At 45.1% G+C, this 144,179-nt stretch overlaps 1 protein-coding gene across 3 annotated transcripts; it reads right to left on the reverse strand.

Annotated features, from left to right (window-relative positions):
- Positions 1-21,548: 21,548 nt before the first annotated feature.
- ZNF638 (zinc finger protein 638) lies at positions 21,549-92,900 on the reverse strand. 3 transcript variants are annotated; one of them, XM_077478070.1, is made up of 26 exons: positions 92,724-92,900; positions 73,504-75,349; positions 71,220-71,281; positions 69,324-69,359; positions 68,628-68,863; positions 68,055-68,509; positions 63,947-64,087; positions 63,605-63,721; positions 62,241-62,290; positions 61,142-61,176; positions 58,159-58,251; positions 56,372-56,424; positions 56,152-56,280; positions 53,314-53,445; positions 51,750-51,791; positions 50,208-50,345; positions 48,112-48,237; positions 47,940-47,974; positions 45,853-47,095; positions 39,678-39,764; positions 34,931-34,993; positions 32,719-33,574; positions 31,226-31,450; positions 28,080-28,181; positions 25,650-25,768; positions 21,549-22,319 (listed from the first exon to the last, which is right to left on the reverse strand). In XM_077478070.1, the coding sequence occupies exons 2-26, from the start codon at positions 75,133-75,135 to the stop codon at positions 22,263-22,265; spliced, it is 6,264 nt and encodes a 2,087-aa protein (XP_077334196.1). In that variant the 5' UTR covers positions 75,136-75,349; positions 92,724-92,900; the 3' UTR covers positions 21,549-22,262. The 3 variants fall into 3 exon arrangements, with proteins under 3 accessions (XP_077334196.1, XP_077334195.1, XP_077334197.1); XM_077478069.1 differs by having other exon boundaries at positions 68,607-68,863; XM_077478071.1 differs by lacking the exon at positions 39,678-39,764 and having other exon boundaries at positions 68,607-68,863.
- Positions 92,901-144,179: the final 51,279 nt, after the last annotated feature.

Here is a 144,179-nt window from a genome sequence, read left to right on the forward strand (position 1 = left end):
CTTGAATCTGGACTCAGGGCAGAATGTAGTGCGCAGGCGGCGTGTAGGGCTGACGATCAGCTGTTCATCTTCGGAGACTTTCGGCGTGGGGGGGGGCATTATCCGCTAGGGGATCGCTCGTCTCGCTGCTGCCACCGCCACCATCCTCTGTCAGGGAATCGGGAAGTGAAGCATGACGGCTTCACTGCCCGGTTCCCTACTGCGCATGCGCGAGTCGCGCTGCGTGTCTCTTCAGATCCCCCGCTGTGTCCTGGGAACTGTGTGTTTCCCAGAACACAACGGGGGGGGGGGGGGGGGCGGTCTGCCCAGAAGTGGGTGCAGATACCTGGATTATCCAGGTAACTGCACCCCCCTCCCCCCTGAAAGGTGCCGATTGTGGCACCGGAGGGGGGGAGGGATCAGATTAGTGGAACTTCCCCTTTAGGGGTGAAGAACCGCTTTAAAATTCCCTCCTAAACTCGGGGTGCGTGTTATACGCTGATAAATACAGTATATATGGTTTTCAGATATCTGCTTGAAGTGGGGTCAGGCTATCTGTAGTGAGACATGCTTTAACAGCAGATCAGACTATAATCTCATATATATTGGTAAGTAACCTGCTCCTCTTTCATGACAGCCGGTATTGGATGTTTTATTCACCCTTCTTGAGGGTGCTTATATATTTGCTGGATTCTAAATGAGGACACTTATTGAGTTTTTTTTTTTTTTTTTAGATACTAGGAATATCCTGCACTCTAATCCACCTGTCCAGGTTAATACTCTGCTTATATTCTGGGAGCTGTTTGACATCCTTATTATGGTAATTGTGATAGACTATATGGTTTTATACGCCATTTGTGGGAAGCAGTATATGATTGATTATGACATCTTACATAGATCATTTTTAACATCATAGGAGATATCTTCTATCAATAGATATGTGGTTGATGCCACATTCTAATTCTTTCTCTATTTCTCCTCATTTGATTCGGTTTGGGGTGAGACTCCTGTTTTCAGGAAGTGCTCCTGGTCTTTTCCTGTGTTTTGTGTTGCCAGGATGATTTTTGAATGGGTCTACTCTTTTGCTTTAAGTATCTGTGTTTGGCGCCAAAAAACCGGGCATCTAATCACCTAATGATTACATCTGTGTAAAGCAATTTTCTTTTTTTTTTTCCAAATAACGTTTTATTAACTATCAGTGGTAGCATAGGTATACAGACAGTACAAAAGTACAATGAAAAACAAACATCTGTAGAGCTGTGCAAGAGTAAATATAGATATGCGATAAGCAGCAACAACAGATCACAGGCATGTGCAATAGAATCCAGTAGTTTGGGCGACAGAGTGCTAGGGGGCGGAGGACACCAAAAGTCGGCCGCCCACCCCACAATCCCCACGGCCCAGTGTGAGCTGCCATGCGGCCCATGCAAAACACAAAATGCATAGCAGATGAGATCCGCTATAAAAACAGGAGAGGTGAGAAGGGAAAAGAGGGAGAAGAGAAAGAAAAGAAAGTGCCAGAGATCCAGGTCGCCATACCTTAACCATTTCGCCCCTAGTCTTCCCGCAGCCGCCATCTCTCCCATACTCGGTCAAATTCCTCCAGCCTGTCCCTCACTCTGGCCGTCATTTTCTCCATTAGTTCCACGTCCTTAATCCTGGAGTAGAGGGCCTCCATAGATGGGGCCAGTCGACTCTTCCAGTTAAGGGCTATTAGACAACGGGCTGCGGTAAGAATATGCCGCAGGAGCTGCCGGGACGGCTTAGCCATCCGCGGTTGGGACAGGCCAAATAGAAAGAACTTGGGCACAAACGGGACAGGCACCTCAAATACCCGGACAAGGAGCTGTTGGATTGATGTCAAAGGGCAAGTCCAGTATATATGGAATAAGGTACCCCTGTCCTGTAGACAGCGCCAGCATCGATCAGAGGTGGAGGGATAAATTTTGTGGAGCACAGCTGGGGTCTGGTACCAGTGGTAGAGAATTTTATAAAAGTTTTCTTTATAAAGGGTACACAGGGAGGATTTGGCCGCCTGTCTCCATATCCCCCGCCAAGCTTCCAGTGGAAATTCCTCACCCAACTCTCTTTCCCATCGCAGCATATACTTGTGCTTGCCCTTTGCGTAAAAGTGGTGCGAGTTAAGGATGAGGTAGAGGTCTGATATCATTCCCCTGCGGTTCCGTCCCTCTAGTATAATCAGTTCGAAGGGAGTGGGCGGGGAGAATTGAGGTGCTATGGTTTGCGAAAAAATGTCTGATCTGTAGGTAACTGTAGAACGTCCGCTGGGGGAGGTCGTGTTTAGTCTGCAGCTCCGAGAAAGACAGCAGTTTTCTCGATCTGGGGTCCACTAGGTGTCCCAGGTGAAATAAACCCCGGGACGCCCAGGGCCAAGACATCTGGTGGGTAAGGCTGTCCGGGAGTTTAGGGTTACAAAGAAACGAGGTTAGCAAGGATGCCTCCGAGTGGAGCCTGTGTTCCCGGGAGAGTTTCCGCCAGAGCTGATTAAGCTGAGCCATCGGCCCCAGTAAGCGTTTCGTATCAATCTGTTTCCGTGCCCCAGAGCAGGCTATTCGGGTGCATCGGGGCCAACCATAGCTTCTCTATCTCTGACCACTTGTTGTACGACCGCTGTGTGAACCATGAGACTATAGCCCGTAATTGCGTCGCTTGGTGGTACCTAACCAGGTCGGGGAACGCCAGGCCTCCGTCCGAGCGCAAGGCAGTCATAACGGAGGCAGGAACTCAATGTTTTTTATAGTTCCACAGGAACTTCAGCAAGTCCTTCTGGAGCATACGGAGGTGCGCGTAGGGGATCGAGATCGGGAGCGTCTGAAACAAGTAAAGGAGATTGGGGAGGATTACCATTTTAATAGACGCGAGCCGCCCTAAGAGCGATATTTGGTGAGCCTTCCATTTATGGATAAGTGCCCTGATCTCCCTATAGAGGGGAGGGAAGTTGGCCTGGTAGAGGGTATGGAAGGACGGGGTAATGAGAACCCCCAAATATTTAAGAGAGGAGTTCTCCCATCTGTAGGGAAACACCGAACGTAGGTGAGTTTCCTCTGCCACAGGTATATTAATCGGGAGGGCCACTGACTTGGAGGCATTGATCTTGTAACCCGAGATCTCCCCGTATCGCTGCAGTTCCGCACTCAAGTTGGGCAAGGACGTCCTAGGCTGAGTCAGGGTAAGGATGACATCGTCCGCGAATAGAGATATTTTAAATTCCCTATCCCGAACCAAAATTCCCTTGACATCCTGATTGCTTCTAATGGCCTCCGCCAGGGGTTCCACACAGAGAGCAAACAGCAGGGGAGATAAGGGGCAGCCCTGGCGGGTGCCATTGGCGATAGAGAAGGTCGGAGATGTAGCATACAGGGTTTTAACTTGCGAGGTGGGGGTGGTGTAGAGGTGTTGTATTGCTTGCATGAAAGGACCCTGAAAACCCATGTGGCGTAGGGTCGCCGTCATGAATGGCCAGCTCAGGCGGTCAAAAGCCTTTTCTGCGTCTAGACTCAGGACCAGGGAGGGGAGAGCAGTCTTGTTAGCTACATCAATAAGGTCAATGACTTTCCTGGTGTTATCGCCCGCCTGTCTGTAAGGTACAAAGCCCACCTGGTCCTTATGGATCAGAGCCGGAAGAATCGCGTTGAGGCGGTTCGCTAGGATTTTTGTAAAAATTTTTAAATCTGAGTTCAATAGAGCAATAGGCCTATAGCTGGCACAGAGAGTCGGGTCTTTATCTGGTTTCGGGATGACAGAAATAAAGGAGGCCAGCATCTCAGTCGGGGCCGGGGAACGTTTGAGGAAGGAGTTGAACAGCTTGGTCATGTAGGGACTCAGAATAGGTAGGCCGGATCGCGGCCTGCGCACACCCGCGGCCTGGCCGCGCTCGGAATCATGCGGCTCACACGGGGGGCGTCCCAAATCCTCCATCTCCCGGAGGGGGTCCACGGCGGACGGGTGCGGGTGCTCCGCTCGGCGGTCGCACATCAGCTGCGGCGGCGGATGGAGGTCCCGCGGCAACGCATTCGGGCTGTCCGGCGCCATCTTGCGGCCTTCGCCCGGCGGGAGCACGGGCGGCTGGAAGTAGGATTTGAGCGAGGATGACGAGCCCGATGGCGGCTGAGATGATCCCCGGGCAGACGAGGACCTGGTGGCTCGCGATCTCCCCATCGTGCGGTGCTTTAAACCCCTGAGTCAGGCCGTTGTAGCGCTGGGCTGGAGGAGAGCTCTCACTCACAGCGTCCTTCCAGCTTGGCTTCCGGTCACGCACCCGCAATTTTCTTTTTGATGGTATCATATTAAGTACAAAGATACATCTGCACCATGTATGGCGGGCCATTAACTTACCCTTTTTTGTCATGTATTGAGGATATGCTGCATGTGTTATGCTGTATACCTTTGCATGTTTAGGTTTAATTAATTATGTTGTATTTCTTTTGGATAGGCCTACTGTTTTTCCAGATTAAACAGTCCTGAGGAAGCAGATTGAAAATGCGTTGACCTTGACAGAAGTGTACAAGCTAATACAGTTTGCCCATTTGCTTACATTCTGATGAGCTTTATGTTGTATTTTTGTTGTAATTATGTTGTATCTCTTTTGGATAGGCCTACTGTTTGTCAAGATTAAACGGTCCTGAGGAAGCAGATTGCAAAACTCATTGACCTCGACAGAATAGTACAAGCTAATACAGTTTGCCCAAAATATGTAGCAGAATACATATTGGCCTAAATGAATGAAGACATTTGATTTTGTTTTATAGCAGAAAGTAAAAAAACTTTTATTTTTTTTATATTTGTTGCTCTTTTTCGGCTTCTAGCGCAAAAAAAATTGAAACCTGCAGAGGCGATCAAATATCACCAAAAGAAAGCTCTATTTGTGGGAAAATAAAGACATCGATTTTATTTGGGTACAACGTTGCACGGCCGTGCAATTGTCAGTTAACCGCTTCAGCCCCGGAAGATTTGGCTGCTCAATGACCAGAGCCATTTTTGCGATTCGGCACTGCATCAATTTAACAGACAATTGCACGGTCGTGTGGCGCTGCACCCAAACACGTCCTTTTTTCCCCCCCAAAAATAGAGCTTTCTTTTGGTGGTATTTGATCACCTCTGCAGTTTTTATATAAAAATATATATATATCTTTTACTTTTTTCTATAATAAATATCCCACATTTTTTTAGCAAAAAAAAAAAGTTATAGCATCTACAAAATAGGGGATAGATTTATGGCATTTTTAGTATTTTTTTTTTACTAGTAATGGCGATGATTTGCGATTTTTATCCGGACTACGACATTATGGCGGACACTTTTGACACATTTTTTGGGACCATTGACAATTATATGGCGATTAGAGCTATAAAAATGCACTGATTACTGTATAAATGTCACTGCCAGCGAAGGGGTTAACACTAGGGGGCGATCAAGGGGTTAACTGTGCTCCTTAGGTGTGTTTCTAACTGTAGGGGGGATGGGACTGTCTAGGAGAGAGATCAGTGTTCATACTTGGTATGAACACAGATCGGTCTCCTCTCCCCTGAAAGAACCAGGATCTGTGTATTTACACACACAGATCCCGGTTCCCTCTCTGTCCCAAACGATCACGGGAGCCTGGCGGTCATCGCACCGGCCGGGCACTCGCTGCAGGCACGTGCCCGTAGTGGCTAAGAGGCGAAACGACGTACGATAACGTTGTTTCGCCCAGCCGTGCCATTCTGCCGCAGTAAAACTGCGGTGGCTGATCGGCAAGCGGTTAAAGTAACGCAAAGCGGTATCGCAAAAAATTACCCAACCTCATCATTAAGGGGGTAAAACCTTCCAGGGCTGAAGTGGTTAAAGTTGCAGCAACTTCAAAGTAGTTCATGCACTACTTCGGTCCGACTTTCATGCAACTTGAGGGCCGTAGACTTCAATATTTACCCTCAGTAGTTGCATGAAAGTGGTACCTGAATGTCGTACAACACAACTTGTGTGCAACAGTTGTCCATTAGCACTGAATAAAGCCAGTGTCGCATCAAAGTTGCACCCATCCAAAGTTGGTGCAACTTTGGAGTCGCACAAGTGTGACTAGAACCTAAAAAAGGAAAGCTTTGCACATTCCTCTCCGTTTCTTGTACACTTACGACTCTTGTTCGGCCTAATGCTCAATCGCAATTCCTAAATAAATTTTTTTATTTTATTTTTTTAAATTGCATGCACTAGATGCCTTCAGCTGCCATTGTGCTCTTGCTGGGCACCCCGTGCCTTTAACCTCTTCAATACCAAGCACTTTCACCCCCTTCGTGCCCAGGCCAATTTTAACCACTTGTCGCCTGCCAATTATCAAATGACAAACTGCAAAGTGGTTTCAAAATCCTGACCAGACGTCATAGACCATCCCCAGGATTTTGAGCCGATGCGCGCATCGCGGCGTTCGTTGTTGCGGGGTGTCAGACTGACACCCCGCAACTACGATCTCGGTAAAAGAGTATCCGACAGAAGACTCTTTACCACGTGATCAGCCGTGTCCAATCATGGCTGATCACAGTGTAAATAGGAAGAGCCAGTGATCGGCTTTTCCTCACTCGCGTCTGTCAGACGCAAGTAGAGGAGAGCCGATCGGCTGCTCCTGACAGGAGGGGGGGTCTGTCATTCTCGAGGATGCTCACACTGGACCACCAGGGACGCCCAGCACCAGGTATGCCACCCTAAACCACCAGGGATGCCAGTCAGTGCCCACAATGGGCATCACTGATTGGCATGCATTATCGTTTGGCACTGATTGGCATCCATCAGCACAAAACCATACAATACAATGTTGCCCATCAGTGCCGCCTATCAGTGCCCATCCATGCCGCCTATCCGTGCCCATTCAGGCCGCCTATCCATGCCAATCCGTGCCAGATATCAGTGCCAATTTGTGCCACCTATCAGTGTCCATCCGTGTCGCCCATAAGTGCCACCTATCAGTGCCCATCAATGCCACTTCATTGATGCCAGCTCATCAGTGAAGGAGAAAACGTACTTATTTACCAAGTTTTGAAACTGAAACAAAACAAACATTTTTTTTCAATTTTTTTTTTTATTTGTTTAGCAAAAAATAAAAACCGTAGAGGTGATCAAATACCACCAAAAGAAAGCTCTATTTGTGGGAAAAAAATGATAAAAATTTACAGTGTAGCATGACCGCGCAATTGTCATTCAAAGTGCGACAGCGCTGAAAGCTCAAAATTGGTCTGGGCAGGAAGATGTTTAAGTGCCCGGTATTGAAGTGGTTAAGGTTTCAGCGCCATCACACTGTGAATGACAATTGCGCGGTCATACTACACCAGTGATTCTCAAACTGTGCTGCGGAGAGATTTGCAGGGGTGTCATGGGAGTTTTGAAAAATATTTTGGGGAGGTGTTAAAGACTCTAACAGCAGTCAGACTCCCCGGGACAAGGGTGGGAGGATTTGATGGCGGTCTGCAAGTGTTGAAGCCCAGTGCCAGCCAGAAGTGGATCACCAGGAGGAAATGGTGCAGCGTGTTTCGGAGCATGCACGGTAGTCCATAGAGAGGCCGCAACGCTCCTTCCTCAAGCCCTTCGGGAGCAAAAGCCCTGTACCAACTTCACCAGAACCATGGAAGCACCCATTTATGATGTGCCTGTATATTTTCTCCCTCAAGTGAATGGATATCTCTTGATTCTTTTAATGAATGTTGCGAGATACTACACTTAGAGGCGCCTGTCCCATTTTCTCTTTTGTCTACACTACAGTGTTAAGAGTCTGCTTCAACACTTAGACCGGCAGCCCAAGCGGATGCTGTTTCTTTTTTCCCCCCTTATGAACTTTTAAAGTGGTTGTAAACCCTTACAAACCACTTTGACCTACAGGTAAGCCTAGATTAAGGCTTACCTGTAGGTCCAAGAAATATCTCCTAAACCTACACGGTTTAGGAGATATTTGCCCGAAGACGGGCACCGCTATCTACGGCGCATGCGCCGTAGACAGCGGCACGCAGGCGCACCTTTGAGCGGGGCATCGTCGATGACGGCAATGCCGCGAGTCTCGGCTCCCGTGCGCATGCGCGGGAGTGACGTCATCGCTGCTCCAGCGCCGGAGCAGGGAGACCCACGCAGACCCACCAAGAAGATGGACGCTCGGAACTACAGGGGACAGCGGTGACTTCGCTGGCTCCTGTGTCAGGTATGTGACACATAATGGACTACTATGCGATGCACAGTAGTCCATTATGCTTTACCTTTGCAGGGAATCAAAGAGGAAGTAAACCCATTAGGGTTTACTTCTTTAAGAACTGGTTACAAAAATCGACTTTAGCCGCAATTAACTGCCACACATCCATCACTCATACGTCTATTTCCCAAAGACAACCTCTGGATACGACGCTGAGCACGTGCACTCAACTTCTTTTGATGAAAAATGATTCCTTTATTAATGTAAATCCATACAGCAAGGATAAAAACAGTTAACGCGTTTCACACCATCAAGGCAGGTACTTATTCATAGCTGGATTTTATGCATTTATGTGATGTGTTCATTATTAAACATTAGGCTCACGATTTTTGTAATTGCTTTATTTTTTTCTCTCTTAGAGTGGAGTTCCACCTTGAAATTTTTTTTTCAGAATCTCTAAACCTATAAAAAAAAAAAAAAAAAAAAAACACACACACACGTTTGGGAGGAAAACATTTTTTTTTTTTATACTTACCAGAATTGCCCTGCTTCCACGTAGTCCTCCTAATCTGCACCGCCCGGTCCGCGGAGCTCCTCATCACTTCCCCCCGCGCCTATGCTCCTGGGAAATGATGCGTAATTTCCCAGGAGTCTGTGGGCAGTACTGTGATATTGTGACGTTTTTATGGCAACTTTAGAAACAATCGGCGCTATGGCCGGTGAATCACGCATGCGCAACATGGAGATGTGCATGCTGGTTACCCAGCATGCACATCTCCAAAACTAATCCAGGAAGAGATCTTGATTAGACTTCACATAGCCACAATCCTGACGGCAACGGCCACAGAGGCAGAAAATATTGGAGTAAGAAATTAATATTTTTGCAAAATTGATGATCATTGTATAATCGTTTGTAATAATGCTAGGATCAATTAAAAATAAAAAAAATTCACCAGAACTCCGCTTTAAGGAGTCATGTTTGATGTCCACAGCAGATTCACTTTAACATTAATTGTTGTGGGTGTATACGACTTTAACTGAGCCAACCTTCAGGGGTGTGTGTGTGTGTGTCTGTTAGTATTTTAAAACCTAGCTATGAGTAAGCACCTGCCTTGATGGCGTGAAATGTGTTAGAAGTTTTTATCCTTGCTGTATGGATTTACATTAAAGCGGAGGTCCACCCTAAAGTGGACCTCCGCTCATCGGAACCCTCCCCCCCTTCCAGCGCCACAATTGGCACCTTTCAGGGGGGAGGGGGGTGCAGATACCTGTACAGTATATTACGCCCCTTTCCGCAAGTGCCCCGCTGCCTGCTGGGAAACACAGATCCCAGAGGCAGCGGGGACCGTCCTTATAGCGCAGCGCGATTCGCGCATGCGCAGTAGGGAACCGGGAAATGAAGCCGAAAGGCTCCATTTCCTGATTCCCATACCCAAGATGGCGGCGGCAGCACCCGACATACGATCTACAGATCGGCTTCGGGTGCCGACATCGCGGGCGCGCTGGACAGGTAAGTGTCACTATTTTAAAAGTCAGCAGCTGCAGTATTTGTAGCTGCTGGCTTTAAAAAAAAAAAAAAAAAAAACACGGAGTCCCGGCGGACTCCCGCTTTAAGGAATAATTTTTCCATTGAGTGGGGCTGTCCAGGCTTTTGTTTTGCTTTTCTTGCATGTGGTTGCATATTGACCCACACCCACACCCGAAGAGGGAGGAGATCGTTGGAAAGACACCCGGGAACGGGTTTTTCTTCTTTTTTTCTACTCAACTTCTTTGGCTGACCATGGCGAGGCCTGTTAAACTACTGTATGGTATTGGCCACCGTGCTGCAGCTCCGTTTGTGGGTCTTGGCAATCTTCTTATAGCCTAGACCAGTGATGGCGAACCTTGGCACTCCAGATGTTTTGGAACTACATTTCCCATGATGCTCATGCACTCTGCAGTGTAATTGAGCATCATGGGAAATGTAGTTCCAAAACATCTGGGGTGCCAAGGTTTGCCATCATTGGCCTAGACCAGCTTTATATAGAGCAACACTTTTTTTCTCAGATCCTCAGGGAGTTCTTTGCCATGAGGTGCCATGTTCAACTTCCAGTGACCAGTATGAGAGAGTGAGAGCGATAAATACCAAATTTAACACACCTGAGACCTTGTAACACTAACAAGTCACATGACACCGGGGAGGGAAATGGCTAATTGGGCCCAATTTGGACATTTTCATTTAGGAGTGTACTCGCTTTTGTTGCCAGTGGTTTAGACATTAATGGCTGTGTGTTGAGGGGACAGCAAATTTACACTGTTAAGCAATCTGAGTACACTCACTTTACATTGTAGCAAAGTGTTACAAAATGTGAGTGTGTGTATGTACCGTATTTGCCGGTGTATAAGGCGACTGGGCGTATAAGACGACCCCCTATTTTTCAAGTGAAAACATAGGTTTTGGGCAATACTCGCGGTATAAGACTACCCCCCTTCTGAGGCAACACCATTTAAAAAAAACATTAGAACCATTAAAAAACACAAAGCAAGAATGCCAACTACTCATCCACCATGCTGTGTTATGTCATAAAGTAAATCAAACAATAATAACACAGAGATCTATTGAATGCCACAACTCTGGAAAGTGGAATTTTTCACTAACCAAACCTATACCACTTTTGGGTCACATTCTATGGGAATTGTCCACCAAAATGCATTTAATAACCCCCCTGTCATATGTCCCAGATTTACCTGTCCCTCTTGGGTGCCTGGGACCTCAAAGGCAAATAGCAGGATGTATAGTAGTAGGAGATCAGTGAATGGATTTACCCAGGGAAGTATGGTGAGCGGTGTATTTTAATGAATACAATGCCTGCTTGGATTGGCAGAGGCTGTAGCATTATCAGCCCTTGCCTCTCTCTCTCTCTCAAAGCCAATCCGAGCAGGCTACTCTATGTAGCCTGCTCGGATTGGCAGAGGTTGTTACTCCAATCCAAGCAGGCTCTGTATTCATTAATAGAATACATTGCTCACCGGGATTGGCTCAACGGCGTATACTGTTTGTAGCTGAAGCCACATACAGTATTACCAGACATTTGGGGGCTGACGTCCATCGGGCAGCATTGTATACCTGTATACCCGGCGTATAAGACTACCCTCGATTTTTGGGCATTTTTTTTAAGTGTAAAAGGTAGTCTTATACGCCAGCAAATACAGTATATATATATATATATATATATATATATATATATATATATATGTGGACATTCCAACATGACAATCTAAAACACAAGGCCAAGTCGACCTGTCATTGGCTACAGCAGAATAAAGTGAAGGTTCTGGAGTGTCCATCTCAGTCTCCTGACCTCAATATCATTGAGCCACTCTGGGGAGATCTCAAACATGCTGTTCATGCAAAACAGCCCAAGAATTTACAGGAACTGGAGGTTATTTGCCAAGAGGAATGGGCAGCTTTACCATCTGAGAAGATAAAGAGCCTCATCCACAAATACCACAAAAGACTTCAAGCTGTCATTGATGTTAAAGTGGGCAATACATGGTATAAAGAACTGGGGTATGTAAACTTTTACCTTTGTTGTGATCATTTAAAAATAATAAACACAGATGATCAATAATAAATGGCTTCAGACAAACACTAACCATGAGTGAAAGAAATGTTGTGTTATTCATATTCTCTGGAAAATGGCCAAGAAATCATAAATTCTGCCAGGGTGTGTAAACTTATGAGGAGAACTGTATGCTCCAACTTAGGAGACACTGAAATTTAAGGACTGCAGTACACAAAGAACCTTTGATGTAGGCACAGCAGTGTACGCATATATTTGCAAACAAAATACTGTTTTTAATGTGAATTGTTAGCCTGGGGCACTTAGGTGTTTTTGCAGGCTAGCTGTTAGTAAGCGTGCTGGGAAAGGTTTACTTGCCACTGCAGAATAATTTGTTACACAGCGGTGGGGACACTAAAGGTGGCTGTACAGCAGGGCTCGACAAACCCTGGACGCCAGGTCGCATTTGCAACTAGACGTCCTGGCGCAACACAGCTGGGGTATCCTGTCTCCGTGTGGACCCCGAACTCCGCCGTGCGATTGCATCAGGCCGCGGAGTCTTTCCTTAGTCTGGTGCCATCTTGTGGTGGATGTTGAAATTACAACCCATCCAATAATGCTAATCCTAATGGAGCTTCAAAGCCCTGCCCGCCCATTTCCTTCCCAAAGTGAAGAGAAGGAAGTGATTGCGGGCGTCATCTGGCGCCTTTTGCCCAACGATGAGTGTGGTGGCTGGTAAATAGCGTCATATATATATATATATATATATATATATATATATATACAGTGGCGTAACTAGAACCTTCAGGGCCCCGGTGCAAGAAACCACGGAGGGCCCCTCTGACCTCCAGCCAGGGCCCTTCCCACTGATCCCGGGGGAACAGGACCTGGATAGAAGGGGGAACAAATCCCCTCCATTTTCCTCCTGCAGACACTTAATGCCTATCAGAGGGAGAGGAGGAGATGCAGACTTTTAGTGGCTGCAGGAGAAAAATTGAGGGGATTTGTTCCTCTAAATGCCCCCACCCCATCCAGGTGTTCAGGGGCAACATGTGCGCTAATGCAATTGTGATCCCTGTAGTTACGCCCCTGGGATGAGTGGCAGCGGTGGTGGTGGGGGAGGGATAGGATCAGTGGCATCGGTGGTGAAGGATGGGATGAGTGGCAGTGGTGAGGGAGAGATGGGATGAGTGGCCGCGGTGGGGAGTGTGGGATCAGTGGCAGTAGCGGTGGTGTGGGGGGGATCAGTGACAGTAGTGGTCATGGTGGGGCAGCATTGATCAGTGGCAGCAGTGGTTGTGGAGGTGTGGGGGGTATCAGTGGTGGTGTGGGGAGGGGGGAATCAGTGGTAGTAGTGGTTGTGTTGGGGGTGTCAGTGGTGGTGGTGTCGGGAGAGGGAATCAGTGGCAGTAGTGGTGGTTTGGAGGGTACCTGTGGCAGTAGTGGCGGTGTGGGGGGGTACCTGTGGCAGTAGTGGCGGTGTGGGGGGATCAGTGACAGTAGTGGTGGTGTGGGGGGATCAGTGACAGTAGTGGTGGTGTGGGGGGGGGATCAGTGACAGTAGTGGTGGTGTGGGGGGTACCTGTGACAGTAGTGGTGGTGTGGGGGGTACCTGTGACAGTAGTGGTGGTGTGGGGGGTACCTGTGACAGTAGTGGTGGTGATCAGTGGCAGTAGTGGTGGTGTGGGGGGTACCTGTGACAGTAGTGGTGGTGTGGGGGTGATCAGTGGCAGTAGTGGTGGTGTAGGGGGTACCTGTGACAGTAGCGGTGGTGTGGGGGGGATCAGTGACAGTAGTGGTGGTGTGGGGGTGATCAGTGGCAGTAGTGGTGGTGTGGGGGGTACCTGTGACAGTAGTGATGGTGTGGGGGGGGGGGTCAGTGACAGTAGTGGTGGTGTGGGGGGATCAGTGGCAGTAGTGGTGGTGTGGGGGGTACCTGTGACAGTAGTGGTGGTGTGGGGGGGATCAGTGACAGTAGCGGTGGTGTGGGGGGATCAGTGACAGTAGTGGTCATGGTGGGGCAGCAGTGATCAGTGGCAGCAGTGGTTGTGGAGGTGTGGGGGGTATCAGTGGTGGTGTGGGGGAGGGGGGAATCAGTGGTAGTAGTGGTTGTGTTGGGGGTATCAGTGGTGGTGGTGTGGGGAGAGGGAATCAGTGGCAGTAGTGGTGGTTTGGAGGGTACCTGTGGCAGTAGTGGTGGTGTGGGGGGGTACCTGTGACAGTAGCGGTGGTGTGGGGGGTACCTGTGACAGTAGTGGTGGTGTGGGGGGTACCTGTGACAGTAGTGGTGGTGTGGGGCAGATCAGTGGCAGTAGTGGTGGTGTGGGGGGTACCTGTGACAGTAGCGGTGGTGTGGGGGGGATCAGTGACAGTAGCGGTGGTGTGGGGGGGATCAGTGACAGTAGCGGTGGTGTGGGGGGGATCAGTGACAGTAGTGGTGGTGTGGGGGGGGATCAGTGACAGTAGTGGTGGTGTGGGGGGGGATCAGTGACAGTAGTGGTGGTTTGGGGGTGATCAGTGGCAGTAGTGGTGGTGTGGGGGGTACGTGTGACAGTAGCGGTGGTGTGGAGGGGATCAGTGACAGTAGCGATGGTGTGGGGGGGATCAGTGACAGTAGCGGTGGTGTGGGGGTGATTAGTGACAGTACTGGTGGTGTGGGGGTGATCAGTGACAGTAGTGGTGGTGTGGGGGGTACCTGTGACAGTAGCGGTGGTGTGGGGGGTACCTGTGACAGTAGCGGTGGTGTGGGGGGTACCTGTGACAGTAGCAGTGGTGTGGGGGGTACCTGTGACAGTAGCGGTGGTGTGGGGGGGATCAGTGACAGTAGCGGTGGTGTGGGGGTGATCAGTGACAGTAGTGGTGGTGTGGGGGAATCAGTGACAGTAGTGATGGTGTGGGGGGTGCCTGTGACAGTAGCAGTGGTGTGGGGGGTACCTGTGACAGTAGCGGTGGTGTGGGGGGGATCAGTGACAGTAGCGGTGGTGTGGGGGTGATCAGTGACAGTAGCGGTGGTGTGGGGGGGATCAGTGACAGTAGTGGTGGTTTGGGGGTGATCAGTGGCAGTAGTGGTGGTGTGGGGGGTACGTGTGACAGTAGCGGTGGTGTGGAGGGGATCAGTGACAGTAGCGATGGTGTGGGGGGGATCAGTGACAGTAGCGGTGGTGTGGGGGGGATTAGTGACAGTAGTGGTGGTGTGGGGGGTACCTGTGACAGTAGCGGTGGTGTGGGGGGTACCTGTGACAGTAGCGGTGGTGTGGGGGGTACCTGTGACAGTAGCGGTGGTGTGGGGGGTACCTGTGACAGTAGCAGTGGTGTGGGGGGTACCTGTGACAGTAGCGGTGGTGTGGGGGGGATCAGTGACAGTAGCGGTGGTGTGGGGGGTACCTGTGACAGTAGCGGTGGTGTGGGGGGTATCTGTGACAGTAGCGGTGGTGTGGGGGGTACCTGTGACAGTAGCGGTGGTGTGGGGGGTACCTGTGACAGTAGCAGTGGTGTGGGGGGTACCTGTGACAGTAGCGGTGGTGTGGGGGGGATCAGTGACAGTAGCGGTGGTGTGGGGGTGATCAGTGACAGTAGTGGTGGTGTGGGGGAATCAGTGACAGTAGTGGTGGTGTGGGGGGTGCCTGTGACAGTAGCGGTGGTGTGGGGGGTACCTGTGACAGTAGCAGTGGTGTGGGGGGTACCTGTGACAGTAGCGGTGGTGTGGGGGGGATCAGTGACAGTAGCGGTGGTGTGGGGGTGATCAGTGACAGTAGTGGTGGTGTGGGGGAATCAGTGACAGTAGCGGTGGTGTGGGGGGTGCCTGTGACAGTAGCGGTGGTGTGGGGGGTACCTGTGACAGTAGCGGTGGTGTGGGGGGGATCAGTGACAGTAGCGGTGGTGTGGGGGGGATTAGTGACAGTAGTGGTGGTGTGGGGGTGATCAGTGACAGTAGCGGTGGTGTGGGGGGTGCCTGTGACAGTAGCAGTGGTGTGGGGGGTACCTGTGACAGTAGTGGTGGTGTGGGGGGTACCTGTGACAGTAGCGGTGGTGTGGGGGGTACCTGTGACAGTAGCGGTGGTGTGGGGGGTACCTGTGACAGTAGCGGTGGTGTGGGGGGTACCTGTGACAGTAGCGGTGGTGTGGGGGGTACCTGTGACAGTAGCAGTGGTGTGGGGGGTACCTGTGACAGTAGCGGTGGTGTGGGGGGGATCAGTGACAGTAGCGGTGGTGTGGGGGGGATTAGTGACAGTAGTGGTGGTGTGGGGGTGATCAGTGACAGTAGTGGTGGTGTGGGGGGTACCTGTGACAGTAGCGGTGGTGTGGGGGGTATCTGTGACAGTAGCGGTGGTGTGGGGGGTACCTGTGACAGTAGCGGTTGTGTGGGGGGTACCTGTGACAGTAGCAGTGGTGTGGGGGGTACCTGTGACAGTAGCGGTGGTGTGGGGGGGATCAGTGACAGTAGCGGTGGTGTGGGGGTGATCAGTGACAGTAGTGGTGGTGTGGGGGAATCAGTGACAGTAGTGGTGGTGTGGGGGGTGCCTGTGACAGTAGCGGTGGTGTGGGGGGTACCTGTGACAGTAGCAGTGGTGTGGGGGGTACCTGTGACAGTAGCGGTGGTGTGGGGGGATCAGTGACAGTAGCGGTGGTGTGGGGGTGATCAGTGACAGTAGTGGTGGTGTGGGGGAATCAGTGACAGTAGCGGTGGTGTGGGGGGTGCCTGTGACAGTAGCGGTGGTGTGGGGGGGATCAGTGACAGTAGCGGTGGTGTGGGGGGGATTAGTGACAGTAGTGGTGGTGTGGGGGTGATCAGTGACAGTAGCGGTGGTGTGGGGGGTGCCTGTGACAGTAGCAGTGGTGTGGGGGGTACCTGTGACAGTAGTGGTGGTGTGGGGGGTACCTGTGACAGTAGCGGTGGTGTGGGGGGGATCAGTGACAGTAGCGGTGGTGTGGGGGTGATCAGCGACAGTAGCGGTGGTGTGGGGGAATCAGTGACAGTAGTGGTGGTGTGGGGGGTGCCTGTGACAGTAGTGGTGTGGTGGTGTGGGGGGATCAGTGGCAGTGTTGATATTGAGGCATGGGTGCCACTCACTTGCAGATCACTTGTGGTTCCTCTTCCTTGCTGTCTTGCTTGGGTGAGCAGAGAGGATGGGCGGGGCTTGTGAGTGAAGGCGGGGCCAGAGAAGATGGCGGGACTGTGCCCATAAGTGCAGGCAGTGACAGAGAAGATGGGCGGGGCCTTGAATGAAGGCGGAGAAGATGGGCGGAGCGGTCGGGGACTGATTTCATGAGTGCAGGCGGTGACAGAGGATGGGCGTGGCCTTGAGTGAAGGCGGAGCCGGAGAAAATGGGCGGAGCGGGCGGGGACTGATCCCGTGAGTACAGGCGGTGACAGAAGACTGTGAGTGAAGATGGGCGGAGTGGGTGGGGAATGTGCAGGCGGAGAAGATGGGCAGAGTAGGCGGGGACTGTGCCCGTGAGTTTGAGAGCAGAGGATGGGAGGAGAAGATAGGCAAAGCAGCCCATCTATCTCCCGGGCATGTCTATCTCCCGGGCGGCGGCGGGCCCCCCTACATTGGCGGAACTCAAGGGCCCAGTCGCAAATGCGACTGGTGCGACCCTGATAATTCCGCCACTGTATATATATATATATATATAAATAAAACAGTGATGGCGAACCTTGGCACTCCAGATGTTTTGGAACTACATTTCCCATGATGCTCATGCACTCTGCAGTGCAGTGGAGCATCATGGGAAATGTAGTTCCAAAACATCTGGGGTGCCAAGGTTCGCCATCACTGATATATAACTTTTTTTTTCATAATAGCTTTTATTTCAATTTATTTTTTAAAAGTAAAAAAATAATAATTTTAAAGGAGAAAAAAATTATTATTTGTAATCCTACCTGCTTGGCCCCTTTCACAAGGGCTGTCTAATCAGGTTCACCTGTCAGTTTTTCAGGCGGACCTGATCGAACCCTTAGCGGGGATATGGCAGTAAATAAGCGGGAATATGGCAGAAATAAAAGAAGTCCCATTTCTTTTGTTAACCACTTCGTGCCCGCGCTATAGACGAAAGATGTCTACAGCACGGACACCAATTGCCGGGAGGGCATCCCTGGACATCCTCCTGTTTACTTCCCCTCTGCATGCCGCCATGGGCACGCATCGGGAAGTTCTGTGTTGGCCGTGTCCCTTGGATACAGCCAATCACAGCGGCCATTTAGCACTCGAGCGGTGTGTCCAATGAGAGGTGATCTCATATGTGGGGGGCTATCTTCCCCTCACTCGTCTCCATGTCAGGCCAGGGACAGGTCCAGATCGCCGTCACGGACCTGGCTCCTAACTTTTTTAGCTGGCTCCTAGATTCCAAGCAAATCTGTCAACCCCTGCTGTACAGCCACATTTACCTACAGCTAAGCCTATATTAAGGCTTATAGATAACACATAGGGGGCGCTAATTAGCAAAAAAATTAATCAATGTGAATAATGACCCTCTCATTATCAATAATTTGCTACTATATGTCATCTATAATCTGAATTGAGAAGTGTACTATTGTATTCTTTTTTAGGGGAGCAGCATTAATTAACCACTTTCAGACCGGACCATTTTGCTGGTAAATGACCAGAGGTCTTTTTACAATTTGGCACTGCACTGCTTTAACTGGTAATTGCGCGGTCATGCAATGTTGTACCCAAACAAAATTTGCGTCCTTTTCTTCCCACAAATAGAGCTTTCTTTTGATGGTATTTGATTGCCTCTGCGATTTTTATTTTTTGCGATATAAACGTAAAAAGACCGCAAATTTTGAAAAAAAATGATATTTTCTACTTTTTGTTATTAGAAAAATCCAATAAACTCAATTTTAGTCATACATTTAGGCCAAAATGTATTCAGCCACATGTCTTTGGTAAAAAAAAAAAGTCAATAATTGTATATTTATTGGTTTGCGCAAAAGTTGTCACATCTACAAACTAAGGTACGTTTTCTGGAATTTACGCAGCTTTTAGTTTACGACTGCCTATCTCATTTCTGGAGGTGCTAAAATGGCAGGGCAGTACAAAACCCCCCCAAATGACCCCATTTTGGAAAGTAGACCCCCTAAGGAAATTGATAAGAGGCATGTTGAGACCATTGAATATTTTATTTTTTTGCCTCAAGCGATTGAATGACAAAAAAAAAATTATTTTTTTTTTTTTTACACAAAGTTGTCACTAAATGATATATTGCTCACACATGCTATGGTTATATGTGAAATGACACCCCAAAATAAATTCTGCTGCTTCTCCTGAGTATGGGGATACCACATATGTGGGACTTTTTGGGAGCCTAGCCGCGTACGGGGCCCCGAAAACCAAGCACCGCCTTCAGGCTTTCTAAGGGCGTAAATATTTGACTTCACTCCTCACTACCTATGACAGTTTTGAAGGCCATAAAATGCCAAGATGGCACAAAACCCCCACAAATGACCCCATTTTAGAAAGTAGACACCCCAAGCTATTTGCTGAGAGGCATGTTGAGTCCATGGAATATTTTATATTTTGCCACAAGTTGCGGGAAAATTACAAACTTTTTTTTTTTTTTTTTTTCACAAAGTTGTCACTAAATGATATATTGCTCACGCATGCCATGGGCATATGTGAAATGACACCCCAAAATAAATTCTGCTGCTTCTCCTGAGTACGGGGATACCACATATGTGGGACTTTTTGGGAGCCTAGCCGCGTACGGGGCCCCGAAATCCAAGCACCGCCTTCAGGCTTTCTAAGGGCGTTACAGTTTTGAAGGCCATAAAATGCCAAGATGGCACAAACCCCCCCCAAATGACCCCATTTTGGAAAGTAGACACCCCTAAATTTAGGGGTACACTAGTGAGACTAGGTAATAAATGGCGGGTGCCCTGAAACTATAAAAAAAATAACTAACCAATCAGCGTCACCTGTAACAGTTATATGGTGATCACTGGTGAAAGGGTTAACTAGGGGGCAATCAGGGGGCTTTATGCGGTAGTATATGGGGGTCCCTGGCGCTATAAAAAGCTGCGGCGAACCCAAATACCTACCTGCCTAACTAGCGTCACCTGTGACACTAATACAGCGATCAGAAAAACGATCGCTTATTAGGCTGGGTTCACACTGGAGCGATGCGGGAACGCCACGAATCCACGGCGGGTTCCCGCATCGCATGCCTCCCGGCGGCAGTTCACACTGCCCTATGCGAACTGCTGGGAGTGTCAGTGAAATGTTAATGACACCCCCAGATCAGTTCGCATATCGCAGTGCGATCTGCAAACTCGGATCGCATGGTGTGAACACCCATGCGATCCGATTCTGCTGCGGGCCAAAAAAAGGGTCCCGTGCGAATTTGCGGCGGGTGCGATGCGAATTCAGCCATACTATCTGTATGGCTGAACTCGAATCGCACAGAGATCGGATGTGATTTGCACTGCAGTGCGGTGCGAATAACATTCGTTCTCATAAACCGCTGCAATGTGAACCCAGCCTTAGTGACACTGGCGACGGGGGGTGATCACGGGGTTAAACCTTTATTGGGGGGGTTAGGGGGGTACATTAGAACTAAAGGGGGCTAACCCTAACTGCCCTAACAGTTATTACAGTCACAAATGACACCAATGCAAAAAAAAAAAAAAAATGACATTGGTGTCACTGTGACTGGGGGGCAGGGGTAATTGGGTGGGTAATCGGGGGGGTAATCGGGGGGGTGTGAGTGTGCCTGGCATGTTCTACTGTGAAGTGTCGTGTTGGTGCAACTCACCGATCCTCTCTCCTCGGTGTCGGAACGAAAAATACCGACACGGAGGAGAGATTACATCACTTCCTCTCCTGTGTTTACATTACAGGAGAGGAAGTGATGTCACAAAGGATTTCTATTCGTCGGGAGTGATCGCGAGGGGGTGGCCATGAATGAATGGCCGCCCCCTCACCCCGGATCGCTCGCGAACGAATACCGACCGCCGCTGGCACCGGGTGGGGGCCCGATCGGGCCTCCGACCCGCGGGAAGGCAGGGACGTACATGTACGCCCATATGCCTGCCCGTGCCATGCTGTCGACGTACATCGCCGTGCGGCGGTCGGGAAGTGGTTAAATTTTATATAATTTTTTGGCGCTGGGTTTTTTCTATATTAAAGCGGTTGTATACCCTCTGAAGTTTTTTTTTCCCCCTGACCTGCAAAGGAAAAGGCATAATGAGATAGTATGCACTGCGTCTGCCGGACTTTCAGCCGAGAATCCCCTGTGCGCATTCGCCTCTGCAGTCAGCGCAAGGGGAATATTTAGATATTTTTTTTTTTTTTTTTTACCTACAGGTAAGCCTTATCGTAGGCTTTTCTGTAGGTAAAAGTCATAAAAATGACTATACAACCACTTTAAGGCTTACCTGTAGGTGCTGGAAATGAGGAGATATTTACAATAAAGCTGTGCGCCGATGTCTGCGACACATGCGCACTTTAGACAGGGCAGATCGTGCCGTTTCTAAAGGGGTCATGCTGTGACTAATAGGTCATGCGCGGGAGCGACGTCATGCGACTCCGGCCAGTCACAGAGCCGGAGTTCGCATCCCCGGAAGGAAGGAAGAGGGGTGAAGATGGCCGCTCCCTGCTAGTGGGGACAGCAGTGACATTGCAGGGTTCGGTTTCAGGTAAGTGACACATAATTGGCTACTATGCGGTGCACAGTTTGCTTTACCTTTGCAGGGAAATAAAAAAGTAAGTAAGTAAAACCCATCAGGCTTTACTTATTCTTAAAGTATAAATTCCCTCTGTGTAGAGACAAGTAATTTTCCTTTAAAGTGCAACAGCATATGCTGGTGTTAAATTCACATCAGCTCTGACTGGACCCATAAAAACAAAACACCAAAAAACAGGACTGTGATACCATTTATATTTTATTTACAAACACTTTCTAGTTTTCATTTTGGAAAAAAAATATACATTAGATATGCCAAGATTTATTTGGCAAAACCAAGATAATACCATTCAAAAAAACAAAACAAAAAAAAACTTTAACAATGGCACCCTTCTGTGCAATGATACTGAGGCCTCTCTCTGAATAGCATTAAGCTAGTCTTCCCGCCTCAAAAAATAAAAGAAATAAAAAAAGAAACTGGAAAACATTGTAAGAGCATTTGCCAAAAAAATAAGTTTAAAACTGTGAGGAATTCACATAATAAGACAATGCCGCTGAAAACAAGCAATAGGGCAGTCCCTATACACCTATATAGAAGAAATGTGTGTCCCATTGTTGTCTTCCTCACACAAGTATGCCTTGGGGATCTGAGGCAATGAGAGAATCAGAGGGGAGGTGTTGTGGGTGAAAACTCTGATCCAGGACCATGTACAGTTCTCAAAACCAGTGACCAAATCATCATCTGTACTGTAACATTAGTACAATGTAAAAGACTAGCGATAAAGATTTCCTGAAAAATGACTATGACATTAATACCAGTCTACAGAGTGTACAACATAAACATCTGTTTAAATAATTGAACCTGTTAGAAATGGAAAAGAAATTTACACAATGATCCCTATAGTTCTACTTCACATCCCGGAGCTTGTAGAGTTGTTAGTGAGGTTCAGTGATCTCATGTGCTGGGAGATTTCCCTTTTGTCGTCGTCGTCTCCTCCTGTGCCAAGTATTTCTAGGAAAAAAAAAAGGGGTATTATTTCTAAAAACAGAGAAAAGCTGCACTAAAAGGGAAAAGTATAAAACTAGCAGCCAGCATGGACTATAGTATATAAACAACAGGATGGTTAATATAAAATGTATGTGTGCAGTGCTAGAACGTACACCATATTGTCATAAGTATTGGGACACCTGCCATTACATGAACTTTAATGGCATCCCAGTCTTAGTCTGTAGGGTTCAATATTGAGTTGGCCCACCCTTTGCGGCTATAACAGCTTCAACTCTTCTGGGAAGGCCGTCCATAAGGTTTAGGAGTGTGTCTATGGGAATGTTTGACCATTCTTCCAGAAGCGCATGTGAGAGGTCAGGCACTGATGTTGGATGAGAAGGCCTGGCTCGCAGTCTAATTCATGCCAAAGGTGTTCTATTGGGTTGAGGTCAGGACTGTGCACGACAGTCCAGTTCCTCCACCCCAAACTTGCTCATCCATGTGTTTATGGACCTTGCTTTGTGCACTGGTGGAGGGGGGATTATGGTGTGAGGTTGTTTTTCAGGGGTTTTCGATTGGCCCCCGAGTTCCAGTGAAGGGAACTCTTAAGGCATCAGCCTACCAAGACATTTTGGTCAACTTCATGCTCCCAACTTTGTGGGAACAGTTTGGGGATGTCCTCTTCCTATTCCAACATGACTGCACACCAGTGCCCAAAGCAAGGTCCATAAAGACATGAATCAGCGAGTTTGGGGTGGAGGAACTTGTCTGCACAGAGTCCTGACCTCAACCCAACAGAACACCTTTGGGATGAATTAGAGTGGAGACTGCGAGACAGGCCTGCTCGTCCAACATCAGTGCCTGACCTCACAAATGCGCTTCTGGAAGAATGGTCAAACATTCCCATAGACACACTCCTAAACCTTGTGGACAGCCTTCCCAGAAGAGTTGAAGCTGTTATAGCTGCAAAGGGTGGGCCAACTCAATATTGAACCCTACGGACTAAGACGCCATTAAAGTTCAAGTGTGTGTAAAGGCAGGTTGTCCTGAAACGTTTGGTAATATAGTTAATATGAGATACTTTTTTTTTTAAACAAATAGGATGATCTGTGTGTGTAGCGCACTAATGAAACACACAAAAAACATGTCACCCTTGCAGTGTCTTTCATTGTTATTGGCCCTGTAAAGATGGCAAGCAGACGCACATTTTTAAACATGTAAAAACTCTGGAAAGTCGATCGATACACACAAAGCTCTACGTCCAAAAAGCTACACGAGCTACTTTGGTGTGATTCACTGAAATGAACAGACACCTGACCTCAACCCAATAGAACACCTCTGGAATGAATAAGAGCTGAGTCTGTGAGCCAGGCATCCCAATACTTTTGACAATATAGAGTGTGTGTGTAAATGTATTTTATTGAGATTTTATGTGATAGACCAAAATAAAGTAGCACAATTGTGAAGTGGAAGGAAAATGATAAATGGCTTTCAATTTCTTTTTACAAATATATGAAAAGTGTGGGGGGCATTTGTATGGCGCCCCCCTGAGTCAATACTTTGTAGAACCCCCTTTCACTGAAATTACAGCTGCAAGTCTTTTTGGGGATGTTTCTTCCCATTTTGCCCATTCTTCTTCTTTGCAAAATATCTCAAGCTCTGTCAGATTGGATGGAGAGCGTCTGAACAGCAATTTTCAAGTCTTGTCACAGATTCTCAATTGGATTTAGGTCTGGAACTTGACTGGGCCCTTCTAACACATGAATATGCTTTGATCTAAACCATTCCATTGTAGCTCTGGCTGTATTTTAGGGTCGTTGTCCTGCTGGAAGATGAATCTCTGCCCCAATCTCAAGTCTTTTGCAGACTCTAATAGATTTTCTTCTAAGATTGCTCTGTGTTTGGCTCCATCCATCTTCCCATCAACTCTGACCAACTTGCTGAAAAAAAGCATCCCTACAACATGAAGCTGCCACCTCAATGTTTCACGGTGGTGTGTTCAGGGTGATGTGCAGGCTTAGTTTTCTGCCACACAGTTTTGTTTTTAGGTCAAAAAGTAAAAATTTTGTCTCATCTGACCAGAGATCCTTCTTCCACGCGTTTGCTGTGTGCCCCACATGGTTTCTCGCAAACTGGACTTTTTATGGCTTTCTTCTTGCCACAGATTCTCCCCCCTGAGCTGTGGATTTCTGAAGCTCCTCCAGTTACCATGGATCTGTTGGCTGCTTCTCCGATTAATGCTCTCCTTGCCCGGCCTGTCAGTTTAGGTGGACGGTCATGTCTTGGTAGGTTTGAAGTTGTGCCATACTCTTTCCATTTTCGGATGATGTATTGAACAGTGCTCCGTGAGATGTTCAATGTTTGGGATTTTTTTTATAACCTAACCCTGCTTTAAACTTCTCCATAACTGTATCCCTGACCTGTCTGGTGTGTTCCACTGCCTTTGGTTTTTTTAGTAGTTTCCTGAGCCGCAATCAGGCTTTTTTGACTTGTACCATGGGCACACATTGTTCTCAGACGTTGATCTGGACACCATTTTTACTTAAAGTAGAACTATAGACAAAAGTTATGTTTTTTGTTTTGGATAAAGAAAGCGAGGGTTATAACCCATCATACAATATCTTTTTTTTGCCATCCGTGTCCCATTGCAGAGTCTTCACTTCCTGTCCCAAAGCCAAACAGGAATTGAGAGGAAATTCCTGCACATTAAGGGAATTCCTTGGGGACCCCCAGGTCCCCATCGAAAGATTTCCCCTCTATTACTTTTCTGGGGACAACCCAATATTTTGGATTTTCCTTTACTTTCAATGATAATGGTAAACAGGACAAGGGGAGGATGAAGCTCCCCAATGGGGGCACACACAGCAATAAGAACTGACAAACGTTCTAATCTATCTTCACTCCATCCAAAACGAAGAAAAAAAGTTTTGCCTTTGGTTATACTTTAACCTTATAACCCCTTGGGGGTCTTGAAGTATATACATATGTATTCAATGGTTTATAGTCATTCTTTCCATCCTGCTCAGTGGAGCGAACGCCTGTATTGGATATTTAACTCTGATGCCAGATGTTTACTATAGGCCTTATTTTGCTGTGATGTTGATGGTCTGATTTATTGTCAATGCTCGTGTATGACTCTTTTGTATGTTAATGGTTTTCTTGTTTTAAAACCTTTTTTGCAATAAAAATATTGTGAAAGGACATGTAAAAAAAATCTGGTCCAATCCCAAACTGAGGAATAACCTCCGCAATCCAATGATGCAATGATAATATCTAGGAGATGGCAAAATGTGATCGCATACCACCACCTAGTGGCATAAAATGCATACAACACACACTTTAATATTTCAGTACCTGCACTGCCTGGTAATGGCGCAGAGTCTTGCAGTGTTTCAGCTTTGATGCCTCATCCATGTAAAATAGTGAACACAGCTCACAGAAATATCCAGTCTTAGGAATAAGAAACTCTAGGCCTGCAAAGAAAGAAAAAGAAAAAAAGGTAGAGTTTGCAAGACCTTTCACGCACGTTGTACAAATCTGATGTTGCAGCTAATGAGAGACACCTAAAGGATCTCTTGCAGGTTCACCCTCCTCCCCAACCACATTTTCCTGCCATTGGCACCAGGAGTCATAACTGCCAACTTCATATTGATAACAAAACTGAATGGCCAAAATGACGGTCCAAGACTGCTTTATTACTGCTCTATTATAAAACGCATGTGTTTTTGCTGCGTTTTGAAAAAGGGGGAGTGGTAGGGAGGAAGAAGTGTGACCAAAAAAAACACACAATTTTGTGTGTGCATTTTAATAGAGGGGTGCACTTTTGGGGCAGATTTTTTAACCGCACTTAACATGCAGCATTCAGGACTTTTAAAAATGTAACTGACCCGCAACTGACTGGTGTGTGAAGAGTTCCATAGGATTTAACCACTTGCTGACCAGGCCTTTTCTGGAACTTTGTGTTCACTTGTTAATAGCCGTATTTTTTGCTAGATCACTTAGAACCCCCAAACACACTATATATATATATATATATATATATATATATATATATATATATATATATATATATATATATATATATATCCCTCCCTTTAGAAAGTAAGTCGGGCCCTCCTGTAGATTTTGTATTGTACTGCAATTGTGTTGTCCCCCCCCCCCTATACATTGTAAAGCACTGCATAAACTGTTGGCGCTATATATACACACACACACACACACACACAATATATAATTTTTTATGCAGAGACCCTAGAGAATAAAATGGCGGTCATTGCAATATTTTATGTCCCACTGTATTTGCTTACCAGTCTTTCAAATGCATTTTGTTTTGGAAAAAATACACTTTAAACCCCCCCCCCCCCCCCCCCCACCAAAACACCCAAGTTAGCCCAATTTTTTGGTATAATGTGAATGATGTTACACGAGTAAATAGATACCCAACATGTTACACTTTAAAATTGCGCACACTCGTGGGGACAAACTACAGTACTTAAAAATCTTCATAGGCAACCCTTTAAAAACTTTTTTTTTTACAGTTTGGAGTTAGAGGAGGTCTTTTGCTAGAATTATTGCTCTTGCTCCAACGTTCTCTGCGATACCTCATGTGGTCTGAACACATTCATATGCGGGTGCAGCTTACGTATGCACTCGCTTATGCTTTTTTTTATTTTTACACTGTCCATTTTTATCACTTATTCCCTTTACAAGGAAGGCAAACATCCTCATAATAGAAAAAAGCATGACAGGTCCTCTTTATGGAGAAATCTGGGGTCAGATTTCTCATTTACCCTTAAAAAGGAGAAAAAAATATTATGAAGCTGACTTTAAGGGCAAAGGCATAGCCCCGAGAGTGAGGGGCCGTCTTTCTGCCTAGCCATCACCTTCGTTTGGGGCTTACTGACTGCTCCGGTAAGCTCGAAGACGACGGGATGGGGCTCGTCTCCCACTGCCTCTAAAAATGATCCCACGGCGAGTGCACTGCTGGGATCACTTTTATCCAAATCAATGCCAAATCGGCCGCAGAAAAATATAAATAAATACTGGGGCTATAGACATCAAAGTAATGGCTAGAATAATAATAATAAAAAAAAAAAAAAAAAAAAAAAAAAAAGATATATATATATATATATATATATATATATATATATATATATATATATATATATGGCAGTCAGCTAGTGGTTAATGGTCATGTTATTCTGCTTTTGGTAGTGGAAAAAAAAATGAAAATCTCATTGTAAAAGGGCTCTAAATAGCTGGACAGTGACATATTGCCAAAGTGTTTGAGATCCAGTCTATAAGCCCCGACTCACACCTCAGCATTTCATAGCTTGAAGCTCCAGTTCACACAGTAGCTTTTTGTGCTTCAGGGATTGAAGTACAGTAGGCTTGTGAATACTTATAATTACTAGTGGGTTTTTTTTTTAGGCATAAACCATCTCCTGCTAGAATCTAGCTTTCCATTGGAAAAAAAACGCTCAAGCCTAAATACACCTATAAAAAAGGTTGCCAAAATCCATGTTAACTTGCATGTGTGTGAATGCAGTCTAAACTCTGTTGCAGGCAAGTACTAGAGAAGGAGGCTCGCCATGCTAGACTGATCAGGAACACCCGACTTGTGTACACGACTTCAAAATTGGTTTCTCCCTGTACCATTTTTAGGTTAAATTTCTGTTTTAACACAAATTGTAATGAAAAGCTGTAGTGGTATTATGGTCACAAAATTGTCAAGAGGATTAGCTGATCTATGATTGGGCTATCCTGTAACATGCTAACACTCACCCACTGGCACAGTAGCATTAAATGGGCCCAATTTGGTCTTCCCCGGGGAAGGAGATTCCAGTTTTGTTTTCTTTGCTGGAGTTTCAGAAGCTTTAGGTGTACCTGAAACAAAAACACGAGAGGTTGGAGTTGATGTAAGTAATGGAGTGTCAGTACAGCGATTGTTTCAGTTAACAATTTGGCTTTTTCCTACTGAGCGAAGGTAGAGACAACAGTTCCTAAACAGCTCCATTTGGATGCTAGGCTGCTACAATTTTCTAAACCAGCTATAACATCGCTGAAAAAAATAAATAAAAAAGGGGACGACACAATCACGCTACCTTCACCCACACTGACATATCAACCCTGAACCAGCCCTTGGGTCTCCCCTAAGGACAATTTAGTTTCCAGAGACCTAGCCCTGATCTCCCAATCTTCCTCAAAAGCCACTAGCAGTATAAGGTTGGTAAACATAAAAAGGGCAATGTACACATTTAACACCTTCCCTTCTTCCCCCCAGAATAACATACAATTCTTCAATTAATTTTGTTTTCAAGAAATAACTCCTGAGACCCAGTGACTTAAATTGCTGAGTCCTTCTACTGGCCTTTGCGCTGCAATACGATGAGGCGGATCCGCCGTGAGATCACTTTTAATGGGGGGGATGATAAAAAGGAGAGTTGCTTTATTATAAAAGGTGAATAAAAACACTCACGTTTTTAAGGTATCAAAACAGCGTATAAAAAAAATGAATGAATGCCAGAACTATTTTTAATACCTTCAAAATGTGTTTTTATTCACCTTTTATAATAAAGCAACTTTTGCATGACAGTATTACGCCATGTTAGATTTCTATGGTTTTACGTACGATACCACTACTCCATCCTTTATTGGACAATAACGAGCTTCTGCCAAATTGATGCGGTGCGAGCTGAGAGTGTGGACTATCTATACCCATCGGGCAGAGTTCTGTATATAAGCCTACATTACTTGGGGGGCATACGCCTAGCTAAGTCCAAGCTTTCCGGTAAGCTTCCTCCAGTTTCACTGTGGTGGTTCTGCATGCGGGAAGAGTACACCTTGGAAGCTTTTATATAATCGGTACCGAACTTTGTCTTTTTAGGACTGTATTAGCACTTGCACTTTCATATATATATATATATATATATATATATATATATATATATATATATATATATATATATATATATAACAACTTATCATTGATTATATCTTTTAACTTAATATTGTTCTGATCATTATTTTTTGGGTTCACGGAGTATATGTGAATTCGATTTAAATTTATATACATGTTTGCATGTATATTTAGAATTTAGCACTTTGGTATAGCGTTACACACATTTCCCTTTTTAGAATTTTTACGCTTTTTGTCTAGAGTTGTGTTGGTGGCTTAATCAAAAGTTTGATTCACAGAGCAGTATACACCAATTACTTTTTCTGTCATAGGAATAAAAAGTGCCAATTTTTTTTTTTTTTAAAGGACAGCGTAAAAATAAAAAAGTAAAATGGTAAAGGTGCCTGGTCCCGCGCAGAAGCGAACGCATACGCAAGTTGCGCTCCCATATGAAAACTATGTTTAAATCGCACATGAGGTATCGCAGAGATCGTTAGAGCAATAATTTTAGCACTAGACTTCTTCTGTAACTCTACACATGTAACCTGTAGAAATTTTTTAAACATCGCCCATGGAGATTTAAGGGTAAAAGCTTGTCGCCATTCCATGAGGGGGCGCAATTTTGAAGCGTGACATGTTGGGTAACGTTATCTTTCACAATAAAATAAAAATTGTGTTAACTTTACTGTTCTTCCCCCCCCAAAAATTGCACTTGTATGACCGCTGCGCAAATACAGTGTGACAAAGTATTGCAACAGCAGCCATCTTATTCTCTAGGGTGTCTGAAAAAATTATACATAATGTTTGGGGGTACCAAGTCTTTTTTTTTTTTTGCTAGAAAACAAGTATGATTATAAGGGCTCATGTACACTGCTGTTGGTAAATGGATGTTTAGAAGCAGTTGGGCATTTTCTTCAACTTCTCCTGAACTCTGACCTCTCTTATCTTATCAGTACATGTACACAGGGTCGTTTATAGTTGTTTCTAGGCAGTTGCATTTAGAGGCTTTTTTTGAAACCCAAAAAAGAAGCGTTCAGAAGCTGAGTTTAGAGGCATTTCAAACGTAAACACGGTAACTAGTTTAGCCATGTTTAGTTTACAGGCGTTTTTCCACTTTTAACTATTTTGAATTATTTATTTTTTTTAAATGCTTCTAAAAGCAAACGTGACTAAACAGCAGTTTTTAGATGCCGGGTTCTAGCTGTCAAGTTAAATTGTTCAGGAGAGCTTGAACAATGTTCAGTGTACATGAAGCCTAACTTTTAAACAAGTGTAAAAAAGAGACTCGTCCTTAAGTGGTTGAACACATCCCTGGCATCCCTATAGATGTGTACTGCTCCTCCCTGCTGTAGACTATAGCTGTGCAGTTGAGCTGTGACCAGTTTGCGCTCATTGTGTTTGACCGCACTGAGATGATTACTCTCATTCTCCTGTGAAAACCATACAAGAGAAAGGGTGGAATGTTAATCACTACAACAGGAAATCAAAATATTGCCAGGAGTTCTGGCCCTTCCTTACTCTCTCTAAAAACCATGCTTTTTTAACCTGTGTTCCAATTAGAGACCATTTCCATAGCTTCCTGTCTTGACAAGTAGTGCGGGAAATACGTCATACAATTTTCTTATTCAATTTCCCTTCAACTATGTAGTGCAAGAGCCTACCTGATTGCATACAAATTGAGTCTTTAGGTGTGACCTCATATTATACGGGTTTGGTCAAACTAAAAAGGAAAATTGTACAAGAACATTGTATAATGTATGGCTAGCCCATAACATGGCAATGAAAACCTTAAACAGGTGCTAACCCCTTTCCGCATTATCCAAAACCAATCTAGCTGCAGCTTGGGTTTACAAAGTGATGGGGGGTTAGATTGCTGGCACCTTACGTAAAAAAGGTTGAAACGCTTGCCAGGCCCTTCCGTGTTACAATCTTTCTATAGCCATATGATTATTAGAAATGTATTTACAAAAAGACATGGGATATTACAGCATATCTACTCCACTTTTCCAAAGCATACACACACACCACCTACCAGCTGAAGGCTTTTCCGGGGTGGCAATAGTGTTGCCCCCTGCTTTGCCATGGTCAGCGTCTTTAGTAGCAGTCTTCGGTTTAGTCTTAGAAGGGGTCTTATCAGGCTCACTGACCATACTGGAATCAGCAGAAGTCTGCAGTGATGTGTCCTTGGTGTCCTCGGCAGATTCAGATAAAGGACGTTTTCTGGGCCTGCCTCTTCGCCCAGTTGGCGTTTTGGAATCTATAAAAAAAAAAAAAGGGTTTGAATATCCAAACAATATCTTCTGTACCTACGTAAAAGTTGACTGTGCAAAATCTGAGCTAATCAAATTGAAATGAGAAAGCAAACTTAAGAATAGCTATTTTATTTTGGAAATGCTACCTGTGTAATGATCAGTTTCCAAATAGAAACATTAACCACTTAAAGACCAGCGATGTACCCATATGGTGCTGGACTTAAAGTGGTTATTGCAGCTACAGGCATCATTCGGTACTTTTTTTTTTTTTTTTTAAACAGACGACTTTTACAACTCATGTAAAAGCAATCCTAGCATCTAACTGCCAGAGTACCTGCCACACGCCAAATGCTGGACCAAGTGATGTTTAAAATACAAAAAAAGTGTAAAAAAAAAAAAGTTTTTTTTAGGTGCCGCTGTCGCAAATGCACGCGACAGCCTTGCATGCAAACAGTGATTGTTCCACAGGTGAGGTATCACCATGAGCTTCAGATAATGGGCAGTAATTCTAGAACCAGACCTGTCTAAAGTGGCAACTGTAAAGGCTTTTTAAAGCATTGCCTATGGAGTGTAAAATGTACGTTGTTGGTCGCCGTAGCACATACATGTTAGGTATGCATTTACGGGGCGTAACATTTTATATTTTACTAGAAAAAAAAATTGGATTATGTATTGTGTTTTTTTTGTATTTTGCCCCCCCTCCCCATATATGCACTTGAATAACCACTGTGCAACACTGTGCGACATAAAAAAAAAAGGGCAAAACCCACCAACTATTCTACTACTACTTATTCTCTAGGTACTCCGATTTAAAAAGATGTGTTTGGGGGTTCTAATATTCAAGCTGAAAAAAAAAAAAAATACTGATTGTTACATGTGAACAAAAAGTGCCAGAAAAGGCCCTTTTGGGAGGTGGTTAAATATGCTAGGGACTCCAACAGTCAATTGCCTAGGGAAGAAATTTTTTCCTGCTTATGAGCGATAAATATATATATATATATATATATATATATATATATATATATATATATTTTTTGTTTGTGTGTATAAACATACTAAATATTCCGAGATACATTTACTACAAAGTTTTAATCATTTTAATCAGTGTGTGAATGTTCTAAAGCAAGTGTGTAAAAAGTCTATACGACTGGCTCCATGTACATAAACTTACAACCAACCCGTTTTTAGAAAACAAAAACGCACTGCCGATCATTAGAACATATAAAAACTGTAAAGAGTCTACAGTTTCTTTGAATAACACAAAAAAACTAACCTGGTTGTGATAATTTAGAACTTGTTTTACTATTGGATTGTCCTGATCTACTTGAGGATTTGGACTGGGACTTTGCTACAGCCTCCTCTTTAACCTCTGAATCTTCCTCCTCTTCACCAACTTCATCAACTGTTAAGAATTGGTGTTCCATATCATCTATGGAATCATCCTCCTCCTCCTCCTCCTCATCTGCCTTCACCTCATCCAGTGTGACCATAGGCTGCTCTGCGTGGCTCTCTTGGGGATGGACATCTGGGACTTTTGGATTCTCCTGGGTTTCCGGGTTCGCACTCTTGTTCTCTTTCTCGTGGACGGATGGCTCAGAATGTGAAGTCTGTTCTTCATCTTCACCGCTAACCTCATCAAGAGTCAGGAGCTGGTCTTTGTCAAGGATGGTGGAAGAGCCGCTCGGCATGGCAGGACCATTTGGCTCCTCGTCATCACTAACTTCATCTAATGTCATCAACACACTTGACTCCTTTGTGGTAGAAGGGGGACCGTCACTTGTATGGACTTTGTCTAATGCCTGTACTTTGTCTTCAGCGTGGACTTTGTCTACTGTCATTTGGGATGGGGCTACCTCATGCTGGGCACATTCCGTGGCGGTTGCATTATCCTCCTCATCACCGACCTCATCCAAAGTGACAAAAGAAAGCTCCTGAGCCTCTCCGCTTGCCTCCTTGGGTTTCTTCGGGTCTGAAGATGGAGGATGATTTTCCTTTCTCTTTTCTCCTTTCTTGGTGGCACCATTTTCCGACTTTTCCTCATCCTCTTTCTGCTTTTCTGTATTATCTTCTACAATCTCATCCACTGTAACAAACTCATCAAGATTGAACGGGAAAGGTTCTTCTCCTTCCTATAAAGACGTAAAACGAATAACTGATCAATGGAGGTCTTATCGAATAAAGAGATGGGGGCAGTGAGAAATACATGACATTCCAATCATTAATAACATTGCACCCGGTGGCTGCAGCCATCAGAATGGTGTGTAAACCTAACAAGCAGACTGCCGCCTGTCAAATGAAAGCAGTCCGGTGCAACTTCATCTTTCATATTTTACCAAAAAATTGGGTAATTTTTTGCCTTTGCGGTAATATTGTGCAAAAAAAAAAAAAAAAACTGGAACCTACCACTATTCTCTAGGGCAGTGTTTCTCAACTCCAGTCCTCAAGGCGCCCCAACAGGTCATGTTTTCAGGCTCCCCATCATTTTGTACAGGCAATTTGATCAGTTTCACTGCCTTAACAGCCGTTTCATCTGAGGGAAATCCTGAAAACATGACCTGTGCAGCTGCAGCACCCCTTTGTTTCTGCATTTAGCCTTTGCACTTTGTTTCCCAACTTCACCCCAGGTTCTTCCGGGCCACAGCATAAGATAAGGGAGGAGGGGACTCTTGATGTCTAAGGGAATGGGGTGCCCTGGACATCTAGTCTAAACAGATACAACAAGCCATTTGGAGGGTAACCATAATGCTGATGCAGCCCACGAGGAAATGGAGCTTGCCACCTCTATTCTAGGGTGTCTGCTTTCAGAAAATATATGTTTTGGGGGTTTTATGCAATCTCCAGGCCTAAACTGATTTTTTTAAACAGTTGTGCAAAAAACAAAATAAATTAAAAAAACTACAGCTCTGGAAACCAAAAGTGCGCCTTTATGAAAAAAAAAAAATTAAAGCACATATTTTTGCAGGAAAAAAGTAGTGCGTTTATTATTTTTTGCCTGGAAAGCATTGCATTTGTGATCAGTGGATCATGGGTGCAGTGTCCTGATGATTTTTATAGTCTATTCATTCACAGGCAACTGAATTAATGATGTTGCTGTGTGGGTGAAGTCCCACACGTCCACATTGTTTTTGTATTCTAAAAGCGGTTGCAGAGAGATACACACACACACACACACCCCCCCCCCCCCGTCACGCAGAGAGGGAAAAAGATGCCGCAGGAGCTGGAACATGTTACACCTTAAAAACTACCCAAAGGTGAACCTAGCCTTTATACGGATGAACACTGCCATTTTCTTTAGCTCTATATGGTCAGTTCCTCACCCAGGATTGAGACCTCCCAGGCACACTGGAAATAATCTGTTGCATCTGAAAGGCGTGACTTCAACAGGCTGTCAATATTTTGAAGTCTTTTACAAAAACGCCAACTAAAAAAAAAAAATATATAAAAACGGAACATGCCAAGAAAAGCCGCTCAGACTTAAGTCTCACCTCTTTTGATTTCTGTCCGCGATTCTTTCGAGTGGAGTTTCGTACCCACCTTCCCGATGAATTCTGTACGACAAAAGAAGAAAAAAAATAATCGTATGTCAAAAAATGCATGAAACATTCCTGTTATTTCAAAAAACACAATGACCAGTGCCGACATTTGATGGCTTGCATCAGCTTGCCATCCAATTTCCAATACATAGGTGTGAGTTCATTCTTAAAGGAATTGCATATGGAGGCCATTACTTGCCTGAATATTTTATGCTCTATACTTCAGAGCAGTATAGAGAGTAAGCATGTGGCTAGTAAGCACTGAAGCTTTTGGGTGTACATGACAGCTCGTAAATTAACCCTTTCCTCAAAATGGAGGTTTCAGTAGAGGCAGTCCACATATTGTCTCAAAACAGGTCCTCTTTAACAGAAGGTTAATAAGCTCATTGGATAACATCACCACTGCTGTTAAAACACTTAACACTGTTTACTGTTCAGGAATAAATCACAGTTCATATCTTGTATTACCAATAGGACAAGACCAATGATTCTCTGGTGCAGCAAAAATCTCATTTATGGCTGCACAAGGAAAGATGAATGGCAACACTTCCTCCTACTGTTCCTACTGTATGCCAATTCTCAACGAGGGTGATGTTATGCCAGACATTTGCTAGCCGGTCCCTTTTTGAACAAAAATATAAATTCTCCACAGAGAATCAGATTTTTATAGTCTCCAAAATTAAATACGTGAAAAGTATTCCAATGTATAGAATAGGAAATCTGTCAGGTAAACCTACTTCAGGACAAAAAGCAGAACTTCACCCAAATGAGGGACATTCCACTTGTTTTTATTCTACCTGCCCCCCCCCCCCCTAACTGGCACTTTTTGGGGGGGGGGGGGGGGGGTGGTGGTGGTATCTGGTTTTGACAGGTAACCACTCCCGGTCAGATTGTCTCGGCAATCTGCAGAGAAGTTTGCGCCGATCCCCCCAGGCTTCTGGGACACAAGTTCCAGAAGTCTGAAGGCCCGTACACAAAGCGCAGCACAGCTTGCGAATGCGCAGTACGAAACCGGCTGTCTCCCGGCTTCTCTTACCCCAGGTGAGAGCGCTTGCACCCAAAGCAGGCTGAAGACAGGCAAGTACCTTATATTAAAAGTCAGCAGTTGCAGTATTTGTTGCTGCCGACAATCTTTTTGGTTGGGGGGTTGGGAAGAGCTCCTGTACTCTCCTCAGATGACTTTTACTGCTATATTACAGTAATTGTTGCTGACTGCACTGTCCGAGATACACCTGCATGCCCAAAAGGCAGAGAGCCATCTTTGTTACGCCAAACTATAAGATTCATTTAGGGACTACATTTCAAACTGTTGTGTCAATTCCCCCAAAAACACAAACAGCATTTCTACCTCAACTCTTTCTGAATAAATCTGGTTTGAACCATTTAATATGCATTTATAGTACAGGGTTGGACAAATCCTCCCCAACATACTGCAAATTCAGGAAAAAAAAAAAAAAATATGCAGCATAGCATGCTTGTTATACTCCCTGTGGAACTTAGGTTAATCCTCTGCATTGTGTAACAAAAAGCCATTTTATCCTGTATGCACAGATCCTCCCCCTGCAATGTCTAGCTTGGGAAAGCCAACTAACACACAGGCATTAGCCAACCTGCACATGCTCAGTTGTGTCTTTTATGCTGGAGAGAATAGCTTCTAGTTTCTCAGAGATAGTCAGGTCACATGATATTGACATCACACACATGGGGCGTGATGAACTATTTTCATATTACTGGGTTTAGTAACACTTTAAGCTGACATTACCCAACTATGTATTTTTTGCTCGTCATAGAAAACCATGTTCCTCGGTTCATTAAGAGGTCATTCTATGACAAAGAAAGTTTTGAATTTACTGACATTCCTAATGTATTCTCCATAACGTAAAAAATCCAGCGGGCAGTGTGCGCGCCTATTGAAGGGGATCACCGCTATAAGGTCTTCCAAAGAGGAAATTGTTAGAGGGTTTTAAAGCTTAAAAGTATAACTAAAGGCATTTTTTTTTTATGTGGATAGAGTGGAGAGGGATTAGAACACCTGTGAAGTTTTTATTGCTGCCTGTGTCCTCTTTAGGGAGATTCCACCCTCTTTATAGGTTATGATCAAAAGTTAAAACGAACAATCCATATTTTGGGTCGTCCCAAGAACAGTAACAGTAACTAGTGTCTAGCAGCAGAACTAGTGTGCCTATTGGTGGAAACTTCCACCAATAGGGACACTAGTTCTAGTGACCGGAAGTGGGGGGATGGATGGGGGTTTAGCGCACACAATGGATCCCCTTAACTTGCAAGGATTTCCTTTCATTTCCTGTTTTGGCTATGGGACAGGAAGTGGAAGTAAATCTCCCCAATGGGACACAGGATTGAGAGGGGGGGGGGGGGGGGGGGGCAAAACAAAGAAAATGTTATAACCTTCCCCTACTTTACTGAAATGAAAGTTCACAAACAGTTTTCATTATTTTATTTGTGCACTCAGCACTTGACTTTTTTTTTTTCTTTCATTTCAGATAAAGTCTGTCAAGTTCATACTGAGCACACAAATACATTTAAAAAAAAAAAAACCTGTTTAAATCCACCCCGGTATTTGAGGCTAAGTGGAACTCTTGATACCTATTCAGGCTTCAAGACTGACCGAAATTGGTTTAGTCGTTTTGTTTACTTTTCAGTTTTTTCTTCTCTCTTTTTTATTTTTTTTTAAATGGATATATCCTTCAAGAGTGATGCATATAAACAGATTTTGTTTGGCTATCATTTTTCGAGTTAAAGTGGAAGTAAACTCCCCTATCGTTTTCAGCCAAGGAAGATGCCATCTTTGCCTCTGTTTAATCTTCAACTGCCAAGGTGCTGCACATGTGATCCATTATGACACCAGCCATTGGATGGTTTGACAGTTTGGTTGAGAGCACAGCCAATGTGCAGTTAGCATTCCCGGCATGCCGGGAATGTAACTGTTTTTTTAAACTGTTTAAATCGATGGGTTTACTTCCACTTTAAACCTTGTACTGAGGGACCACACTCTAAAATATTGATTTAATGGATGCTGTATGTTATTAGTCGACTGTCATACCCATTATTGTGAAGGATGCTGTTACCCAATTTTGTATGGTAATTCTATTTCTCTTAATAAAATCATTTGAAAAAATAAAAAATAAAAACTATTTGTGAACAGCCTCCCCCCCCCCCCCCCCCCCATTTCAGATAAAGTAGAAGGGTATCATTTTTTTTTTTTTTAAATACTTGGACGTTGGTATTAAATTTATCAGCCTCAATTTGGGTGGAATAATCTTTTGCTGCTTGCTCTTACTCGCCAAGCAGGGACAATAAAGTGACAATTGTTTAGCATTGTTTGCAATGCCAGGATATCCTGTCTGCTTTCCCCTCAAACAAGATGGAGGAGGACAGGGTCATGAACAAGGATTAATAAGCAGAAATAAGCAGATAAGTGAGGCATCAGAGGGGTAGAGGATTCATTGTCCACTACCCAGAAGCAGAATGTGTTTTCATATTTCACCAAAAGCAGAAAATCTCTTAAGGGCTCAGTCACACGTGTGTGGATTATAAAGAATGAAAGCAACGCTAAAGAATGCACCTATAGCATGATGTGTTGACATAGATATATAAATAAATATATATAAATAAATATATATAAATAAATATATATATATATATATATATATATATATATATATATATATATATATATATATATATATATATATATATATATATATATATATATATATCCATCACCCCCCCCCCCCCCCCACAAAGCATTTCAGGCAGTGGCCATGTTGAACAAGGGCAGATGATTCACGTAGCATTTACTTTCTAGAATCCATCTGCCCTGCTCAGGCATGCATGCAGGAGAATGTGCTTAGCTGAGAAAACCCCTCTTCTTTGCCTGGACACTCCTGTGATGTATGACATCAATTGCCTAGTCAAAAAAAAAAAAGAAAAAAGGAAGGAACAAATATAAAATAATTTCCTCTTTACCAATGCAAGCAGCCGGGAAAGTGATGAAGAGGAAATCTGCTTTGAGGCATGGTTAGGTTGCGATAAGACATTTTTGTGATTTTTCTGTAAGTAGAATGCGTATGTTTTGATCTTTGACATTTGACTTGGTGCAGGTCAAGATGATCATGAACTTTCAGGCACTGACAATGCTCATTGCCCCTGCTCCAGCCTGGCACGGTCAAGTATTGCTGGCTGGCTTGAGACTTTTGCCTGGACACAGAAGCAAATGGTTTTACCACAAGGCTGCTTTGTAGAAATTGGAAGTTGCTGGAGCTGTGCCATCTCTATTTCCCAGTGCATTCTGGGACACAGCAACCTCCACTGCCTCTCCCCCAGCACCCAGCTAACATTTTATAAAAGCTACACTACTGTGCCATAAATGTTATAGGTGCGTTACCACTGAATTAAATGGAGACAACTGATAAGCATTGATGCCTTATAAAAGCATCATGCTGCTTCATTTTTAAGACAATGCTACTGCATCTGTCTGCACCACACTGTGTAGAGTGCATTGTAATACTCCTGGCAGGCATTGAACGGTAGTTACAAAGCTTACAAAACACTTCATAAATGCCGCTTAACCACCACCGTGTATTGACACACGTGTGAACGAGCCCCCTTGGTGCAAATTCAGCAGACTTCTAAAATATCTTATCTAGTAATTCAGCACAAAGGATTCAAATATATGTACCTTTATTAAACTCTGAGAGCTGGATGTGTCACCTGTACTCTGATTAGACTCCCCTATGCCATCACCAACAGATTCAAAGCAAACCGGCTGCAAAAATAATCAGTACTGCAATTACCATTAGATATATATCTATTTTCTATATACCCAAAAGTCTGGAAAGCGCACATGAACTCTGGCCTAGGGCTGCATAACTCAAGCTATGTAGCACAAAATAAATGAAAGAGACCCTTTAACCATATCAGGAACATCAGGATTAAGATATGTATTACAGCTTCTTCTTTGAATGGAGGCCAAGCAGATTATGGATAGGACAGATGAAATGGAATAATAAACACAAGGGACACATCACACAAACTTGTAAGTTATGTCCCTTGTGCTGATTATCTAAAAAAGGCTTTAATGTTTTAGGTTACAGAACATCTGGAATGCACATAATATAGGTTCATGTAACAGTTTAGGTTGGATTTAAAGATATATTCTTACAAGTACTAAAGCGTGCGTTATGGTGAATGACCTAGTGCACCTCAAAGTGCTTAAACCGCATTAGAGGCATTACCAGTTTATAAACAAACACAAGATCTGAAAAAAAAAAAAAGACAGCTGTATAGTCATTTTTATCTGTACCCCTTTGTTTAAGTCTGTATAAAGTCACCTAGTTAGATGAGACACAGCAATGGCTGAAATTCTGTCACCACAGGATCCGTTTTAGAATGCATCCTAGTCAACTATATGATAACCTACAGCTAACTCTTGCCTATACAAATTCTGTAGGAATTCCGGCGAAAGATCGACAGTATCTGCAGCGATCTATGCCATGTAATATGTTCCCCAAAAGGTGAGCTTATCCTTTAAGAAAATCGCTGGTGAGAAGCTCTTTGTAGGAGGATCAAACTGCTTATAAATCCTAGGCATGCAAGAACAGAAACTTTGTCCTAGCTTTTCAAGGCCATCAGCAGAATTATATGCTGCCATTTACGCAGAAATTATGGTTTGCGTTAATTTGCAAAACATTTGGATTTTACCTAGATCTCAGCTGTTAAAGCGGTTCTGCACACATTTTTGTATCCTAGTGCTATTGTTTTTCCTAACCTCCACATATTGCACAATGCCCCTTCATTTTTATTTTTATTTCTCCTACCTTTCGTTCTATGCACTTGTTTTCTTCTTCCCCTGCGGCTATGGGCGGGGTTTATGCGGGGATCAGCATCACTTCCGCTGATTCCCGCACTGTCTCCTGGGATCTCGTCCGAGTAATCCCAGGAGTCATTGCGGCTAACACTTGCGAAATCTCGCGAGATTTGGCCGACGTGACGTCATCACGCCGGCCACGTTTGGCTTCACATGAGAACGGGGGCGGTAATTTGCTATGTTGGAACGCACGGCGCGAGTGTTTGGAACGCATCGCGCATGCGCAGTACGCAATTTCTGGCGGCAACGTCACTTCCGCAGCATCCTGTGATAGGCAGCAAAATGTGACACTACACCGCCCGTTGTCCTAACATTCTTGAATTACACCGCTCGTAGCTGTAGCTACTGAGCATGCACGGGAACCGGCAAAGCATGCTGGTTCCTAACAAAGGAAGAAAGGCGGAAGTTATTGCTTGTGGGCTTCAAATGCCCACAAGAAAAATGACATCTGCCGAACAATAAGAATAAAAAGCAAACTTTGGACTAAAAACGGACATGCTTCACTGACAAATGCAGGAAAAGTAAGCGGTTTTATTTAAAGAGATACATTTTAAAGCTTAAACATAAAAAATATTTTTTTTTCCTCAGTGCAGAACCACTTTAAGCATGCAAAATTTGAGAAGCCTACTTGATTAAAAAAAAAAAAAAAAAAAAAGTGCTGATCACATGTCATGGCTGCTGAAAAATCTCAGATTTGTGAGTGATCTGCTTAGAAATACGTATGAAAACCAGCTGGTGTAGTTGTTCTCCAATATGTTTAGTACACACAATCCAAAAATTGTCCAAATTTTTTTTAAAATACTGCTTTCAAAGCACTTGTACGATAATCAGATTGTTGGTACAGAGCTTTCGAGAGCAAATCTTGACAATTCGTCCAATATCCCAATCGGACAAGCACGAAACTCTCGTACGATAACCAGATCGTACAATTTTCATCAGTGCAGTTGCCATCCAAAAAGACAATACAAATACACTACGACACTTGGCATCACTTCCAATTTTTTATTGTGCCGTACGACAATTTTCGTTACTTTAGTAAACTCATTTTGAATACGAGACTAGCATGAAAAGAAAAAAAAGAAAAAACGGACGATCTATCTTCTGATTTTCAGGTCGCGTGTACGGGCCATTAATAACCTGGTTTCTATGTAAAACTTTGTGGTTGATTTACTAAAACTGGACGGCAAAATCTGGTGCAGCTGTGCATGGGAGCCAGCTTCTAACTTCAGCTTGTTCAATTAACCACTTTCAGACCGGACCATTTCGCTGGTAAATGACCAGAGGTCTTTTTACACTTTGGCACTGCGCTGCTTTAACTGGTAATTGCGCGGTCATGCAATGTTGTACCCAAACAAAATTTGCGTCCTTTTCTTCCCACAAATAGAGCTTTCTTTTGATGGTATTTGATTGCCTCTGCGATTTTTATTTTTTGCGATATAAACGTAAAAAGACCGCAAATTTTGAAAAAAAATGATATTTTCTACTTTTTGTTATTAGAAAAATCCAATAAACTCAATTTTAGTCATACATTTAGGCCAAAATGTATTCAGCCACATGTCTTTGGTAAAAAAAAAGTCAATAATTGTATATTTATTGGTTTGCGCAAAAGTTGTCACATCTACAAACTAAGGTACGTTTTCTGGAATTTACGCAGCTTTTAGTTTACGACTGCCTATCTCATTTCTTGAGGTGCTAAAATGGCAGGGCAGTACAAAACCCCCCAAATGACCCCATTTTGGAAAGTAGACCCCCTAAGGAAATTGATAAGAGGCATGTTGAGCCCATTGAATATTTTATTTTTTTGCCTCAAGCGATTGAATAATGACAAAAAAAAAATTTTTTTTTTTTTTTTTACACAAAGTTGTCACTAAATGATATATTGCTCACACATGCTATGGGCGTATGTGAAATGACACCCCAAAATAAATTCTGCTGCTTCTCCTGAGTACGGGGATACCACATATGTGGGACTTTTTGGGAGCCTAGCCGCGTACGGGGCCCCGAAAACCAAGCACCGCCTTCAGGCTTTCTAAGGGCGTAAATTTTTGAGTTCACTTCTCACTACCTATTACAGTTTTGAAGGCCATAAAATGCCAAGATGGCACAAAACCCCCACAAATGACCCCATTTTAGAAAGTAGACACCCCAAGCTATTTGCTGAGAGGCATGTTGAGTTCATGGAATATTTTATATTTTGCCACAAGTTGCGGGAAAATTACAAACTTTTTTTTTTTTTTTTTTTTTTAACAAAGTTGTCACTAAATGATATATTGCTCATGCATGCCATGGGCATATGTGAAATGACACCCCAAAATAAATTCTGCTGCTTCTCCTGAGTACGGGGATACCACATATGTGGGACTTTTTGGGAGCCTAGCCGCGTACGGGGCCCCGAAAACCAAGCACCGCCTTCAGGCTTTCTAAGGGCGTTACAGTTTTGAAGGCCATAAAATGCCAAGATGGCACAAACCCCCCCCAAATGACCCCATTTTGGAAAGTAGACACCCCTAAATTTAGGGGTACACTAGTGAGACTAGGTAATAAATGGCGGGTGCCCTGAAACTATAAAAAAATAACTAACCAACCAGCGTCACCTGTAACAGTTATATGGTGATCACTGGTGAAAGGGTTAACTAGGGGGCAATTAGGGGGCTTTATGCGGTAGTATATGGGGGTCCCTGGCGCTATAAAAAGCTGCAGCGAACCTAAATACCTACCTGCCTAACTAGCGTCACCTGTGACACTAATACAGCGATCAGAAAAACGATCGCTTATTAGGCTGGGTTCACACTGGAGCGATGCGGGAACGCCACGAATGCGCTGCGGGTTCCCGCATCGCATGCCTCCCGGCGGCAGTTCACACTGCCCTATGCGAACTGCTGGGAGTGTCAGTGAAATGTTACTGACACCCCCAGATCAGTTCGCATATCGCAGTGCGATCTGCAAACTCGGATCGCATGGTGTGAACACCCATGCGATCCGATTCTGCTGCGGGCCAAAAAAAGGGTCCCGTGCGAATTTGCGGCGGGTGCGGCGAATGGCTGAACTCAAATCGCACAGAGATCGGATGTGATTTGCACTGCAGTGCAGTGCGAATCACATTCGTTCTCATAAACCGCTGCAATGTGAACCCAGCCTTAGTGACACTGGCGACGGGGGGTGATCACGGGGTTAAACCTTTATTGGGGGGGTTAGGGGGGTACATTAGAACTAAAGGGGGCTAACTCTAACTGCCCTAACAGTTATTACAGTCACAAATGACACCAATGCAAAAAAAAAAAAAAAAAAAAAAAAAATGACATTGGTGTCACTGTGACTGGGGGGCAGGGGTAATTGGGGGGGTGATCGGGGGGTAAAGGGGGGGTGTGAGTGTGCCTGGCATGTTCTACTGTGTGTGTAGAGTGTTGGTGCAACTTACTGATCCGCTCTCCTCCGTGTCGGAACGAAAAATACCGACACGGAGGAGAGAATACATCACTTCCTCTCCTGTGTTTACATTACAGGAGAGGAAGTGATGTCACCGGGGATTTCTATTCGTCGGGAGCGATCGCGAGGGGGTGGCCATGAATGAATGGCCGTCCCCTCGTCCGGGATCGCTCCCGTACGAATACCGACCGCCGCAGGCACCGGGCGGGGGCCCGATCGGGCCCCCGACCCGCGGGAGGCAAGGGACGTACATGTATGTCCTTATGCCTGCCCGTGCCATTGTACCGACGTACATCGGCGTGCGGCGGTCGGCAACTGGTTAAGCTTTGACAAAGAAAAAAAAAAAGAAAAAAGGAAAAAAATGAAGCCGACCACTGACAGCTGCACCGGATTTTGCACTCTCCAGGTTTTATATTTATTCATAGGACTGCAGCAATCTTTTTCCTGTTTTTTTACTTAGAAGTGCTGCACTTTGTGTTGTCCTCTTTCTTGATCGCAATGTAATTCTAACAGTCAGGTCTGTCTGACAATAACGGACTTGTAGTTGTGATTACTTCTGAGCAGCTGCCAAACATGGAAGGGAGGCCGAGGCTCTGCTTGTATACTTAAGTTGGTCATACATAGGTTCAGTTTTTTTTTTTTTCAATCAGCCAGGAAGATTCCCCCATCCACACATTCAAAAGGTGGATGAGAGAATCGTCCCCCCCGGTCCGCCATTGCATTCTGACAGCAGGGAAACTCACCCCCTGTCAGAAGACACAGATCAGCACTGCAGCCGCAGATCGAGTAGTATCCGACAGAAGTCAAAACGGTAGAAAGACTTCTGTTCAACTACAGTGGCCACACATGGATTGACATTTGGCTGGGTTCAGCAGGGATCCATCTATTCAACTGCATCAAGTAACCTAAGGAGAGCATTAGCATAACTCCTCAGTAACTCGCTTTAAAAAGTAATATGATCAGGAGACAAAGTTGGATCAGTTAAAGAGGAACTTTCAGTAATTGTTTAATCTTTCCATCTATTAAATCTTGTGTTTGTTATTTTATCTTTGATAGTAAAAAAAAAAAATTTCTGCCAGTGAATTCCTTATACAGCTCACTTCCTTTTTCTTGTCATTAGCCTAGGCTTATGACATCATGCACAGCTCTCTTGAGAGTTTGCTAGGAAGGGGGGGGGGGGGGAGTCATGAGGGCCAATGATAGCTGCAGATGTGCTGTGTGTCTGTGTAAATCCAGGAAGTGAACAGGCAACAGCTTCAGTTGCCCACAGTAAAAATGGCCGCAGCCAGAATCTGTGGAGGGAGATTTCTGCAGCATATTTGGAAAGTACAGAATCACAGTATATATAAAATAATATGCAAAGTGGTTGGAGGGAAGCTTCACAATGGCTAAGATGTTTTCATTACAAAATTATGTGAGCAGACTGCAGTTCCTCTTTAACAACCGTGTACAACTTTGCATAGTTCAACATAAAATTTAGGAGATGTGTGTGTAAAATTAGCAAATACAAGGAGCCCCAAAGTGGGTAACAGGACAGAAGAATATGATAAAATAAACTTACACTATCCTTGGATCGGTCGTCCTTCCTGTTTGACCTGGAGTCGACGTCCCGTGATCTGGAGGGGACTTTTGAGTCTCTGTCCTGAGTGCCGACACCTCTGTGACCGCTCCTCGTCTGGTGTGCCCCAGTGCCAGTTTTTGGGTTACTGGATATGCTCTCTGATGGACTGGATCGATTACTGCTCGATCTTGGGGTGCTGCTCTCTCTTCCTGAGGATCCCCTGTCTCCAGAATACTTTTTTCTGGAGTCCGGTGTCTTTGAAGATGACTTCTGGCTATCCACTGTGAGTGTTACAGACAGTTCCCCCCTTTGAGGATTAAATTTCGCAGTCCTGGTCGCAGGTACTTTTGTTGCCATGGCTGCTTGTTCTGAGTCTTTGGGATCTTCGTCTTCTCCAAGTGACTCATCTGTGTTTTTTCCATGAGAAGACTGCCTGCTCCTCTCTCTCCTCTGTCTAGACTTATCCTCATTACAATGGGCATTTTCTTCACTACGTTTACTCTTCGCATCCCTCGGACTACGACCAGATTCAGGTTTGGCTTCCTTATCGCCGTTCTCCTCAGCTCTGACTGAAGAAGTCTCCTCTTTACCGAGAGGGCCGGTGGCCACAGTGGAACCCTCAGACTCCTTGTTTGTGGGTTCAGAAAGCGCGTCTGGAACTTGAGATGCTTCGACACTTATCCAATCATCTGGCTTCGGATCTAGTTCAAAGGCATTTTGGTCTACAGTTGAGGCTTCGGCTACAGGTTTTGGGCAGTCCCCCGACATTACATTGGCAGAGGTCTCCATATCATTGCCATCAGAATCCGAGTCTTCTGCTGTCAGCATGTGTTCCATACTTGCATTGTCAATCACTGGTATTGCATTTAGGCTTTCATGACACTGTGTGTCACAGTCTTCCTCATCAGATTCTACAGACACCAGAACATCAGACTCTTCCGTTACATATGGCTGAGCAAACAAACTACATTTAGGTTGTTCTTCTACTGACTGTAGCTGGATAAAGGAGGATGGCGCCTCTGGAGCTTCAGGTGCTTCGGGTGCCTCCGCAGCTTCCTCATAGTCATCATCGTCCTCTAATTCCTCGACTTCTTTGTTAGTAAACACAACTGCAGCTTCCACACTGGCAGCTTCCCCACCGGCCTCGGCAACGTCAGTGTCAGACACAGGCAGCTCCTCCGGCTGGCTCTCTTCATCAAGAGGTGGGGCCACTTCTTCACATATGTTTTGATCAGGCTCGGAGCTGGAAGGCGTTACATGATAAAATGTTAAAAACACCCTTCCTGGTTACCTCAGACTAGGTCACTCAGACCAAAATGTCTAGTTTCCTTGTGTGAGTGTCCAAGTAAACTGAATTTCACCTAGTTGCCTGTCCTCTGCTACAGGGTCCCAAGGTTGCAAAACTTAAGTTTCACATACTGAGTAACATGCTGGCAAATTTAAGTGATGGGAAAGACCTGACTGAGGGAATTCAGGGGACAAGAGCTCCTCCTTGTGTCACCATGCAGACAGGTCCCAATTACAAAAGGTTTATCAATTTAAATTTGCATTCCCCTTTAACGAGAGCTACGTACAAAACAGTATTTTATACTTCAACTGTCTTTCATATCGGATCTCCTCTAATGACTAAATGAAGTAAACAGCAGGATGGTCTAAGGGCCCTTTCACATGGGCGGACCAATCTGGGTCCGCCTCTCAGTTTTTCAGACCGAGACCCCAGTCTCCTCTATGGAGTGTTGGGTGCCAACGGACATGTGTTTTGACACCCACCGGCATTCGATCTTATCCACTAAAGACAGATGGGGATCGGTTTCCCAGACTGGCAGTCTGTTTATATCCGACCGCCCGTAGAGAACGGGTTGTGTACACTCTGCAAAAGCGGGCTCAGCAGACAGATTCCCCGCTGAACAGACAGACTCCAAACAGAGACTGCCCTTTGTGCAAGGCCCCTTATATTTTTGGGTTTAAACGACACTAAGCTAATTTCAGAAGGTCACCCTTGCTAAAAGTTCAGATTTTTAAGCCAGAGAAAGTAGATTTTACATTTTAAACAGACTATTAACACTATCAAATAAAACTTTTATTACCTCTTCTTCTCCTCCAAGTAAGTCTCATATTCATTCTAGACAGGGAAAAAATAAAAATAAGACAAGATATAAAATGTGTGCAAGCCTTCATAACGCACAAATCACAACCACTATGGAATATTGGCTTGTGGTTGTTCAGCTAGTCAGATCTCATGCATCTGGCTGGTCTTACCTCGGGTAGCTTGGTCTTGGAAACCAGAGAGCATTTCAGTACAGTGTCCTCAATACGGCCTGGAAACCGGGACAGGACAGCATGCATACTCTTGGCAGCACTATAACTGTTCATGTGAAGGATTGCCTGCATAGTCAATGACAAATTTATGATGAGCAAACAGGTTCATTAATATAATTTGAACCAAAAGATGTGGTTATCAAGGTAAAGGACACCTGTGCACATAAAATATTCTGGCTGTATTTGTTGAACTTTGCTTTTACAATAGAAAAACTGCCTAGACTTTTTTCTGACTTCACTATATGTAGGTTGGTTCTAGATCACCAACAAAGTACAAAGGCCAGAAATAGTCAAGTAGCTAGTAAAGTGACATTAAAGCCTTTTTTTGTTTAAAAATACCAAACATGTTACACTTAACTGCTCTATGAAACTGTTTTACACAGAGCAGCCCAGATCCCCCCACCACTCCCAACTGACCTGGACCCTCTCCTTCCTGCCCCCACAGCAAGCAGCTTGCTATGTGGGGGAACCAGAGCTGAGCCACTGCTCTGTGGCTAAGCCCCTCCCGCTCTGTTCTCATTGGCTCTCTGACCGATTGACAGCAGTGGAAGCCAATGGTGCCCACTGCTGTGTCTCAGCCAATCAGGAGAGAGAGTTCCTGGATCAAGACGGGGTCCAAGTATTAGGGGGGCTGCTGAACACAGATTTCATCTTAATGCACAGAATGAATCAAGATAAAAAAAAAAATTGCCTTTATAACCACTTTGAAGCTGAAATTTTGTCAGCCTATATTTTGCCTTCTATGACTCATCACATGAAACTTTAAAATTAAGTCTTTAAAGTGTTACTAAACCCACAACAGTAAAATCAGTCTTTATATGCAGTAAAACATGCTCTTTATATGCACTGTGGAAACTAAGGGGTTAATAGTCTGCATTGTGTGAAAAAAACATAATTTGACCATGTCTTCCGATTCTCCCCTTCTTCCACTGTCCCCAATCCATCTCCTTATCGAGTCTTGGGAGCACTCTGCACATGCTCAGATTAGTGTGTATTGCTAAAGTTGTTTTTTTTTTCTTGGGAGGGCACATGTGATCAGCAGAGGGCCAATCAACACTGTCCAGAGGGTTAGGGGTCCTGCAGCCTCATAGGACAATCAGGGGAGAGTTAAAACTCCTCCTACAAGCTTTAACCAGACACTGAAAGAAGTCACAAGAATGCTATATACTGCCGATGAGAAAAGATATTTAGCGGTTTATATTTACTTTAATTGCCTTTCCACGTTGTGTTTACTGTGGGAGACCAGATATAGTGAATGCAGGGTGCTGGGTTTAGCAACACTAAGTTTTCATGTTTGGCATAGTGACATCACCAAAGCTCTGCTTCTTGCAATGCAGGCAAGATCATGGCAGGTGGTAGAAACTGGAAGGGTGCTGCATATCTGTTTGAAAATCTAACAGCACCCTCACCTTAGTATTTCTTTCCAGAACCCTAAGCTATGATGCAAGCAGCTACCTGGCTCTTGGAAGTACTTCTGCAAATACCCAAAATGCCTTGATGGGCGGACATCAGTCTGCACGATTGAAATAACTGAAATCCAATGAAAGGGGTAGGCCAAGGACAGTTGGGCTGGGGAAGAAAGGACTATTCCATGCTGAACATCCTTCAGCCAGGAAATGAGACAGGCTTTGTCTGACGTGCTACAGCTTCTAATGCACACTGTGAGAAGCTCGCACTGCAGTGAAATCAGAGTAAGCCATTTCAGTCCAGGAGAGGAGTTGGTACAATGGCAAGACTGAACGGAAGACGGAAAACAATGGCAGGTTCCATATTTCTCCTGAGTTGGCTCTTGTAATCCTGTAAATTGTTCTCAGCATTACACCACACAAACACATCAGCCTGCAAATACTACAACTATTTCTAGCATGAGTATTTACATTTAAAATACACAGACATATATTTATATTATCGTTATTTATCATATATATATATATATATATATATATATATATATATATATATATAACTGTTTATATTAGGGACACAAATGATGCATTACAGCCACCAAGTGCATATTGAAGTAATAAAACACTCACTTTTCGCCTATTGCTGATCACTATATAATGCTCCACTTTTCCAAACCGAAGCCCGATACGAGTTAGCTCAAACTCCTCTATTTCCCCTTCAGGCAGATTTGAGAGATGCACAAACTTTTCGTAGATTGTTGGCGTGATCTGAAAAAGAAAAAAGTCAATCACATGATTACAAAAAAAGAGACTGGTGAAGGCTTGCATTCAAACTACAGGTACTGTAGACAACCCCTTAAAAAGTGCATTTCTACCACTGCTTCTAAACTGGGACAACCTGGACTTTATACTTGTTTAATGTGTTCCTATTAACATAGCATAACTTTAAAACTCGTTGCTTACGTATTTGTTAAAAGAACCTAAGAAACCTAGGCTGGCCATACATAGTTCAGCTTTCTTCATTCAGCCAGAAGGCTGAATGAAAAAACTGAACTGATTCCCACATCTACCCATTCAATGTGGATGTGGGAATCCTCCTCACTGTCGTATTCTGACAATGGGACTGCTCCACTATCAGAATGTTCATGAAAAGTTGATTGATAAACGGGAACAGCTGTACATGGATCAAAACTCAGCCGGTTCCTGCTGCCTTTTGCTCTATGTACAGCTGTTCTCGTTCATGAGAAGCCAATCTATCGACATCTAATGGACCGACTTGTTGGTAAATGCTCGATCAAAATGTATTTTTTTAAATATATATATATATATATATATATATATATATATATATAAAATACATCTATGAAAATATTAAGGATACTGGAGTTAGGTTATTTATATTTATCCCTTTGTCTGCACCGTGCTGCCAAATCTCATCAGTGAACAAAGTTTCTGTCTTAAAGTGTTATCAAGACTTAAGGATACTTTGTATGTAAAATAAATAAATGAAAAAAAAAAAAAAACTAAATCTGGCCCCTATTTGCACACTGCGTGCTATTTTAAACAACTTCCCAAGTTTTGTATACAGACATGCTGCAAAGAAACAACTGGAAAGGCAAGAGAGAAATCTTAAAAAGGATAAGTTCACTGTTACAAAAAACAATATATCGTTTTTTGTAACAGTGAACTATATATACACATTTCTTTGCAGGGAAAAAATAAATAAAGTGCATTCATATTTTGTTAGGGACCTTTAAAGCATTGCACCCACGATCTGCAGATTGTGGGTTTAACATGCCACTCACTGTCTTGCAGATTGTCTGCCTGTACCTCCGATATTACACAATGACAGGAAGCTCAGTGAACTACTTTGAGCGATCAACAGCACCATGATAGTTCATTGAGAACTACAAGTCAAAAGGATGTCGGGACTTGTTTTCCCATTGATAAAATACTGTGAATGGAGAACTCTTCCAGGCGGAATTTGATGCATTTGTAATATATGTTACAACCTGAATATGGGGGTAACATGCTAGAAAAGATGAACTTAGCCTTTAAATTCTTTTTAGGTATGCTATGGGACTTGGAACACAACATAGTGGGGTGGGTGAAAATCTGGCTGCAAAAGTGGAAATACACTTCAGTAATAATAAATGCACAGCAATGTGTTACCTTGCATGAAGCTTGTTCAATGATCTCAGCAAAGATTCGATTCTGTTAAAAAATAAAATTATAGTATGGAGTGAGAATTTTATACATCAATTGTTCGAGCTCAAAAGGTCATCTATAATTTTTACTGATAATCACAGGTTTCGGTCTCAAGATATTTAAAGTCATATTTTTCCAATTATCAGGCACCTTCATAACACATATTCAGATTAGTCTATGGATGGCTTGGGCACTTTGTATGGGGGCACTCACTGAATAAGGAGCAGTCAGGAGCGCCCCAAGTATAGCTGGTAGGTACAAGATTATAATTTTTTTCTATAATAAGCTTTAATATCACTTAAAGTAGTACCAAGAAGGGAAAAAAAAGAAAAAAAAATTTCCCATGGTCCAAAATTCCTCCTGAAAAAAAAAAGAAAATCTGCACACTTCCTGAGTTAAAGCCAGCCTCAATTGTTTTTCTGCACAGCAAAATCTAAGGCACTGCTGCTTCTGACTGCTGGTCTCAAAAGATCTGATGTCACTTCAACTGTGCTGCTCACTGGCCAAAACCTGAAGGAAGCTGTGACATACTAGCAGGCCTCTGGCACAATCAGCCGTGACGGAGAAATTCCCCACCCTGCACCCACACACGACCAAGGGGTGGTGGGGATGATAGAGGCATCACTGCCCTAAAATATAGACACATGAGTCTGAAACTTAACTCATGCCTAGTTCAGACATGAGAAAGCAAAAGCCCTGTCAAGATTTCTGCCTTCACACAAAGTGCAAAACAAGGCCTTGTGGGGTTGATTTACTAAAACTGGAGTGTGCAAAATCTGGTGCAGCTCTGCATGGTAGCCAGTTTGTAACTTTAGCTTGTTCAATTAAGCTTTGACAATAAGCCTAGGTTCACACTGAGGGCAGGTTTGAAATCATGCAATTTCAAATCGCCATTTCAGTTAGACTTAGTGGGCTTTTGACATACATCTGTGTGGGTTAACGCACAGATGTCTATTAAATTGCTCCCGAAGTCGCAAATAGTGTAGAATATACTTTTGGGAATCGGTGCGGCACCTCAATGGGTGTCACACCTATTGGTTTGTGCCATTGCTGGCAATAAACGTGAATGTGGGCTAAAACCTGGCAGCCATTTTTTTTTTTTTAAATGCAATCCTGGTATGTCGGCAATAGTGAAGGGTTTGGGCATGTTCGGATCGAACCCGCCAGGAAGCCGTCACTGTACACCACCAATCATAGGCAGTAAGGCATTTCCAGCCCGGCAGCTGCACATACACACGCTGCCTGTGATTGGTGGTGTGCAGTTGTGGCTTCCTGGCGGGTTCGATCCGAACACGCCAAAGCCCATTCCTACTCTGCAATGGGGAAAAAGTTCAGTTGCAGGGAGACTACAAGCAATGCTAGCCACTAGTCCCAAGTCATCTGCCTTGCTTTTTTTTTGTTTTTTTGAGGGGGGAGTTGGCCTCCGAAAATCCCCATTCTCCCAAGTTAAAGTTACGTTGATTTGGTTCTTGGTTACAACAAATTATACAAGTAGCATTTAATCCATTCATTGGGAGTGCTTCCTCACCTCATCCTTTAAATCCTTGTATGCCGAAGCCATGGCGATGGTCAGTGTATTTCCAGAAAGGCAAGTTGGGAACACATTGTAAAACTTGAGCATTGAATCTAAAGAGTTTCTACTGGGCAACTCCAAATAAGCCTGAAAAACAAGAGAACACAGGCTGATTAAACATACAGACCATCAGACCTATTTAACCACTTCAGACCCAGGCCAATTCTGACATTTCTCTCCTACATGTAAAATTCCTCATTTTTTTGCTAGAAAATTACATAGAACCCCCAAACATTATATATGTTTTTTTAGCAAAGACCCTAGAGAATACAATGGCGGTCATTGCAACTTTTTATCTCCCACGGTATTTGCGCAGCAATTTTTCGAACGCGTTTTTTTCCAGAAAAAAAACAGTTTCATGCAAAAAAAAAAATAATAATAAAGTTAGCCCAATTTTTTTGCATATTGTGAAAGAGGAGGATACGCCGAGTAAATAGATACCCAACATGTCACGCTTCAAAATTGCACGCGCTCGTGGAATGGCGCCAAACTTTGGTATTTAAAAATCCCCATAGGCGACGCTTTAACATTTTTTACTGGTTACATGTTTTGGGTTACAGAGGAGGTCTAGGGCTAGAATTATTGCTCTCGCTCTAACGTTCGGGGCGATACCTCACATGTGTGGTTTGAACACCGTTTTCATATGTGGGCGGGACTTACGTATGCGTTCGCTTCTGTGTGCGAGCTCACGGGGACAGGGGCGCTTAAAAAAAAATTATTTTATTGTTAATTTTATTTATATTTTTTTTAGTTTTACACTTAAAAAAAAAATTTATGACTTTTATTCCTATTACAAGGAATGTAACCATCCCTTGTAATAGGAATATGGCACGCTCGGACCTATTTACAGTGAAATATGGGGTCAATAAGACCCCATATCTCACCTCTAGGCTGGGAAGAATAAAAAAACAAAGAACAAAAAAAAAAAACGATAATGGCTTCCTAGCCAGATCGGCGCCGTTAATTTGAATACCGAGGCCGGGCGTGACGTCATAGCATCGCGCCCGGCCTCCGAACGATCATAGAGACTTCGGGGACACTCTAGTCTGCCGGAAATCTCTATGATCACATGCTGGAGTTGGCGGATCCTGTGACCGACTCACCGATGGAAACGGTGAGTCGGTAGAAGCACCGAAAGGGCGGTGGGAGGGGACGCCCCCTCCCGCCACCCGTAAGAACCATCAAGCGGCGGAACAGCCGCTATGATCGTTCTTATGGTGTAGGGAATCGCCGGCTGAAAACGGCAATATCTGAATGATGTCTGTGGACTCAGGCATCATTTAGATATAACCAGCGAAACCCCATGACGTCAATAGACGTATTGCGGGTCTCAAGTGGTTAACAAAAATACAGTTGTTACATACAGTGACCTGATAGTTCATTCAGTGAGAAAATAATGAGTATTTATGAAATCTACTTTTATAACAATTTTCTTGGCTTTTAATAAATTGGATAAGGATCAACAGAAGCAAAGGGAATTGAATCTTCAAAGAGATTATAGTGCAGCCTCTAGTTCTGTTGACTATTCTTGTCAACAGAAATGTCAGATGGAGAATTACCCAGTCACTTCCCTGAGAATAGTGCTGATTAACCTCAACAACGGCACAATTATGGTGGCTGAGCGGCTCTTCTGTGCTGGATCATGTACCTAGTATGTGATCAGCAGGTCCTCGGCCAATGATTGACGCTGGGACCCGCTGATCAGCTCAGTGATGGTAAACAGAGCTCTGTATAGTGACAGGCAATCTTCTTGTTTTTTTATTCCCTGCTAAGCAAAAAACACAAGATCCCTAAGCAAAATCAGCACACACTAAGAATTTCTAGGCCCTTTGCTTGCCTCAGATGTTAATCCCTTCCTAGCCAGTGTCATTTGTACAGCATCAGTGTATTTAAGCACTGATCTAATGGGTGTCCGACTTGTTCACCACGTCGCAGTCCCACTATAAGTCGATGATCGCCGCCATTATCCGTAAAAAAAAAAAAAAAAAAAATTGCATAAAAATATCCCATGGTTTGTAGAAGCTCTAACTTTTGCGCAAACCAATCAATATAGGTTTATTGGGATTTTAACGAAAAATATATCTAACAATAGATATTGGCCTAAATTTATGAAGGCATTTCATTTTTTTAAAGAATACGTTTTATAGTAGAAAGTAAAAAATATTTTTCCCCCCAAAACTTTCAGTTTTTTAAACCCCAGTGCCAAATGGTAAAAAAAAAATAAAAAAAAATAAAAAATAGGAAAGGCTTTCCATTTTGATGCAAATCTAATCAAATTTGAGGCTGAATATTTGGATTTCCAAGTGTATGGGCATATTAAAGAAGAAATAAACCTGAAGTTTTTTCCTTTTCTCTTACCTGCAAAGTAAAGACATAATGTGCCAGTATGCACGGCATACTAGCACATTATGTGACACTTCCCTGCAAACGAAGCTCTAATCGTCCTCGCCTGAGGCCGTATCCATCTTCACTTGTCTTCCTTCTGAGTCCGCGGACTCCAGCTGCATGACTGGCTGGAGCTGTGCGACGTCACACATGCACGAGGAAGCCGCCGGTCATGGCAAAGGCTTCTGTAGAAACGGCCATGGGCGGCCGTTCCTTCAGAGCACATGCACCGACATCATTGGCGCAGTATACAGTGAATAACTCCTAAACAGCACACGCTTAGGAGATAGTTACAGTACCTATAGGTAAGCCTTATTCTAGGCTTACCTATAGGTACAAAAGAATACAGGAAGGTTTGTTTCCTCTTTAGGACATTGGTCATCACTTCACACTTTATCGTTCACTCACCTTTCGATAATTGGGGATGACGAGGATGTCGTTCACACCACCAAACGGCTTGGCCAGGTTGGATATTTCCTCTACAGTGTATTGTTTCTCAGGCAAATTCGATACAACAACAACGCATTTCTCAGCTTCCTACAAAGCAGAAGCATTTACATGAACATACATAACAAGCATGGTTTGATTTCTCTGCAGATATCACACACACAGGAAAACAGAAACAGACCTTCAGTAGGGGATCAACGAGGCGGTGACATTTGATGAAGCCAGGGGGAACCTCTGGATGGAGAAAAAAAAACAAACATGTCACTTACTTGCTGGTGAAAATGTAAACTCCACACCCAGAACAGCACAAGATGCTCAGTCCACCAAACACGTCAATAGCAACACTGGAATTTATTGGACATTTCCCTTTTGTCGGATTTAAGTTTTACATACTTAGCGGACCAAAGTTTCAAAGTAGATTTCTAGCCTCAGCCTAACTAGTTTTAATAAAGTTCCCACGCCTAACACCTATGCAGACTAACTTGTGTAAAAAAAACACTGTATAGTAAACAATTTTCACCCCTGCTTTGGTCCAGTCACGAGATCCCTTTGCCCCATATCAGCCCACAGCTGCTGCAGGAGAGAGGAGGGAGCATATGGGTGATGTCGCCACTTCACGGGCATTACCAGCTTTTGTGGATCTCCTCTTCACCGCTGGCTACCCCAGGGGATCGTGTGAATGGGCTGAAAATAGGTGGATATACATTCACCGGACACTATTAGGTACACCTATTCAATTGCTTGGCAACACAAATTGCTAATCAGCAATTCACATGGCAGAAACTCAATGCATTTAGGCATCTAGACGTGGTGAAGATGACTTGCTGGCATTCAAACTGAGCATCAGAATGGGGAAGAAAGGGGATTTAAGTGACTCTGAATGTGGCATGGTTGTTGGTGCCCAAACGGGCTGGTCTGAGTATTTTCAAAAACTGCTGATCTACTGGGATTTTCACTCACAGCCATCTCTTGGGTTTACAGAGAATGGTCTGAAAGAGAAAATATCCAGTGAGCGTCAGTTGTGTGGAGGAAAATGCCTTGGTAATTTGTCAGAGGAGAATAGGCAGACTGGTTCCAGATGATAGAAAGGCAACAGTAACACAAATACCCACTCGTTACAACCAAGGTAGGCAGAATGCCATCTCTGAATGCACGACGCACCCAACCTTGAAGCAAATGGGCTACAGCAGCAGAAAACCATACCGGTTGTCACTCCCATCAGCTAAGAACAGGAAACTGAAGCTACAATTCGCACATGATCACCAAAATTGGACAATAGAAGATTGGAAACATGTGGCCTGGTCTGAGGAATTTCAATTTCAGCTGAGACATTCAGATGGTCGGGTCAAAATTTTGTGAAAACATGGATCCATCCTGCCTTGCATCACCGGTTCAGGCTGGTGGTGGTGTAATTGTGTGGCCCATATTTTCTTGGCACACTTTGGGCCTCTTAGTACCAATTAAGCTTCATGTAAACACCACGGCCTACCTGAGTATTGTTGCTGAAAATGTCCACCCCTTTACGACTACAGTGTCCCCATCTTCTGATGGCTCCTTCCAGCAGGATAATGCACCATGTCACAAAGCTCCAATCATCTCACCACTGGACAATGAGGTCACTGTACTCCACAGTCACCAGATCTCAATCCAACAGACACCTTTGGGATGTGGTGGATTGGAAGGGTCACATTCGATGTGCAGCCAACAAATCTGCAGCAACTGCGTGATGCTATCATGTCACTATGGACCAAAATCTCTGAGGAACATTTTCAACACTTTGTTGAATCTATGCCATGAAGAATTAAGGCAGTTCTGATGGCAAAAGGGAGGTCCAACCCAGTACTAGCAAGGTGTACCTAATAAAGTGACCGGTGAGAGTGTATACATCCTTTTTGCACAGATTAGTCAGCATAGGTCCAAGAAAAATCTAGAAAATCAAGAACTAGGAAAAACCTACACGACACCTACCAATATTATGCTTCAGGGGCTCTGGCCTTTTCTCGGTCTTCTCTTTTTCCTCTTTGCGTGCTTTATCATCTTTTTGCTCCTTTGCTGGTGCAGCTGAAAAACAAATCATCAATAAGAAATGTGAAGGCAACAGCGAAATACAGATATATACACACACACTTCCTCTTCCATCTCTACCAAGCATCAAAAAGCTTTGCAAACAGGTTATTTAGAGCCACAGTTCCGATCCGCTGAATACGAATTGCCTTTTTAGGACAAGACAGCTCAGTAATTGCCTGTAGTGTTACCAGGGAATCTGAGAAATCTCCCCATGCCGCTTAGAATCATTAATGGTTTTGGAACCAAGGAGCCTATATTTATAGTACAGACAGCAGATACTAGTGCTTACACTGCTCCTGCATTTTAGAAGATATTCATCACATTTCAACTGATGAAACGGTATTCTCTGCTTTACACCTTCCAAATCTCCTGCAGCTCGACAGTTACATGTCATCAGAAAACTAACTACCGGGGAGGGAGGGAGAAGAAAATCTTGCCTTTACCACTCTTCACACAAAACAGGACAGAACGAGGTATGTTAGGTCAGTAATGGGGAAGCTTAGTTGCACAGAGACCATAAGTAATACTAGTGACTAGTCCCTTGTCCTCTGCTTGCCTTTTATGAAAAGCAGCTTTCATATTTCAGGTCCTGCGTATATTCACTGACAAGTGTTCTTTTATCCACGTACTGCTATATATTCCCTATACTTATTTTCAGTTGGCTCTGAGGTTATCGCATAAACAGACTTAATCAGGATTAGCATTACATTCCTTAAAATCAAGGACAGACCCATTTTAAAAATTCAATGGCTTCAATGTTCAACTACAAAAATAATATACCACTGGACAACACTATTTTAAACAATAAGCTCCTGGAATTATGTTCATAATGCAAAGAACTTGTTAAAGGGGCTACCTCTGTCTGGTTCATCTACAGACAAAACCCATCCTTTAGAGCCCTATCACACTGGGGTGGCGTGGTCGTTGGCGGTAAAGCGCTGATAGTTTTAAATGCGATATTCGGCCACTAGCGGGGTGCTTTTAACCCCCGCTAGCAGCCAAGGTTAATAGTGCCCGAAAAGTGCCGCTTTGCAAGCACTTTGGCAGCGCTGCCCATTCAATTGGCAGGGGCAGTGTAAGAGCGCTGTACATAGCTCCCCCGCAACGCCCCAAAGATGCTGTTTGCTACTTTTGCTGTCCGGCAAGTGCACCACCCCAGTGTGAAAGCCCTAGAGGTGCTTTTCTGTGAACCATTTTTAGGGCATTAAACGCCAAAAAAGCACCCCAGTGCGAAACGGGTCTTAATATAGATCCTGTAACACCGGTTTCAGTTAAACCGCTTCAGGACCAAAATTATCGGTCCTTTTTCGTTGAATAAAAAACCCGGAGGTGATCAATTACCACCATAAGAAAGTCCCATTTGTGTGGAAAAAAAAATTGTTCCGAGTACAGCGTTGCATGGTCACGCAATTACCAGTTAAAGTATAGCAATACTCAACAAAAATGCGTTAAATTTTTCCCAGAATGGTTAAAAAAAAATGCTTTTAGAAGGGCATATTTGGGGTTTCAGTCACATGGAAATAACAGGTCTTGGCAAATACACCTGGGAGATTAAAGTGGTTAAGCCATGTAATAACCTTGCAAAAATTCCCTCTGTCACGTTAAATAATGCCCCCAGTGCAGCCAGTCACGTGAGCACCCATGGGCGCTCTGAAATCAGGTACACAGCGGCATTTAAAACAATAAAACAAATACACTGGGGACATTTAACATGGTAAAGGAAATTTTTGCAAGGTTATTGCATTATGATAGCAGGAGGGAAGGATTGTGGAGTGGACAGAGCCGACAGGCAGGGAGGGGCGAGAGGACAGAGCAGGGCTGCAGATGACGGTGGCACATAAACAGACCACATCGTCAGTACAGCAGCCATGATAATCCGTGGTCAGTTTACAGGGGGGAGGGCATAGCCAGGCAGGATCAGCCAAGTTTTTCAGGTTATACAGAAGATCAAATTAAACAGCACAAGCACTGTGATGTATAACATGCTTTAAGGAAACAGGATCTATTTTTTGGGTAACAAACACTAAGAGACTCAAACTAGCATGAATACACTAATGAGCTAGCTTGTTTTTAATAAACTGGCGCGTGGCTTTGCAATGGTTAGCTTGGGAAACTGCTCTTAAAGTGGTTGTAAAGGCAGAATTTTTTTATCTCGGCTCTCCCTTCTCATTGGCTTAGAGACAGCAGAGGGAGCCATTGGTTTCCGCGGCTATAAATCACAGCTAGTGAGGAGAGAGCAGGGGGCATGGCCAAGCCACACGCTGTGTGTCTCATGGACACACACAGGTGTCAAGAGCAAGCGCGCGCGCGCGCACACACACACACACACACACACACACACACACACACACACACACACACACACCAGTGCCTCCATAACAAGTGGATTGCCATGGTAAGCACTTGGTGGGGGAGAGGCCAGGAGCGTCAGCGGGGACCCGAGAAAAGTAGGATCAGAGCTAATCTGTGCAAAATCTTTGTAAAAAAAATAACTGTTTTTAAAAAACAAAACAAAAAAACTGATCATTTAGAACCACTTTAAATACTGTTTAAATGTGCACCACTGTCATATTTGTATTGTTTAAGGGCTTCCTGTGAAACTGTCCTTGCCTACAATATGCAAAGTCTGTTCTCCACAAGCATTGCAGTCTTTCCATTCTGAGTCTGATATACTCCTTTCTTTTTTTATTTGTTAAGGAGTGACTGTTGTACAATCCTACACTAAAGTTTGATAAAGCCATTGCTATCCATATCACGCTTTGGATACAATGGCAAAGAGCACTGGTTGCCAAAGCTAGCAATTATATATCAGAATAGGTATTCTCAGAGGCATATTTTAGGTTTTTCAAAAAAAATAAGCAAGAATCAACCTGAAATAACTTACCTTTCTGATGTGGGGATTTCTTAGACTCTGCGTCACTGTGAAATGAAAACAAATGACAGAAATAAACATACTGCCATGAGTGAATGTACACAGAGGGGCGAGGTAAATGGCAGTTACAGGAGCATGAGGGGCCTGTTTTGCAGTGAATGTGGTAACTTAACCATAGGCTCGCTTTAACACAAGCAACCAAAGGTTTCTGCGTGTTAAGAGTTCTTACGGCTGATTACGCAAGGACAATTTCCTATACTTCTCAACTGTTTACCATTACCCATCTGCTGCCATTATAACAATACTTATACAGCGGCAAGGTGACACTGCTGCGCCGTATCACATACCTAGTACGTGATCCGGACATTTCCAGGTCTGGGGCATGCATGATTATACACATCGGGAGCTAATCAGCGGGTACCACAGACTCGATATCCACTGGCACCCACTGATCATTAGGCAGAGAGCCAGAGCAGTGATTTGCCTATGTAAACAAGGCAGATCACCATTCTGTCAGAAGGGAAGGCATGAATCCTGTGTTTCTGCAAAGCAGGAACATGTATCCATTCCTTCCCCTAGTCTCCCCACTATACAAACACACTAGCTGTGCACACATTTAACCCTTTGATACCCCCTTTTGTTGAACCCCTTTCCAGCCAGTAGTACAGTTTTAGTATCATAGGCTCCCAAAAATTTTTAGTGTCCAATTTTCCACAATATCGCAGTCCTGTAGCTGATAGATGCCATTACTAGGTAATAAAAAAATAAAATAATTTATAGACATATATATCTTTTGCACAAACCAATCAATGTACGCTTATTTTACCAAAATATGTAGCATAATGCACATCGGCCTAAATTAATAAAAAAATTAGATTTTTTTCAATTTGTTTATTGGACATGTTTTATAGTCAAACGTAAAAAATATTTATTTTTTAAGAATTTCCAGTTTCTTGGTTTATTTGGGTACAGCATGATTGCGCAATTGTCAGTAAAATTAGTGCAGTGCCTGGTCATGGAGGGGGGGGGGGGGTGTAAATCTTATGGAGGGCAAGTGGTAAAAAAAACAAGAAAACAAAAAACAAAATCACATGAGCAAATTTTTACTCACCTGGTAGCTTTAGTATCTGTCTTCACTTGTGCCTGGGGGGTCTGAGGGGCCTGGGGAAGAAGAGTAAATAAATTTCAATTTTACAAGTACTTCAAAGTAGTAGAATGGAACCACAGATTTAAAGAAAAAACAAACACATGGTACAGTGAAAGTGGATAGACTACAATAGAGCAGCATTTCGGGATGAGGTGTATAGACCACAGGGTCTGAGCTGGAGAATCTGTCCTATAACACGATAGCTTGTAGGCATTTCATCATTGCCATTAATAACGTATCAGCACTGCAGAAGATCACAAAGGCAGTGCATTTTAAACTTGGTGCGGGAAAAGCAGAGTGCGCCTTTCCAGTACCGCGTTCTGGTGTGACCCGGCCCTTAGACAAATATCTGTGCAGGCATGTTTGGAGTTCCACAGGAACCCATGCAGGGGTCAGCATCCAAAAGTGTGGGGTCTTTTCGAATAGGAACACTGCGGGGTTACCCAGCCATAGAAACATGCAGTGCTCCATCAGCCTTCTCTTACTCTATAAAGTGACCTCACATTGAGTTTAAATGAATACCATTTTTACTGAGCTTGACTTGCTTCCAATTCTGAAGCCCATGTATGCCATTTATTAATACAGGAGCTGCTTCAGGATTTTGTATAATACTTGTTCGCAAAGGCCTAAAATTCTAAAAGGTTGAGTGGCAAATAAAAAGTAGGAATTTCTTTTCTTTCCTACTCCAGCAACAAATAAAGCAGGGCTCCAACCGCCCCTAATCTTTTTTTTTAAAGCTCCCCCCGTGATTGTCAATACTTTTAATTTAATTAATATTTGCATACTGTCCTGTCTTCATGCTACTTTTAAAAGAGAAGTCCAGCCAAAGCTCGTTTGGCTGGGCTTCTTCTATCGAGCATGCACCTCCCCCCGATCTTGTACAGTAATGACAGTGCAGTGAAGTTTGATTATGGGTTGCTATAGCAATGGCGGTATTGGGGGGGGGGGGGGGGAGGGAGTTTGGGGGAGGATGCCAAGTCTATTTGAATCGTCTAATGTCATTGTCTAGGCAACATACACATCTCCATTTAGGAATGTAGACCGGGGTGGCATAGAGAACCAGTAGCCCTAGACTGGGAGTCAGCAAGCAGTCAATCTACCAGTCGACTGGTTGATCGATAGCACGGCTCTGCCTCAACCCCCCCTCTCTGTTAGCCACAGATCGGTAGCTTGGAGGGCAAGAGCTGCTCAGTGATTGGTTAATAGGGGGGCAGAGGAGGCTTGATGGTTTTCTTTTGTTTTGTTTTTTAAGGGTATCGTGTAGTAGACCCCGCACCCCCCCCCCCCACAATATCAAAATACGTAGGTTGAATAAAGCAAGTTCTTACTCTATGCCGTCCAGCCAGAGACAGGACCAAACGTTTGCCATTTATCATTACTGGCACGGTTTCACTGAATTTAACAGCAGCTGCGGCTGCCTCCTTGAAGTTGGTTTCCAAGAAAGCCTAGGAGCAAAATGAAAGACCAATTACTCAAACGTCATCTTTAAATTAGGACCAGAAGTATTGTTGAACCATTTCTCAACAATTTAAATTTGGCAGCTCAAAATCCACCAGGCATTACTAAATATATTGCACAGAACAGGATTAAGCTAAAAAATGTACTCAAATGCAAATCTGCTTGCAAAAAAAAAAACCTTTAGATGTGAGTGGAATGCAGATGGCCATTACCTCATTTTTGGATCGAATAATGAGGATATCGCCGACTTTTCCAAATGGCTGGACAATTTTCAGGATATCTTGATCTGTGTAGCCCGTATCCGGTAGATTGGTAACATGAATGATCTTATCAGAGCCACTCTTGCTGGTAAACTGAAAAAATAAATTGTGCAATATGGTATGTCAAACAAACACTGGTACTGAATGGCAATTATACAACATATAATTAATTCAGCTATTAATGGCCGAGGCACACTCAATCCTTTTCAGGGCAAGGACTCTAGTAATGTGATATTCCATCCACTCTAAACTCATCCTCCCTGCAGTGCTGTCATATATAAAAGTCGATCCATAACCCCATTTCATAAGAGTCATGCTTTTCCACTGCATTGATGAACAAGTCTGAAACCCAACAGAAGTGCTAATACTTTCCAACTCTATTCAAAAGTGTAGATACAGCAGGTAAAATAAGCATTAAGCACATCACCATTCTAGGTACATATATTAAAAAAGCTGAAATTGACATGAAATTTTCACCAGGTCGGTAATAACCCATGCAATCAATACATGCAAGGAAACCAAAACAAACGAGTTCAGAGATTAAATTATGTGTAATAAAATGGAATGACACAGGGAAAAGTATTGAACACATGAGGAAAGGGAGGTGCAAAAAGGCATGGAAAGCCAAGACACCAGCTGAAATCAATTAGAAAACAATCCTGCCCCTAGTCAGTGAAAATATCAGCTGGTTCAGTCTCACCTGATGGCCTATAAAAAGGTGTCTCATTACCAAGGTGTCACAAGAAACATCTTATGATGGGTAAAAGCAAAAAGCTCTCAAGACTTTCACAGCCTTATTGTTGCAAAACAATTCTGCTAGCAGTAGTTACAGAAGGATTTCTAAACTTCTTAATGTTCAAGTGAGCACTGTTGGGGACACAATACAGGAGTGGAAAGATAATTTCATCATAAACCAGCCTCAACCAGGCGCTCCTCGCAAGATTTGACAGTGGACTGAAAAGAATTATAAGAGTTGTCCAAGATCCAAGGACCACTTGGAGAGCTTCAAAAAGACCTGGAATTAGCAGGTACAATTGTTTCAAAGACAATAAGTAATGCACTCAACCACCATGGCCTGTATGACCACTCACCATGCAAGACTCCACTGCTGAAAAAAAAGCATGAAGCAACTTGTTTAAAGTTTGCTGCACAACATTTAGAAAAGTCTGAAATACGGGGAGAATATAGTCTGGTCAGATAAGACAAAAATGTAAAACTCTTTGAATGCCATAATACACACCATGTTTGGAGGTCAAATGGCACTGCACCCCAAAAACACCTCCCCATACCAACAGTGAAGTTTGGAGGTGAGAACATCATGGTGTGGGGCTGTTTTTCAGCATACGGTACTGGGAAACTTCATATTATTGAAGGAAGGATGAATTGAAAAATGTACCAAGACATTCCTGACAAAAATCTGCATCCATCTAAAAAGGACGAAGATGAAATGAGGGTGGACATTTCAGCAAGAATCTAATCCCAAACACAAAGCCAAGAAAACTCAAAGAAAGAAAATAAAACTGCTAAAATGGCCCAGCAATCGCCTGATTTGATTCCAATAGAAAATCTATGGAAAGAACTAAAGATCAGAGTTCATAGAAGAGGCCCACGGAACCTTCGAGCTTTGAAGACTGAGTGGAAGAATGGGCCAAAATCATACCTGAGCAACGCATGCAACTAGTTTCTCCATACAGGAGGAGTCCCGAAGCCGTCATTATCAAAGGATTTTGTAACAAGTATTAAAATACATTTCAGTTAGCATGTTCAATACTTTTACCCTGTGTCATTCCATTTTGTTACACAACTTAAATTTCTGAACTTATTTGTTTTGGTGTCTTTGTATGCATGGGTTGTTACTGACATGTGGTGAAAATTTTATGTCAATAGCACCTTTAGAAGTGTATATGCCTAGAAAAATGGTGACGTGTTCACTTATTTTACCCGCTGTACATTATATCAGCATTTAAAAGGGCATAGTTCGCTTTTACCAAAAAACTACCTATAAAAAAGGTAAGGAGTTGCCTTTGAATAAAAACTAAAAACTGTGCTGCTTTGACCAAAGCTGATAACCTTGCTATAAGTGTAGGACATTTACATACCTCCTGAAGCCTAACTGGAAAACTCCCAGATATGGCAGACTACCTACCCCAACTTTTTGTTAAGACGACTGCTACCTGTTACTGTTCATCCCCCAAGATTACAGGAGTGAGCGCTCAAAATGCTGAGTTCAGAGCTACTGTGTCAAAGGAAAGAAAGTGCGTGGTAAAGGGCTTGGATGAAAATAAATAAGCTTGCTCCTGTGATGGTGAAGGAGTCTCTTAACATCCTAGCAATCAGGCAGGACGGAGGTTTGCCAACTCTGGGAGTTTTCCAGTCAAACTTCAGGATGTATGTAAATGGCCTATACCTATAGTAAAGGCCATTATTCAACTTGGATAAAAGTTGCACAATGTTTTTTAAATTTATTTAAAGAATAGGTTCACGTTTGGGAACATGTTACACGGTCCACCCGCTTTTAGAGTGGAACATGTTCCCGAAGCTGCAGCCACTGCCCGCTATCCCAGTTGGCAGCAGTACATACTAGCTGTCACTTTTTAAACTCAGCGCAGCCGTGTGGGCAGAGCCCTGCAATCCTGTCTATCCTTCACACATCTGTGTGTGAGTGAACTACAAGCCCTGACATCCTTTGCAGCTGTCAGGTTGTAGTTCTCAATGAGCTACCATGGTGCTGTGGGAGTTCGATTTCTTCCTGTCAGTGTATCTGCCTGCCCCTACGGGATGCACGGGTACACAGATATGCTGAGATCTGAAGGAGACCTGCATGGCACCAGAGATCTGCTGATGCTGGTGTGATGACATCACAAACTGCTAGCCCTTCCCTACATGTTTCGTCTATGCAAGGAACATATCTGGTCTACCGCAGCGTGGCGCCTGTAAAGCTTTTGTTAGTACGAGTATATCTGCAGGAAATAAACCAGTGTTTTTAGCAACATTAAGGCAAAGAATTGGGCTTTTCAGACAGCCAGCGAAAAGGACCTAATAGGCGTGGAGGTTGTTACCATAACCTGGTGTGATTCGTATTAGGTGTATCCTGTGCTAGTGATCTCTTATAATCCGGAGATCCTGGTCATCTTGTAAGGGAATTCATATACCTAATGCTCAAGGTGGTTGGGACCAACATGTGGAACTGTAGCCCAATATCTTCATGTAAGCCGCTCAGGCTGTATGAGAATGAAGTCCTGTGACCACTACTCAGTGCTGGCCAGGAAGGTAGGCAATAGTAGAGAGCGATAGATGTCCCAGAGCATTGTCAGGAGTAAGCTCAGGTGGGTGGAGTTCAACACGTTTGGACGTGGCCTGGCGGTGGTGCCACTCACCATCACATAGCAGGCTTTGACTTGATGTGCGGCTCCCAGGACAATAGTCACTCTCTAACATTGAATTGTGGCTTTTCATTTTCACACAATATTTTACATTGGCCCCCTAGTGGAGCCCTCAAATATTCTATCAGGAGTGGACTTTCATTTTTATTATATCATTGTACGATTCATATTGAATATGCCCTTTGTTTTTCGACTTTAATGGTGGTTTTATTTATTGATGCTGATATTTGTTTTCACTTTGTTTGCTTTCATTGTAATTTTTATGGTCAGAGCTTTTTGCTGACAGTTTATTTTGTGTTTTTTGTTTTCCTGTATCCAGAACATAGTGTGCAGCATTACTCAAGCAACGAACGCATTATTTTGTGGTTTATTCACTTGTAGTACATATTTGAACTTTAGTGCAGGTTTTATATGTGGATATATTAGATTTGATCATAGCTACTTTTATTATGGTTTATAATTGCAATTGTACATTTGCAGAATAGAACGGTTGTAGAGGATGTTATAGGTACACCAAGTTATCTTGTACTCTGGAAAGCAGAAACTGGGAGCAGATGCACGTAGGTATGCATGTGTCAGGTTTCTAACCTAAGTGTATTGCAGGCTATAACAAAGCCCCATTAGCTTGTGGAAGAAGTTATGCTAAAGTGTAAACATGGGGGGAGAAGATGTCATACCTTATTCAGTGGGTTGTAAGGTTCTGCAGCTTTAGGTGCGTTAGAGGTCTTGCTCGCTTGCGGTTTCTTGCTGGCAACAGTTGCCTTTTTAGCTCCTGTGCTTACAACAGGTTTCTTGGGGCCTGATGAGCTGGGCAATGGCTTCTTGGGAGCATTTCTAGGTAAAGGTTTCCGTGAGGCACTGCCACTACTACTGTTGGACTTAACAGAGCTGACGCTACTAGGCTTCTTTGAAAGGCTGCTGTAGCTTGAACTGCTGCTTTTCCTCGGTGCGCTGCCAGAACGGCTTGCTGAAGGACCACTACTGAATGGTTTCTTGCCTTTTACATTTGTGTTTGCTGGCTTTGGTGGCAATTTCTTATCACCGCCAGCAGGCTTTGGCTTCTCCCCACCTTTGTCTTGCCTTCTTTCTGCTTCAATGAAGCTCTGCACAGCAGCATCCACAGCTCTCTTGTCTGAAAGAGAACATAGCATAAAGGATTAGTATACAAAACTAGCCATGTGCATTCAAGAAACTGCAATCCCCTATAGAAAAGCAGCCATTTGTATTACCAGGTGGAGTGCCGCTTCTACCTCTTCTAGGTCTCCTTGGTGATGGTGAGCCTCGTAAAGGCCTTGGGCTACGGGACCTTCTTGGGCTGTGTCGAACACGGCGTGGGCTTCGACTCCGGGTTCTCTTCGCAGGTCTGCTGCGGGAGCGTGACCTGTTAATCCTTGATCTCGATCCAGACCGCCTAGCTCTACGAGGACTTCCACTCTTGGATCGTGATCCCTTTGGTGCAGTTTCATTTTGCTTGCCTTCGCTTTTGCTACAATTTAAAAACAAAAATCACGTTTAATTTGTGCCATGTCAATATTATACACTATTCTAGCTTAGTTAAGGTTACACAGTGTTCAATTCCTCGTTTTCTCAATGGCAGGACAGTGCCGCACATCTCAATCGCTTTAATGTCTGCAACTAGGCAATTCACATTATGTACCAGTAGACAGAGTGCACTGTCTCCAGCTCAGAGCATACACCTGGGAAAACCATTATACCGTATTCTTCCTATTAGCACATGCACCAAACTGCAAGCAGTTCTCTGCATTCCTAAGCCCTGGACAGTCTTTGCTTCAGTGTCAACTGCCACTTTGCATCAAAGATAGCTGAATGTTTACAGGGAGGGTGAGGGGTTCGTGCAGAATATGGACAATACCTTTCAAATGTTTACTTATCCATATCTAAAGTCAATAGATTTTAGAAAAGAAACGTATTAAAGCTCCACTTACTTTGAAGTGTGAACCTGGGGGTTCCAATCTGGGTACCTAAAAAGAAAAACAAAACATGTTAACTTTAAAGTTAAATGTCTTTAAAAAAATAAAAATAAGATCTACTTAACCAAATCCAAATAAATGAGCGCATCAGAAAATACTCTTGCAGTGTACAGACCTAGGAAACCCAAGAGTATTTTCCCCTAGACTTTCCCTTCTGCACTCAGGCAGGCTCTAGCTTATAGTATATAAAACAGAGCGCCTGGAAATTACTAGATAAAATAGTGGGGACTGTTTTTACAGAGCTATGGCTCTACAAATAAATGTGCTTCAAGGCCCATTTTGCAAATAAAATTAACACATGGTACTCCTATAAGACACTTTGGAAAAAAAAAAAAAAAAAAGGAGAAAAAGTGCACTTTTTTTTAAGAAGCTTTTTTACTGCACCCATGATCAGTGGATGGCGGGTGCAACATCAGGCTCCTGCAGACACTGCCTCCAGCTTTCTTACTCATATTTCCCTATGGGCTGTCGGTCTGAAAGCTGGAGAGTGGATTTGTAAACTATGAGGGCGCCCTTGCAGTAAATTAGAGAACTACAAGCCATCTTCTATGATCGCGTAATTTCTTCATTCACATATTCTGGTTAATGAATGGCATGGCTAAGCTGCACCAATTTTGAAATGTGGGTGCAGGGAGAAGATCCCTGCCAGTTGTCACAGGAAGGGAACTGAAGCATGTCACAAAAGGTGAACTTAACTAGGGATGCACCGACCAGCTTTTTTTTTTTTTTTTTATTGCAGAGTACAAGTACTAATACTTTCGGTCATGTCCTCGCCGATACCGAGTGCCAACACTGTAATCCTTGAAGTGTCGTTTATTGGTACATCAGAGGGACAGGAAAACAAAACTGCCGCGTTTCGGCAATAGCCTTAGTCGTAGCTGGTACCAATACTTTGTGATTCAATTTGCGTCCATACAAAATTAACGTGGGCAAATTGAACAGAAAAGCGGTGTGAACCCAGGCTGGTCATGGTGATTTTGAGCCCGGGTTCACACAGGAGCAGGGAAACCTTACTACACGACAGGTTCCACCAGCTCAGGCTACCATCAGACTGTGGCTGCCGCCAATACCATGGCTTTGTTCCCCCCAGCGGTTCCAGCCATCCACTGGACCCCACCCTTCCTCTCCTATCCTCCCGACCTCACTATACCAGATTGCTGATCCTCTGCTGTCAGAAAAGCCACTTCACCGGTCCAGGGATTTTAAAACCCTGTGGCTTTCTCTACTCTGATGGGCTATATAGCTTCTGATTGGCCAGTGCTGTCCATGTGATGGTGCTGAATAACCAATCCCTGTAGTTCGTACTGTCGTCAGCACTAGAAGGCGATGGCTTGAACCACTGGGGCAAGAACCACTGGAGGGGGACACAGCCATGGGAGAGGCAGGAGCAGCCGCCCAGTCAGTTGGGAGCCAGAACTTGTGGAAACTGTCACGCAGGGAGGTTTCCTGCACTGCTTTTGTGTGAACTTCATTATGACAAACCTGGCATCACATAGTGCGGGAAATCGTATGTGACACAGACAGGAATCACACCGCACTCCTGTTCAAATTGCATGCAATTCTTGCCCATTCATTTTGAATGGATGGAAATCGCAACACAAAGTCAGTATCGGGAGCATTTTCACGAGTACTCTTGAAAATGTCTGGTTTCAGCACCAACAGCCCTAAACAGAACCTTTATAGTAACTCATACATTCATATCAGATGTAAAGTGTGTGGACTGGAAGTGTTAAGCCATTGCTACTGATTTATTTTTGCGAGAGCCGTAAGCAGGGACAAAATTGACACGTCTGCAACTTGCCAAACCAAGCCAAAAAAAGTCATGCATTAAAAAAAATCTGATGTCCTTACTGTTGACGCAACTTCCGACAGCTATCAATGTGGCTTGCGTTATTCTGGTGTTTAATCCAGTCCTATTAGAGGGAGGAAGAAGTAAAAAGTTATTCATAAACAGAAGTACAAATTGTCCTACAGCACCTGACCCAGTGTAGATAACCTCTAAGCACTCTCTTTAGAACAGAAAAGAAAAAAGCTCCCAAATCAACTGAATTTCTTTACAATGTCATATGCATTGAAATATGGAGTGTATGATTTGATTTATACATGGAAAATGTTAAATATTTTGCCTTTCCCCCTTTTCTTTGGCCCACTTTATATTCACTAACTTTTGAAATCTACTAATGCTGTGGTGATCTTATACTGTTACAGGGGGGAAAAAAATTCAATGCAAGCAAATCTAAAAACGAAAGCATAATAAAAGCCTAAACAGGGTTCATATTTTTTATAGAGAAACTGTGCTCTACAACGTTAATGACCCCAAGTGCTTTGGCACTTACCTTAAAAACAAACAATAAATTACCTAGCCAAAAAAACCCAAACAATTTTAATTGTCAAAACTGTTATGAAAACAGATTTACAAAATGAATGGTGATGATTCTGGAGGTTCACAATTCCGCAGCTTCTTCTAAGCAGCGCTTATCTGCTGGAATACAGGGAGACTTGCCTCGCTGGACCACGAAGGAAAAAAAAAAACAAAAAAAAACACCTTGTATAATCTGCATCTAGTGCTCCTTTCCCGGAAAAGTCTTCGCTTCCTTCACATTGGCAGCATCAGTTCTTCTCTTTACCCCACTGGCGGTGTTGATTTTTCTTTTTTGAACGAAGGTCTTCTTTTAAACATTTTCTCCCCCGCTACAATGCAAGCAATTCTACAATACTAGCTGATGTTTCAGGATAACCTCCAAATGGATTCCTTACTTCTGTTCAAAGTGGTGTCCCATCTCTAAAAGGTCTAGCCCAATCCATATGCAACACTTATTACATACAATAAAACCTTTTTTTACCCTAGTGTTTTTATACTCTGTACTGCTAAAAATAAAAAAAAGCTTGTGCTGCATCTTATGCATTAAAGGGTCACTCAACCCACATAAAAAAAAAAAAAACTATCAATAAAATGGTGTATTACATGCTGTTCACGAGATTCATTTTCTGTATTCTGCAAAAAAAAAAAAAACTTGCTTGATCCTGCTGCTCTCCATCTCCCCACTTCAGCTAGGGATTTTGCAGCTGTGGTCACATCTCTGCACATGCTCAGTTTTCACAGCGAGTTTCTATCCTGAGCATTTCCTCCTTACATCCGAGCAGCCCATACAACTACATGGGGGCATATACACAGTGATAAATGACAGCCCCCTCACCAGCTAAAACACAATGGGGGCAGGATATTACACGTTGGTTAACGGAAGCTTCACCTCCCTCCCCAAGACACAGGCTGGTGGGGAGTGACACAGCCTGCGACTGGCAGAAAATCCCCCCACACCATGTTATTGCCAAAAATAATATATTTGATTTCAAATATATATTTGTTCAACAATTTAAAAATGTTTATGGATATGGTTTATTTTATTTTAGCTCTAATCCAGAGACTCTTTATATTGAACAGCAGCAAAGGACTAGAAGCTCCTCCTGCTTATGTTTTTCTTCAGACAGGCTAGGAAAGATCTCATGTGACAGCTGGATATCCATTAGGAAAAGGGTACTTTAAAATTACAGCGCTATCCTCCATATACAGAAGTAAAAAAGGGACAATACAAGTTAAACAGCGTGTTTGGAATTGCTATATTTTTTCCACCTGCTTTATTTTTCATTCATGGACTGGATGAAGGAACTAATGGGATCTGGTTGTGCCGAGATGTGACCTATAGGTTTCATTTGGAAAGGGATTTTTTATGGAGGGATCCATTTAAAGCATTAACCAAAGCAGATTTACTTGTCAAAAATCTTAAAAAACTTTGATGAACTAGGAATGTACATCAATAAATGGATTGAGCGTTTTTAAAAGTTTTGATCACTTTAGGCTGACTATAGAAGAGCAAAATATTTTAACCGTATATGCCAAGTACACTTCCTTTGCAAGAATACAAGTGGCAAAAAACAAAAAAAAAGATCCCCCATTGAAGTTTTGATTTACAAACTCAAGGATTATTTTGAGGAACCCCTAAATCTGTTCAACAGGTAATGCTGTGGCATTTTGTGACTTTTGCAATTCATTTTTCACAAAGCAGTATTTAGTGGTAATACCTACAAGACATGCATTCACTGAATATGAAAAACAAACAAACATGAAAACACTCACCTTTAAGTGTCTACATTCTAAGTTACACAGAGAACAGATATGCGGAAAAATCCGTGGAGAGGCAGCAAAATAATCATTCATCATGGAAGGAGTGGGCATGCGCTTCATCTTCTGAGCTTCCTCTTGAGACAAGGGTGGCGCCAAGCTCCCTTTCCCGGCAGGGGCATTTGCTTCAGCAGGTGACTTGTAGTTGCCCTGGCTAACCACAGTCCCAACTGGAGACTCTGCAGTCATGCCTGGAAAAGTAGTGGTAGTGGCAGTGTCCGAGATAACAGGAACATCGCGGAGAGTGGTAGAATCCGTCTTGACTGCGTTTGCTGGACTCTCTGCATTCGAGACGGTGACTGAGCCCTCACTAGCTTTAGCAGTTGTCTGTTCACCAACCAAAGGCTTGTTTCTGTTGAATCGGTCAGGCTTGGAAGCCTGCCATGCTCCCTTGCGGCTGCTGGATATAGTTGGGATTTTGTTATCCATTGGGCTTTTGCCTTTTCCACCCTTGTTAGTATTGGAAGGTGCTTGTTCCTTGGAGGCGGGTGACTGTTTCTGATCTGATCTTGAAGAGTCAAAAGGTCGTGAAGGTACGGAATTGTCATTAAACTGAAATTTGCTTGAATGTCCATAGTCAATAACTTTACTTGGTAAAACGTCACTTCCTGAGCGTCTACCGCCTCCTCCTCCACCTTGATCATGCGTGCCTCCGGTGCGGTTGATTTTGCGCAATCTGATGTCTCGTAGAATGTTGGGCAAGTTTACCGGCGTCAACTGCTCATCAGGATAACGACTGAGCTCCTCTAGATCTTCATTTGATAACCCAAAGCTTTCCAGTATACTTGAAGCACTCTCATTAGTATAGCGATTCTGGACGTTTGGCATCTGTTCCAATGAAGATGGACCTGGTTTTATTCCCATATTCTGATTTAAATTTCCAAACATACCAATGGGATTTAACGGTTTCTTCTCCATTAGACGAGGAGCTTCTTGTATGGGGGGTTTTTGATTCCCTCTCAAATGATCTGAAGAATGAATCACCCTACGGTTCACGATAGAAGGTATTTCTTGACTCTGCAAGATATTTCTGGGTTGTGCTGGAGTCATGGGACTGTTGGAAGTAGGAAAACGTTGTTGCAAACCCTGTGGACCCATGTGTCTTTCAGGTGTTCTGAGTGGCAGGCCTGTCATTCCCATTGGCTCCTTGTTTCCTCCAAGAAATGACCCAGGACTGTCCACTGACCTCATGCCAAACCCTTGGTTCTTTATTTCAGATTGAAAACTCATTCCTCCTTGATTCATGCCAGAAGGGCCCATTCTAAACACATTCATTCCAGACTGATTCATCCCAGACTGATTCACGTTGGCGAGACCTAGATTTGGGTTGATTCCGGGATGGCCCATGCGGGGCACACCAGTGTTCATGTTTGGCTGGTTCATGCCTGAAAGGTTCATGCTTGGCTGGCTCATGCCTGAAAGGTTCATGCTTGGTTGGCTCATACTAGACAATCCCATGCCACTCATGTTCATGCCAGACATATTCATACCCGACATATTCATTCCAAGGGGATTCAGGCCAGGCTGGTTCATCCGTGGGGGCCCCATTGGCCTTTGACCAGGGAATCCACCTCTTGTGTTAAACATGGCTTGAGCTGTGCTGATTTTCAACAAAGCTTGATTTAACAAAGCATGAATAGGAGGTGTGCTGTTTGAAGTGACTGACGTCAACTGCTGGAGAGCCAACTGAGTCTTAAGGTGGACAAGCTGTAAATGAGGATGGCTCAACAGGACGGGGCTAGAAATGCCAAAGTTCAAGGTATTCACAACTGGTGCGCAATTTTCCAAGAACAACACAAAGCTGAAATTTAAAACACAGATATTAGATTAACAATCGTTTAGAACTGTTATACAGTGGCTACAACCAGAGATGGATATACTGCAAGGAATTATAGCCCATACGCAAAAAAACTTGCTGGTAATAAAATGAATAAAACTTTTTACAAACGTGAGATAATCTTAACCGACTTGTGGGTGGTGGTAGGTGCATGACAAGTCTCTGAGGTACTTCCAAACAGGCTGTGGATACACAAAATTTATATACCATAGACAAGGAAAAAAAAAAAAAAAAAAAAACATTTTGTGTCTGTTTTTAGAAGATTCCAAATCATCAGTGCATGGCACGCCAAGAAACTGCATGTAAAACATTTTAGTAATTGGTTTTAGCCTGGAGCTAAAATAATATTACATACTAATGTTAAGAACTGTGAAGCAGGCCATCAATAGTCACGTAAACTGACCATTAAAGCAGCTGCTTATACTAGGTGATACTCAAGATTAGTTCAGACACATAAAATAGTTGGATTTAAAATACTTTAAAAAGGAGAAGTCAAGCATGTTTGGCTGGGCTTCTCTCCTATGGATCACTGGAGTGCAATTCGTTTTGCACTCCTCTGACCCGTTTTCAGCAGAGAGCGGGCTGAAGTCTTTTCTCTGCTCTCACAGAAGACACTGCATCATCCCAACAATAAAGTCTGGATCCACCAGGTGCCTGGACCGATACCCATCTCAGCGAGCCACTGAGAGCCTGAGACAGCCATTCCCCGCCCCCTCCACAGCTCAACGCTCCAGTGAGCGCAGGGGGGGGGGCGCGACAACACAGAGTGGAGAGCTGTGACTGACCGGCAGCAGCTCTCTGAGAGAACTAAGCCATTGGTGCAGAGGCAGTGGGGGACAGATGCAGCATTGCACCAATGCTGCATCCACCTAGTCAAGTATGATTCTGGAAAAAAAAAAATGCTTCTTTTAAAAGGTTTAATACATAACCAATATATCTGGAGTTCAGGTTTCAGTTTAAGAAATGTATCTCTCAAAATATAAGAGAATGCAAACGTAGAAGCCATATTATAGGTTATTTTGCAACTGTTTCAATATCAGCAAGACTATTCAATTCAATCTCGGTTGAGGTTTCCCAGCAGGGGTGTCCAACCTTTTGACCTTTCTGGTCAATGGTCTTGGGCCGCACAAAAAAATTACACTAACAATAGGGAGAGCCGATAACAAGAAAACGTCAGGCTGATCACAAGGCAACGATCATTACTAACGTAAATGCGTTAAAAAAAAAAAAGATTATAAAAAGAGGCAGCATAAAACTAGTGCAATATTTGACACTATTTGGTAAAGTGACACCTCAATCTCCGGTTCTATGGATGTAGTAGCAATTCTCAGATATTTTGGTTCTAATTTTGCCTGTCATGTTCTCTCTTTCTTGAAAATAGTTGCCCATAAATATAGGTGCTGCTGAAAATGACATGAATAAAGGCCTGATTGTGAAGAGTGGGAGTTTTTTCTTTGGGAAGATACAACCTATCTAGAGACACTGTCACATTTTTCTTCGAGTGCATGCCTTCAAAGTAAAAAATGCCTTTTTAAACTAAGTTTGAGATTTTGTGTTGTCGGCCTGCCCTCTTAGGCCACAGGTTGGACACCCCCACCCAACATACAGGGTCTTCTCTGTGGCTTCAAAATGGATTGTAACCCCGACAATCATTCCACCCGTTATAACTTCCTTCACATTCAGCAAGCTTTTTCTTTTTTGGTATACTGAGTTGGGCATGGGTAAGGTGAACAAAGAGTGCATAATTAAGTCTATAGATGCAGGTAGAGTGAAGATGGGAACCTTGGGATATAGCATTACAAGTTCAGGATTCCAGATCAGGTTCTTGCAACCGGATGACCCATAATGAAACAGCGGCATATTAAAAATACAAAAAGTTACCAACGAATGGCCTGTGCCTCATATCTATTGGTTTAATCACTAGGTTTCACAAATTTACTTGAGTGAAACTTCCATGTCAAAAATTCTTTGCTTAAAAATGGCAGAACTCCAGCCAAAAACAAGATAAAATAGCCTATTAAACAAAAAACAGCTCTAGTTCAAAGATTACACCTGCAGCATGTTTTAGATATCTTCAGTCAGGTAGTCAGCACAATTGAACACAGTAACTATGAGTCCAGGTCATTCCAAAAAAAAAATCGGTAAGGGATTAACTTTTTAATAATTCACTTTTTTCTTAAAGTGTTCATGGACAGCAAACCCTGGGAAGTATCCTCATGTATTGCAGCATCATCAGAGCATAGTATTGCACAAGCAAAGCTGCTGGCATATAAAAACAGGTGAACATACAGGTTCTATGGTGTTCCTTGTCTGTGCACACAAGTTTCACACACAGACTTGAAGTTACATGTTTGATTGTTCCATCTGACAGTCCTACTGTATAATCAGAGACATCTTTTTTTTTTTTAAAGATCCTAAATTATGGTTAGTTTTCTGAGACATTGAATGCCATTCCATTATCACCCTGAAACATTAACCATGGTCAATGCCATGAAATCTTGTGTTAGTAAGTTGAAGACCCTGATACTGCAAAAGCTGTTAAATCTACTAATATATCCATCATCACTTCTGCAAAGTCTGATGGCTGGGCTCCTTTCAATAATTTAGGCCAACTGCTGAACCAACAAGTCCAAATTATGGAGAGATCATTTACAACCTCAATTCCCTAAAAGTTAGGACGCTGTGTAAAATCATGACCTACTTTTGGTTAGACATATAATGCTCTTTGTTGTGTACTCATTGCTGTCCCACATATTTGTTAAGGCACATCTTCAAGTCATATGATATAATTCAACTCTGTATTCTCTTGTATGTCTTTCTCTTGCTTCCACTTGTTCTGAGGAAGTGAATTTTCTGTCCAAATGTTGTAAAATTAAAAAAAAAAGCCATTTTGAAATTGATGGCAGCAACAAGTCTCAAAAAAGTTGGGACAGGGCCACGTTTAGCACCACCTCTCCCTTTTAACAACACTCTGTAAGTGTATGGGAACTGAGGAGACCAGTTGCTGGAGTTTTGTGAGAGGAATGTTGCCCAATCCTTGCCAGATATAGAATTCTAACTGCCAAACAGTCCTGGGTCATCTGTCCTATTAAGATGAGCCAAATATTTTCAGTTAGTGAAAGGTCTGGATTGCAGGCAGGCCAGTTAAGCACTCAGGCCCTTCTACTATGAAGCCATGCTGTTGTCAGATTCAGTAATGCGGCGTAGCATTGTCCTGCTGAGATATGCAAGGCCTTCCTTAAAACCCCCCCCCCCCCCAAACCATCAGACACGCCAGCTTTTAAACGGAGCAATGATAACTAGTGGGTCGGTCGACCAAGCTAAAAAAAAATTGGCCACCCTTCAGGCTGACATCCGATATTCTGTACATTACCATCACTTGCAACTGCCACCCAGATGCAGCTCGTCACTACTTACACTACTTCTGGCAGCCTCTCCCAATCGGCGTCCGAGCGAGTAAACTTCTACATGCGGCCGGTGAGAGGTGACATAACTATTTCTGCTCGTCCGCAGCTCTGTCAAGAGCAGCCTTCGCAGCCCTGCTGTCGGGGCGGAACAGCAAAGAGATGTCAGCTCTCTGCTGCTGACAGAATGTCAGATTACAGTGAGCGCAGCGACAGGGGGAGAAGGTCCAATATCGGTAAGTTTCTGACTGATACCAGTTTGAATATCAGCCCCCAATAATCAATGGCTCTGATAATTGGTTGACCCCTACTGATAAACCAGAAGGCCCCTCTCCAGAGGACGCAGCACCCATGGTTGCCAAAAAGAATGTCAGATTTCTATTTGTCTGACCACAGAAAAGTTGTCCACTTTGTAACAGACCATTTTAAAAGGAGCTTTGGCCCAGAGTAGACAGCAGTTTTTCTGGATCATGTTCAGATAAGTCTTCTCCTTAGCATGATAGCGTTTTACCTTTTATTTTTAGAAGGCATGGAAAACTGTGCACACAGACCGTGATTTCTGGAAGTATTCCTGAGCCCATGCAGTGATGTCCATAACAGAAGCATGCCTGTTAAAGCAGTGCTGCCTGAGGTTCCCAATCATTAGCATCCAACATAGTGTTTCAGCCTTGCCCCTTGATCCAGATTTGCAGAATCCTTGGATGATATGTACCGTAGATGATATTTAAAATCATTGCAATTTTTTCTTTGAGGAAAAATATTGCGTAATTGTTCGTTCTCAGCTTTTCCCAGACTGGTGAAACTCTGCCCATCTTTACTTTTTAGACACTGACTCTCAATGATGCTCTTTTTACCCCCAATTAGGTTACTAACCTGTTGCCAATTAACAAATTAGCAAAATGTTCCTTCAGGCCCAGTAAGTATCTGTGTACTGGTTCCAGGCTAAAATTTAAATTTTTGGGTGCTCATTTTGTGTCTCTTGATCTCTCCAATCCCCTCCCCCCCCATTGCCTTCTGGGATCTGTGTGTGCCCCAGAAGATGATGGGAAAGTGCAGCATTTGCATAGTAGGAAACTGGCTGTGGAGCCACAGTTATAATGCCTCCGCTTGCATCCGTGCAATCGGCTTTGGGGGGGGGGTTAGATTTAGATGCTGGAACTCTGCTTTAAAAAGTTTTTTTTTTTTTAAGTTTAAACATTTGATGTTTTCTATTGTGAATAAAATATGGGTTTATGAGATTTCTAAATCATTGCATTCTGTTTTTATGTAGATTTTACACAGCGTCCAAATTTTATTTAGAATTGGAGTTGTAGAATCAGTCAAAGTCATGAATGCAAGCCATTTATAACAGGGTTGTGAAAATCAAACTTGTAACAATTAGTATTGGTCCGACAGACTTATGACAACAAGCACTGAGTCTGCAGTTAGAAAAATGCAGGGCGCCATTGCTGAACGCCTGCTGAAAATACTAGTTTGCCTGGTTATCTCCGTCACTGATACTTTGAGACAATGATGTGATGGGCAGCGAGAAGAATCCTCTGGAGCCTATAACAAATTCCCGTTTACTGTGAATGCATGAAAACTGGAACATACAATTTTTGTCCCACTCAGCTTTATCCTTTTCAATAGTGCAGATTGTGTAAAATGACAATGTAAAAACATTCAAATCACTGCCTCTGTGACTTATCTTGCCTATCTTCTGCCAAAAGTTTGTAGTTCAAAGCATTATTCAACCCTCACTGTTAGCTAAACACATTAAGCACAATAAAACAAACCCCAGTAAACTATTTGTTAAAAATCTCACCACAGGATGAGGAGGGAGCAGCAGGAGAGTGCCTTGCCGGCCTAGGCTACAGGGCTGTGTGACAGCAACAACTCTAGGTCCCTGTGTGCAAGGGAGACGCAACAACTCTAGGTCCCTGTGTGCAAGGGAGACGCAACAACTCTAGGTCCCTGTGTGCAAGGGAGCGACAAACTCCAGCACACAACCTGTGACTGACTGCCTCAGTTCTGTGCCTTTGTGAAGGGGTCTCTTCCCTCCAATCAGCTCTCAGAGCTCTGTCCACCAAGATCTGCAGAGTGTAACTTCAGCTCTGCCCCCTGCTACCTGAAATTTCAGACAAGCTGTAAATTCTGGACTTTAAACGGCTGAAGAGAAGAGTGCAAATCAACAGGTAAAATTCACATAGGTCTCTCGTCTCCTCCACAGACAAAATGATTCAGTTTAGTTTCCTTCACCAACAGTATTATTCACCAGCTAGACTTTATCGAACGCAGAGGAGGAAAACGCCAATTTGCCACAAATGCGGGGGGGGCTGAAGGCACTTTTCTACATATGGTTTGGAACTGCGAAAAAGTGAAACCGCTATGGTCACAGGTGACTCAATTTATTTCAGATCACTTCCATATGCCAAATATCTGCTCTCCTTTGAGATGTCTTCTTGGGATCTTTGAGGAAGAGGAGATTAATGTGCACACACAACTTTTCCTCAGGATCCTGTTTTTTGGGGTGAAGAAACTCATTGCCAGACAGTGGATACATGAGGAACGACTGACACTGGTGATGTGTAAGAAGGTAATAAATGCAGATGTGCTGATGTATAAAATGACATATGAAGCTAGAGGGGCTCCTGAGAAGTTTAGGAAGGTATGGTTTTGATGGGTTGACTCTGAACATACATTGGCAGAAGTGTGATAGAATAGTGTGATATCTAGGAGTACCCCTTAAGCCTTGAAGTTGAGACGGTGACATGACAGTGGGTATACTTCTTGAAGTAGACATGGACAGTTTTTTTCTTCCCTCAGTATTTGCTGAACATAACATTGGAAAGCAGACACTTTCTTGGGTGGGTGGGAAGAGGTTTTTTTTTTCTTCTTGTGCAGGGATTTGTTTTATTTTTATGTTTGTTAAAATGAAAAACAACAAAATGCACATATGTTTTAGTGTATGATGATGGGTAGACATTGAAGGCTCAAATGTGTGAACATGGACATCTACAGGTTTATTGCTACTAATGCATGCTGATTTGTATACTACTTTTTTGTGCAATAAAAAAAAAAAAAATTAAAGCCTAAAAAAAAATAAAAAAAATTCACATAGGAGGGTTTGTTTCATCTGAGGCCGGGGATTTCACTGGGTATGTGAAGGTTTAGGTGAATAATGCAGTTGATTTTACAACACCCTGCCTGTGAGGAAGATGTATTTGCTGATATACAGTATTCACAATGACGATGGGCAGCTACACTTCAGTCAGTAACTGACTGATATCTGGATAGATTTGTATTCTATTTCTGGCAGCATACTCTCTCCAGCCCCAGGGTGTTTACAGCAGCACGCCCTTCAATTTCTTCTTGCAGCTGATGAAATGCAATGCTTATATTTGGTTTTCAGAAATGGCCAAATTATAGTTTAGCATTTACTGTAAGAGGCCATTCTGTTCTTCCATGGGGCTCTGCATCAGCCATTCGTCCCTCTGAGATAAGAAAACAGGAGACAAGTCTATTTTTCTGCTGGCCAGTACTGAGAAAGGTCAGACATGCAGCCCATGTCATTCCTAAAATGGTTTAAAGTAGAAGTATGCAAAAAGTTTTTAGTTATACTTCTCATGCAAGTCATGGGAGTGCACGTCGCTATGCAACCATTATTCAGATTCAGCTGACAGTGGGCTAGAGCCTGACATCATAGCCACCTTAGGCTATGGAAGGATGCCAACCAGATGCCCGATTGGCAGATCACTCAGCCTCTTAGCACAGAGTGCTAGAGGGGCGGGGCAGAGCAGAGAGTTGGTAACTGCACTCTGCTCCGTGAAGACCAAGAACTGAGTGATCGGTTGTCATGTGATAGTTTGATTCTCGGTCAGCAAACGGGGACAGCTGTGGTATTGGACCAATGTGGTATTGGACCAATGTGGTATTGGACCAATGTGGCATCCATGTAGGGAAGCAGGTTTATTTTTATTTTTTTTACCTCACACTATTCCCTTTAAAGCTCATGTACATCACTGCAATGTCCAGGTATATGGGTACATCAATTCCCCTTTAAAACTAATCTCCATGTTTTAGTGAAGTTTAAAAGATTACAATTAGATTTTTTTTTAGAATTAATTACCAAGGCGGATGCAGAATTGGTCGAACGCGGCATTTGCCCCCCCCCCCCCCGTTGGCGCCAAAACGGAGAACTGAGCAATCAAAGACCACTGATCGCTCAGCTCTCTGTGAGCTGTCTGCTCTGCCCCCATCCCATGTTCTCTGGAGCAACAAAAGAAAATAAAACCGCGCTGAGACCCCAAAAAAAAGGAAAATTAATTTTCTTACTTTATCAAGCAAGAAAAATGTCAAGCAAGAAAATAATATTTTTCTCAGATAAATATCCAAGAAGTTAATCTTAGAAATAAAATACAAATAGTCCAAAAAAATTACAAATGAATGTTTATGTTTATATAAGGCTGCTGCTCCACAGTGGGATACACACACATAAACATAGATGGAAAATAAAAAAAGAGCTGCGCCAAATAATATGAATCAAAAAAACCATACAATTATAAAGAAAAGTCCATGGAAAATTTGTTATCCAAAAAAGGAAGACGATCACACCACAGTGATTCCACACTTCCTTATCACTATAGTGTCCCACCACCGACAAAATAGTGCGCTTACCAGATGGTAAAAGCACAAGGAGCGTTTAGAGTACCAAGCCACAGACAGCTCCTCGCCTTCACCAGACACTTTATCCTTTATCCCTCAGGAACGAACGATCCATACACTGTAGCCGCTCCACATTCTCATAAGTAACCCAGTTTCACGTTCATAATGTAAAAAGAAAAGAAGCCTCCCATAGTGTAAAAAACTTCAATGCTCTTTTAATTAGTAGAAATACACTTGCATAAAAACAAACGATTTCCGCATGTAAAAACAAGCCGGCCGGCAAAAAACGAGAGCCCGTCCTCCTCTCGTAACACTTGGTGACGTCACAGCGTGCCCTTCCATACGCGTTTCGTCATACGTGACGTTTTTCGTCACGTATGACGAAACGCGTATGGAAGGGCACGCTGTGACGTCACCAAGTGTTACGAGAGGAGGACGGGCTCTCGTTTTTTGCCGGCCGGCTTGTTTTTACATGCGGAAATCGTTTGTTTTTATGCAAGTGTATTTCTACTAATTAAAAGAGCATTGAAGTTTTTTACACTATGGGAGGCTTCTTTTCTTTTTACATTATGAACGTGAAACTGGGTTACTTATGAGAATGTGGAGCGGCTACAGTGTATGGATCGTTCGTTCCTGAGGGATAAAGGATAAAGTGTCTGGTGAAGGCGAGGAGCTGTCGGTGGCTTGGTACTCTAAACGCTCCTTGTGCTTTTACCATCTGGTAAGCGCACTATTTTGTCGGTGGTGGGACACTATAGTGATAAGGAAGTGTGGAATCACTGTGGTACGATCGTCTTCCTTTTTTGGATAACGTAAATTTTCCATTTTTTTTTTGATTCATATTATTTGGCGCAGCTCTTTTTTTTATTTTCTATGTTCTCTGGAGCGCCAGGCAGTGGAGGGGGCAGGAGTGGCTGGTTTAGACTCCCAGCAGCTTGCTGAGGGCCTGAGCCGGGTGCCAGTCCAGGCTCCTGGGGTGATCCCAACCATATGGTCACGATCTTTACCCAGCCTGGACCAACTCTGACATCAGACAGCCCGTTAGCAGCGGAAAATAAATCGCAGGAGTGCAGAATGAACTGCATTCCTGCGATGAAGTACAGCTATATGACCTTTGGCTGTGCTTTAAATAGTTCTTTTAGACTAGATGTGCCCACTGTGCAATGTATAATACACTGTGTTCCTAGCAGCAAAACGAGGACTTCCCATCCCAACTCCTGGACAAAAATGAAGTCAGGCCGAGCGCTGCTAAGCCATTCACGGGGAGCTCTGAATTCTATGAATGAATACAAAGCTTCTTCCGATTGGCTGATGACATCACAACCTCCCACTCAGGAAAAAAACAACAACTTTGAATTCATTCATAGAATTCAGAGCTTCCTGTGAATGGATGAGTAGCGCTCAGCCCAATACGATTTAATTCCTGGAGCGGGGTGGGAACTTCCTGTCCCACTGCCAGCACAAAGCGCTGTATACGGTGTTGTAACTGAGGCAACACACAGTTTATACAGAGCACACACACACCAGGCACGTCTTCTAGTGAAGGTAATAGTTTGCCTGGAACAGCTTGGTCCAAACTAACTTCGGCTTCACATACACTAGCCTACACTGGCAGCCCCTGAACTTGAGTTTAGGAGCTTTTGGCGTTCTGTTACCAAACCTCCTAAACTCCACTCCATAAACGCCTGTGTGTCAACATACACAGTCATTTAGAAGAGTTTTGGAGCTGCTGTGTCTAAGCGAGCTTCAACCCTCCTCTCCTGAATGCAGAAGAATCGTGCTCAAGATAGGAACACTTTGACTGACTGCTGGCTCTGGAAAACACTAAATCGCGCAGCGTCTGCCCGCAGCAAATGTAGGCCAGTCATGAAGCCTAAAACATGGAGATCGGCTTTAAACCTAATTTTCACCACTATAAGCAAAACCATTTAGACAGTAGTCACCTTGGTGAGCACAAGTTGTACACTATTGCATCTGGCAAAAGCAAACTGCAAAATATACCCACACTGGAGGCATTCCAAGACTGACTTTTGGCTAAATGTGCACACACACACACACACACACACCTTTATATTAAAAAGTAAACTAAAGTAAACTAAATGTACACACACATTTATATTAAAAAGGTTTAGATTGGCATCTTAAGTACAACCACTAAAGCCAACACCCTCCCCTACATGTGTCTTCTAGGAATTTCTAGACAAACTTAAAATATCACAAAACATACAAATTCAGCAATTAATATTTCCCTACATGATGATACATTGAAGTACCAAGTATCTTAAATTTTTTTGCTTCTGGGTGATTGCAATATTTTGCCATAAATGACATGTCCAAATAAAAGAAGAACTGACACTCAGAAATATCACCAATGATACAAAATAGTGAAGACTGAACAAATTAAGAATAGCATACAGGAGGCACTTAGAGAGGATAATTCTCTCGAACAAAGCAGCAGATAACAGGGAAAAAAATAAAAATAAAAGCAGACAATGGTTCTGACCCTTTCTTACATCACCCAAAAATCAAACAAAAAAAAAGGTAGGGCTTTAGATGCACTTTAACCTGTAGCAATATAAAACAAACATGTATCCTTTACTTTGTTGCGAGTTCCAATATGTGGTTGGACTTAGAAAAACATTCCAGTTGGGGAGAGGTGGGGGGGAAGGGTTTTTGGGGTCAGCGGGGAATACAGACAAAACTTTAAAATTCCCCTACTCGAAGAGCACTGTGAGCCACACTAGCCACGCATGTATCTGTCAGTAATGTGCATGATAAATCCTCATTGTACTTTTTTTTTCAATCTTGTATTCTTAAAAAGGTGTTGATCACCAGATCCAGCAACAACTGTGTGTATATATTATATACAAGCACACAAATTATCTCATATAGCAATGCAAAAAAAATAGAAAAATTGTGAAACATGTCTAACCTGTACTGATTGCAAAGTATTTACAAGCCTGCGTTCCCAGGAATGGGCGAATTGTAAAAGCACTAGTTTGCTATTATTGAGGTCGAAGTCCAGCAACACGTGAAGGTCTGTCACAAAAAGTGGAACTATTTCACAATGAGAAGTTGTTGCACAATGCCATAGAGCGCTTGGGGGGGGGGGGGGGGGGCAGGGGCCGGAACCAAACAAGCCAAGTAAAGTTACGTAATAAGAAACGTGCAGCAACACGCTTCACTTCCCTTCCAGAACCATCTTACTAGCACCTTGGTCTTCCACACCGAGAACATATTAACTCCTTCATTTCATGATCAGAATAGGAGGAAGAGCAAGCCATCTAGTTTCTTTGGTGTCAAGAACATTTAACATGTCACCAAATCCTCCAACTGCCAGAAAGTTTACAATCCAGAAGAATGAGGGGAAGGGGGATGGTTTCTGCAGCGATGGCTGGACAATTTTTCTGAGAGCTCTGCCTCCAGTAGCCGCCAAAATCCTGCACATCCCCGGCAGCTCAAAGCCTCCCGACAGGTGCCCGGACATCCTCTGCACCCAACTGCTATGTAGATCCAGCGTGTTGACCTAAATCTCACAACTTGCTTGTCTATTCATTCTACAATAACCCCCAAGAGTGTAAATTAAAAAAAAAAAAAAAAACCTGCATTTCCTCCTGGTATTAGCTAACCTCAGTGGTTAGAGGTTAGCTCTTCTGCCTTGCAGCACCAGGGTCATCGCTTGGAATCCCAGCAGGTCACTACCTGCATGTTCTCCTTGGGCTTGCGTCTCCCTCACTCAAAAGACACGCTGGCATGTTCAATGGCCTTAGTGTGTGTACACATGTATGCATGTGTGATAGGAACACTAGACTGTAAGCTCCTTGAGAGCAGAGACTGATGTGAATGTACACTATTGTAAAGCTCTGTGTAAATGGTCAGTGTTGTATAAATACCTGTAATAAAATAAAAAACCCTGACTGCATATAATCAATGCCCCCTTCTGTTGTGAAGGGTCAGTGCAACTCACTGTAAAAACCCCCCTTCACACTGAGGCGCTTTTCAGGCATTTTCACGCAAAACAAAAAAAAGCACATATTTCCATTAAAATCAATGAATGCTTTCACACTGGGGCACTGCACTGGCAGGGTGGGTGAAAAAACGTCCCTTACCAATGAAAAATGGAAATCTCTTCAAAAACGCCTGAAAAGCTCTTCAAAAAGCACTCTGGTATTTTACTGGCAGTTTAGAAGCACCTCAGTTTGAAAAGGGCCACTTTACTTTTTTTTACGTTACAAAACAGGACATTTCATTAAACCCTATACACGTGCCGTGGTTGGAGAGTTGTGCTGCATTTTTTATACAATGCACATTGTGTGTTGTGAACAGGGTACATCGAGGACAATTCATTTCCCTGTGCCCTTGCATTTAACTAGGTCACGTGCCAAACACAAGGCCCACGGGCTGAATCTGGCCTGCCAGGACATTTCATATGGCCCTCGCACCTCTCCTACAACTGTGGCACTATCCTTGCCCCCACTTTGTCTTAGCAGTTGACTGAACTCCTCCACCAGATACTGCACTTCTCTGTGCAGCCGCCAACAGGCGTATCTTTGCCACTCCCAGCACTTGGCAGGAGAGAGGACAGAATTCTTCCTCCAGATCCTGTGCCTCTCTGCAGCTGTAGTACCCCCTTGTCTCCGCCTCCCGTTTTCAGCATTCAGCAGAACCTGGCAGCTGACTCCAGACCCTGCACTATCTGCTTTCCAGCTCCACAAGATAAGGGTGGGTGCACAGTAATATAAGGGAGAGTGGGGGGACAGGATGGGACTCTAGAATTATGAGGGAGGGGGGGATGCTCTTAACATCTAGTCATACAAATACAACTGACCCTTTGAGGGCAACCATAATGCTGATGCAGCCCACAATGAAAAATGAGTCGACAGTCCTGATCTAGCTAGGTCAACAGGCATGGTGTGAATGAGCCCTTAGTGTGACATAGCCCTGACTTCTCAGAGTGGGGGGAAGGGGGAACATAATGCATATGCCAGGCTGATGATAGTTAAAGACCTTCGCACACAAAAGAGGAAAAAGCTTTTCACCTTTGCAACTACCCATGCCTGGCCTGCTCCCTTTCAAGCCAAGAATGACAGCATATCCTGCTCCCACAATCCCCCAAGATATACACAGAACTTAACCCAGAAGGCTGCGGGAGCAGACATACACAGTGCTGGAGGGAGGACCTAGTGAATCCTCCTCATGGGAACCAAGGGTCCATCACCCGCGGGGTCCCCAACCAGCATCTTCTACCTGGATTCTTCAAGGTGCTGGTCTTTGGCTGTTTTGATTGGCCAGTGAGGAGATGCATTCATCCTGGCACACTGTGTCGGAATGCAAACTGAACTGCGCACCTTTATCCTGCAAGCGGATTGAGAACTGGCAAGTATTTTCCTGCAGAAGCAGCATTGTACGTCTGTGTCCACTGCCAACAGTGTGTAAATCTGACCAGCCTACTGCCAGATGGAATCGGTGAGCCACCTCATTGCTTCCACACCCCGGTAACGGTAATCTTAATTAGTTTACCTGGAGAACAGGTGAGATATATAGGGTCTTTTAGACCCCCTGAACTCACAGAACCGGTAAAAAAAAAAAAAAACCCACATAGGACACCAAGTCTCCTTTATGATGGGGAAAAAAAAAATTAAAGTTAGACCCAAGTACTTAAAACCCCCCCCCCCCCCACCAAAATGTTAAGCCCCCATATGAACATAAATACACGCTTTGAGAACACCTAGACAAAAACACTGATTGCGCTACCTAAGTTACTCGCCAGAGTTAGAGCAATAATTCTTGGCCCATTAGCCATGGCTCACTCTAAAACGGATGACCCGTAGAGGCATTTAAAGTGTCACTTATGGATAGTAGAACGTACTGAAGTTTGTCACCATTTTATGGCCGCACGCAATTTCAAGGCTTGACGTGTGCATTTACTCAGCGCACCCCAAATTTTATATTTTACCAAAATAATTTGATAACATTATTGCCTTTCTTAAATTACATTTTGTATTTGATAAACCATTGCGCTCACACTGACATGAAAAAATTTTTTTGCAAAAGCCAAACCTTTTATTCTCCAGAGCCTCAGAAAAATTTGTTCCAAGTCATTTACTAGCCCCCCCCCCCCCCCACCACCAGAAAAAAAAAAAAAAGCCGATTTTAACATGCTTGCAAAATGTCAGAATTGCCCCAGCAGGCAAGCGGTTAAGTAGAGCAGGAAGTATATACACTGCTAAAAAAAAAAGAAAAAAAAAAAAAGAAGAAGAAAGAAAGACAAATGAAAGGAACACTGTGAAAACACATCAGATCTCATGGGGAAGAATCTCATGCTGGATATCTATCCTGATATGGACGGGGTAATGTGTTAGGAATGAAAGGATGCCACATGATGGAAATTAAAAGCATCACCCTACAGAGGGCTGAATTCAAGGACACCCCCAAAAGCAAAGTGAAAACCTGATTCAGTAGGCTGGTCCATTTTGCTGAAATTTTATTGCAGCAACTCAAAACGGTACTCAGTAGTTTATATGAGCCCCATGTGCTCATGTCTGACAAAGTCAGGGCATAGTCCTAAAGAGACGACGGATGGTGTCCTGGGGTATTTCCTCCCAGATCTGGGCATCACCGAGCTCCTGAACAGACTGAGGTGCAACCCAGGGGGGGTCAGATGGACCGAAACACAATGGCCCAGAGGTGTTCTATTGGATTTAGATCAGGCAAACGTGGGGGGGGCCATTCAATGGCATCAATTCCTTCATCGTCTGGGAACTGGCTGCATACTCTCGCCACATAAGAAACCCAGAACCCACTACACCAGCATAGGGTCCAACAATGGGTCCAAGGATTTCTTCCTGATACCTATATGGCGGTCACTGTGCCATTATATAGACTGTAGAGGTCTGTGGGTCCCTCCATGGATATGCCTCCCCAGACCATCACCAATCCGGTTATGCTGCCTGTAACGATGTTACAGGCAGTGCAACATTCTTCACAACTTCTGCAGACCTGTCACATTTCTCACACGTGCTCAGGGTGAATCTGCCCTCATCTGTAAAAAGCACAGGGTGCCAGTGGAAGACCTGCCAATTCTGGTGCTCAGTTACAAATGCCAATCGAGTGCCACAGTGTCAGGCAGTGAACACAGGGCCCACTAGAGGACGTCGGGCCCTCAGGCCAGCCTCATGAAGACAGTTTCTGATTTTTAGGTCAGACATTCACATCAGTGGCCTGCTGGAGGTCATTTTGTAGGGCTCTGGCAGTGCTCACCCTGTTCCTCCTTGCACAAAGAAACAGATACCAGTCCTGCTGATGGCTCAAGGACCTTCTACAGCCCTGTCCAGCTCTCCTAGACTAACTGCCTGTCTCCTGGAATCGTCTCTGTGCTCTTGAGACTGTGCTGGGAGACACAGAAAACCTGGCAATGGCACCAATTGATGTGCCACCCTGGAGTTTAACTGCCTGTGCAACCTCTATAGGGTCCAGGTTATCGCCTCAAGCTACCAGCAGTGACACTGATCCCAGTCAATATATACTGCCCCTAGTGGTGCAGCCGATTAGGGTCCTTTATTGGAGGACGCACATATAGTGCCCCTAGTGGTTGAGTTGATTATGCCCCTTATTACCGTAGGACGTAGACACACTCAACGGCCATTTTATTATTAGGTACGCCTGTTCAAATGCTTGGTAACAGAAATCGCTAAACAGCCAATCACATGGCAGCAACTCAATGCATTTAGGCATCTAGACGTGGCAAAGACGACTTCCTGAAGTTCAAACGGAGCATCAGAATGGGGAAGAAAGGGGATTTAAGGGACTTTAAACGTGGCATGGTTGTTGGTGCCGGGCGGGCTGGTTGGAGCATTTCAAAACCTGCTGATCTACTGGGATTTTCACACACAACCCTCTCTCGGGTTTACAGAGAGCGGTCAGAAAGAGGAAATATACAGTAAGTGGAAGCTGTGTGGGAGGAAAATGCCTTTTTGATGTCAGAGGAGAATGGTTTCAGATAAAAGGCAGCAGCAGTAACTCAAATAACTGCTCGTTACAACCAAGGTGTGCAGAATACCATCTCTGAACACACTGAGCCTTGAAGTAGATGGGCTACAGCAGCAGCTGACCACACTGGGCACCACTTCTGTCAGCTAAGAACAGGAAACTGCAATACTGCCCTTAATGGTGGAGCCGATTATGCCCTTTACAGCAGACATTAGATATGCACTGCCCCTAAGGGGAAGAGCTGAATAGGACCTTTATTACAGCAGGAAGATTATATAGTGCCCCTAGTGGTAGAGTGGATTATACCCCTTATTGCAGCTGGAAGATATAGCACCCCTAGTGGTAGAGCTGATTCTACCCTTTATTAGAGCTGGAAGATTATATAGTACCCCTAGTGGTGGAGCAGACTCTACCCCTTATAGCTAATAGATTATATAATGCCCTTAATCGTGGAGCAGATTATATAGCGCCCCTAGTGATGGGAGCGGATTCTACCCTTTATTTACAGCTGGACGATTATATATCGCCCCTAGCAGTGGAGCGGATTATTCCCCTTATTACAGCTGGAAGAGGATATAATGACCCTTGCGGTGGAGCCGATTCCACCCCTTATTACAGCTGTAAGATTATATAGCTCCCCTAGCGGTGGAGCAGATTATATAGCGCCCCTAGTGATGGGAGCAGATTCTACTCTTTATTACAGCTGGAACCCTATATAGTACCCCTAGTGATTATATGGCGCCCCTAGTGGTTATAGGAGATTATATGGCGCCCCTAGTGGTTATAGGAGATTATATGGCGCCCCTAGTGGTTATAGGAGATTATATGGCGCCCCTAGTGGTTATAGGAGATTATATGGCGCCCCTAGTGGTTATAGGAGATTATATGGCGCCCCTAGTGGTTATAGGAGATTATATGGCGCCCCTAGTGGTTATAGGAGATTATATGGCGCCCCTAGTGGTTATAGGAGATTATATGGCGCCCCTAGTGGTTATAGGAGATTATATGGCGCCCCTAGTGGTTATAGGAGATTATATGGCGCCCCTAGTGGTTATAGGAGATTATATAGCGCCCCCCTAGTGGTGGAGCGGACTGTACCCCATGCGGCTACGTCGCACCCTCAGCATGTAGAAGGCTCTCCTAGTCATGAGGGAGAAGGAGAATCCACACACATGGATAAGGAATACAGAGGAACCTTCCTTCCCCCATCATGGCGGCGGTAGGAGGAGGTGAGGCCTTTCCTCAGGCCGCCATCTTCCCTCACGCACAGCACGGTGTAGTGTGGCGATGTGTATGATTACCTGATCCCACTGTGTCCTCCTCCTCTTCTTCTTTATCCTCCCCTACACCGTGTGTCGGTCCCGGCCTCTCTCCTCACCGAACGGCGAACACCTCCTCACCACACAAAGCACCGAGCAGACCGCCACCTCCGACACAGTGCGCGCCCACACACTCCAGGCTTTTTCCGGCGTGCGCGCGACCCTCAGCCCCGAGCGAATCGTAGCCGCCTCCTCCTCTGCAGCGTGCGCGTTCACCGACTCTAAGGATTCCCCCCCCCCCCCCGTGAGCGAGCGTGCGCGCCCCCCGCCCCTCGTTTATCTCAGCCTGTGGCACCCGCCAAAAGAGAGAGAGCGCGCGCCTGCAGGCTGCGTATGACCACCAGAGAGAGATCCTGCTCTGTCGCCATTTTGGTTGCTCTCAGAGTGTGTGTCAGTGGGCGAGTGAGGCAGCTGTGTGTGTGACCTGAGGTCAGCCTGAAATGGCCACAGAGGTGATAAGTGGCCCGTCACGTCTCCTAAGTATTCCCAGCACCTAATATGTCAGTAACACATATCCAACACCATTCTCCTCAGTCACCTCAGCACTTATCCCAGTCACCATTCATCCTCCCTGGTCAGCCAACAGCCCTCCACCTGCCTATTACAACAGGGCCTCCTATAGGGCGCTTACACACCGTACTGATGTGCGAGCGTCAGTTTTATGTCCGGAAATTACATAAAAGTGCAAAGATGGGCTGAATAATAAATACACATATAATAGAGGCTTATCTTCGGTGTGTCGTACGCGTGTACATGCGTAAAATGCTGTCCTGCAACGCAGATTTTTTTTTTTTTTTTTTTTGACTTATCTACTATATACAGAGCATCCGGAAAGATTTCACAGAGCTTCACGTTTTCCACATTTTGTTATGTTTCTGCGATTTTTAGCGGTGCTGCAATTTTACAGCGGACAGATCGGACACTTTTGACACATTTTTGGGACCATTGACTTTTTTATACAGCGATCAGTGCTATAAAAAGGCACTAATTACTGTAAATGTCACTGGCAGGGAAGGGGTTTAGTGTGTTCCCTGTGTTCTAAGGGGGGGGGGGGGATGAGACTGACTAGAGGAGGAGCCATATTGTTGTTCCTACTTAGTAGGAACAGACGATCTGTATCTCCTCCCCTGTCAGTTCCTGCTCTCGTGCCCGCGATCGCACCCGCCGGTCACGCTCATCAGGTTCCCTGCCGTGCAGCAGACACCTGCTATGGGTCTTAAAAGGAAATACGTACCCATACGGCTATTTGCAGGAACGTGCCACGTATATGAGCGTGAGTCATTAGACAAGTGGTTAAAGACAGAGTTATGAGATTAAAAGTCAGAATCCTGAGTATCAAAATCTAAATTCGGAGATTTAGCCTAGGTTCACATTTTGAGAGATCAAATCTCATGACAAGTCGCAGCCTATTGGAGGCAATGGCACTGTTCCAAATCGGTGCAACACCAATTTTGTGGCACCACACCGATTTGCAAAAGTAGTTCCTGCACTACTTTTGCCAATTTCAGGTGCGACTTCAATAGACATCTGTGCATGAAGCCACACAGATGTCTATCAAGTAGCACCTGAAATCACGCTGACCTTGCTACTTTGAAATCTCGCTACTTCAAGTGAAGTAGCGCAATTTCAAAGTAGCATCAATGTGAACCAGGGCTAAAAGTCAGAATTCTGAGTTTCAAAGTTAGAAATACTCCTGTAACACTACTTTTATACCCTGTAATCTCAGAATTCGTACTTTGGATCTCGGAAGTCTGACCTTGGATCTCGGAAGTCTGACCTTGGATCTCGGAAGTCTGACCTTGGATCTCGGAAGTCTGACCTTGGATCTCGGAAGTCTGACCTTGGATCTCAGAATTCCAACTTTGAATCTCTAAATTCTGACTTTGAATGTTTGAATTTTGACTTTTAATCTCAATCAATAGTCAAAATTTTGCTTAATAAATTTAAGGATGGCCCCAGGGCTCTTCCACCTGTCTGACCACTTTGGAAGAGTCAGTTCTGATTTTCATATCTAGTAATACTCCTGTAACACTCCTTTTATACCCTGTAATCTCAGAATCCTGATTTTCAATATCGGAATTCGGACTTTGAATCTTGGAATTTGAATGCGATGATGACTGTTAAAGTGGTTGTTAACCCTTACAAACCACTTTGACCTACAGGTAAGCCTAGATTAAGGCTTACCTGTAGGTCCAAGAAATATCTCCCAAACCTATACGGTTTAGGAGATATTTGCCCCGAAGACGGGCACCGCTGTCTACGGCACATGGTGCACTGAGCGTGGCATCCTCGATAATGAAGATGCAGCGCAATGCCGCGCGCCTCGGCTCCCGTGCGCATGCGCGGGAGTGACGTCATCGCGGCTTCGCCGAATGACAGCTGCGGAGCTTCGAGACCCACCGAGAAGATGGATGCGGCGGACTACAGGGGACAGCGGTGACTTCGCTGGCTCCTGTGTCAGGTAAGTGACACATAATGGGCTACTATGCGATGCACAGTAGTCCATTATGCTTTGCCTTTGCAGGGAATGAAAGAGGAAGTAAACTCATCAGGGTTTACTTCCTCTTTAATCTCAGAATTTTTACTTTGAATCTCAGAGTTCTGACTTAAAACTCAGAATTCTGATTTTTATTCTCAGTCAACAGTCAAAATTGTGCTTAATACATTTCAGGATGGTTCCAGGGCTTTTCCATCTCTCAACATGCTAGAAAATCTGATAATTTAGGAAGATTCAATTCCCTAGCTTAGTCACCTTCTTCCTTGGGCATAATAGCTAGAGGTCGACCGATATGGGTTTTTCTCTGGCCGATGCCCATACCGATATTTAGAAATCGCCACGGCCGATGGCCGATATATGATGCCGATTTTTTTGGGCCGATATGTTAGGCCGATTATTTATTTATTTTTCCCCCTTCATCTCATAAAATCTAACAGTTAGACACCTTTCCCACTGGGGCGTTTTTCAGGCGCTTTAAAATAGCGCCTGTAAAGTGCCTGCAAAACGGCTCCCCTGCAGTCTGTGTGAAAGCCCCGAGTGCTTTCACACTGAGGAGATGCGCTGGCAGGACGTTAAAAAAAAGTCCTTCAAGCAGCATCTTTCGAGTGGCGTATACCGCTCCTCCACCACTCCTGCCCATTGAAATGAATGGGCACCACTGCTGAAGCGCCTGCAATGCGATTTGGCAGCGGCGCTTCACGGGCACATTGAACCCCTTCCTGGGCCACTAGCTGGATTATAAGTGTCCTGCTAAAAAGACGGTGAATTTCTAGCAGAAAATACAGGATTTTTATTTGTAAGCATCAAGTGTCAAAAAAGATTTAGTCTTTAAATGGTTAAACTGAGAACTCTACACACTGAGTTGAGTTCATTCATTCAAGTGTAAACATTGTATCTCTTTGATCTTTTCTTGGCAGACTGCCCAGAGAGGAGACAAGACTTTCACTCAAGTCTCCAGGCAACTTGCACTGACTTCTATTACTGAAGTCATTTGCAAGTCGCGCTGAATATATCATCAGCCTTTTTTAACAGCACAATCGGCCATGCCGATTAATTAAAAAACGCCAAATATCGGCCGATATAACGGTCGACCTCTAATAATAGCCCTCTCCACTTCTTTTCCTTTCTTTAAAGCGGAGCTCCACCCAAAAGGGGAAGCTCCGATTGTTTGCTTCCTCCCCTCCTCCGTTGCCACATTTGGCACCTTTCAGGTCAGAGCGGATACCTGTCAAAACCAGGTATCTGGTCCCACTTGGACATAAGCCCCCCCCCCCGCTGCCTCATGGGAAACACACAGGTCCCAGAAGACAGCGGGACCATTCCGAAAGTGCAGCGCGACTCATGCATGCTCAGTAGGAAACAGACTGTGAAGCTGCATGGCTTCAATTCCTGTTTTCCTTAGTAAGGATGGTGGCGTCTCTGGTTGTGGAGAGGCCCAGCAACTTCGTAGCTATCCAGGGGAGGACTCTTCAGAAGAAGGCCACGTATGGGTTGGCTTCTTAGCAAGAGCCTGGTGAATCCAATGTCGTGGGTATCACCAAACCGGCTGAAAGATCCAGGTATCACACAAGTGTTCTACAAGTTATAGTTTCCTACATGTTCTATAACTACGTCTGTGGCAGAGACTTGTTCCTGATTTACCGTATTTGCCGGCGTATAAGACGACTGGGCGTATAAGACGACCCCCTATTTTTCCAGTGCAAACTTAGGTTTTGGGCTATACTGACCATAGAAGACTAGCCCCCTTCGGAGGCAACACCATTTAAAAAAAAACCATCAGAAACGTAAAAAAAAAAACACATCAGACTTAACATCAGAAAAAACTTGTGAACTACAAGTCCCAGAGATCCCACAATTGTCAGGCAGCAACAATGAATCCTCTCCTCCAAAGCACCATAAATCATACCTGTATTTTTGGGAAGATCTGGAGCTGGATGTGCAGTATAGGATGCCTTGTTTATATGTAGAGCGCCAGGTACAAAGTAAATGATGCTGTGTTAGTGCAGTAGGAACACTGCAGAATACAGTGTACATACAATGTGCACCACTAAGCCAATCATGGCAGGCAATGTATTTTACTAATCTGTTGATGGATACAAAGCCTGCTCGGATTGGCAGAGGCTGTGACATCATCAGCCCGCGCCGCTCTGACTCATTGTACTGTATCCTGCTCGGATTGGCAGAGGTTGTTACTCCAATCCGAGCAGGCTTAGCAAGGCTCTGTATTCATCAACAGAGTGCACCGGCCGCCGGGATTGGCTGAGCGGTGCATACTGTATGTATACAGTATTAACGAGCACCCAGCGGGCTGAAATCCATTGCGGCCACTTCATACCCGGCGTATAAGACGACCCCCACTTTTTGGCTGTGTAATTTAGGTGTAAAAGGTCGTCTTATACGCCGGAAAATACGGTAAGCACCTTGTTGGTTGCTAGGCCTTGTGAGAGAGGGACTATCCAACTTGGAGTGAACATCCAGCTGTAAATGGCTAATCTATGGATTTAGTCACAGTAAGAGAGTTCTTTATTATTGACTGACACTTAGCCCCTGTACACATGGTCGGAGATTTCCACAACCAAATCCGTCGGATTTTGCCCGTCGGATTTTGTCCGTTGGATCTTGTCCGAAACTGTTGCATACACACGGTCGGACAAAGTTGGCGAAAAAATCCGATCTTTCAGAACGTGATGACGTAATTTCGTTACGATGGGACTACATTCAGGCTAGCAGCCAATAGCTTTGATGTAGGAATTTGATCTGAGCATGCATGGCACTTGGTCCGATCAAAATTCTCTACACATGATCGGATTAGGTCCGATCGGCCCAGTTGGTCGGGAAATATTTCCAACATGTTGGAAAATTGGGTCCGACGGAATCAGTCCGATGCATACTACACACAGTCGGATTATATGACGACACGGTCCGATAGGACACATTCCGACGGATTCTCCGACCGTGTATACAAGGGCTAAGAGTACCTGAACGTGTCCTCCTAACCCTCTGATCGTATACCAAGACTCTTCGTTAACTACGTTTTTTGCAAATAAAAATCCCTTTAAGCGGATCTGTCCTCAGTCTCTAAAGTTTCTGGGCCATCTACCATGGGAACCCCTAGACACAAATCGAGGTGAAGAAGGTAACGGTAAGCCCAATCAAACCAGCAGCTCCTTCGGGGGTTAGTGCTACATCCGTATAAAACAAATGTGAAAAAAAATCAATAAAATATTAAACGTGATTGTCCATATGAAAGGTGACGTAGATCCTCCGCCAAGATTCAATGTGCATATATAAAGCACACCACACCCACGTGCTCTCAATCCGCTTACCAGAATGATATGAAAACAGGCATATAATCATACGATGCAAGTGGTAAATAGTAAACTTTAATGGCACACTCCAAACTTGATAGATGGATCATAGAGTTAACCAGGTACATTAGTATAAGATGGAGCATCAGAACTCACACCAGGGTATGGATTAAACAATTATCACCAGAATGTAAACAAAAAAAAGAGCAACAATAGTGAGGCCATAAGAGTAAAACACTTGAGAGTTTATTGTAGTCTACTTACAGGACAGAAGCAACATCAAGACATCAGCTTGCATCAGCCAGCCTGACATGTTTCATCCCATGTGGATATCATCAGAGGTGCCTTTTTTTTACAGCTGTGACATAAAGTGTGGCAGCCATGGTATGTGAACAGCACTCCACCACCCAACGTCTAAAATACAGCTGGGTGGCCAGGGAGTAGTATAACTGGGGCTCGGCCACCTGTTTTTACTGCTCCATGCATGCTGTTACCACAATTTTGCCACACCCATGCAATGCCTCATAGGTCTCTGGGTGCCCAAGAGCGGTCCCTGCCAGGTAGTCTGTGCAGGGCCTCGTGATTTCTAATGACATGCCTGCTGATGGGACACTGCAGGGGGAGAGAAGAACTCTGATTCACTGCATTGGCAGTCTGATTTGGCCTCGTCCACTGGCAAAAAAAGAAAGGTCTGAGGGGAAGTGTGAGAAAGTAGAGGTCATAAATTGGGCCCACATGAGGGAGCCAATGCTTGTGGGAGCCAGCAGAGAGACCCAGCAGAGACTGGGTAGCAGGTCACCTGCAATACAGGAGAAGTTGGGTGTAGACAGAAGACTGCAGTAGAGTACTGCAGTGGTCATCAAACCTGTCCTCAGGGCCCACTAACAGGCCAGGTTTGCAAGATAACTGAAATACATCACAGGTGATATCATTTGCTGCTCAGTGATTGCAGTATTCTAGTCTGCATCTCCCCCAAGGTACTACATAAAACCTGGCCTGTTAGTGGGCCCCTGGAGTTCTGTGTAAAAAAAAAAAACAGGTGAGGCATGAGCAGTGTGAGCCAGAGGAGAGAGCAGTTGTACCGAAAACACAGACCACTTAGAAGCAGCAGCAGACCCTGGGAACACAAATGCAAAGCAGCCCTGTCTGTAAACATATTGGAAACCCCAATTAGTCAGCAGCCTTCAGCTCAGCCCAAAGTGTAAACAAAAGCCCCTCTGTAAAGATCCTGGTAGACTTTGGAGGCTTACTCCATGTTTACTATTTGCTTCACTGACAGATGTGCCGGCTGGGGGCGCTGTATAAACTGTAGGTAGCATCAGCTACCTACAGTATACAGCGCTATGTTCGGTCAGAAGGATGGAGATTTCCTGTCCCACTCCTAAACAAAATCAAGGCGGGAAGAGTGCTGCTCAGCCATTCACAGGAAGCCTTGTATTTTCTCAACAAATACAAAGCTTCTTCTGATTGATTGAAACAGGGGAATAACATTAAAGTGGTTGTAAACCTTTACAGACCACTTTGACCTACAGGTAAGCCTAGATTAAGGCTTACATGTAGGTCCAAAAATATCTCCTAAACTTCTACGGTTTAGGAGAGATTTGCAAAAAGACAGGCATGCGCCGTAGACAGCGGCGCACTAAGCATGGCGCCGCAAACGGTGATATGCCGTTAGTGGCGGCTCCCGTGCACATGCACGGGAGTGACGTCATTGCGGCTCCGGCCAATCGCAGCGCCGAAGCCACGATACCCGGAAAGAAGATGGACACTCCGTGGAAGAGGGGACAGCGGTGACATCGCTGGCTCCTGTGTCAGGTAAGTGACACATAATGGGCTACTATGCGATGCATAGTAGCCCATTATGTTTTACCTTTGCAGGGAAACAAAGAGGAAGTAAACCCATCAGGGTTTACTTCCTCTTTAAGAACTTCATCTCAGTCAGAGAAAGCCTTGTATTCATTGATAAAATACAAGGCTTCCTGTGAATGGCTGAGCAGCGATCGACCAGACTTGATTTTGTTCCTGCAGCAGATGGGAAGTCCCTGTCCCACAGCTCTGTACACCGTACAACGTAGCTGATGCTACACACAGTTGGTACAGCACTGAAACGGAGTGTATCTGTTCATAAAGGAAATTGTTCATTTGGACCAGCTTGGCCTGAATTAACTATTTAAAGTCACTGTAAACATGAAGTTAGGTTTTAACCCCTCCGCTGTGCTATAGGGATAGCCACCTGGATTCCACCTCCATCCAGAATGCAGCATTGCCCATCAGGGGGTGGACCGCAGAGCCAGGGGACCATGTGGACACCAGGTACAAGAGGCCATTGCTAACTACTTCTGGCTTGGTTAGAACAGAGTTGGGGAGATTGATCGCCATCAGGAGGTCATCTACAGCATCAGTGTGTTGAGAGGCCTTCAGCCACCCTTTTTTCTACCACCAGTAGAGTCTTGACTAAAGAGGATTGCATACGCAAGGTTTCATATGACATATCCGTGGCCCCTGTAATATTTATGCTATAATGTACAGATGCTGGTTGCTCAGTAGTCACTGTTGATGAAGTTCTTCAAGGTAGGCTGTGTGTAGGAAAGCATGCAATGGGAACATTTTACAAACCAATATGCTGAAGTCTGCTAGACTCCTGGTTGTAGCACAGTAATTAAAGCATATTTTTGGGGTACAAGGGCTGTGATATATGCTATTGTATACACAGCGAGTAGGGTTTTAAGCCCCTCCCACTGTTGGCACAATTTTCCACACACCCACAATTTCTTACTGGGTACCCAAGGATGAACCCTCCCCAGGAAAAAAAAAATATCTATGGCCCTGCCTCCATCCAAGCTTGTCCTGTGCAAAAACAGGTTCGTCCAGATGAGTTAAAACTTGCTGCATAATAGCTCCGCTTCCGTAGCTGGAGGTGAAGTTGAGCACACATTTATTTATTTATTTATTTATTTAGGACTGTCGGCTGGTACTTCTGGATAATTCCAGACAAAGGGAGCCCCGTCCTGCTGCTGAGCAAAGTCTAGCAGCTGTAAGTACTTTTACTTCTGAACTCCCATTCCTGAACGGCCAGAAACTCCAAATATTTCTTTGCCCAGAGCACTTCTGAGACATTAAGTCTTTGGTCTCCGTACTCCATGATTTCCTCCAAACACTACTCCAGATCACTACCAAAGCCAGAGTCCATAATCAGCCTCTAGTACAACAATCCCAGGCCGCCATAATCAAAGTCTTCAGTCGGGTTGTCATCCACTGTCCATGGGCACACTTGGGCTACATACCAGTGGAGGGCTCTGTAGCTCTTGTCCAACCACATCAGTATTCTCAGGAATACTACCGGTACATCGAGCCACACCAGAAAGGAAGAGGGAGATTAGGGAAGTAAACAAGTGGCTCAAGAGCTGGTGGAGTAAGGAGGGGTTTGGGTTCCTGGAGGACTGGGACGACTTCTCAGTCAATAACCGGTACTATAGAATGGACGGACTGCACCTGAATGAGGAGGGTGCAGATCAGCTGGGATTAAGGATGGCCAAAAAGTTAGAGGGGTTTTTAAACTAGGCAATGGGGGGGAGGATCCAGAGATAGAGATAGTCAGCATGGAGCATATTCCAGAGGGTAATATTAGGGGCATTAGTGGTAGGGTAACCAAAGCACATAAACCCAAGGTAAATATGGTAGCAAGTCCTAGTTGTAATCTTGGAACACCCAAGAGGATAGTATGTGACCGGTCAAAATATATTAATGCATTAAAATGTTTGTTCACCAATGCCAGAAGTCTGCCAAGCAAAATAGGCGAGTTGGAAGCTCTGGTGCATCAGGAGAGGCATGATGTAATCGGTATTGCTGAAACTTGGCTTCACTCCTCACATGAATGGGCTATTAATATTCCTGGCTATGCACTCTTTTCGGAAAGACAGAGTAAAAAGGAAAGGAGGAGGGGTCTGTCTGTATGCGAGAAGTGATCTCAAAGTGAGTGAGAAAGAGGACCTGGTGGACGGAGAGTGTGATGAGTCTGAAGCATTATGGGTGGAACTGCATACAGATGTGCGTAGTTCAAAGTTAATCATTGGAGTTTGTTATAGACCACCCAATGTTAATGAGGAGGTGGAGACTCAGCTCCTTGCACAGATAGAAAGGGCTGCAAGGGCTGGGACAGTGATAATAATGGGGGATTTTAACTACCCAGAAATTGACTGGGGTAATGGCACTGCTGGGACAGTTAAAGGGCAAAAATGTATAAACCTATTACAGGACAATTTTATGGTCCAGTTTATTGAGGCCCCAACTAGGAATGATGCTCTGTTGGACCTGGTAATCTCAAACCATGCAGAATATATTACTAATGTTCAGATAAAGGAACACCTGGGTAGCAGTGACCATAACATGAATTCATTTGATGTTAGCTGTAAGCAAAAATCACATACGGGAAGATAAAAATACTTAATTTCAAGAGAGCAAATTTTCCAAGGATGAGGGCTGCTCTCCAGAACTTAGACTAGAAGAGAATATTGGCATCAATGGGCACAGAACAGAAATGGGAATTCTTCAAAAAGACTGTTTGTGAACTCACGGCAAAGTATATTCCCTCGGGCAATACGTTTAAAAGGCTAAAAATAACACCAATGTGGCTCACGGCCAAAGTTAAAAAAGCTATAAACTATAAAAAAAGAGCTTTTAAAAAATATAAAAATGAAGGAACGCTAGTGTCATTTAAATGTTACAAATAATATAACAGAATATGTAAAAAGGAAATCAAGGATGCAAAAATTCAAAATGAAAGACAGATTGCAAAAGATAGTAGGACAGACCCCAAAAAATTCTTCAAATATATTAATAGTAAAAAGGTTAAGTCTGAGCATGTAGGCCCTTTACAAAATAATCTGGAGTGGGTGACTGGATACAAAGAGGAGGCTAATTTATTAAATACTTTCTTCAGCTCTGTGTATACAAAGGAGCATGGGGGAGCTCATGTCTATAATGGGGGTGGTAGTGACGCAGCCCCAAATCCACAATGGCTCAAAAGTGATATGGTCCAGAAATATTTGGACAGAATAAAGGTGGATAAAGCACCTGGACCTGATGGCATCCATCCACGGATCCTAAAAGAAATGAGCTCTGTAATTTCACAGCCATTGTATCTTTTTAGGGACTCATTAATGACAGGAATAATACCACTGGATTGGCGCAGGGCCAATGTGGTGCCTATATTTAAAAAGGGAACAAAGTCTTTACCAAGTAACTATAGACCCGTTAGTCTAACTTCTATAGTTCGGAAGATACTGGAGGGATTAATAAAAGACCACATAGACAAGTTCTTGCAGGAAAAAAAATATTTTAAGCAACAGACAGCATGGATTCATGAAAGACAGAAGTTGTCAGACAAACCTGATTTCTTTTTATGAGGTGGTAAGTAAAACCTTGGACAGAGGGGTGGCGGTGGACGTGGTATACTTGGACAGAGGGGTGGCGGTGGACGTGGTATACTTGGATTTTGCAAAAGCGTTCGATACAGTTCCGCAAACACGGATCATGTGTAAGGTAAAGTCTACAGGTTTGGAAATATCAGTTTGTAAATGGATAGAAAACTGGCTAAAAGACAGAATTCAGAGAGTAGTGGTTAATGATTCTTACTCTGAATGGTCTAAGGTTATCAGTGGTGTACCCCAAGGTTCAGTGCTGGGACCCTTACTTTTTAATATCTTTATAAATGATGTTGGGTCTGGGATCAAAAGTAACATTTCCGTCTTTGCAGATGACACCGAGCTATGCAGTGGAATAACGTCCTTACAGGATGTCACCAATTTACAAGCCGACCTCAATGCTCTGTCTAATTGGGCGACTATGTGACAGATGAGGTTTAATGTTGAGAAATGTAAAGTTATGCACTTGGGAGCTAAGAATATGCATGAATCATACATTTTAGGGGGAGTACAACTGGGGGAATCCATAGTGGAAAAGGATCTGGGGGTTTTGGTAGATCATAAGCTCAATAATAGCATGCAATGCCAAGCTGCTGTTTCCAAAGCAAGCAAAGTCCTTTCCTGTATTAAGAGAGGTATGTACTCCAGAGAGAGAGATATCATTTTGCCCCTGTACACATCATTAGTAAGACCTCATCTCGAATATGCATTTCAGTTTTGGGAACCAGTTCTCAAAAAGGATATCGGGGAACTGGAGAAAGTGCAGAGAAGGGCAACCAAACTGATAAGAGGCAAGAGGCATGGAGGAACTCAGCTATGAGGAAAGATTAGAGGAACTGAATTTATTCACTCTTGATAAGAGGAGATTAAGGGGGGATTTGATCAACATGTACAAATATATGAGGGGTCCATATAGTGAACTTGGTGTCGAGTTATTCACTTTACAGTCAACAAAGAGGACAAGGGGGCACTCTTTACGTCTAGAGGAAAAGAGATTTCATCTCCAAATACGGAAAGGTTTCTTCACAGTAAGAGCTGTGAAATTGTGGAATCGACTCCCTGCAGAGGTGGTTCTGGCCAGCTCAGTGGATTGCTTTAAGAAGGGCCTGGATTATTTCCTAAGTGTACATAATATAACTGGGTACTAACATTTAGAGGTAAAGTTGATACGGGGAAAATCCGATTGCCTCTCGGAGGATCAGGAAGGAATTTTTTCCCCTGCTTTAGCAAATTGGATCATGCTCTGCTGGGGTTTTTTGCCTTCCTCTGGATCAACTGTGGGTATAGAATTGGGTATATGGGATTGTATGATATTATTATTATTATTATTTTTTTTTTTTTTGTGGTTGAACTGGATGGACTTGTGTCTTTTTTCAACCTGACTAACTATGTAACTATGGATCTCTGCCCGGATCAGCCTGCTTAACTCAGCTGTCCACTCCTGGTTTGGTTGTTTCCCCAATAACAGCACTCGCACTTCATACTGTGACCAGTACCTTACATGGATTGAGGGGAGAATTCTTTCCTGGTGGAGCTGCTTGCGAGCTAGCAATTTCTTCCAGAGTTGCCGGTGGACAGAATCATACCATCCCAGCAGGATCTGCATTGATTCTGGTCCCCTGTGCTGTATCCGCATCTCTTGCAATCTCCTTTTGAATTCCTCTTCCATGGCAGCTGGTATTGGTACCTCTCCTCTCCTGCTGTCCGGACCTTGTGGTGGTGGTTTGGACGTGTTCACAGGAAGGAAGCATAATCCCACCACTGCCCCCAAAGTGACGGACCCCAGTACTTAATAGGGGTGCATCCGCCATATAATATTCCCGTGTCTGGTACCAACATGATCAAAGGTCCCTTAGCCCACCCGGTCACTTGTCGAGGCATCAGTGTAGGGTGAAGAAAAGTATAGCACTGTTTATTCAAACACAGGCACAATATACACTCAGAGGACAATCCTCCTTCTTTGCATAATGACACAGGGCGGAGTAAACTTTACCTCCTCCAGTAACATGACACACAGGTGTATTCAAATTTCCAGCAGTAGACCATCTTTGGGAGGGGCTGCTGGAGAAATCATCCCCTCCCCTCTACCATCTAATAGATGATGTCAGGAAGGGCACGCCAATAACAAAGATGGCGGCCATAGAAGATCCCCTGTGCTGCATGTCCCACTGAGAAGGGCTGTGCGGGCACGCTTGCATGTACCGATGCACACATGCATGTGCGCTAGTACAGAATGGAATGCCAACGTGCGTGAGTACGCGCACACACCCTTTGACAGTTCTTGGTGCTAAACTGAATCATTCTCCAGGATCAGTGCTGTCTGGTCTACAGCGTTCCCTGTGCTTCCTGCTATCCCTTTGCCTGTACCTGTTCCTTCTGCTACCTCGCTGCCAGCCTGTTGCCAAACCTACCTGCACCTGACTCTGTATCCACGTCTGTTCTGGACTTGTTCACCAGTGTCTTTAGCCATCCTGTCTGCACCTGCCTATACTCCAGTTCACGCTGATATCATTCCTGCTAGCTGCTATATCCACGCTCCTGCCCATGCCTGCCAAGTACCAGCCTACCCCAGTCTCCAGCCTGACAGCTGTTTCTGGTTATCCTGCTGTGTCAGGGTTTCTCCACGGCTCTACTATCAGTTCCGGTTCAGCTCCACTGCTAGCAACTCTGCCAGGCACTCTGCGATTCTGCACTTCCGTGCCTCCTGTTTACCATGGGCCTCGAGTCAGTGGTGTAAGAGAGGCCCTCCTCTGCATATCAGACTCTACCACCATATACGAGGTACCTGTCCAGGCTCTGTCCTCACCTACTACTGCCCCGAAAGGATCTGCTCATGCATCTACTACCTCCACCAGCGCCACCGCTACCCCCATGCTACCTCCATGCTACCTCCAGAGCCCAGGGTCCCTACACCTGAAAGATTTGCTGGTGAAGGCAGTCAATTTCGGGCATTCCGCAATGTTTGTGAACTCCATTTTGCCCTGTAACCATGCACCTTCTCCCTAGAAGTCACCAAAGTTGGGTTCGTCATCTCCTTGCTTCAGGGTGAGCCCCAGGCATGGGCTCACTGCCTGTTGGAACAAAAAGCTGCCTCCCCAACCAACCTAACTTCTTTGATTCCATGGCTCAGCTCTAAGAAGATCCTCATAAAACCACCACTGTGGAAGCAGCGTTACACTCCTCTAGTAAGGTTGCAGAGCGGTCAAGCTACATTTCAGAATTCAGGTGCTGGAGTTCTGAAACAACCTGGAATGATGCTGCTCTTCACCACCAATTCTGTATGGGCCTTACCGGACCTTTGAAAGATGAGTTGGCTCGAGTTGGCGTTCCCCACTCCCTGGACACTCTCATTAACCTGCCTGCCATACAAATCAATCGCTGGTTATGGGAACGGAGATCTGAAAGAGCAGCGGGACAATCCTGTCCGGTATGGATGTTACCACGGGTCTCCAACTCCACCAGCCTTACTCCACCAGTCCCTGCAGCACCTACGCACAATGTCCAGGAACTAATGCAGCTTGGCTAAGCTCCGTCCCTCACTTTTTGCTGAAGAGTGTCAACGCCAAAGTCATAATAATCTCTGTCTGTATTGTGGGGAACCAGGACACTACGTGAGATCATATCCGGCCAAGCTTCGCAAGTGCCTCACAATTGGTTCTGCCTATATACTAACTCTGCCACGATAGCTTATACGAGGCTGAAGAGAATGATCCTTCTTTTCCACAAGAAAGATACTTGCTCCTGCCGTGGAGGTAGATGGGCAGATGAAACCCTTCTTTAGATTGTCATCAATATAGTCTTTTACAGTGGCAAGCTCAAATTATGAAAGAGGGCAAATCCTTCCGAAAGGGACTTTGACCTCGGGGGGAGAAGCTCAGTGGGGCAATCATAGGGCTGGTGGGGAGGAAGAGTCTCTGCCCCCTTTTGCTGAACACATCCAAGAAGTTGCGATACACAACTGGTACGGATTATCGGTGGATATCTCCACTCGTTTGCAGTTTGGGAGATATCTTATTCTTGTTCTTCCCCTTCCGCTTCCCAGCAGAGTACATGCCGGGGAGTACCGGAGAATATTAGCTGGATTTAAGCTGGTTTAGGCCGGGACGGCCCGGGAGCTCCACAGACACACTTCTTTACTGTGCAGTCTTGTAAAAAGACCTGCTTGACTGACATCCCTTCTGGCTCCAGATCCTGCTTGCTGGTTTACTATGCTCATCTCCGGCTCCCTGACGTTTGGCTTGTCTGACTATCTGTTCAGGTTCCTGACCTCTGGCTATGTTTTGAATACATTCTATTTACTTTTGTTATTAAACAAGTTTGATTTAACTGTACCACAGTAACTCTGAAATTAGCATGCCCTTCTAAGAAACTAGGTCCTAAGTTCATGGGTCCTTCCTGGTGAAGAGGAAGATAAATGATGTGGCTTATGAACTGGAGTTGCCATACTCTTTTAGGGTACATCCTGTCTTCCATGTAGCCTTGCTAAAGAATGCGATCCCTGATTCATTTCAGTATTCCAGTATTAGTTGATGGGGCAGAAGTATTCGAAGTCGAAGCAATTATGGACTGTAGGAAAAGAAGAAATCAAGTTCCGTAATGTTCACGCCAAAAGGCTTGTCCATTCATTCAAGAGAACCTATCATATAAAGTTGGTCTGATTGGGCATTCGGAGGCTGCCCATTGGGAGGGGGCAGTGTCAGGAAGGGCACGACAATAACCAAGATAGCAGCCATAGAAGATTCCCTGTGCTGCATGTCCCACTGAGAAGGGCTGCGTGGACATGCTTGCTTGAACTGATGCACACGTGCATGCGCACTAATGCAGAATGGAATGCCAACAGGTGTGCACGCGCGGGTAACTGCGTGTGCAACCTGTGATAGTTCTTGGCGCTAAACGGACCATTTAAACTGACTAATTCTCCAGGATCAGTGCTGTCTGGTCTACAGCATTCCCTGTGCTTCCTGCTATCCGTTTGCACCTGTTCCAGTTGACCTACCTGGCTTGTCCCTGACTATTCCTGCTATCTGCCTGCATCTGACCCCAGCTTGTCTCTAACTACGCTTCTGCCTGTTCCTTCTACTACCTCGCTGCCAGACTGTTGCCAAACCTGACTGCACCTGACTCTGCTTCTGTATCCATGTCTGTTCTGGACTTGTTCAACTCTGCCAGGCAGTCGTGCGACTCTGCACTCCTGCGCCTCCCGTTTGCTCTACTAGTGTCCTCGAGTCAGAGGTGTAAGAGAGGACCTCCTCTACATATCAGACTACCACCAGCTACGTGACAGCTGACAGGGGTTTCATTAACATGTAAGCCAATTCACATAAGCATATACATCACATAATACTTTGCTCCCAAGGTGCACAGAAAAAATAGAACAATGGGATACTGCCACACCTCAATTGATCTAGTAAAACGTATACAACAGTTCATGAGACCAAGCTCATACAATATTCCAGCAGTTGGAAAGGTGGAATTCATTTATCTTCATATATTCCCTGAAGGATTTTGTTCAGAAATTTTACTGTCCCAAGTGAAAGAGCCCCTTTATTCTTTCAACACAAACCACACATATAGAACCCAGGATAACAGGGTGTTGTGGATTCATGAAGAAATAATACATTTTATATTTACTCGCAGAAATGTGAGATTCGTTTAGGCCTCAAAAAAAAAAAAGAAAAGCAGATAAACTGTGGTTTTGCAATAGTTGAACTTTTCCCCTCTTGGAACCATTTCAAGCAAAATAGGTGAACTCGTATGCTTTACAAGGCTTAATGCATCAACCATCTTTTAAAGTTATACAAGCCTTGTGTGAGATAGAGCTTTTTGGACAATAGTATATATATATATATATATATATATATATATATATATATCTTCAAGAAACAAAAGATATTTACTTGGTTTTAGTGGATAAACAAAAGCAACAAATACAGCCATAGAGAAAAAAGGTTATTCGGACTGTTATCACATGGAAATCACCCTCACCTGGCATAACCCATTGTGTTATGCCCCATACACACAATTGGAATTTTGGTCGGAAAAAGCTCTGATGGTTTTCCCAATGGAATTCCGACGGAATTTCGCTCAAGCTGTCTTGCATACACACGGTCACACCTAATTCCGGCCGTTTAGAACGCGGTGACGTACAACACATACGACGGGACTGGAAAAAGGAAGTTCAATAGCCAGTAGCTTCCGTCTCGTAGTTGAATCTGAGCATGCATGAGTTTTTGTGCGTCGGAATTGCATACACACGATCAAAATTTCCGATAGAAACTTTTTCTGTCAGAAAAACTGAGAACCTGCCTCAATCTGTGGCTGGTGGAAATTTGGGCAGCAAAATTCCGATGGAGCATACACACGGCTGCATTTTCTGACGAAAAGCTCTCATCGGTCTTTTGCTGGCCGAAATTCCGACCGTTTGTACGTGGCATTAGCGTTAGGAACTGTGTGAATAGCCAATCCACCTCTAAACAACCATTGAAACTATTCAAAGTTCAACTCGACACATGGTGGAAAAGATTTGAAGTTTGTGCAAGTCAGAAATATTTTAAAAGTACCTATATGGTGATTATAAGTCATTCAAGTTATGTATGATATTGTAGGTCACAGAGATGATTATAATTAGTATCTGCTAAGGGTGCAACGGATCAAAAAACTCACGGATCGGATCAGTCCTCAGATCAGAGTTACGGATCGGATCATTTTTCGGATCAGAAAAAAAAAAAAAAAAAAAAGACAAATCTTGTTACACCCACACACAGTTCACAGTTATTTTCAACACAAAATGGAGCTTATATGCTTACATTGCTTAGATACAGTGTTTGTAAACCCAACGGACTGTTTAGATGTTAAATTTTAAAAGCAGCAGCAAATCTGCTGACCTTACATGGTTGCTAATGCTAATGTGACAGTTTGCTGCTGCTTTTAAAATTTAACATCTAAACAGTCATCGGATTTACAAACACTGTATTTAACCACCTCACATCTGCGCTATGGCTGAATGACGGCCACAGCGCGGATGTGAATTCCCAGGAGGCCATCCTATGAAGACCTTCCCTGTGCACGCTCCCTGCATGCACCCCACAGTCCCGGCCCCTTACCATGTGATCAGCTGTCAGCCAATGACAGCTGATCACATGATCAAAACAAAAGCTTGGTGATCGTTTTTTTCCCCCCTCATGCTGGAGGAAAAAAAAGCCGATCACCAGCTTACCTTAAAAGGGACATCAGTCCCAAAATGGAAGAGGTGATTATGCCTCATTTATAGAGTCTAACAATGCCCACAAGTGCCACCTAACGATGCCCACAAGTGGTGTCAATCAGTGACACCTAGAAGTGTTGCCTATCAGTGTAACCGATCAGTGCCCATCACTGCCACCTACCGGTGCCCATCAGTGCTGCCTCATCAGCGTACATCAATGACAGACAAAAATTACCCGTTATAAAATTTTAAAACAAAAGAAAATAATAAAAAAATCTTACAGTTTTAAAAAGATAAGTAAAAGAAAGCTCTATTTGGGTGGAAAAAATGACAAAAAATTCATCTGGGCACAGTGTTGTATGACCACGCAATTGTCATTCAAATTGTGACAGTGCTGAAAGCTGAAAATTGGTCTGGATAGGAGGGGGGTTTAAGTGCCCTGTAAACAAGTGGTTAATTATGTAGGTTGACTTTGAAATCAGTCTGGCTGGGCTATGTTAGAAGTTCTGCCTGGTCATGTGAACAGGGAGGTGCACATGATAGGCCAGAACCAGGCCTGGTTGGACGTTTTGAATATCAACTTTCTCGGAAACCAATCAGTGGGTGTGCTGGGCCCCGCTGGGGAGTCTGAGAGGGGGTACTTAAGATGTGTGGGTCACGTGTTCAAGAGAGGAGTTTGTGAGGCCCGTGTGGTCTGTTTGTTCCAGGACCGGGGTAGTCCCGTGAGGGGTCCCGGTCACAGGGTGTTCGACATACCGCAACATGTTCCTGTTAGATGCCCCTAATAGACCTTCTGGTCTGGGGTGGGGATCCGTCTGTTCCCGAGTCTCGGAAGCGGCTGGTCCAAGGCGCAGTAACTGAGGGAGGATTCAAGGTGTCCGGGTGTGCTCTCGGCTTGGAGAGGCGCCACAGCTCGTGGAAGTGCCCGGGGGAGGACTCTTCGGAGGAGGGCCGGCAAGTGGCATCCTGGGAAGGGCCTGGTTACTGAGTTGGGATGGACACTGATGAATTCACATTTTTCCAGTACCATTGAGGAGACAGGGAACGTTCCTGGTACTGAGGAAAAAGGTTCCTGTTCACCCTGAGTTACATCTTGTCCACGTTCATAGGATTGCTTCAAGTTTTGAGTCAACGCGCTGACTGCCATGATCTCTGGCTAGAGATCTGTTCAGCCTTGAAGTACCCAGCGGCGAGTGGCTGCTCTCTGGGTGGAATTGGAGACTTTGCTAGACCTGCAGTTCAAGGTGCCTGAGTTCTTCACCCGTGCCCTCTGTTCTCATGAGAGACTGTGTTATTGGATGTTATTACTGCAAAATAAAACCTTTCAAGAGGACTTTATTTGTGTGAGCGTTCAGGTTGTTGGGTATCAACCCTGGGAACCCCTAGATGTGAACAAGCCAAGCGGAGGTAACCGGTAAGCCCAGTTAATTAAGGCCGCCCTACAAAGGGTTATGGCCGCTACAAAAGTAGACGTGTTTTAAAAAACGAATTAGTATTATGAAAAACATATAGTCCTCATTATAACTGTATAAGAATTTACATGTTTTTAGATAAGCAAATATTCATCGGATATACCCGAATTATACATTTATCCATATAGATAATCATTTTGTGCGATACTGATTAATAGGGATGAGCTTCGTGTTCGAGTCGAACATACGTTCGACTCAAACATCGGCTGTTCGCCCGTTCGGCGAATTCCGAACGTTATGGGACGCGCCAAATTCGTGTGGCGCTCACGGCCCACAATGCACTGCGATGGCGCAGTGCATTGCTGGCTCATGATTGGCCAAGCATGCACTGTGATCCCGCATGCTTGGCCAATCACAGCGCCGGGAGCGAGGAGAGCCATGATTGGCCACAGGCAGGATGCATGTGGCCAATCATAGCTCAGGCTGTGTAGTACACGCCCCACACTATATAAGGCCGCCAGCGCGGCGGCCTTGTGTAGTGTGTTGGCATCTGAAGCAATTAGTGGGTGTTCTGTGTACCTTCAACACAGTATACACCGATGGTTATCGGGCGATTTTTCGATCTTGCTCTTCTGTAGTGGTTGTTGTCTGCGTGCCCTGACCGCAGTATACACCGCTATATTCACCTCACCTATATAGCTAGCGATATATCTATCTTTTATAATAGAGCTTGCAGTCAGTGTTAGGAGCTTGTGCGTGCTGTCTGCGTGCTCTGTACCCAGTACACACCGCTATATCCACCTATATAGCTCTTCTCTATTTGAGCCATCTGCCATCTGCAGGAGTTATTGGAAGTTGCGTGTGCCTCCAGCACAGCACAGTATACATCTGTATTTACCCTTTATTGCTGGTGTTCTATAATAAAGGCATCTGCAGGAGTTAGTGGGTGTTGTGTGCCTCCAGCACAATATACACCTGTATATACCCTTTATTGCTGTTCTCTAATAGAGCCATCTGCAGGGCTTAGTGGGTGTTGTGTGCCTCCAGTACAGTATACCCCTTTATCTCTGGTGTTCTATAATAAAGGCATCTGCAGGAGTTAGTGGGTGTTGTGTGCCTCCAGCACAATATACACCTGTATCTACCCTTTATTGCTGTTCTCTAATAGAGCCATCTGCAGGGCTTAGTGGGTATTGTGTGCCTCCAGTACAGTATACCCCTTTATCTCTGGTGTTCTATAATAAAGGCATCTGCAGGAGTTAGTGGGTGTTGTGTGCCTCCAGCACAATATACACCTGTATCTACCCTTTATTGCTGTTCTCTAATAGAGCCATCTGCAGGGCTTAGTGGGTGTTGTGTGTCTCCAGTACAGTATACCCCTTTATCTACCCTTTATTGCTGGTCTTCTATAATAAAGGCATCTGCAGGAGTTAGTGGGTGTTGTGTGCCTCCAGCACAATATACACTACCCAACTGCTGTTTTACCCAACTCCCTTCAGGCCATTACCATGTCTGGAAGGCCAGCAAGGAGAGGCAGACAGGCGTGAGCCGATAAAAGAGGGCAAGCAGGCTCTGTGTCTAGAGACAACAGTGCTGGTCGTGGACGCTGTTCATTGTCATCAGCACGTGGCCATGGGACACTCTTGTCCTTCTTTTCGGCATCTGGACATGTTGAGCCACAACATGCCAACGACTTGGTAGAGTGGATGACCAAGCCCTCTTCATCCTCCTCATCCTCTCTCACCCAGTCTCAGGGTACTAGCAAAGCAGCTGCCAACGCATCGTCTTCCCTCCTCTCAATGTCATCATCAGTTACTCCTTCCCTAGACCCACCACGTCCTCCTGAGGAGTCTCCTGAACTCTTTGAGCACAGTGTTGGGTACATGCTCCAGGAGGATGCCCAGTGTTTTGTAGGCTCTGATGATGACACTCAGCTAGAGGAAGGCAGTAGCGTGAATGCAGAGAGAGGGGGTGCTCAAGAAGGACAGCAATCTGGCAGTCATGTTCCACAAGCTGCAGCATACTACCAGGTTTGCTACAGCGATGAAGAGGGAGGGGATGATGAGGGCACTGACTCCATGTGGGTGCCTGGTAGGAGAGAGGAGGAGGAGGAGGAGGCACATGTCCAACGAGGCAGGATGCCCTCCGGGCTCCAGCTTAGGGGCAGCACACCGACTGAATCACACCGCAGAGCTCCGCCTGTGCAGGGCGCTGCCTCTGCGCGTTATTCTAAAAGTTCTTTGGTGTGGGCCTTTTTTGAGACGAGTGCATCAGATCGCACCGCTGCTATTTGCAACATATGTCTCAAGCGTATCTCGCGTGGCCAAAACATCAGCCGCTTGGGCACCACATGCTTGACCAGACATATGTTGACCTGCCATGCAGCTCGTTGGCAAGCGTACCTCAAAGACCCACACCAAAGAACAAAGCGGACCTCTCCTTGCTCCTCATCAGCTGGCATCTCCAACCCCACTAGACCTTCAGTCCTCTCTGAAACCTGCTCTGAGAGGAATGAAGGTGTAGAATTAGGTGTGTCACAGTCAAGTGCTTCCGGGCACTCTGCTAGCAGTACACCCACGTCCGATTATAGCAGGCAAATGTCCCTGCCCCAGCTGCTGGACCGGCGAAAGAAGTTCACTCCCAGCCATCCACATGCCCAGCGGTTGAATGCTAGCTTGGCTAAATTGCTACCACTTCAACTGCTGTCTTTTCAGTTGGTAGACTCGGCCCCCTTCCGTGAGTTTGTACAATGTGCGGTTCCTCAGTGGCAGGTCCCCAAACGCCACTTTTTCTCACGGAAGGCGACTCCGGCTCTCTACCGGCATGTGGAAGGCAATGTCCTTGCCTCGCTGGACAGGGCGGTCAGTGGTAAGGTGCATATTACCGCTGACTCATGGTCCAGCAGGCATGGACAGGGACGTTACCTGTCTTTCACGGCCCATTGGGTCACTCTTCTGGCAGCTGGGAAGGATGCAGGACAAGGTGCAGTAGTGTTGGAGGTTGTTCCGCCACCACGCCTCCAAAATGCTACTATTGGTTGTGACACACCTCTCTCCTCCACCCCCTCCTCTTCTTCTTCCTCCATGGCCTCTTCCAGTGCTCTGTCCTCAGAACCAGCGGTGCTCCGTAGGCGTTCCAGGGGCTACGCAAGTACGCAGGCAAAATTATGCCATGCCGTGCTTGCGCTGGTTTGTTTGGGGCACAGGAGCCACACTGGGGCGGATGTTTTGTCAGCTCTGCAGGGGCAGGCGGAGAGGTGGTTGACGCCACGCCAGCTTAAAGCGGGATTCCATCCTAAAGTGGAACCTCCGCTGATCGGAACCCCCCCCCCTCCGGTGTCACAATTGACACCTTTCAGGGGGGAGGGGGGTGGAGATACCTGTCAAAGACAGGTATTTTCACCCACTTCCGGGCATAGACTCCCACGGGAGTCTACGCCATTTCCTGCCCTGCCGCGCTGTCTGCTGGGACACACACGGGTCCCAGTGACAGCGCGGAGATTTCCTATTGCGCAGCGAGGCTCGCGCATGTGCAGTAGGGAACCGGGAAGTGAAGCCGATTCACTTCACTTCATGATTCCCTCACCTAGAATGGCGGCGGCAGCAGCCGAGGCCCGAGCGGTCGATCAGCCTCGGCTGCCGGCATCGCTGGAACCCGGGACAGGTGAGTGTCCATTTATTAAAAGTCAGCAGCTGTAGTATTTATAGCTGCTGGCTTTTAATATTTTTTTTTTTTTGGCGGAATCCCTCTTTAAGCCAGGAATGGTGGTTTGCGACAATGGCACCAACCTCCTCTCCGCCCTCCGTCAGGGACAACTGACTCATGTGCCCTGTGTAGCTCACGTCCTTAACCTGGTGGTGCAGCGGTTCTTGGGCAGGTACACCGGCTTACAGGATGTCCTGAAGCAGGCCAGGAAAGTCTGTGTGCATTTCCGCCGATCATTTAATGCCTGTGCTCGGCTGGCAGAGCTCCAAAAGGAGTTGAACCTGCCCAAGAACCGCCTTATATGTGACATGCCCACCAGGTGGAACTCAACGTTGGCCATGCTGCAGCGGCTGCACATGCAGCAGAGGGCCATCAATGAGTACCTGTGCGACTACGGCACCAGGACAGGGTCAGGGGAGCTCGGTTTTTTCTTACCACGCCAGTGGGGCATGATCAGGGATACATGCACTGTCCTGTCACCGTTTGAGGAGGCCACAAGGATGGTGAGCAGTGACAGTGCATGCATCAGTGACACTGTACCTCTTGTCCACCTCTTGGAGCATATGCTGCGTGGAATAATGGACAGGGCACTTGAGGCAGAACAGAGGCAGGAAGAGGAGGACTTCCTTGCCTCTTAATGCCCCCTTTATCCAGACAGTGTTCCTGCTGTGCCACCCATCACACAGGAAGAGGATGAGGAGGAGGAAGAGGAGGAGGAGGATGATTGTGTCAGCATGGAGGTGGAGGCTGGCACTCAGCAGCAGCAGCAGTCTTGTAGGGATGATTTACAGTCACAAGAAACCCGTGGACTTGTACGTGGCTGGGAGGAGGTAGCTACGGATCATGTTGTCCTTAGTGACCCAGAGGACTCCGGACCAAATGCCTCAGCTAACCTACGATGCATGGCCTCCCTGATCCTGCAAAGCCTGCGGAAGGATCCTCGTATTCTTCGGATCAAGGAGAGGGAAAATTACTGGCTGGCCACTCTCCTTGATCCACGGTACAAGGGTAAGGTTGTCGACCTTATCTTGCCATCGCAGAGGGAGCAGAGGATGAGACATCTCCGGGAGGCCTTGCAGAAAGGCCTGTGCAACGCGTTCCCAGAGACTGGGAGGTTACAAACTCCTGGTCCTGGACAACGTGTTGCTGAGGCATCGGTCAGAAGGAGCGGTGGAGAAGGTGGGCGTCTGACTGATGCTTTCAGACAATTTTTTAGTCCGCAGCCCCAAGGTATGATCGGTTCCAGCAACCATCGCCAGCGTCTGATTTACATGGTGCAGGAATACCTAGGGGCAAGGTCAGACTTGGACACCTTTCCCACCGAAAATCCTCTGGCTTACTGGGTCTTGAGGATGGATCACTGGCCAGAGCTTGCACAGTATGCAATTGAGCTACTGGCCCGTTCTGCATCCAGCGTTCTTTCGGAATGCACCTTCAGTGCTGCTGGTGGCTTTGTTACCGATCACAGGGTGCGCCTGTCCACCGAATCAGTTGATCGACTGACCTTCATCAAGATGAATCAGTCTTGGATCACCCACAGCTACCAAGCACCTGAAGCTGATGTAACCGAATAATTTTTTTTGAAATATCACATCCCTTCAAGACTGCCTATGCTGATGCTGAGTGACTGTCCTGTTATGTTGATTGTCTATCCTCTTCCTCCTCCGCTGATATGTTGGAAGAACATTTCTGGTTCTGGGTGATGCCATCAGCCCAATTTTTCTGCCCCTCTTTAACAGGGGCGTTTAAGTACAATTTTTGATGCAATGCTTTGCAGCAGGGCTAATTCCTGCAATAAAACTAGAGTATATGGGAAAGGTTGCAGTGTCGTGGCACCAGCACCAGTGCCTAAGGCCCAATTTTTCTGCCCCTGTTTAACAGGGACATGTAATTACAATTCTTGATATAATATTTCACAGGAGGGCCCGTTCCTGTGCCCACCCAGAGTAACTGTGAGGACTTATAGTGTTGTGGCACCAGCACCACAACCACCAAAGATCAATTTTTCTACCACTGTTCAACAATGGCATGTAATTACAATTCTTGATATAATCGTTGCCTCTTAATGCCCCCTTTATCCAGACAGTGTTCCTGCTGTGCCACCCATCACACAGGAAGAGGATGAGGAGGAGGAAGAGGAGGAGGAGGATGATTGTGTCAGCATGGAGGTGGAGGCTGGCACTCAGCAGCAGCAGCAGTCTTGTAGGGATGATTTACAGTCACAAGAAACCCGTGGACTTGTACGTGGCTGGGAGGAGGTAGCTACGGATCATGTTGTCCTTAGTGACCCAGAGGACTCCGGACCGAATGCCTCAGCTAACCTACGATGCATGGCCTCCCTGATCCTGCAAAGCCTGCGGAAGGATCCTCGTATTCTTCGGATCAAGGAGAGGGAAAATTACTGGCTGGCCACTCTCCTTGATCCACGGTACAAGGGTAAGGTTGCCGACCTTATCTTGCCATCGCAGAGGGAGCAGAGGATGAGACATTTCCGGGAGGCCTTGCAGAAAGGCCTGTGCAACGCGTTCCCAGAGACTGGGAGGTTACAAACTCCTGGTCCTGGACAACGTGTTGCTGAGGCATCGGTCAGAAGGAGCGGTGGAGAAGGTGGCCATCTGACTGATGCTTTCAGACAATTTTTTAGTCCGCAGCCCCAAGGTATGATCGGTTCCAGCAACCATCGCCAGCGTCTGATTTACATGGTGCAGGAATACCTAGGGGCAAGGTCAGACTTGGACACCTTTCCCACCGAAAATCCTCTGGCTTACTGGGTCTTGAGGATGGATCACTGGCCAGAGCTTGCACAGTATACAATTGAGCTACTGGCCCGTTCTGCATCCAGCGTTCTTTCGGAACGCACCTTCAGTGCTGCTGGTGGCTTTGTTACCGATCACAGGGTGCGCCTGTCCACCGAATCAGTTGATCGACTGACCTTCATCAAGATGAATCAGTCTTGGATCACCCACAGCTACCAAGCACCTGAAGCTGATGTAACCGAATAATTTTTTTTGAAATATCACATCCCTTCAAGACTGCCTATGCTGATGCTGAGTGACTGTCCTGTTATGTTGATTGTCTATCCTCTTCCTCCTCCACTGATATGTTGGAAGAACATTTCTGGTTCTGGGTGATGCCATCAGCCCAATTTTTCTGCCCCTCTTTAACAGGGGCGTTTAAGTACAATTTTTGATGCAATGCTTTGCAGCAGGGCTAATTCCTGCAATAAAACTAGAGTATATGGGAGAGGTTGCAGTGTCGTGGCACCAGCACCAGTGCCTAAGGCCCAATTTTTCTGCCCCTGTTTAACAGGGACATGTAATTACAATTCTTGATATAATATTTCACAGGAGGGCCCGTTCCTGTGCCCACCCAGAGTAACTGTGAGGACTTATATTGTTGTGGCACCAGCACCACAACCACCAAAGATCAATTTTTCTACCACTGTTCAACAATGGCATGTAATTACAATTCTTGATATAATCGTTCACAGCAGGGCACTCCAGCACCCACCAAGAGTCACTTTGAGGGCTTACAATGTTGTGGCAAAACCAACACCTTGTTCCGCCATTTCTGCAGAGCATATAGGGCAGGCCCCTACTTTCAAACATCCAACTTACAAACATCTCCTACTTGCAAACGGAAGGAGACAACAGCAAGTGAGATGAAAAAAGATGTACGACAAAACAAATTATACAGGGTTGATAACCCTTCCCTATGTTTTCCAAAAAGCTTAAAAATAGTTTTTTTTGACTGGAGCTACACTTTAAAAATGTACCAGTTGAAAATTACAAACAGATTCAACTTAACACAACAAACCTACACACAGTCTCTGTCTTGTTTGCACCGCCTGTATACTGCTGTTCTGAGTATATAGGATCTGGGGGGCCACACGCATTTCCTTTTTTTAATATGGGTACGGGGTTCCCCTTAATATGCGTACAAGACCCAAAGGGGCTGGTAATGGGTAGGGAGGGCTACCCATGCCATTTTTCTCAATGATTTTCAACCATATTGCAGGAACCAGATACAACATTAAAACCGCAAGCAGTTTTAAATGATGTTATTTCCGTTTAATGTCATTTTGTGCAGGGACTGTTCTAAACACGGGAAACACGTGGCACTTCACAGGCAGACTACAGACACCCCCCAGGCACGATATTTAAAGGAATATTTCACTTTTTTTTTCACTTTAATCGTCATTAAAATCAGTGCGCCTGCCAAAACGGCCATTTTTAAAAACATTTTAGGCATTGATCCATGTCCCCTGGGGCAGGAGCCAGGTCCCCAACCCCTTTTTAGGACAATATCTTGCATATTAGCCGTTAAAATTAGCACTTTTAATTTCGAACGTTCGAGTCCCATAGACTTCAATGGGGTTCTAACGTTCGTACGAATTTGGGGTCTATTCGAAAGTTCTGGTGCGAACCGAACCGGGGGGTGTTCGGCTCATCCCTACTGATTAATATATAACATGTGTCTTTCATAGATAGACCAGTTTTTATGAGATATATGTATATCACACTGGATGCGTTTTTCAGGGGTTTTAGCACTAGACATAGCGCCTGAAAAACTACTCCCTTGCCACCCCAATGTGAAAGCACGAGTGCTTTGCCTTGTAAAATACAAGCAGGGTGCCTGAGCTAAGTAATAATGCATTCCATGAATAGCTTTTTTCTCTGCAAGAAAATATATACTTTTTATCCCTCTTCACAAAGAATTTGTCCTTAGGCTAAGCAGGCGGTTGAACCACATTTTTACTGCTCTCCCCTTCCCTTAAGGCAACTGAATGGGGTTATATACTTTCCAGACCCACAGTGCGGCAATAGTCATACCCCCGTTGTATTCAGCAAGCAGTACCTCCTACAGAACATGACCCATTTAGGTGAGAAGGGTCATACTGCAAAATAAAGAGACACAATGCCTCGCAGCCACCTCTGAAAAGCAATCCATCTCAGATCACTTGTCAGAGGGAAAAGCTAATGTAAATGGGCCCTTACTGTGGGCTGTCAACATTATAAACTCTATCCTGCAGCTGGTGACCTCTTTTTTATTTTTTATTTTTTATTGGAAAAAACAACTTTATTGAGAGAAAATGCACATTACAACAAGTTTGGATACATATGTCAAAGTTGGTAATTAGAAACACATTCATCATGGTCCCATTGATCCAATCAATTCAGATAGGGAAAATAACAGATTTCTATGGTAACAATATATTTTCGGTTCCTGGGAATCAGAACACAACACAAAGATGGGGGAGTGAAGCTATTGCCCAATGATACATCCCTGGGGTGTGATACAGTCAGCCTATGGGCATGTTTCACTACAGATCTCACCATCTCCCAACCACCTATCCCACACTCTGGAGTATTTAAAGCGGAGGTCCACCCTAAAATTGACCTCCGCTCATCGGAATCCCCCCCCTCCGGCGCCACAATTGGCACCTTTCAGGGGGGAGGGGGGTGCAGTTACCTGGATAATCCAGGTAACTGCACCCACTTCCGGGATAGCTGTCTGCGGAAAGGGGCGTAGATTACGCCCCTTTCCGCAACTGCCCGCCCCTTTGCGCAAGTGCCCCGCTGCCTGCTGGGAAACACACAGTTCCCAGAGGCAGCGGGGACCGTCCGGATTGCGCCGCGCGGCTCGCGCATGCGCAGTAGGGAACCGGGAAATTAAGCCGAAAGGCTCCATTTCCTGATTCCCATACCCAAGATGGCGGCGGCAGGACCCGACAGACGACCTAGCGATTAGCTTCGGGTGCCGACATCGCGGGCGCGCTGGACAGGTAAGTGTCACTATTTTAAAAGTCAGCAGCTGCAGTATTTGTAGCTGCTGGCTTTTAAAAAAAAAAAAACGCGGAGTCCCGGTGGACTCCCGCTTTAAGTGGACACCCTCTATGGCAGTGGTTCTCAACTCCTGTCCTCAGGACCCACTAACAGGCCAGGTTTGCAAGATAACTGAAATACATCATCACAGGTGATATAATTTTCTGCTCAGCGATTGCACTAGTCTGTACCTCTCCCAGGTAATACTTAAAATCTGGCCCGTTAGTGAGTCCTGAGGAGAGGAGTTGAGAACCACTGCTCTATGGGTATAGATCAGTTTCTTAAATGGAAGAGTATCATAGACATCCTTTTCCCAGATCTGAATTGTGGGGGGGCCTGCATCCAAGACCGGGCCACAACCTTCTATGCCAAAAAGAGAGTCTCATATATAAATGTGGCCAGAAATTTGTCTATCTCTGCATCTAGCAATAAGCCCAGCAGACCTAGTTTCAAGTCCAGAACCACAGGAGACCCCATTTTATCATCACGTAGGAAGTGGACAACTTGAAGCCAGTACGTTTCCATATTGGGACAGTTCCATATCAGATGAAGGAATGTATCGGCGGTTGAGGCACACAGGGGGCATGATCGTTGAAAACCAGTTAACCTTTGTGGTGTCAAGTAAGCTCTGTGTACAATATATAGTGGTGTTAGCCTATCCGATAGTTTAGGAGATGCTGTTTTAACACTCTCAAGAATTTCTTCCCAGTCTGAGTCACTAATGGCCCCAAATCCTGCTCCCATGCTGTTTTAGCCTGCTGAAATAATGCCTTGACACTTGGAAGTCTAATAAGAGTAAAGAGTAAAGAGTGTAAATGAGCTTAGAAGGCTCCATGCCCAAAATAATATTCAGGACCGGGGGGATGTCTAGTGTGACTGCAAGATTCGTAAGCAGGGTCCGCAGTGCATGGCGAAGCTGTGAGTATCTAAACGGTAGATGGTTTGGAAGGGGAAGTTCATCTTTAAGTGACTGGAATGTTTTAGGCCCAGACGCAGTCATGACTTGGTGTAGGTAGATCCCACCATATGAAGCCCATATGTTAGGGTCCTGAATGGTGCGCGATTCTGGCATGTGGCCGTAATGGGGTTTGACAGTGAAACTGACCGCCATTTTTTCTCTTTAAGGCGATTCCCCATAACCTTTGATGATGCAGAAGCATCCCGTCATCAGAGGTGCGAGGGCTACATGAAATGGCCTGGAGGGCCAGATTCGGCCCGTGGGCCTTGTGTTTGACACCTGTGCTCTAGCTAGTGGTAATAGAGGATGTGGGGCAGAGTGGAGAGAATTAATCCAATGGGAGAATTTGGGATTCATCCCAATTAATGTGTAATCCAGAGAACTTCTCAGACTCTCAATAATCTCTAGTGCAGCTTGAAAAAGATGCAGTATGGTGTCGTCTGCGTATAGACCTATTTTTTCCAGAGTGGTACCCATGCGTAGGCCAGATTTGTTGGGCTCTACTCTAATGGCCATGGCCAGGGCCAGGGGTTCGGCTGCCAGGGAATACAGCAGAGGGGAAAGGGGAAAGCCCTGACGTGTGCCCTTTTCAAGGGGAAATTGGTCGGATAGGCATCTGTTAACAAATACCCAGGCTTTAGGTGACTGATACAGGCACTGTACCCATGGCTCGAATCCAAAGCTATGGAGGCATTCCCAGAGGTACTGCCATTTGACTGAGTCAAAGGCCTTGGCTGTATCTAAGGCCACCGCCACTCCAGTTCCAGAGTTGTCATGAGAGGCCTGAATATTCATGAACAATCGTCTGTAGAGTGTGTAGATATTCTTTGATGTTCTTTTGGGCATGGGTGCACTGTGATTTGTATATAAAGCTATAAAAGCTTTTAAAATTGGTGGGGTGGGGGTTGAATTGGCGAGGGTATTGCCGTCTGGATCAGCTAGGGAAAAAACTACTGGCGGTTTATCATCCAAATTGGCCAAGTATGCCAGAAGTTTCCCCGACCTTTCCCAATGCTCAAAGACCCGTTTTTTACAAAAGAACAGTCATTGCCTAGCCTTTTCCGTATACAACTGTGTGTGCCTGTAGTTTGACCCCGAGAATATTTTCAAGAGATGGATGCGTATTGTATAACTCTTCTAGTTCTTGTAATTTTTTTGATGACAACTGTATCATAAGCTTGGATGAATGGTCTGAGCCTATTTATCCGTATGGATAAGATCCTACATGCGTGCATTTTAAATGTGTGCCTCACCATGACATTCGTAGAGGAGTCCTGGCTGTCAAAGAAAAGCTGCAGTGCCCTAGCTATAGTATTATGTTCAGGCAGTATAGAAAGCCAATAGGGGTCAAGTCTCCATACATGGGTGGGGGCTGACACTAGCAGGGAAGCTGTCATCCAGCAGGGGGAGTGGTCAGATAGGGCTCTAGGAGCAAATCCCGACCTTGTCACTTTGGGTAGAAGTGCCTTAGATACTAGTAAAAATAGGATTTTTAAAACAGCTTAACTGTAAAATCCTTTTCTTTGATGTACATCAGGGGACACAGCGCCATAGTAATAACTATGTGGGTTAAATCGGACCATCAAGTGCTGGACACTGGACCGGAGGAAGGCGGGCCTGCACCCCCATATCCTGCGGCTGATGGTGGACGGGAGACGGCTGCCTCGGCGGGTCACCGGCCTGGACCGGGGGCAGCTCGGCGGGGGAGAGGTGCCTCGGCGGGTGATGGCCACGCTCACGGAACGGCCAGGGCCTGTATTCCGGCGGAGAGAGGGAGGAGGGGGCCTGAGGGGACGCAGGGGGGAGGTCCTGTCCAGGGATGCGGCCAGGCGGGCTTCACCTGCCTGGCCTAAGGCTCAGCGTGGCGTTGATCCCGAGCATGTGGCGCGGTACGGTACGGCGCGCAGTGAGGTCGTCACTGCTGAGCGCTCGGCGGCCGTTGAGGATCCAGTTCGGCGGCCTGCGGAGGAGGATCCGAGGGAGGCCGGGAGTTCCCAAGACAGCTTGTCAGAGGGCGAATTGGTCGAGCGGGACGAGGACGAGGTGCCGGAGATGTCGCATGGAATGGGACGTACGGCTGGATGTCCGTTGGGGCACCAACAGCCAGGTAAGGTTTCTTCTTCTGCTCTCTCTTCTCCCTGTCCTGTACTAGATAAGGGGGTTTCTGTGGGTGGTTTTCGGGATGTGGGCGCACCTGTGGTGCGGGGGGAGGGCACTGGCGGGGCGGGTCCTGGTCTGAGTGCCGTATCCCCTGGGATTGCGGGGCCCCTTGATGGGGGGATGGTACAGACTTTGCTGGCATGTCTGCGGGAGGTCCTGGCGCGGTGCGAGGCTGGTGCGCGGCCGGCGGCGGACGCTGCTCCGGTGGCAGCGTGGGCAGCTGCTCTTACCTCTACGGCGCAGGGGGCGGGGTTAGGCCAGGCTGTTGCGCTTGGGGCTGCTGGGGCTGCTGGGGGCACTGCGGCGGCAGGGGTGGCCGCTCCGGGGGCTGTGTCTGCGCCCTCGTCAGCTGTGCCGGTGACACCAGCGCCTGTCGGGGAGGCCGCGGCAAATGGAAAAGCGGTTGTTGGTGCCGACGGTGTGCGCCTGGCGGACGCCGCAAAATGCGAGGTCTACGTCTGTTTTGAGGGGCCTTTGGGCGCTCACTTGAAGACTGAGGTGAAAGACCGCATTTGGAAAGGGGTGTATGTCGAAATTTTCTCCTTATTGCCTTTGGAGAAGTTTAACTTGGATAAAGTTAAGCCCGACGAGAGCAAGAAGGAGGAAGAGGAGAAGCGGCGCTACCGTCTGATACCGCGTACGTTTGCTAATTGGCTGCAGGCGTTTGCGATATTGGCGAGTGTTATCGGTGAAAAGGCGCCGGAAAACTGCTCCCCCCTTTTTTGCTATCTCGATTCCATCGGGGAGGCCCAGAGAGTTTATGGGGGTACCGCTTGGTTGCGCTATGATGAGCAATTCAGGCAGAGGAAGGCGGTACGTCCGTCCTTGCGATGGGATCACAAGGACATTAGTTTGTGGATGAAGTTAATGTCGTCTCCGCGCAGTGCGTTGTCTCCCTTTCAGGGGGGGGGAGGGCGGTGGTCAGGCAGCTGCCGGACAACCGGCCGGCAATCGCCTGGGTTTCTGCTGGCAGTTTAACGCAGGTTCCTGCAAATTCGGGGCAAAGTGTCGATTCCGACATGAGTGTTCCTCCTGCGGGGGTTCCCACCCGCAGTCTAGATGTTTTAAGCAGGGTCGCGGGAGAGGGGGTGATCCTGGAAAAAGGGAGGATGCCGGTGAGGGTAGGAAGGATGGTTCCCTTCCTAAGGCGCTACCCTGATCGGGCTGCGGCACAGTTGCTGGAGTTGGGGTTTACCGAAGGTTTTCGGTTGAACTGTCAACTCCGGGTGGTCCCGCCGGTGGCGGACAATTTGAGGTCGGCAAGGGAACAGGCTGGCGTTGTGACTGAGAAGTTGCTCAAAGAAGTTGCGTTGGGGCGTATGGCTGGCCCCTTTGAGCGGCCGCCGCTTCCTGATCTTGTTACTTTACCGTTGGGTGTGGTTCCGAAGAAGGAGCCGAACAAATTTCGGCTCATTCACCATTTGTCTTACCCGCACGGGGGGTCGGTCAATGACTCCATTGATCCGGGCCTTTGCACGGTGTCGTATACTTCTTTTGACACGGCGGTCGCCTGGGTTCAACGTTTTGGCAAGGGAGCGTTGCTGGCGAAGACGGATGTTGAGTCGGCCTTTCGCCTCTTGCCGGTTCATCCCGACTGCTGCCGTTTGTTGGGTTGTCGGTGGCAGGGTCAGTTTTTTGTTGACCTTTGTTTGCCCATGGGTTGCGCTATTTCTTGTTCTTTGTTCGAGCAGTTCAGCTCGTTTTTGGAATGGGCGGTCCGGGATGTCGCAGGCTTGCCATCCGTCATCCATTACTTGGATGATTTTTTGTGTATAGGGCCAGCGGATAGCCTGGTCTGTGCTTCCCTGTTGGCGACGGTTCAGCAGCTTTTCGATGTTTTTGGGGTCCCGTTGGCTCCCGACAAGACTGAGGGTCCGGCCACAGAGCTGCGTTTTTTGGGGATAGTGATTGATACCGTGAGGATGGAATGCCGTTTGCCTTTGGACAAACTGGAGGGTCTGCAGTTGGAGGTTGCTGGGGCGGTGAGGGTGAAGAAAATGCAGCTGCGGGATTTGCAATCACTTCTCGGAAAGTTGAACTTTGCTTGCCGCATCATGCCAATGGGGCGTGTTTTTTGCAGGCGCTTGGCGGCGGCCACGGCCGGTGTTAAGGCGCCGCACCATTTTGTCCGGTTGGGGCGGGAGCATAGAGCAGATTTGAGGGTGTGGGACTCCTTCCTTGCGACTTATAATGGCCGCTCTCTCTGGTTGGGGCAGGTGGTGTCGAATTTTGATATGGAATTGTTCACCGATGCGGCCGGTTCGTGCGGCTTTGGGGCTTTTTATCAGGGTCGGTGGAGTGCGGGTGAGTGGCCGGAGGCTTGGAGGGTGGACAGTTTAACTCGCAACTTGGCGGTGTTGGAATGGTTTCCCATCGTGCTAGCGGTTGAGCTGTGGGGCGAGGAGTTCCGGGACCGCCGCGTGCTTTTCATTGTGACAATATGGGGGTGGTGCAGGCCATCAATAATAACACGGCCTCTTCCCCTCCGGTGGTGCGCTTGTTGCGACACTTGGTTCTAAGGTGTTTATGCATTAATTGTTTTGTGACTGCTGTGCATGTTCCGGGGGTTGATAATTCAGTGGCTGATGCGTTGTCTCGTTTCCAGTGGGACAGATTTCGTCAACTGGCTCCGGAGGCGGAGGTGAGCGGGATTCCATGCCCGGATTGGTTATGGGACATCGTGTTGCTACAGCCCAGATGTTGATTCGCAGATCAGTTTCCGAGGCTACTTGGAGAGCGTACAGCAAGGTTTGGCTTGAATGGGGTGCCCTGATGCGGGAAGTGGGGGATGGTGCTCTAGATGAGGACAGGGTTCATGTGCTGCTATATTTTGTGGGTAGGAATTTCGAAAGTGGGGTGTCGGCATCCCATATGTCCAAAAAATTGGCCGCTTTGGCCTTCATGTTCCAGTTGGCGGGTCAGCGGGATGCTACTAAGGCGTTCATGGTCCGGCGCGCCATGCGTGGCTATCGCTCGGGTCACACGGCAGCTGATAGGAGGCGCCCGGTTTCTTTTCGGATTTTAGGGGATGTGGTGGCGCAGTTGGGGGTCGTTTGTTTTTCACAGTTTGAGAGGGTTTTGTTTCGGGCCATCTTTGTACTGGCCTTTTTCGGGGCCTTTCGGGTGGGCGAGCTGGTGAGTAGGAGCAAGAAGGGGGAAGGTGGTCTGTATGCGGGGGACGTGTTGGTGCGTGACGATATGCTGAGGGTGTTCTTGAGGAGGTCAAAGACCGATCAATTAGGCAAGGGAGCCTGGGTGGAGCTGAGGTCGATTCCGGGTTCTCCCTTGTGTCCGGTGGCGGCGGTGGGGGAATTTTGTCGGCTCAGGCCTCCGGTAGGGGGGGTTTTCTTCCAACACGGGGATGGCACCGCCGTGTCCCGATTTCAGTTTCAAGCGGTGTTCAAGAAATGTTTGGTGGCTGCGGGATTGCCGGCCGCAAATTACTCTTCTCATTCGTTCCGTATCGGGGCGGCTACAGAGGCAGTTCGGTGGGGTCTGGATGACAGGGTGGTTCAGAGAATCGGTCGATGGGAGTCAGCGCGGTTTAAATTATATGTACGCCCCCATTTGTTGTGAAATCTTACGTACAGTCGGGCACGGGGGTAGGAGGTTCTTTCCGGGTTGTGCAATTTCACCTGTTTTCCTTTTTTTTCTCCTCCTTTCCTGTTTCTGTTGTAGCGGGGTGGGAGCTGCCGCGTGACCCCCCCCCATCCTATTTCTGTGTTTCTTTTTCTTGCAGATTCAGACTCCTGCCTGGTTTGGATCATGGGACACTCTTACGTCTATTGGGGTGCCAGGATGGCGGATGTCAGAAGAGATGGCAGGCTGTTGGGTTTGTCCAGGGAGGAGGGCACGGTGCGCTGGTTGGGAGTCCTGGGTATGTTGTGGTCCAGGGTGGTGCCCGAAATGCACCGGTACGCCCGGTTGGACCGTCCCCCTGATGTGGTCCTTTTGCATGTTGGGGGTAATGATCTGGGTTTGCGCTGCGTGCGGGAGTTGGTGCGGGACATCAAATTTGATCTCTTAGGCCGCGTACACACGCGGGGACTGTTCGCCCAACTTTGTCCGTCAAACAGTTTCAGCAAACAGTCCGCTCAAAATTAGCATGGACGGACATGGCCACACACGACGAACGAACAGTTTGCTGAAACCGTGCGCGATGACGTGAACGGCACGTACGACGGGACGAAAAATACGACGTCCTATACACTGCATTATAACTTTCAGCGCGTAAATCCTTTCTGAGCATGCGCGGAACTTAGTTTGACGAACAAGCCTACACACGAGCGGACTGTTCGCTGAAACAAGGTTTCAGCGGACAGTTTTTCGGAAATTCCGTAAAACCTTGTTCGTCAAACTGTCCGCTGAAACTGTCCGCACACGAGCGGACTGTCCGCCCAAACACTGTTCAGCGGACAAAGTTGGGCGAACAGTCCGCCCGTGTGTACGCGGCCTTACAGCTACAATCTTCTTTTCCAGACACTATTTTTATATGGTCTGACATTGTGGCCAGGACAGCTTGGCGCTTGGCTCGCTCTGTTGCGGGCCTGAACAGAGCTAGGGTTAAGGTGAACAAAGCGGTGGCCAAGTTCTTTGTGCGGAACGGGGGTTTGGCGGTTCGTCACCGGGATTTGGAGGAGGAGACTTGGCGTTTTTTGCGTGCAGATGGTGTACACCTGAATGCCATCGGGATTGATCTTTGGCAGCTGGGTTTGCAGGATGGCATTCAGCGGGCGTTTAGGATGTGGAGGGCGACACGCACGTAAGGTTTTCACGTGCGTGTGCTGTGGCATTAGGTCTATGGGGTTTTTGAAGGTGGTGCTAAAAAATAATGGAGGTCTAGGGGAGTTGGGCTCATATGGAGATATGGGTGTCCATTCCCTTAAATGGTAAAGATGGTGCAGAAGGTTGTATCTGGAAGGAAGTTGATGTTTTTTTGTCCCTGAGCTTTCGTAATACGCGGCGGGGGGCCTGTTCATGGGTGTACCGATACAACTAGTTGGTTGGAAATGATAATTTACCTTCAAAGACCTCTAGATCAAAAAATGTGTAATACTGAGTTATTTATATATTTGGTTTAGTGTTGAAAATATTTTTATTGAACATTTCAAATGAAAACAATAAGACAGTAACCATCATGAGGCAAAAACAAGCAGGAACAGTAACAGGATTACATTCACGGTATATATTTGGTTTATAATGTTTTTGTTGTAAAATGTATTTATATGCATTAAGTTATGTTTTCTATAAGATTTTTGTATTTTCATATGTTGATAATAATAAAAAGAAGGCTGCTATGGCCATTCGACTCCAAAGAAGAGAATGTGTCGTCTGGTCAATTATAAGCTATTTACGATAAGAGGGGGTATTGTGTTGTTTTGGGGAGCCTCACGAAATAGGCACCTCCCTTAGTCAAGCCAATAGGGGTCAAGTCTCCATACATGGGTGGGGGCTGACACTAGCAGGGAAGCTGTCATCCAGCAGGGGGAGTGGTCAGATAGGGCTCTAGGAGCAAATCCCGACCTTGTCACTTTGGGTAGAAGTGCCTTAGATACTAGTAAAAATAGGATTTTTAAAACAGCTTAACTGTAAAATCCTTTTCTTTGATGTACATCAGGGGACACAGCGCCATAGTAATAACTATGTGGGTTAAATCGGACCATCAAGTGCTGGACACTGGCGCGCCCCTTAAGGCGTGAACTTCAACCATATAACCCCTCCCATTACTGGGAGTCCTCAGTTTTGTAGCCAAGCAATCAAAGTGTATAAGAAGAAGAAGGGAGGGACCTCTGTGTCCCCTGATGTACATCAAAGAAAAGGATTTTACAGGTAAGCTGTTTTAAAAATACTATTTTCTTTTCTTACATCAGGGGACACAGCGCCACACAGCGCCATAGTAATAACTATGTGGGATGTCCCATAGCAATGGCAACTGAAGGGGGGGGGGGGGACAGAATCAAGGAAACAGGAGGCCAGAGGACTCATACTGCAGCCTATAGTGTATGCTGTGCCCAAAGGCAATCTCCTCATGACCTTTAATATCGATTTGAAAAAAAAAACAACGGATAAACGTCTGAACCAAAGACCAATGTTGCGGTCTTACAGATCTGAGCCATAGAGGCATGATTATGCACCACCCAAGAGGCACTAATCGCCCTGCATGAATGTACTCTTAATATGAGAAGGAGGCATTTTCTTCTTTAAGCTGAAGCTTGATCAACCACCTGACAAACTCATTTGGAAAATAGTGGATCTTGACGCTGCCTGTCCATATCTTGGACCCCCTGGCAGTACAAACAAAACCTGTGTTTTGCGAACCTGAGCGGTCGCCCTTAAATAGATTCTGATCGCTCTTACTACATCAAGAGAGACTGTAGTGCTTTCTCTTCCCCAGATTAAGGCTTCTGGGGAGAAAGAAGGAAGAATAATATCTTGGTTTAAATGAAAACCTGTTACCACTTTTGGTAAGAATTCAGGATGAGGACATCAAATCACCTTGTCCTTATACATGATGAAATATGGCTCTTACAAGACAGAGCCGTTAGTTCCAATACTCTTCTAGCAGAAGAAATGGCAAGCAATTATCTTTCATGTCAAAGAAGCAAGAGAATTTCTCGTAAGGTTCAAACGGCTGATTTAACAAAGCCGACAAGACCAATCTTAAATCCTAAGGATTTAGAGGTGCCTTGATAGGGGGAATAAACCGTGTTACCCCTGAATAAGCTACACATCAAAAGTGGGAAGCAAGAGGCCGTAGGAAAAGACATCGACATCGGCCTGGATCTGGCTCTTGATAAAAGTCAAGGCCAGCTTCATTTCAGAGCCCATATGCAGGAATCCTGCCTATTGACATACCTCCTGGGGTGCCAAACCCTGGATCCATACCAAGAAACCTATGCCTTCCAGATTCTATAGTAAGCGATTCTGGAAGCCGGCTTCCTGGCATTAGTCAAAGTAGACACTACTGAAGGAGATCACCCATGATTTTTTTATAGAGTGGGATTCAACAGTCAAACCTGTTAAACTCCTTGTCCGTAAAGTAGGATGAAATACTAGACCCTGTGCAAGAAGGTCTGGCTATAATGGCAGAGTCCAAAGGACTTCAACTGCCCTCCTTATGATCTTGATAAATTCATATCTTCTGGGACCCGCTGGGGCCACCAGAATCACCTCCTTCTGTTCCCGCAGAGAAGGCACGGAAGTAGCAGAGTTGGAGGAAATGCATAGATCAGTGAGAACTGATCCCCTGGGAAGACTAATGTGTGTTTCGCCTGCTAGCAGACCCTTTGTTTGACATAAAGTTGTCGACCTTACTAATGAATGTGGACGCAAATAGGTCCATGTCCGGAATACCCCATCTGACATATTGCTAGGAAGATGTCAGGGCGAAGAGTTCATTCTCCCGGAAATAATTGTTGGCGTCTCAATTAGTACGCCTAAAATATTAAAATTGCAGATAGGCAAGGAGTGTTGTGTTCTGCCAAAGCTAGAAGATTATTCACCTCTCTCTTTTTTTTTTTTTTTTATTAATTAATTTATTTTTTGATGTAAGCCACCGCCGGGGCTATGTCTGACTGAATCCTGTCAGGACAGTCCTGTAATCTGACCGCCAAGATTCTATGGCCAGATGTACTGCCTGAAACTTGGACCATCTCCCCTGGACAGAATCTTCTTCCAGGGCTGCTCCCCAGCCTAGAAGGCTGGCATCTGTTGTTAACACCTTGCAGGATAAAGATTTTCCCTCCTGCTGGACAACAACCACCAATTTAGGCTCTGACCTATGTCGGGAGCCAAGCGTAATGGAAACAACCAGGCCTGAATCCTCTTTATTCCAGACCAACAGGATGGTGCCTTCACGGTAAGCTCCGAGACCTTGAAAGGAAACCTTCAGGAACAGGAGTACACTCAGGTAATCCCGCAATCCTGGACCTGCGAGCAGACCCTGCCAGTCAGCTTTTATTGGCCTAACTACCAAAAAGTACTGGATCCCAGGGCCCAGCTTAAAAGCATTCGCAAGCAAAACCTTGTGTCTTCGGATGACGAGGCCCGGGTACCGTTCATTTAGTCCATTACGGAGAAATCAGAACAGATCCGGTCAGGATGGCTGGCTCGCATCAAAGGATTACTGCCTGAGGAGCTCAGTACACACATCCTTACATGTGCCCAACACCTTAGACACTGGCGAAAAAAAATTGAGGACTCCCAGTAATGGCAGGGGTTATATGGGGGAAGTTCACTCCTTAAGCGGCGTGCCAGTGTCCAGCACCTGATGGTCTGATATAACCCACATAGTTATTACTATGGCCCTGTGTCCCCTGATGTAAGAAAAGAAAAAACTATTGTAGACATTGTGTTGTGGCTGGTAGAATGACATGTATATGCTCTAGTGGTAGGATTTTGGTGTCTCCAGACATCTATCAGTGCAAATTCAGTCAGTGTGCGGGAACAGACGGGTCTGCTGTGGTATGGTGGCATGTGTCCAATCCTGCCCCGAACGGTCCAGTGCAGGGATCATGGCCATGTTAAAATCTTCCATCCACACAGCTGGGACCGTTGGGCTTTGAGCCAAAGGCTAATCCCTCCGTGACAACTTCCGAGCTGTATGGAGGAGAGACATACCGACCCAATATCAACAGGGGAGTCCCCCCTATTATAGCATGGAGGAACAAATACTTGTCCTGCTGGTCCGACAGTAAGGAAATCAATTCAAAAGGAGTAGACTTAGCAATGAGAATAGAGACCCCCCTAGACAAATTTGGGTAAGTGCTATAGACACCCTTCAGATGAACATAGTTGTCGTACTCATTGAGGTACCAGGTTGATCGGGCATCTAAGCAGAATATCCACGGTGATCCAGCCATGCTGCGGCTGCAGCTGGGTCTTCAAAGAACTGTACATGACTGTCCCCTTCTACCCTCAGCCTGGCAGGAAATAGCATGGCGTACTTGAGGTGCAGGGTGTGCATGCAGCATTTAACATCTTGAAACTGGGATCTCCTTTTCTGTACCTCGTTAGTGAAATCCAGGAATACTGCCATTTGAACATTCCCCACTGTGGTATTGCCTTTCTCTCTAGTGAGCCGCAGAATTCTATCTCTATCTCGAATATTGAGAAATTTGGCTATAAAGGTACGAGGAGGTGCTCCCTGTGGTGGGGGTCTTGCCGGTATGCGGTGCACCTGTTCTACCGCAAACACAATGTAGAAGGCTTTCCTGCCATATGCCTTAATGAGGAGATTCTCCAGATATTCCACCGAGTCATTACCTTCTGCTCTCTTGGGGAGCCCTATGAACTGGAGATTGCATCGACGAATTCGGTTCTCCATGTCGTCTTGTTGTGAATGCAGTTGTTTTGTATTTGCCTCTGTATTCCTTCTGTGGTATGCCATTATAGGTGCAGGATATCCTCTGCTGTTCCTATATGGGTTTCAGTCTCTGCAAGTCTTTTAGTTTGGAGAGATCCTGGCGGAGAAGAGAGATTTCGATTTTGACCTGATCGATCTTTGCGTAAGAGTGCCCTGCAATGCAGTGATAGCCTCCAGCACCTTGGCAGTATCAGCCGCGTGGTGTTCTGTGTCAGCGCAGCTGTCGGCGGCATCTTCGGCCTGCTGGTCCTTGTCTTGCCACCGATATTTCGCTAGCTGATTTGCCATCTTGGTGTTCCTTTTAGGTGGAGACCTGTTCCTACTGAATCCCGGGACCCAGAGGAGGCTATGTAAGGAAATGTAACCTCGGTTTTAGCGAGCAGGATAGTATACAGGATGAGTAGCAAGCAGAGTTTTCACAATCCACGATCTACTCCATCGCTCTCCAGACCACGCCCCCCCCTCCCACCCAGCTGGCGACTTCTTCACCACCTGTTTTACACCCCTGCAAATGCCACACTACCACTTGGTTGCAGCACAGCCCCATTCACTTGAATGTGACAATCCCTGCCACAGCCACAAAGCAAAGCATTGCAGTCAGCGTATGTGTACGCCCTTAACTGCTGCCTTTTTAACTTATGGGGGGGTATAACCACGGTTCAAACCCCAAGGGCTTTTTTCACACAGGCAGCAGTCTCTACCTTCCACTGAAAAGCAATCCATGGCGGATCACTTTTCAGAGGACAGTAAAGTAGCAGCTGCCAGGCTTTCAGGAGGCAATCCTGATGCCTTCTGACTGCTGTTTTTTCATTTCTGCAAGTCAAGTAAAATTTTTGGGAAATCATCATGGCATGTGTACCACCCTTTCTGATTTTTAGAATTTAGAATTTAGGTGGGTGGACAAGTAGATCAACAGAATGTGTAAAATGGCCCTATAGGCAAACCATGCAGCCATCACTGGACTGCCTGTAGACGCAATGGGGGGAGATTTACTAAGGCTGGGTTCACACTATCTTTGCATGCGGCTCATGGCAGGGGCGTCCGGTGCATCCCTGTTCTGCGTTTCAGGGAGGAATCGGGTCTGAATTCGGACCAGAAACTGAGCCAAAGCCACACAAGGCTCCCGTGCAAGCCACTCATTGGCCGCCACGGAGATGTGTGAACCGGCACCATACAGAGGTATGAGAGGTATGGTGGTATGTGATCACCTCTGCGATTTAAATTTTTTGTGCTATAACCAAAAGGCCCATACACACGATCAGACTTTTTGACAACAAACATGTAAATTAGCTGTTTTGGAGCAACATCCGACCGTGTGTACGCTCCATCGGACAAACTTTTTTGGTTTTCATCGGACTTTTGTTGGCTGTGCGAACGGACAAACTTTCTGGCAACAAAAGTCCGATGGAGCAAAGTCTGATCGTGTGTACAGAAAACCATAGGACTTTTGTACAAAGTACAAACAGGCATGCTCAGAACCAATGCAAAAGATCAGACAACAATACAGAAGATGACCAAAGGTGGCGGTAAAGAGCAGAGAAACCACGTGATTTGGTGAAAGTTGGCTGAAAAAGTCCTGCTGTGTATATGCAATACAAGTTCAGGGCTGACGCCCTTTGTACAAAAATCCAAGGGAAAGTTTGTACAAAGTCCTATCGTGTGTATGAGGCTAAAAAAAGAGCAACAATTTTGAAAAAAAAAAAAGCAATATTTTTTACTTTTTGCTATAATAAATATCCCCAAAAATATGTAATAATTTTTTTTCTCCTTAGTTTAAGCCGATACGTATTCTTCTACATATCTTTGGTAAAATAAAAACGCAATAAGCGTATATTGATTGGTCTGCGCAAAAGTTACTGCGTCTACAAAATAGGGGATAGTTTTATGGCATTTATATTATTCTATTAGCAAAAGTACACTATATTGTCAAAAGTATTGGGACACCTGCATATATATATATATATATATATATATATATATATATATATATATATATATATATATATATATATATATATATATATATATATATATATATATATATATATATATATATATATATATATATATATATATACACATATATACACACACACATATACACACACACATACAAACTTTCATGGCATCCCGGTCTAATGCTGTGTACACGCGGTCGGATTTTCCGGCGGAAAATGTTCCGACCGCGTGTAGGCTCCATCAGACAGTTCCAATGGGAATTTCCGTCACACAAAATTTGAGACCTGGTTCTTAAATTTTCCGACAACAAAATCTGATCATATGTACAAAATTCTGATGCACAAAGTTCCACGCATGCTCGGAATCAAGCAGAAGAGCCACACTGGCTATTGAACTTAATTTTTCTCGGCTCATCGTACGTGTTGTACGTCACCGCTTTCTTGACGTTCGCAATTTCCGACCAACTTTGTTTGAGCCAACATTTGTCAGAGTAAAATCCATGGATTTTGTTGTCGGAATGTCCGATCGTGTGTACGCGGCATTAGTGCGTAGGGTTCAATATTTAGTTGGCCGATCATATTTTGCAGTTCTAACAGCTTCAAGTCTTCTAGGAAGGCTGTCCACAAGATTTAGGAGTGTGTGAATGAATGAATGAATGAAATACTTGTATAGCGCACAATGCGAACTGAATCGCCTCTAGGCGCTGTGGCGAGCTTTGATCATCTGCTAAAAGAGGAAGGTCTTGAGTTTTTTCCTAAAAGCCAGGTGATTTTCTTCCAGGCGGATGTTGATTGGTAGAGCATTCCATAGCCGAGGCCCTTGGACAGCGAATCTCCGATCCCCCTTGGATTTATACCGGGCTTTGGGCACGAGGAGGAGGTTTTTGTTGGCTGATCGAAGACTGCGGCTTGGTGTGTAATGATTTATTTTCTCCATTAGGTATTGCGGAGCTTCTCTATGCACGCATTTGTGGGTGAGGCAAAGGGTCTTGAACGTGATCCGATTTTTTACGGTTAGCCAATGTAAGCTCCTCAGTGAAGGAGAAATGGATTCCCAGGGTTTTTATTCCTGTTATCAGCCTTGCCGCCGTGTTTTGGATCAGTTGTAATCGCGCAAGTTGATATTGAGGTAATCCTATGTAAAGCGAGTTTGCGTAGTCCAGTCGTGAATTAATGATTGTTCAAACTACCACTGCTTTGTCATTCTTTGGGATAAAAGGGATGAGTCTGCGAAGCATGCGCAGTAGATGGTGAGATCGACTGACTACAGATCCTATTTGCGCATCCATTGACATTTGTGCGTCTAAAATAACCCCGAGACTCTTCGCTTTGGTCTTTGGGGAGATAGTCTGCCCAAAGACGGTTGGTGGAGACCAGGAGGTTTTGGTTGCGGGCTTATGATTTGGGTGTAAGATAAGAAGCTCTGTCTTTGATTCGTTCAGCTGGAGGGAGTTGGTGGTCATCCAGTCCTCTATTGATTTGAGGCAGTTTTCAAGTTGTTGTTGGTGATCTTTTTTTCCATTGATCCGGAAATAAAGTTGCGTGTCGTCAGCGTAAGAGTGGAAGCAGAGATCTGAGCATCTGATGATTTGAAGGAGTGGGCGAATGTAAATGTTGAAGAGAACGGGGTGACAACGGAGAGCCTTGAGGGACTCCGCAGGTGACTGCCCGAGTTTCGGAGAGGAATTTCACTGTCTGTGACCGATTTCCTAGGAAGGACGCGAACCAATGGAGATCTATGTCTTGGACTCCGGCTACTTCTGTGAGGCGGACGAGTAGAGTATTGTGATCTACTGTATCAAACGCTGCACTTAGGTCTAGCAGTATGAGGAGACACGGCTCTCCATCATCTGCTGCTTCGAGGGCGTCATCCCAAATCTTGAGGAGAGCTGTTTCTGTTCCATGACCCGTGTCTATGGGGATGTTTGACCATTCTTCCAGAAGAGCATTTGTGAGGCGCTGATGTTGGCCGAGAAGGCCTGGCACGCAGTCTCCGCTCAAATTCATCCCAAGGGTGTTCTATCGAGTTGAGGTCAGGACTCTGTGCAGGCCAGTATAGTTCCTCCACCCCAAACTCGCTCATCTGTGTCTTTATAGACCTTTCTTTGTGCACTGGTGCAAATCATTTGGTGGAGGGGGGATTATGACAATAAAGTGTATGTAGGCATAGGACACATACCCTTCCACACCCCTTTCAGGCTGTGCATTTTGTGTGCTTTTTGCATTTTGCACTATAGTGCATTTAACATGGTTTCCTATGGAACATGTTCTGTAGTGCAAACCTGCAAAATGCAAAAAGCACAAAAAATGCATAGGTGTGAATCCAGCCTAAAAGGGGAATTATACAAAAATGTTAAACCCACAAGTGCTTTTTCTAGTACTACTATTTCTTTATATTGTCTTCTGAAATTTACAAATTCAGCCATTTAGCAATCAGATGAAAGGTTTAGCACCAGAAAAAAAACGTTTTGATAGATAAAAAGTGCATTTTATATACAACTATATACTTCAGACCAAAATGAGGGACAAATGAGGAGGAAAGAGGGACAGAGGGACATTGTTCCAAATCAGGGACAGTTGGGAGCTATGTTTACCAGGCCTAACAGACAGACCTCTATAGATGGTCTTATAGCGATCATCGTGACCCCGACCCAACACAGTCCACAACCTCCACCCAGAACTGCCGGATGTGCGGGCAATGCCAAAAAATGTGAGACCCCCAATATTTAATGCAAACCCCCCCGAGCAGTGTTAAAAAAAAATGCAAATGCGATTTCTAGCCCAGCCGTCCCAATGTGAGTTTCTCTTACTTACCTCATCCACAGAGGTTTAAGATCTTCTCAGTTTATTTGAATTTGAAAAATGATTTTCAGATTCCATTCACTTTCTGTTAGGTCATCTCCCAGAAGCCTTCACTTCCTTGTTGCCTCACAGAAGAGGATGTGATAGGGTGTATTCACCACTCTGAACCACACCTCCCTCATTACAATACCACCTTCTACCCACTTCCTATACAATTGTTAAGGAATCTAATGTACATAATGATAATCAGAAAATGTCTATTCGCTTATGTGTATACATGTTCCTATGCAACTCCTTACTTCTTATGTAATATACAGATTGACTTTCTGTTCGGAGCTAAGATGGCGTCTATACCCTACATCCCCCGCGTTAGAAGAATGCATTTGAGATAACAGAACCAGCGTCAACCAAACTTCAAGCATCAACTTTCTTCATTTCTCTTGTATTGTAACCAATGAGATGTACCTATTAGACTGACATAGCAATGACGTATCTTTCTGTATAAAATATTAACACCGCCCACCAATAAATCAGAAGTTAGAAGTAGCCTGAGCTGAACGTATCTCAGAGAGTGTTTACTTCTAATGTGCATGCACATTTATACTTTTTAATTAGAAATAGCAGCAGATAACTAAGAACTAATTTGTAGTTCTTATCCATTTCAACTGGCGCCCAAATGTGTGGGGGCTTCAGGCCACAATCGAAGGGAGACCGCATTCCAGGACTGAACAGCCGGCCAGATCAGAGAAGGGGGTTAAGCGCGCAGCCCTAACAGTACGGTAAGCATATTTATCCTTACCATTTGTACGACTTCTCTGGTTGGGCTGGTTGATTTTGTCTTGTTGGCTCCTTTCGATTGTTCAAAGAGGCAGGTAACTTATTTCTCGCCTGGAGCTGTTTTAACGAACCTGCTAATGGTTTTCTGCTGACTATTACCTGTTCAGTGTCTGTCATTCTGAAGGACTGCAAATTTAGCAGACTGAAAGTGCAGCTGCAGGCGTGTGTCCATCCTCACCCTTAGATTCTACCTCTAGTGGTGGGGTGGAATTCTGCAGGCATTTATAGACGGGGTTACTCGAGGTTGGCTGTGTAGGACCTCTGAGGGTTAATCTCAAGCTGTGAATTAGGGCAGTTTGAAAGAAGGCTTGCGGAAGTGGCAGTCTTGCAAACGTCTATACATGTTCTTCTCGGGTAAGCTTTCCTTGAGGGTTAATCTCAGCTGTGGAAATTGGGCAGACTGAACGAAGGCTAGCTGGAATTTGGCAGTCTTGTAACTCAGGTGAGCTTTTCCCGAGAGATATCTTTGCAGTTCAAAGAGTGTCAGGTGTCATGTCCTGTACTGAGTGTATTTGTCGATTACTGTTTGCCATACACGAAGAGGGTTGGGAAGTGGCTACCTGAAGATTCAGTTGGGCCATAAGCCACTGCTCCACACCACCTCTGACGTGCTAGTTTTTACCCTTGAAGAGAACAGCCGGGAGACAGATCTCTCGCAGGGATGCGAGCCCCCACCTTAGGAATTCTTTGATAAGACAGCAGTCAGAGGAGTATTAACCCATTAGTTGCCTGTATTCTCCTCTTAAGCCGTCCGCTGAGAGAGAGAGAGAGAGAGAGAGAGAGAGAGAGAGAGAGAGAGAGAGAGAGAGAGAGAGAGAAGGGAATGTTCGCATGTGATATTATGAAGAGGAGAGAAATTGTTGCAAGAAGCAGAGGAATGGCGTGTGCTGATAAGAGAACAAAGGGGCGCTCTGTGTGATAACGGCTTATTGGATGTGGCAGAAGCATGGTACAGGACGGCAAGGGCATTGCAAAGAGGGTTGGATAGAAGAGGAAATCAAGAAAGATGCAAATTGTACTATGAATGTGTATCACAGAGTTGATAATGTGGCTGTACCGCCCCCATATACTAAAACTGGAACAAAGGAGGAAAGGGACAACCCTGCCATCCGCCTTACACCCACTCCCTTCTCAAAACTCCAGCCCAAGCACAACCCACTGTGACAACTCCACCCGGCAGCCATCTTAGTGCACCCATACCTTCACTTTCTGCCCAGCCCAGTGCACTTCCTGCTGGCGGCCATCTTGGTACACCCAATAGGCCTAGCCATGGCCTATACCCAGTTCTTCTTGTTTTAAAACCAGGATGGTTCCTACCACACACCTGTCTTCCCTAGTATGGAAGCACTACCTTCACAGGCCGGATATGTTAATGATGAAGAAGCATCCGAGTGGGAAGAAAAACAACAGGCAGCAAGGCCACCTGCTGATTTAACCCCCAATCCGGCTCCAGACTCACAGTTCCGGGAGGATCTCAAACGTATGCTGACAACCGTAAGGAACAGTGCCCCTTCACTGCCCCAACACCAGTCTCGGTTACCAGAAGGGGCACCGGTGATGTATGTCGCTTTTACCCCATCACAAGCAGCAACCTCAGTGACAAGTCTGCCTGACCTAGAGAAACAGCCAATGCCCTTCTACTGCAGGATAGTGCAGATACTGGAAACGTACTTAGCTGCCTGGAGAGACTTGATCAGCCTATGCCAAATTAAAGCAGGACATGTCTTTTGGCCGGTCATGCAGACAGCCTTCAATGATGCCTGCCTGGCAAGTGCCACTTCTTACACCTCAGGCTTGGAGTTCTGTGCACAACTCCGTGACTGGGCAAAGGAGAAATTGGCAGATAAGACCACCACAATCCAAGATATTGCCCAAGATAAAGGGGAGTCTGTGAAGTATCATGCTAGACTCATACAGGCCTTTGATGATCTGGGCTTCTCCCTCTATGAAAAGACACACACACACATGTTATTTGCTTTTGTCTCAGGACTCAGAGAGGATATCAGAAAAAGCTTGGTGGTGGCCCGCCCTGAATATTGCTCAATGAAAATGTCCGATTTACTGTTGGTGGCCAGAGGGATAGAAAACCAAAAGGGAAAAAAAAAAAAACAACGCCCCTCATGGTAACACAAGACGAAGATCCCACCTACACTCGTCCACCACCACTGCCCAATACCAGGGAAAAGATCATCTGTTACAACTGTGGAAAGCGGGGGTCACATCAGAAGAGTATGAAGAACCCCAAGATATCCAAGACAAGACAGGGATCCCCGTGAAGGGCAACATGGGCATGAACCTCCACCACCACGCCCCAACTCATGCTAGGAAATGAGAAAACTCGTGTCACCCCTTATGACAGTGTCCTCAAATGAGACTGGGGGAAAGGTCACGTTACCTATACAAGGAAAACCTACCACTTTTCTCATTGACATGAGTGCAGCCAGGAGTGTGTTGAGGGCTGAGGACCTGCCTGATAATTCTTTCCTTTCCACTATTGATGTTTCCTGCGTGGGAGTGGATGGGGTGCCCCGCTCCAGTCCACTCATTGAGCCTCTCCAAGTGGGGACATTTCCTGATTTGCTTACCAGATTTGTGGTGTCCTCTACATGTCCCTTGAATCTACAAGGAGCTGATGTGCTGTCCAGACTACAGGCTTCAATCATTTTCACACCTGAAGGGGGGGTGAAGTTACATACTCCCCTATCCTTGGAAGACTCATCTGCCTTGTGTTCTCTGCCTCTTATGATGACACTTCATGGAGCAATAACTCCAAGTTCAATACTAAAGGAAGTAAGTCAGAATTCCTGCGTGTCTATGGTCCACAGGCCCGGAAGACATTGGTCACTTAAAAGTGCTGCCAGTTTCAGTCAAGCTCAAAGAGGGCGCATCATTGCCCCGGAAACCACGATACCCACTTAAGTTGGCTCAATCAGAAGCTATCTCGAAACATGTAGCTGCCTTGGTCCAGAATGGGGCCTTGATCCCCTGTACCTCACCATGTAATACACCTCTTTTTCCTGTCAAGAAGAAAACACCTAAGGGAGAACCTGACAGATACAGGATGGTGCAGGATCTGCGAGCAATTAACGAAGTCACAGTTGTGGACACCCCAATTGTGCCAAATCCATCTACCTTATTATCAGCTGTATCTCCAATGGCCGAGTACTTCACTGTGGTGGACCTGGCAAATACATTCTACAGTGTACCCCTGCATCCTTCCTTCAGGTACCTCTTTGCCTTCTCCCACGAAAAGAAACAGTATACCTGGGCAGTTATGCCAAAAGGGGCACAGAACTCTCCAAGCTAGTTTGAAAATGCTACAGCTATCATCCTTGACACATAACAAGAGGATCACCTGGAAGTGATTCTCCTCCAATATGTTGAAGACCTTCTCCACTGTGCAGCTGACTTACCCACTGTTGAAGTCACCTCAGGAAGCCAGTTGTGCTATCTTGCCAGACAGGGCTGCAAAGCCTCAAAGCCCAAATTGCAGTGGTGCTCAACATCTGTAATTGTTCTTGGACACTGTCTTGTCCCATGGGAAAAGACACCTCACTGAAGACAGGGTGAAAGCAATCTCTGACATCCCACTGCCACAAGGCCAGAAGTCCATTCATTCCTTCCTTGGACTAATTTCCTATTGCAGAGTATGGATTCCAGAAGGCTCCCTACTGATGTAAGCTTTGTATGATACCCTGAAAGCAGACCCCTTCCAGATGTCTCCTGAAGCAATATCCAACTTTGAGGCCTTCAAGCACACCATCTCTGGCGCTAGGGCTCCCAGACTACGACAAAACGTTCTAGCCCTTTGTATCCGAACATCTGGGACATGCTACAGGTGTACTTGCCCAATCACACGGCATCTGCCTACGCCCTATAGGATATTATTCCTGTCGGCTGGATGCGATAGCAAGAGGAGGCCCATCGTGTCTGCGAGCTATCTTTGCTGCACAAGCCTTGTTTGACAAAACTTCGGGCTTGGTCC

Source organism: Lithobates pipiens, unplaced genomic scaffold (assembly GCF_037356315.1).
Source record: "Lithobates pipiens isolate NorthernLeopardFrog02 unplaced genomic scaffold, aLitPip1_a1.2 Scaffold_13, whole genome shotgun sequence".
NCBI classification, from domain to species: domain Eukaryota; kingdom Metazoa; phylum Chordata; class Amphibia; order Anura; family Ranidae; genus Lithobates; species Lithobates pipiens.

Bases quoted from the DNA above. Each gene is read 5' to 3' on its own strand.
- ZNF638 (XM_077478069.1), bottom strand. From the start codon at position 75,135: ATGTTTAACACAAGAGGTGGATTCCCTGGTCAAAGGCCAATGGGGCCC. The intron at 61,177-62,240 runs GTGAGTAAAAAT...TTCATTTCACAG, and splicing joins ACAGATACTAAAGCTACCAG to TGACGCAGAGTCTAAGAAAT. The intron at 25,769-28,079 runs GTGAGTGTTAGC...CTTTCTTTGCAG, and splicing joins TAATGCTACTGTGCCAGTGG to GCCTAGAGTTTCTTATTCCT.